The sequence below is a fragment of the Monodelphis domestica genome, chromosome 2, assembly GCF_027887165.1.
Source record: "Monodelphis domestica isolate mMonDom1 chromosome 2, mMonDom1.pri, whole genome shotgun sequence".
NCBI classification, from domain to species: Eukaryota; Metazoa; Chordata; class Mammalia; order Didelphimorphia; family Didelphidae; genus Monodelphis; species Monodelphis domestica.
The window spans coordinates 267,582,518-267,716,571 of NC_077228.1; the positions used below are offsets into that span (position 1 = coordinate 267,582,518).

Sequence of the window (134,054 nt, forward strand, 5' to 3'; positions counted from 1 at the left end):
ATGTTGCATTACACCAAAGCTGAAGATATGACCGATGGGAAGACTGTGACAGCACACATGACAAAGTTGAGTTGACCCTCAAAGTTAAGGGCTCAACATTCTTCATTTCTTTTAAAACTCTTATTGAACCCATTTACCCCAATGGATTCCACTTCTATAGTGACTCTGTGAAGGGAACTGGGAGCTTGTATGAAATTCCCCAAAACAATATTACAAACTAAGAATCAGGGAGCAGCTAAGTGGCTCAGCTGATTTAGAGCCAGGCCTACATATGGGAGGTCCTAGGTTCAAATCTGGCTCCAGACACTTCCCAGCTGTGTGACCCTGGGCAAGTCATTTCACCCTCACTGCCTAGCCCTTACCACTCTTCTGCCTTGGAGCCAATACACAGTATTGACTCCAAGATGGAAGGTGAGGGTTTAAAAAAAAAAAAAGAAGATTCTTTTGAATCTCTAGAGACATCATAAGACTTTCTCTCTCATTCATTGTAATGTTTTCTTCCCTCTCTGCCAAGAAGTCTTTCCTGCCCTCCAATAACAGTTTCTCTTTATTTAACATAAGGCTATATACTTAAAACCCTTTCTCTGTGAATATATCTCCACATGCCACTCATTCAGACTCAACATATAGTTGAAGTCAGTGTTGTTCTTTAGCCTTTTTGTCTGTAGTTTAAACGATCTCATTTCCAAAAGGAGAGAACTAGAGACTTCTGTCTGTTTTCTGTGGGAGGGGATTATGGGGGAAAAGGAGAGAAAAAAAACATTTGAACTGATGAAGAAGAGAAATGCCATGTAAATGAAATACTATACAGTAAGAACTATGAAGAAAAGTTTAAAGGAATGAGATAATGCAGTCCAGAAAAGACTGGAAAGGCCATTCATAGTCTTAATATTTAGAGGCCTCATACAGAGAAGGCAGCTAGATGGTACAGTGGATAGACTGGTCTAGAGTCAAGAAGAGCTGAGTTCAAATCCATCCTCAGATGCTTAATGTGTGACCTTGGGCAAGTTATTTAACTCTTGTTTGCCTCCGTTTCCTTAACCATAAAATGGAGACCATGGAGGCCTTGGAGACGGAAAAGGCAAAATATCTTTGCTTAGAAAATCCAATAAAAATAGTCACAAGGAGTCAGAAATGATTAAATGCCTTCAGCACCTCCACTAACAGAGACACAATCGGCAAGGTTTTCAGATTCAATATGGAGATGGAGGAAATTGAGGTACATTTATAAGAAGAAAGATTAAGGCTAGATTTCATTAAAAGTTTCTTGAGAAGGAGGGTTAGAAGAATATTCACTATTCTCTAGAAAGGGCATATTTTAAAAGATTAGATGGAATCATTTTGTCTGAGATGACTTAATTAGCATAGGTAGAGTGGAAGTCTTGTTGATAAAATCACTGTTACTCACATGGTTGAAAACACTCCTTCCTCCAAATTCAAAGAGAGAACATGCAAGTGTGAGACAGGACTCAGACTATACAAGGAAAGAGGAGAAGTTCTTCTTTATTGGGAAGAGGTTAAAGCACTTGAATGAATGATGACAGATGGGTCAGGACATGAGACTCTCATTCTATTCTTCACTTCCTCCAGGCTGTTGGTGAGGGAGGTTTATATGTCATGTGCAGAGTCCAGTTGGGGGAAAAGTCTGAAATCTCTGTTGTTAGGCAGTCTAGGATCCCCAGGGAATGAGAGAGTTACTCACCTGGTTATATGATGGTTTTCATTCAGTGTAAAACAGAGCTATGAAGATAATATCTAGAAACCCTTTCTTCTTTCTTCAACCTTATATTTTATACCATACAAGATTAGTACTGCAGGACTAAAAGCTAAATTATGAGTAGAAGGGCCAATACAAGATTTTCCTCACAACTTTCTGTTCTTTCAGAATAGATTTGGTGCCAAGACAACTAGGAGGGTTGGGGAGAGAGTTTACTAAGTGCTTATGATATGCCAGCACTGTGCTAAGTGTTGGGAATAGAAAAACAAGAGAAACAAATATTCACAAGGCTTCTCTTTGAATATTCACAAGGTAATTATCTATTAGGCATATTTTCAAATTGCTCTTGAGAAGTATTAGACTGATATGATAGCATACTTAGAGAACCCGAGAAAATAAAGTAAAAAGCTAGTGAAAATAATTAATAATTTTAGCAAAGTTGCAGAATACAAAATAAATCCACACAAATCATCATAATTTCTATTTATTTCCAATAAAAAGCAGCAAAAGTTACAAAGAGAAACTCCATTTAAAATCACTCTAGGTAATATAAAATATTTGGGAATCTATCTGTCGAGACAAACTCAGGAATTAGGTGAACTCAACTACAAGACACTTTTCATACAAATAAAATGAGATTTAAACAATTGGAAAAACATTAATTGTTTATGGCTAGGAGGAGCTAATAAAATAAAAATGACAATCCTACCTAAACTAATTTACTTATTCAGTGCCATACCTAGCAAATTACCCAAAACATTTTTCTATAGAATTAGAAAAAAATAACAAAGTTAATTTGGAAGAACAAAAGATCAAGAATATCAAGGAAAGTAATGAGAATTATTAGACTAGTTCATAGCTTTACCAAAAGTATGAGTGCACCTATTTTTCAATATCCCCTCCAGCATTTATAATTTTCCTTTTCTGTTATAGTCAGTTTTATGGATGTAAGGTGATACTCCAGATTTATTTTACCTGGATTTTCTTTAATTATTAGAATGTTACAGAGCACTTTTTAATGACTTGATTGGTTTGATTTCTTCTTCTGAAAACTGTCTATTAATATCTTTTAACCACTTTTCAACTAGGGAATGACTGATTCTCATAAATTTGGCTCTCCCTGTATTTGAGAAACGAGGCTGGTATAAGACATTCTCTCCTTCCCACACCATGTCCAGGTTTGTGTCTTTCTTTCATTGTACCAACATCTGTGTTCTTTGGGTTCATCCAAATACTAAGTTATTGTGTTCATTTGCTCTTCTATTTTGTGTACCCAATTTGTGCCATTGATTAACCACTCTATTCCTTATGCAGTATGAAATTATTCTGATGATTTTCTAGCATTGGTTGAGATCTAGTTCTCCTAGATTTCTTTCCTACAATTTTTTTCTCTTTGATTCTCTTGATATTCTTGATATTTTGTTCCTCCACATTAATTTTATTATTTTTTTCTAGGTCTCTAAAGCATTTCATTATTACTTTGATTAATATGGCACTGATTAAGTATCTCAATGCAAGCAGATTTAGGGCAAGCACCAGACCTATTAGTGATCAGGAAATCTAAGGGGAAACCACAGTCAGTCATTTTTCTAGTCCAACATCACAAATTTGATAACAAAGCAAGTACTGCTAAATTTGGAATGATCCTGAATTTGGCTTCATGGTGTTTGAATTTTTTCCTGACTGATTTTGATATTTTTCTTTAATCTGGAAGCTTTGGATTTTTGGCTATAATATTACTGAAATTTTTCATTTTGGAATTTATTTTATGAAGTGACTGATAATATTCTTTCAGTTTTTATTTTGCTCTGAGATTCTAAGATAACTGGATAGTTTCCCTTTATACTTTCTTGAAATATGATGTCTAGACTCAGGAAATCTCAAAATCATTTTCTCTCTTCAATCAGTTTTCTAGGTCAATTATTTCTCTTGTGAGATGCATCATATTTTCTTCTATATTTTTCAGTCTTTTAACTTTTTGGTTTTTTGGTGTCTTATGGAGTCCTTTGTTTCTACTCTCCAATTTTAATTTTTAATTTTTGTTTTTTAAAATATCTTTCCATGTTTACATATTTTGTTTTCCCCCATCTCCTCTCTTCCCTCCCAGATCCAATGAGTGCTTCCACTAAGTTATACAAATGTTATCACTTATATAGATTTCCATATTATTCATTTTTGCAATACATCAGTCTTTTAAAACCAAAAACCCAATCATATTCCAAGTCTTATTTTTAAGGAATATTTTCTTTATATTTTTGTGCTTCTTTTCCAAGCTATTAAATTCTTTTTATAACTTTTTTTACATCACTATCATTTCTCTTCCCATTTTTGTCTACAACTCTTTATTTAATTTTAAAAATCATTAATTTTGCTCTTTTTATTGCTTTCTTGAGATCTTTTAGGAATTTATTTTGGGATTACATCCAATCTGCACTTCTTTGAGATTTTGCATGTAGTTGTTTTCCAGTTATTTTCTTCTTTCTTTGTTTCTTGAGCTTCTTTTTCACTGTGGTAGCTTTTAGTACTCTCTCTCTCTCTCTCTCTCTCTCTCTCTCTCTCTCTCTCTCTCCATATATATATATATATATATATATATATATAGGTATAATATATTAGTAGTCTCTCGGTAACCAAGGATGACGATTGTCTTTGTGCGTTTTCATCTATGGTGTATAGATGAGTGTGCACAAAGACACTTGTGTGTGAAGGAGATTTAAGTGGAAAAGTTGTTGCACAGAGACAGTCCCACTCTCTAGGCTTTGGAAACCTGGGTCCATTGGCACGAAAAATCATTACACCTGGAGACTTCCTTAGCTGTATTGGATGGCCGTGTTGTCCTTTGTGCTCCAACATGCCCTAAACACTCCACAGTGCCTTGCTGCGTCGCCATCTCAGCTGTTGAACCTTCTTATTGGTTTCTTCTGTCTGTTCAGCTGAAGCAGTCTTCACATGCTGGGTGAGCAAAGCCTTGGTTCACCAGAGGTCTATGACCTGATGGCTACCCTCACAAGGTTTAGCTGGCCTGTCGAAGCCGTTGCCCGGGGTGTGGCCGCTGCCGCATGCTAGCAGCTACTGGGAGCCACAAGTGAGAGCTGGGTGTCAGGTGAAGGTCAGAAACTGGAGAGCTGCCCTAAAAGGGCACGACAAGCCCTCCATACCAGAGATACTACCCCTCCCTGAGCACCCCATACACCCCATATATATATGTATTTAAATACATACATACATATATATATATATATATATGTATTTTTTTTTCTCATTTTCCAGCCTACTTCTTCAATCTGGTCTTTATGTTAGAATTAGGCTTCACATACCACTGGGATGGTGCCTGGTTTGGGTTTTTGGGTTTTATGTCCTTCTGTTGTTTTCACAGCCCTGCCTGGGGATTTGTAAGTCTTGGGGCTTCTGATGTGGTATGATTTGGGAAGAGAACTCTGCTTCTTATGTAGGTAGTACCCCTGCTCCTTCATGACCATGACCATTCCTTTCTACCCTGGAACTGTGATCCAGGACTAGATAATGGATGACAGAACAATTTTATAGCAACTTTTGTGCTTTCAGTACTAATACAAGGATGTCCTGGGACATTTTTCTTTCCATTTGTTGTCACCTTTCTTTTTTCAGACACTGGGTTGCTCCTTGCTCCTGCTGCTTCTACTTCTCTTCTGCTTCTACACTGTGCTCCTGGCTAGTCCCTATCCTAGTGTCTGTAAATCTCTCTGTCTATATTCCCAATCTACCAGGGTTCAAATAACACTTTTTTTTACCTCATAATTTGATTTGGTGCATTTACTAGGTCATTTGAGAAGAGGTTTTAGGGGAGCTGAAGGAAAGTTTCTACCTCTCACTGTCCTATAATTTATATATTTTCCAAAGGGATTGTGGGAGGAGGGTGGAAGAAGGGGGCAGAGAAAAAGTGAATGAGACAGAGAGAGGAGAGAGAGAGTTAGACAGACAGTCAAACATATAGACAGAGAGGCTGGACTAGGGGAGATATATGTGCAAATAACTGATGAAAGGACATAGCTCTACACCTGAGTGTTCATGTTCTTTTAATATTAGGAGAAGACAGTTATCACTTTCACTAGGCTTCTATTTGAAAAAACTATAGACTGTCTAAGGAATTAAGTTCCAAAAGCTTTCTTAGTAGGCTAAGACTATCTGTCTATCATAGTAGATTATTGTGTCTGCAATGCCCTTTGCATTCTGGAGGGACTTTAAATAAAGGACTAGATCAATTTGTATGAATAATCCTGTTTAGGGCCTATTGAATGGGAGAGAGCTTTTAACTCTTTTTCCTTTCCTCTTCCCCATTTGGCCTCTCAACCACCACTTCAAGGAGAATGATTCTTTGCTGCCCAATTTTGTTATTCTTTGCACCATATACTTTGATTCACTCACGACTAAGCTCAAGAGTTTCAGTTACGAGGAAAGAACAAAAGGAAGAAAAAGCAAATGTTCTTCCCTGAGACTTTCACAGTTGTAGGAAGAAGAGAATGTTGATATATTGGAGTGGATCAGAGCTTAGGAAACCCACCACCTGCCTGTAAACTTCAAACATAAAATCTAAGAAAGATGGTCAAATATTCAACAAATAATGATGGAGTGCTTACTGTCTGCTTAGGCTACGGTACAAGAATGTACCATATTATATTATAAATTATAATTAAAAATTATATTTCATTATTATCTCTATATACTATAAATTGGGACTGCTCATGACTCTCCCATGCTATGTTTAAAGAGTGAAGAATCCTTTAACTTTCAATTACAAAGGCAGCTCCTCCCCTAGAGACATAGATGAGAAGCAGATAGTTGGTATGGCATATGACATTTATTGACTTTTCTTCCTTTTCTCTGAAATCCAGGCACTTCCTCAAAGCCATTTTCTTTAGAAGAAAATTTCCAGACTCCCATTTTCTTACCTAAGAAAAGAGTCTTTTGGTTAAGGTAGTGAGAAATGGAGTACAGGAAATGGACAAGGGGCTGGAAGAAGGGCATCAACACCTCCACTCTACCAATATCTTATTTGATTTTCTTTAAATGTATTCAGGTTGGAGGGGAACCAGGCTGTATCAGAACTGATCTGCATCTTTGCAGCCTTGCTTTATCTCCACAATTGCCTTCTGCTCCCTAACTCTTTCCTTTCCCTCTACTAAACTTCAATAGTACCATACTCATCTCTCTCTCTGCCACTACAAAGAGAGATGCTATAAATATTTTGGAACATATGGATTCTTTCACCTTTTTTCTGATCTCCTTGGGAAATAGCTACCAAACATTTAAAGAACAATTAATTCTAATACTACATAAACTATTTGGAAAAATAAATAAAAGACTTCTTCAATATTCCTTTTATGACACTGGTATGGGGCTCATACCTAAACCTGGAAGGGTGAAAACAGAGAAAGAAAACTATAGATTAATGCCTCTAATGAATATTGAAGCAAAAGTTATAAGAAATACATTAGGAAAGAGGTTACAGTAATATATTACAAGGATCATATTATAAGACCAGATGGAATTCAAATGAGGAATGCAGGGCTAGCTTAACATTAGGCAATTTGATCAGCATCATTAATCATATCAATAACAAAGTCAATAGAAACTACATGATTATTTTAATAGATGCAGAGTTTTTGACAAAATACAATACTCGTTCCTATTAAAAACACTAGGGAGTTTAGGAATAAATGGATCTTTCCTTAAAATAATATTTATCTAAAACTGTCACTATGCATTATCTGTAGAGCTAGAACTGTAAAGTTAGAAGCTTTTCCAATAAGATGAGGGTTGAAGCAAAGAGGTCACTAGGATTATTCAATATTATATTACAAATGCTAGCAGTAACAATAAGAGAAGAAAAAGAAATAGAAGTTATTAGAATAGGCAAAGAGCAAACAAAATATCACTTTTTGCAGATAATATGATAGTATATTTTAAAAACCCTAGAGAATCAACTTAAAAAACTAATTGAAATAATGAACTTTAGCAAAGTTGCCAAATATAAAATAAAACAACACAGACTATCAGTATTTTTTTATATTACCAACAAGGTCCAGCAGGAAGAGATAGAGAAATTCCATTTAAAATATGACAATATAAAATCTTGGAAGTCAGGGGGTCCTACCTTTCAACAGAACTCAGGAAATATAGCTCTAAACAATTGGATAAAAAAGGTCTAAAAAATTGGAAAATCTGAATTGGTCATGAGTAGGTTGAGCCAATATAATTAAAATGACAATTTGACCTAAATTAATTTACTTGTTCAGTGTTATACCAATCAAACTTATAAAAATTATTTCATAGGGCTAAAAAATTAATAACAGAATTCATATGGAAGAACAAAAGATCAAGCAAAGCCAGGGAATTATTATTATTATTATTTTTTAAACCCTTACCTTCCATCTTGGAGTCAATACTGTGTATTGGCTCCAAAGCAGAAGAATGGTAAGGGCTAGGCAATGGGGGTTAAGTGACTTGCCCAGGGTCACACAGCTGGGAAGTGTCTAGGGCCAGATTTGAACCTAGGACCTCCCGTCTCTAGGCCTGATTCTCAATCCATTGAGGGACACAACTGCCCCCCCCCCCAAGCAAGGGAATTATTGAAAAAATGGGAAGGAAGGTAGCCTAGCTGATCCAGTTCTCAAATGGAATTATAAAGTGGTAAACATCAAAATCATCTGGTAGGGGGTGAAAAATAGAGTGATGAATCAATGGAAGAGATTGTATACACAGTACATGGAGGAAGACCACATAATTTAGTGTTTGATAAATCCCTAAAATCTGAGTTTTTGGGATAAGAACTCACTATTTCATAAAAACCACTGGTAAAAATGGAAAATGTATGGCAGAAACTAGGTACAGAACAGCATGTCACAGCCTATACCACAATAAGGTAAAAACGAATGCATCATTTAGACATAGAACATGCTACAACAAGCAAATTAGGGGAGTATGTAATAGTTTACCTGTCAGACCTATGCATAAGGGAAGAATTTATGCCCAAATAAGAGATAGAGACCATTATGAGAGATAAAATGGATAATATTGATTAGATTAAGGTAAAAAAAGTTTTGCACAAACAAAACCAATGCAACCAAGATTAGAAGGAAAAAAGAAAATTGGTAAAAAATTTTTACAGTAAATCTTTGACAAAGTTCTAATTTCTCAAATATATAGAGTTGATTCAAAGCTATAAGAATACAAATCATTCCCCAGATGATAAAGGGTATATCCAGGTAGTTTTCAGATAAAAAAATCAAAACTATCTATAGTTATATGAAATAATATTTCAAAACACTATTGATTAGAGAAATGCAAATTAACACAACCGAGGAATTTCCCAATACCTATCAGATTGGCTAATATAACAGAAAAGGAAAAGGATAAATGTTGGATGGGATGTGGGAAAAAAATATTGGTAGAGTTGTGAACTAATCCAACCCTTTTGGAGAACAATTTTAAGCTATTCCCAAAGGGCTATAAAATTATGCATACTTTCTTTGATACAACAATACCATTACTAGGTTTGCTTCCCAAAGTGATAAAAAAAGAGAAAATGATCTATTTATACAAAAACATTTATAGCAGCTCTCTTTGTGGTAGGAAAGAACTGAAAACCGAGGAAATACCTATCAGTTGGAGAATGACAAGTCTTGGCATATAATTGTAATGAAATACTATTACAATATAAGAAATGATTATGATGAGAGTTTCAGAAAAAACCTGGAAAGACTTACATGAACTAATGCAGAGTGAAGTAAGCAGAATCACACAGGAAAAACAACACTGTATGATGAAGAAGGGTGAATGCTTTAGCTATTCTTAGCAGCAAAATAATCTAGGACAATTCCAAAAGACTCATGATGAAAAACACCATCTACTTTCAGAGAAAGAACTGATGGAATCTGAGTGCAAACTGAAGAACACCATTTTTAATTTTATTTCCTTCATGGTTTTAAAAAATGCATTTCTTCTACAACATGACAAATACAGAAGTATGTGTTTTGTATGAGAGTTCATGTATAACTAATAAAAAATTGCATACTATCTCAGGGAAAGCAGAGGGGACAGAAATCAGGAAAGCATTTGGAATTCAAAATGTTAGAAAATCAATGGCAAAAATTAACTTTATATGTAATTAGGAAAAAATAAAACATTACTAGAGAATGAAAAAAACCCCTTTTTGAACCCACTTATGCTAATGAAATTCAATTAGATAGATTTCAAAGGATATAAGGCTAGAAATATTTGTAGAGTTCAATAGTTCTCCATTAAAGTGACAAACTAGCTATATTTCACTCAAGAGTGGTCCAGGAAGTTCTGGACATGATCAGGGGTTCTGAATCAGAAGACCAAAGCCTGAAGAATGGACACAGAGCCCCATAGAAGAAGAGGGAGGTAAAAGTATGGATATGGGAATTGTTTGTCATATTATAGAATGCCACGTCACCAGAATCATAATCGAGGAAAACACAAATTTTTCTGGGTTTTTCTTTCAAATCGAGTTGGGGGGCTGGTAAGGACCCAGCATTTATTGTTATCTAGCCTAATTCCCCAGAAACCATTCTCAGGAGACACTATCACATTTCTTTTCCTCCTCACATTATCTCTACAAACCCCAAGGTCCCAGACAGGTTTGTTTCCAACCTCTACCTCCCAATAGTATCTATCTGAAGCAATGTTCTGCAGGCCCAGCACACAATGCATGGAGTCAAATCTCTTCCCAGTGTGAGGGAGATGCTGGGGTTTCTCTCCACGGGTCACACGTCTTCTGTCCTTAGATACAATGAGCTCAGGATGGGCTGTGTCTGGATCCAAAGTCACCTCCACTGTAGAGAGAGTCATGGAGTCAGTGTTGAGCTGGAATGAGGGAAACCTTAGAGGAAGAGAGGTTCTGGGAGGGATCACTGATATGGGTTGACATTAAGGGGATTGGACTAGCAACTCAGTTTGATGGTCTTCCCACATTATTCCTAACTGAACTTCTGGCTATGCTGAGGATTAATTGCCTACAGCTGTCCAGCCCTTACTTTCTACGTTTTGCCTGAGGCTCACAAAGTTTATGGTCATCAGGATGGGGAGGACATCTCAGGTAGTTCTCATGGACAACACCAGGTTATTTTCCTTTCAGTGGCTGTTCTTTAAGAAGTTGGGAAAACTGCTTCATTTCCTCTCCTAAACACTGCTCATATGCTTCTCTGATGCAAAACAAAAGATTTCTGGAAACTTCCATAAGGCAATGCCTTCCTCCCTTCTCTCTCAAGGCTTGGCTCAAAATGAACACAAGTCCCTCTACTGACACCCTCTCCTGCCACAATTCTTCACATTTATATGAAAAAAGTGTAAGAAATAAGACATTAAGTTGAGAAATTCTCAGAAAAATAATATTCTTTTTTTAAAAATCAGGATAGGGTAAAATTCCTTTATAGGTATGATTCATGGACTTGACTCCTGAGTTTGGGGTTAAGAAAGGTAGAGACATAGCATGGAAGGACCAGAAGGTTATATTAATTCTGTGGACCCTTCTGGAATCCACAACCAGGACTCTATGTTCAATAACAGATTCCTAGGCAGACTTTGGATGGTCATAAACCCAACTTCTAACCCTCAGAGAAGAATGTGTTTGGCCTATGCAGCAAGAACACTTGTCTATTTTGAATCTCTAGAAAAAGAAACTCCAGGGATAGAGTCACCATAAGACATTCTCTCTTGTTTGTTTGAGTGTTTTCTTCCTTCTTTGTAAAAAAATCCTTCCTGCTTTCCAGTAGCAGTTTCTCTTATTTAATGTAAGGCTAAATACTGAAATCCTTTTCTCTGTGAATATATCTACTGACTCTCCACATGCCACTTCTTTAGCCTTTTTGTCTATAGATTAAACAATCTCATTTCCATAGTCACATTCTCTAAGGGAACTGGTGATAGAAGGGAAGGTGGAAGCTAGAGACTTCTGTCCATTTTCAGGGGGAGCAGATTTAGTTAATTTTCTCTCTGTTTCTCTTCTTGAATATAGCTCTATTTCTTTATTATCCCACTATAAGAATCACTTTACATTCTGGTAGTCTAATTCCCTTCTTCCTTCTATGACTGCAAAAAATATGGTTACAAGACTTTGAATTGTCAAAACTGTAAAGATAATTTTTAGTGTCTTGATTTAAATTAAAAAAAAGTGGTCACCATGGGAAAAATTCCTAAATATGAAATACCCAAGTCAGTTGGGTTTTTATGGAGATTTTAATTAATACAAATGAAGGAATTAAGGGAAGGGAAAGAGACAGAGTAAGAGGAAATAGTAGGAAAAGGCTAGGGCCTAGGCCAAATGGCCAAAGCCTTTTTCTTTAAGAGAGAAACTAAGTCAGTCTTTAATCACTCACCACAGGATTTTGTCCCAAGCAAAACTCCAATTCTTCACTGAAATCCTCAACTCCTGAACTGAGTTTAGAGAGCCAGCTCTGACTCCTGACCTCCAACTCAGCTTCCAAAGCTGAACTAAGTTCAGAGGCCCCTGCTCTGAGCTCCTGACCTCCTTTTAAAGAGAATTTTCTCCTATGTCACCTCCCCTAAATTTTCACATCTACCAATCACAGTAGACGCTTTCCACAGGACTGACCATTCTTAGTTCACATCTGAGTAGACTAAAACTTCACACCTCTTTGCTAAGCTTGCCCTTTGTAAGTTGCTTGACCTTTTAGTGATTAATTTGACCTTCATAGGTACTTAGCACCCTTTTGTTTTAGATCTAAAAACAGACCTAGCTTAAGGTCCTCGCTTTACTAGAAGTATGGGTTGGGGACTTTTTCTCATTGTTCCATCAGGAGTTTACAACTTTATCTTCCCCTAAAGTATGCCCAAGTATGGGTGGAGTAATGTTAGAGTTTCTAATACATTCCTGACCAATTATCTTCATTGTTTAAAATGGGGAATAGCCTTAACCAAATGTTCCAAGGTAGAGTCTGAGAAATTTTAAGATTCACACTTCTCAATCTTTCATGAAAGATCAGGAAACTCTTAAATAGATCCATTCCTGGACATATCTAAAATAAACTAAAACATCTGTACTAACACAGAAAATGATATGCTTCTTCCAAACAAAGGGAAGCCATTTTCTCAACCACATCGACTTTAATGAATCACATTTCTCCACGCAGTAGTTCAAAAGTTTTCATTGTTATTTTCAATAGTAGGGTGCTGACCTCATCTAGTATTCTTTGCAAATGAAAATATAGTTAAAGGCAGATGGGCAGAACCAAAGAAACACAGCTGAAGCTATCACCCTCAACCATAAAGTGGAACAAAGCTAGTATCTGCCTTTAGAAACTAAATTCATAACCTCTGATTCAGAGACTTTAAAGCTGGAAGGAAGCTTAGACATTGTCTGGATTACTGGCTCTTATAGTTAATGGTTGGGTTAATGACTTGCAGCATATTATTAGCAGGATTTTAACTTATCCTTTTTTGTTACTGTTGTTGAAAGGAGTTCTTTTTTTTTAAACATTATTTTATTTGGTCATTTCCAAACATTATTCATTGGAAACAAGGATCATTTTCTTTTCCTGACCCCCGCCCCTCCCACCACCTCTCCCATAGCCGACACATGATTCCACTGAGTATCACATGTGTTCTTGATTCGAACCCATTTCCATGTTGTTGGTATTTGCATTAGAGTGTTCATTTAGAGTCTCTCCTCAGTCATATCCCCTCCACCCTTGTAGTCAAGCAGTTGTTTTTCCTCGGTGTTTTTCCTCCCACTGTTTATCCTCTGCTTGTGGTTAGTGTTGTTTAGATCCCTGCAGATTGTTCAGGGACATTGCATTGACCCTAATGGAGAAGTCCATTACCTTCGATTGTACCACAGTGTATCAGTCTCTGTGTATAATGATTTCCTGGTTCTGCTCCTCTTGCTCTGCATCACTTCCTGGAGGTTGTTCCAGTCTCCATGGAATTCCTCCACTTTATTATTCCTTTTAGCACAATAGTATTCCATCACCAAAATATACTACAATTTGTTCAGCCATTCCCCAATTGAAGGGCATTCCCTCATTTTCCAATTTTTGGCCACCAGAAAGAGTGCAGCTATGAATATTCTTGTACAAGTCTTCGTCCTTATTATCTCTTTGGGGTACAAACCCAGCAGTGCCATGGCTGGATCAAAGGGCAGCCTTTTATCACCCTTTGGGCACAGCTCCAAATTGCCCTCCAGAATGGTTGGATCAATTCACAACTCCACCAGCAATGGATTAGTGTCCCTACTTTGCCCCATCCCCTCCAGCATTCATTATTTTCCATAGCTGTCATGTTAGCCAATCTGCTAGGTGTGAGGTGATACCTCAGAGTTGTTTTGATTTGCATCTCTCTGATTATAAGAGATGTAGAGCACTTTTTCATGTGCTTATTAATAGTTTTGATTTCTTTGGCTGAGAATTGCCTGTTAATGTCCCTTGCCTATTTATCAATTGGAGAATGGCTTGATTTTTTTTTTGTACAATTGATTTAGCTCTTTGTAAATTTGAGTAATTAAACCTTTGTTAGAGGTTTTTATGAAGATTGCTTCCCAATTTGTTGCTTTCCTTCTAATTTTAGTTATATTGGTTTTGTTCGTACAAAACCTTTTTAATTTGATGTATTCCAGATTATTTATTTTGCATTTTGTGACTCTTTCTAAGTCTTGCTTGGTTTTAAAATCTTTCCCTTCCCAAAGGTCTGACATGAATACTATTCTGTGTTCACCTAATTATTTATAGTTTCCTTCTTTATGTTCAAGTCATTCACCCATTTTGAATATATCTTGGTGTAGGGTGTGAGGTGTTGATCTAAACCTAATGTTTCCCACACTGTCCTCCAATTATCCCAGCAGTTTTTATGAAATAGTGTATTTTTGTCCCAAAAGCTGGGTTCTCTGGGTTTGTCGTATACTGTCCTGCTGAGGTCACTTACCCCGAGTCTATTCCACTGATCCTCCTTTCTGTCTCTTAGCCAGTACCAAATTGTTTTGATGACCACTGCTTTATAATATAGTCTGAGATCTGGGACTGCAAGGCCCCTTCCTTTGTATTTTTTTTTCATTGTTTCCCTGGATATCCTTGATCCTTTGTTCTTCCAAATGAACTTTGTTATGTTTTTTCTAAATCAGTAAAAATTTTTTTTGGAAGTTCAATGGGTATGGCACTAAATAGATAAATGAGTTTGGGTAGGATGGTCATTTTTATTATATTGGCTCGTCCTACCCATGAGCAGTTAATGTTCTTCCAGTTGTTCAAGTCTAGTTTTAGTTGTGTGGAGAGTGTTTTGTAGTTGTGTTCATATAGTTTCTGAGTTTGTTTCGGGAGATAGATTCCTAAGTATTTTATTTTGTCTAAGGTGATTTTGAATGGGATTTCTCTTTCTAGTTCTTGCTGTGTTGGAAATATATAGAAATGCTGATGACTTATGTGGGTTTATTTTGTATCCTGCAACTTTGCTAAAGTTGTTGATTATTTCGATTAGCTTTTTGGTTGAATCTCTAGAATTCTTTAAGTAGACCATCAAGTCATCTGCAAAGAGTGATAAGTTGGTCTCCTCCTTGCCTATTTTAATGCCTTCAATTTCTTTTTCTTCTCTAATTGCTACTGCTAGTGTTTCTAGTACAATGTCAAATTATAGAGGTGATAATGGGCATCCTTGTTTCACTCTTGATCTTATTGGGAATGCATCTAGTTTATCCCCATTGCAGATGATCTTAGTTGATGGTTTTAGATATATACTGTTTATTATTTTTAGGAACGACCCTTCTATTCCTATGCTTTCTAATGTTTTTAATAGGAATGGGTGTTGTATTTTATCAAAGGCTTTTTCTGTGTCTATTGAAATAATCATGTGATTTTTGTTGGTTTGCTTATTGATGTGGTCAATTATGTGGATGGTTTTCCTAATATTGAACCAGCCTGCATTCCTGGTATAAATCCTACTTGATTATGGTGAATGACTCTTCTGATCACTTTCTGGATTCTTTTTGCTAGTATCCTATTTAAGATTTTTGCATCTATATTCATTAGGGAGATTGGTTTATAATTTTCTTTCTCTGTTTTTGGCCTGCCTGGTTTTGTGATCAGTACCATGTTTGTGTCATAAAAGGAATTTGGTAGAACTCCCTCTTTGCTTATTATGTCAAATAGTTTGTATAGTATCGGGGTTAGCTGTTCTTTGAATGTTTGATAGACTTCACTGGTGAATCCATCAGGCCCTAGGGATTTTTTCTTAGGAAATTCTTTGATGGCCTGTTGGATTTCTTTTTCTGATATGGGATTATTTAAGAAATCTATTTCTTCTTCTGTTAGTCTAGGCAATTTATATTTTTGTAAATATTCATCCATATCACCTAGGTTGGTATATTTATTGCCACATAGTTGGGCAAAGTAGTTTTTAATAATTGCCTTAATTTCCTCTTCATTGGAGGTAAGGTCCCCCTTTTCATCCCTGATGCTGTTAATTTGCCTTTCTTCTTTCCTTTTTTAAATTAGATTGACCAGTACTTTGTCTATTTTGTCTGTTTTTTCAAAGTAACAGCTTCTAGTCTTGTTTATTAGTGCAATAGTTCTATCACTTTCGATTTTATTAATTTCTCCCTTAATTTTTAGGATCGCCAGTTTGGTTTTCTTCTGGGGGTTTTTAATTTGTTTGTTCTCAAGTTTTTTGATTTGAATTTCCAATTCATTGGTCTCTGCCCTCCCTAATTTGTTAATATATGCACTCATGGATATGGATTTTCCTCTAAGTACTGCTTTGGCTGCATCCCATAAGGTTTGAAAGGATGTCTCACCATTGTCATTTTCCTCGATGAAATTATTAATTGTTTCTATGATTTGTTCTCTAACTAACTGATTTTGGAGTATCATATTATTTAATTTCCAATTAATTTTTGATTTGGCTCTCTATGTACCCTTACTGATCAATATTTTCATTGCTTTATGATCTGAAAAGGTTGCATTTATTATTTCTGCTTTTCTGCATTTGAGTGACATGTTTCTGTGACCTAGTATATGATCTATTTTTGTGAAGGTGCCATGTGGTGCTGAAAAGAAGGTGTATTCCTTTTTGTTACTATTTATTTTTCTCCATATGTCTATTAACTCTAATTTTTCTAAGATTTCATTCACCTCTTTTACCTCTTTCTTATTTATTTTTTGGTTTGATTTATCTGAATTTGATAGTGGTTCAAATCTCCTACTTATATGGTTTTACTGTCTATTTCCTCCTTCAATTCTACTAGTTTCTCCATTAGAACTTTGGATGCTATACCATTTGGTGCATACATGTTGATTAGTGATATTTCCTTATTGTCTATTCTCCCTTTTAACAGAATATATTTACCTTCCCTATCCCTTTTGATCAGGTCTATTTGTGCTTTGGCTTTGTCAGATATCATGATTGCAACTCCTGCCTTCTTTCTATCAGTTGAGGCCCAAAAGGTCTTACTCCATCCTTTAATTCTAACCTTGTGAGTATCAACCTGCCTCATATGTGTTTCTTGAAGGCAACATATGGTAGGGTTTTGGGTTCTAATCCCATATGCTATTTGTCTACATTTTATGGGTGAGTTCATCCCATTGACATTCAAAGTTATGATTGTCAGTTGTGGATTTCCTGGCATTTTGACATCCTCCCCTAGTTTTGACCTTTCTTCTTTAGCTATATCCTTTTGAACCAGTGATTTACTTTAGGTCAGTCCCCCTAGTCCCTTCCCTTGATATGCTTCCCTTTCTAGTCCCTCCCTTTTTATGCTCCCTTCCCCTCCCCCCTCTCCTTCCCTCACTTTTTATACTTCCTTCCCCCTCCCCCTCCTTAATTTCCCTTTCTTTCTTACCCTTTTGGATAAGATAGAATTCAGGATCCCACTTGATCTAGATGTTCTTCCCTCTCAGAGTTGATTTCACTGAGAGTAAGGTTTAAGTAATACCACTTCACGCTCTCTTCCTCTCATTCTCATATGAGAGATCTTCCCCTCCACTTCTCATGTGTATCTTTGTATGGGAAAAATTATTCTATTTATTCCCCCCACCCCATTTCTTGAAGTAAATCTTAGTATTGTTGATGCTTCCCCCCTCCCTTTTCCTTTCTTTGCCCCCCTTTCACCAAATCTTTTTAATGCCCCAATCTTTCCCTATGTATGATTCTTCTAACTACTCTTATGGTGCATACAATTTTTGAGAGTTACACATTTCCCCCACATATTAATATCTATCTATATCTATATATATACATCTACATATATATATATATATGTATATATATATATATATATAACTTGATGTAAATGTAGTCTTTATAGAAGAGAGTTTGACTTAAAGAAAAAGATAAGATTTACCTCCTTTTCCCTTTCTTTCATATTTACCTTTTCATGTTTCTCTTGTTTTCTGTGATTGAATATCAAAATTTCCACTAAGTTCTGGTCTTTTCTTAGCAAATGCTTGGAAATCTTCTATTTTGTTGAATGCCCATACTTTCCCCTGGAAGTATATAGTCAGTTTTGCTGGGTAATTGATTCTTGGTTGGAGATCCAGCTCTCTTGCCTTTCTAAATATCATGTTCCATGCTTTGAGGTCTCTTAGTGTGTTAGCTGCTAAGTCATGGGAGCCCCCGTATATCTGAAGCTCCTCTTCTTGGCTTCTTGTAGGATTTTCTCCTTTTCTTGAAAGCTCTTGAATTTGGAGATTACATTCCTGGAGGTTGTCTTTTGGGGATTTAGTATAAAGGATGTTCTATGAACCCTTTCTATTTCTATTTTGCCTCCTTGCTCCAGTACATGTGGGCAATTTTCTTCTATAATCTCCTATAGTATAGCATCGAGGTTTTTGTTTATCTCTGTTTTTTTGGGCAGACCAATAATTCTCACATTTTCTCTTCTTCCTCTGTTTTCCAGGTCTGTGACCTTTTCAGTGAGATATTTTATGTTTTCTTCTAATTCATTAATTTTTTGGCTTTGCTTTATTAATTCTTGATGTTTTTCAAGCTCACTGTCTTCCAGTTGCTTAATTTTGGTTGTTAAGGACTGGTTTTGCTTTTCAGCTTTGTCTGCCCTTCTATTAGATGCTTCCAGCTCTTTCTCCAATTGTGAAGTCTTGTCTATCAGACTGCTGATCTCTTTCTCCCGTTTTTCTTTCCAGAAGGTTTCCATCTTTTGGGTAAACTCCAATTTGTGTTCTTCCAGAGCTTGTGGATCATTTCCATTTTGGGAGGCATGTTTTGATTTTGTTTGGATTTCATACTCTTTCTCTTCTTTTCCTTTGGTACTCCTGCCATAAAAGTTTTCAATAGACACCTTTTTCCCTTTCTTCCTGGAGGCTTGACTTTGGGCCAAGTGAGCCATCCCTTTGGTGGTTTTATTCTCCTTTCCTTTTTGGTCTGGGGTCTGGGTGATATGGGTGGGTTTTCTGTGAATTTAGGTTGCCTCAGACTAGTTCTTCCCAGCCTCTGAGGTTTCTTAGAGGGCAGGCCTCTGTGCTCAGCGCAACTGCCCCTGTGTTTAAGGCGACCGCCCCTGTGATCAGCGCAACCTCTCCTGTGTTCAGCGGGGCCACCCCTGTGCTCAGTGCGGCAGCCCCTGTGCTCAGCGCAACTGCTCCTGTGTTCAGTGTGGCTGCCTCTGTGCTCAGCACAGGATTCTCCCGTGAAACTGCCCATAGAGGTTATTTCCTTGCAGTCTTTAGATCCCAAGAACCCTGGTGTGCCCCCCCAGACAGAGAAGTTCCTCACTCACTCGCTGTCCCAGTGAGAGCTCTGATACCTTACTCTGGTGTGGGGGGGGTTTTGGGGGGGAAGTGCGGCTCAGTTCACATTCTTGTGCAAGTTTTTCCTCCTTCTTATAGTGTGGAAATGTTCAAACCTCACATACGTTCATTTCTGTGGAGTACTGGAGAGTCCTTCCATTCTTCCAAAGGTGATTTTTATGCTCTTTTGAGGTAGTCTATTTCGTTTGGTGCAGGGGAGAGGAAGCGATTCGCGTCTAGATTGCAGCCATGTTAACCCAGAAATCCCTTGAAAGGGGTTCTTAAAACAAAACAAAAAAAACCACTGGGGGTTACTGGTTGAGATTATGTCATCTTACTCAATCCCATCATTTTATATATGAGGGAATTAAAGAGCAGAGAGGGAAAGAGGCTCATGTAAAGTCTCCCAGACAGTAAATTATGGAATCAGGAAGGATTCCAACCTAGACCTTATAGCTCCAGATGCAATGTTGATTCTGTTACATCAGCTGTTTTCAAACCTTTTGGTATTAGCACCCCTTTACATTCTTAAAAATTATTGAGGATCCCAAAGAGGTTCTGTTAAATGCTTTATATCTGTTAATATTTACTGCATTAAGAATTCTAAACCAATTCAATATATAGATATTTTAATTCATTTTATTAATTAAAAATCCATTGTTTATTAAAATGACATTCTAAAAATTAAAAATAGCTATTTTCCATAGCAAAAGAATAGTGAGGACAATGGCATAATTTTGCACATCTTTTCAAATCTCTTTAATGTCTGACAATAAAAGACAACTAGAACCACATATCTGCTTTTGCATTCAATCTGTTGGTAATATGTCATTTTGGTTTTGAAATAAATAAAGGACATCTGGCCTCACAGAGATATGTAGTGGGAAAAAGGAGTGTTTCATAACCAAATAGTAATTATTTTTGAAAGTAGTTTTGATTTCAGCTACAGACCATATTTTGAGAACCACTACATTATGTCAGATTGATTTTTATCTTAGCAAAGTGCTTGCTCTTCAGAGTAAACCGATTGTTTCAGGAGTGAAGCATTAGTAGGATATTAAGAAGAATTCAGGAGAATGAAAATGACTCAGGGACTCAAAAGAAGAGATATGCAAAAACTTCCTTTTATTATTTTGAAGAAGTGAGAGGTCCACTAGTGTATTTTTTCAGTTTTTTTGATGTACTTTTAAAAAATCCTTCCCTTTTGTTTTATAATTAATGCTAGTTATTGTTTCCAAGGCAGAAGATTGGTAAGGACTAGGTAATGGGATGAAGTGCCCCCCAGAGTCACATAGCTAGGAAATGCCTGAGACCAGATTAAACCTTCCATCTCTAGGCCTGGCCCTATATCCACTGAGTCACCCAACTGCCCCTATTGATTGGTTTTAATGTTTTTTTTCCCCTTCTTCCTTTATAATAAAAATTTCTTAAAAGGCATTCTTTGTCATATCGAGTGTCCCTTTGGGAGAGCAGACAGGGAGAGATCCTGGGAGAAATTTAGGCAATGTAAAAACAAATTAAATTTATTTTTAGAAAAGAAATGACTCAAGGATTGGAGTTCAAATTCCTATTCTCAACTGGAGTGTGGACTTGACTAACCAGGAATAGTAAGTCTTATAGGATCATAGGTTTAGAGAAGAAAGGAATCTAAGGAATTGCCTAGTTCAAACTCTTCATGTTATAGAAAAATAAACGAAGACTCAGAGAGGCTAAATACCTAATCTCTGGCCACAAAGAAAATGTTAGTGATGGAATTTAACCCTAGATCTTTCAGAATCCAATTGCAGCCTTCTGTTCATTTTATTTTACTTCCCCCTTCTAAAATTGGTATAGCCCAGGAGGACTTTGGGGATCACCTCATCTGACCTCATCATTTTTCATTATATAAACAAAATTCCACAGAGATGAAATGAAATTTCTGAAATCAAACATCTGGTTTAGTGGGTTAGAGAAATTCTTGAAGTGAGAACTCTTTCCTCTCTGCCCCAGAGCCTTTTGTTAGGGAGAACTCTTTAGTTCCTAGTGCTGCTACATGGACCCAACAGGCAATAAGCAAAGAATAATATATTCTACAGTATGTGGCTCCTGACCCAGATCTCAGAATAAGTATGATAGGATTACTGGATTTTAAATATAACATGAAAAAAGACAAGGCCAGTCCATCAAGATGACAGATATTTATTGATTTAAAGTACATAGTCCTACCAAGTTGTTCTGCTGAGTCTTCTTTTTGTTTATTTTTTTCCTATCACTTCAAATTTTATTTTGTTTAATCTACATATTATTCATTCTTGTCATCAAATGATCTCATAAAACCAAAAACCCTGAAACAACCCCCAAATAAACAAGTGATAAATCATATTTGATCCAACCCTTTTGGAGAACAATTTGGAGCTATGCCCAAAGGGCTATAAAATTGTACATACACTTTCTTTGATACAACAACACCATTACTAGTTTTTTATCCCAAAGTGATAGAAAAGAAAAAAATAATCTATTTACACAAAAACATTTATAGCAGCTCTTTTTGTGGTAGGAAAGAATTGAAAACTGAGGAAATGCCAATAATTGGGGAATGAAAACAAATTTTGATATATAATTGCAATGAAATACTATTACAATATAAGAAATGATGATGATGATGATGGTTTCAGAAAAACCTGGAAAAATGTACATGGACTAATGCAGAGTGAAATAAACAGAATCACACAGGAAAAGCAACACTGTATGCTGAAGAAGGTCAATGCCTTAGCTATTCTTGGCAACACAATAATCTAGGACAGTTCCAAAGGACTCATGATGAAAAACACCATCTACCTTCAGAGAAAGAACTGATGGAGTCTGAGTACAAACTGAAGAACACCATTTTTCATTTTATTTCCTTAATGTTTTTTTTTAAATGCGTCTCCTTCCACAACACAATAAATACAGAAGTATGTGTTTTGTATGATAGTTCATGTATAACAAATATAAAATTGTTTACCATCTCAGGGAAAGTAGAGGAAACAGAGTAGGGAAGAATTTGGAATTCAAAATGTTAGAAAATGAATGTCAAAAAATTTTATGCATAATTGGGAAAAAATAAAACATTACTAGAGAATGAAAAAAAAAAACCCTTATTAATCCACTTAGGCTGATGGAATTCAATATCCCCAGCAACTCAAATGGAAGGAATGGAATGCTTAGATAGATTTCAAAGGATATAAGGCTAGAAATATTTGTAGAGTTCAATAGTTCTCCATTAAAGTGACAAACTAGCTATGTTTCACTCGAGTGGTTGAGGAAGTTCTGGACATGATCAGGGGTTCTGAATCAGAAGACCAAAGCCTGAAGAAAGGGTACAGAGCACTGTAGAAGGAGAGGGAGGTAAAAGTATGGATATGGGAATTGTTTGTCATATTATAGAATGCCACGTCACCAGAATCATAATCGAGGAAAACACAAATTTTTCTGGGTTTTTCTTTCAAATTGAGTGAAGTTGGGGGGCTGGTAAGGGCCCAGTATTCATCGTTATATAGCCTAATTCCCCAGAAACCATTCTCAGGAGACACTGTCACATTTTCCTTCCTCTTCACATTATCTCTACAAACCCCAAGGTCCCAGACAGGCTTATTTCCAACCTCTACCTCCCAATAGTATCTATCTGAAGCAATGTTCTGCAGGCCCAGCACACAATGCATGGAGTCAAATCTCTTCCCAGTGTGAGGGAGATCCTGGGGTTTCTCTTCATGGGTCACACGTCTTCTGTCCTCAGATACAATGAGCTCAGGATGGGCTGTGTCTGGATCCAAAGTCACCTCCACTGTAGAGAGAGTCTTGGAGTCAAATCTCTTCTCAGTGTCAGTGAGATCCTGGGGTTCCTTTCCACGGGTAACACTACTTCCATCCTTAGATACAATGAGCTCAGGATGGGCTGTGTCTGGATCCAAAGTCACCTCCACTGTAGAGAGAGTCATGGAGTCAGTGTTGAGCTGGAATGAGGGAAACCTTAGAGGAAGAGAGGTTCTGGGAGGGATCACTGATATGGGTTGACATTAAGGGGATTGGACTAGCAACTCAGTTTGATGGTCTTCCCACATTATTCCTAACTGAACTTCTGGCTATGCTGAGGATTAATTGCCTACAGCTGTCCAGCCCTTACTTTCTACGTTTTGCCTGAGGCTCACAAAGTTTATGGTCATCAGGATGGGGAGGACATCTCAGGTAGTTCTCATGGACAACACCAGGTTATTTTCCTTTCAGTGGCTGTTCTTTAAGAAGTTGGGAAAACTGCTTCATTTCCTCTCCTAAACACTGCTCATATGCTTCTCTGATGCAAAACAAAAGATTTCTGGAAACTTCCATAAAACAATGCCTTCCTCCCTTCTCTCTCAAGGCTTGGCTCAAAATGAACACAAGTCCCTCTCTGACACCCTCTCCTGCCACAATTCTTCACATTTATATGAAAAAAGTGTAAGAAATAAGACATTAAGTTGAGAAATTCTCAGAAAAATAATATTCTTTTTTTTAAAAATCAGGATAGGGTAAAACCCCTTACCTTAATCATAGGTATGATTCATGAACTTAACTCCTGAGGTTGGGGTTAAGAAAGGTAGCGACATAGCATGGAAGGACCAGAAGGTTATATTAATTCTGTGGACCCTTCTGGAATCCACAACCAGGACTCTATGTTCAATAACAGATTCCTAGGCAGACTTTGGATGGTCATCAACCCAACTTCTAACCCTCAGAGAAGAATGTGTTTGGCCTACACAGCAAGAACACTTGTCTATTTTTTTGAATCTCTAGAAAAAGAAACTCCAGGGATAGAGTCACCATAAGACATTCTCTCTTGTTCCTTTTAGTGTTTCCTTCCTTCTTTGTCAAGAAGTCCTTCCTGCTCTGCAATAACACTTTCTCTTATTTAATGTAAGGCTATATACTGAAATCCTTTTCTCTGTGAACATATCTACTGACTCCCACATGCCACTTTAGCCTTTTTGTCTGTAGATTAAACAATCATTTCCGTAGTCACATTCTCTAAGGGAACTGGTGATAGAAGGGAAGGTGGAAGCTAGAGACTTCTGTCCATTTTCAGGGGGAGCAGATTATGTGTGAAAAGGAAAGAAACAACATTTGAGCTGATGAAGAAGAGAAATGACATCTAGCTGAATTACTAGGCAGTAATAACTTTGAAGAAAAGCTTAAAGAAATGAGATTATGCTGGCCAGAGAAGACTGTTCACAGTCTTAATATTTAGGGGCCTTATACACAGAGGGAGCCTTAAATGATCCAGTGGATCAATTACTGGGCCTCAAGTTACTAGAACCTGAGTTAAAATACATTCTCAAACTATCTTTGTGACACTGGGCAAGTCACTTAACTCTTTTTTTTACCTCAGTATCTTCAATTGTAAAATGAGGTCTTTGGAGGAGAAAATGACAACTTATTTCATTAATTTTGTAATGAAAATTACATAAAAATAGGTTCAAAAGAGTCAGACATGATTATGTAACTTAACAACAATAACAAAACAAAAGGAAACAGAAGCCAGAGTTTACACATTCAAACTGAAGAAACTGACTTAAGTTTACAACAAGAAAGATTGAAATTAGATTTCAGTAAAAATTCTTGGTAATGAAGGTGATGTCTTTGAAATACATGCACAGCAGAACATTCACTGTTCCCTAGAAAGATTATTCTTCTAAAGATCAGATGGAATCTTTTCTATCTGGGATTGGTTTATTGACACAGGCAGAGTACAAGTCCTGGAGACAAAATCAATGTTACTTACATGGTTGAAAAAACTCCTTTCTCCAATCTGAATGGGAGAACATAAAGATACACATGTGAGACGGGGTTCAGAATATTCTCTTAATTGGGGGGGAGAGTCTCTAACCTTTAATGGGAAGGGGAAAAGCACTAGAATGAATGAGGAAAGATGGATAAGGACATGAGGCTCTCTGCATTTCATCCTTGACTTCCCCAAGGTTGTCTGTGGGATAAGGGTCTGTGTGCCATGCATGGATCCTCCTGGGGGAAAAAGTCTGAAATCTCTGTTCATAGGCAGACAGGAATCCCCATGGAATAAGAGAGTTACTCACCAGGATATAGATTGACCGTCCTCCAATCTGAAAGAGAACAGAGCTATGAAGAGTATCTAGAAACCTTCCCTCCCTTCATCAGCCTTATACTTCCCACAACAAAATTTTTAGCATTAGTGGACAAAAGGTTAAATTATAGGTAGAGGGGTCTATAAAAGAGTGTCACATGACTTTCTTCCTTTTAGGAACAGATTTGGTGCCCAGACAACTAGGAGGGTTGGGGAGAGAGTTTATTAAGTGTTTATGATATGCCAGCACTGTGCTGTGTTTTAAATATTAAAACAAGAGGAAACAAAATAGTCATGTAAAAAATCCCTCAAGGACCTTGAATTTTAACTGAGGAAAGGATCTGAGTATTACTCACTTTCTCTGAAGAGATCCTTCCTTCTCTCTGAAAGGCAAGAGCAGGAGGTGAAACTCTAAAGGTGACTAGAGAAGGATCCAGCCTTTGGACAGAACGAGGAAAAGTGAAACTTACCCAGCTCTTCTTTGTTTTTGGTATCTGAAAGAGAAAGAAATCATCTAAATCCTCAGCATAGAGATCCTGGATTATCCAAATGAAGATGTGCCCTCAACACAGTGATTTCTAGGAAATCTTCCTTAATTTAGAATCATTAAAACTATGTTGTGGGGCTTGCAAATCTACCATCCTGGAGAACAAGGAGCTCTGATTCTATCTTACTTGGGTCCCCTTCCCTCACCTCCAGTCCTTAATTTAAAAGCAGAAATGAAGGCAAATCTCACAGCTTTGCTCTCTTTTCACTTTACCTGGATTTTCATTTTCTGTTTTATTTGAAACAGGTTCTGCTTCTTTATCTCGATTTTCTGTTTTATTTGAAACAGGTTCTGCTTCTTTATCTCGATTTTCTGTTTTATATGAAACAGGTCCTGCTTCTTTATCTTGAGAATGTTCCGCTTTGCCACACTGCTTTTTTATAAAGAATTTCCAAAAGCAACATATTATGCAGATTAACACAGCAACTATAATAATAACGATCACAAGAATGGGTATAACCAGTCCAAGGAAGATGGGGCCAGGATTCTGAGACACACCTGTTTAGAAAGATGATCAAAATTAATCCTGTCCTACCTTAATTTAAGTCTTCGTTAGGGTTAAAAAATTCAGAGAGCTATTAGCTTGAACAATGGAATCAAAGGAGAAAATGGACAAATAAGAACTTTTACTCGCAATACAATCTGATTTAATTTTTTTTTCTTTTACTTTTCAGTTCCAAATTCTCAAGTTTTCTCCAACTACTCCTTGAGGGGTAAGAACCACAAAACTCATTAATCCAATGATGCCATCTAAAACATATTTCCACATTAGCCAAGCTTTCCCTATTCTCCTCCCCTTACTTCCTCCATATCCCCCCAAAAAAGAAAAAGAAAAAAATAAAATAAGGATAGGAAAAAGATATGTTATGATCTGGATTATCTCTGGATGTGGATTTCATTTTTTGTCATGGGTTCTATGGAGTCATTGTGGATCATTGTATTGATTAGACTTATTAAGTTTTCCACCATTGATTATAGTTACCATATCTATACAATTTATCTATAATATATAATTTATAGTATAAATTGTTCTCCTGATTCTGCTTACTTTGTATTAGGTCATGCAAGTGTTTCCTAGTATTTCTCTTTCTTCATTTCATATAATAGAATAGCATTTGATCACAATCATACACCTTAACTTGTTCATTCATTTCCCAATCAATGGCATCTCCTTAGGTTCCAATTCCATGTCACCACAAAAAAGAGTTGCTGTAAATATTTTTGTCCTTTTTCCTTTGATCTTTCTGGGGTATATATCTACTAGTGGACTTGCTGGCGCAAAGGTTATTTGCAGGGTCATCATCTTTTGGGCATAATTCTAAATTGTTCTCCAGAATTATTAGACTAGTCCATAGTTTTACCAACAGGACATAAATGTATTTATTTGTCAACATCCTCTCTAGCATCTGTTATTTTCTTTTTCATTATCCTAGCCAGTCTTATGGATGTAAGATGGTTTCTCAGATTTATTTTAATTTGCATTTCTCTAATTATTAAAGTGAGTTAGAGCATTTTTCATATGATTCTTGATTGCTTTGAATTTTCCCCCCTGAAAACAGCCTGTTAATATTCTTTGACCACTTTTCATGTGGAAAAGGACTCTGATTAATTGGATTCAGTTCTGTATTAGAGAAATAGAGGGACTTTTTCTGAGAAATTTGCTCTAAAATTCTCCTCCTCGTACCCCATGTCCCATATTTGTGCCTTTCTTTTAATTTTGGCAGCACTGTCTTTATTTATGTAAAATCTTCTTAATTTTATGAAATCAAAGTTATTTATGTTGCCTCTCATGAGCCTTTCTATATCTTATTTGGTTATGACATCTTTCCCTATATTCATTGAGCTGATGAGTAATTTCTTCCAAGTACCACTAATTTGCTTTTCAAATCTCTCTTTCTCTAAATCACTTATGTTTTTGAGCCTGTCTTGTTCAAGAAGCTGATCAATACTTGTTTCTACCAGACTTTTCATTTTTTCCAACAGTTTTTGTCAAATAGTAAATTCTTGTCCTTAAACATGGCATCTCTGGGTTCATTAGTTTCCGGTCCTCAGGACATTCCTTCTATATTTTGTGTATCTAATCTGTGCCATTGATTAACCACTCTATTTCTTGTATAATATCAAATTATTTTGCTGATTATAGTTCTGTAGGAAAGCTTGATATCTGTTTCTCTTAGACTCCCCACCCCCAAACCCCACTTTTTTGGTCTTTTTTTTTCCCAGTCTGCTTCTTGTAATTGGTTCTTTATGTTAGAATTGCATTTCTCATACCACTGGGGTGAGGACTGGTTGGAGTTTTTGTGTTTTATGTCCTTCTGTTGCTTTTACACCTCTGCCTGGGGATCTGTAAGTCTGGGTGCTTCTGATGTGGTGTGATTTGGGAAGAGAACTTTTTCCTGCTATCCTGGTCTACATCCTGTTTCCTATGTAGGTAGTGCCTCTGCTGCCTCATGACCATGACCATGACCATTCCTCTCTGCTCTGGAACTGTGATCCAGGACTAGGTAATGGATGACAGAGCTACTACAGAGCACCTCTTTGTGCTCCTACTACTAGTACAAGGCTGTCTTGGGACCTTTTTCTTTCCCTTTGTTGTCACCTTACTTTCTTCAGGCACTGCTTCTGCTGCTATTGCTGTGGGTCAGTGAATCTTCTGCTGCTACCCTGAGTTCCTGACTAGTCCCCCTGGCAATGTCTGTAAATGTCTGTCTTCCTAATCTCCACAGGGCTGGGAATATATAACTCCCTGTGATTTTTCTCTTGGCTTTCTCACTGCTAATTTGGGTCATTGCACTTACTTGGTCATTTGGGAAAAGGTTTTGGGGGAGTGGAAGGAAAGTTTCTACCTCTTTTTGTTTCATTTTGACTCTGACTCCTATACTTTATGGATTCTGTAAAAGGGATTGTGGAAGAAGAGAGAGATCAGAGAGAGATAAAGAGAGAGAGAGAAAGAGAGAGGAGAGAGAAAAGGAGAGAGAGAGAAAGAAGGAGGGGGGGTTGTCAAATAGAAAAAAAGATGCTGGACAAGGAATAAGGGAAGATATATGTGCAAGAAACTCATGAAAGGTCATAGCTATTATCCCTCCCACAGGATACTCCCAGTTGCCTATGATTGGGACAAGACAACTATCACTTGAAGTGGCCTTCTCTATGAGAGAAGTTATAGATTACAAAAGGAATTTAGTTTCAACAACTTGCACAGTACGTCAAGATTGTCTTTCATATATATATATGTCTTTCATAGTAGATTGTCATATTTGCAATATCTATTGCATTCTAGAGAGACTTAGAATAGGCATGTTGATCAATTTCTAGGAATAATCTTGCATGTGAGGGCTTGTTGAAAGGGAGAAAGCTGTCATTTCTCTCTTCCCTTCATCATTCTGCCTCCTCCAGCCCTTTGGAGAAGTGATTTTCTGCTGTCCAGTTTTGTTGTTCTTTGCACTTAAAGAGACTAAACTAAAAAGCTTCACCCCTTAGAAAAAGGAAGAAAAGACAAAAAGAGAAAACATTCCTACCTGAGTCCTCCATAGCCAGCTGTAGGAAGAAGAGAATGTTGATGCATTAGAGTAAAAGAGAACTTAGGAAACCCAGCTATCTGCCTCTGAGCTTTGGACATAAATCCTAGGAAAGATGGGCAAACATTTGAGAAATAATGATGGAGTACCTGCTGTCTACAGTGGGCTAGGATATGAAAGTGACAAAAAAAGAAATGTATAAATTGGGCTTGCTCATGACTCTCCTGTGCTGAGGTTGAGATTAATTCCTTAATTCTCAATCACAATGACAGCTCACAGAGACACAGAAGAGAAGGTGATGGTTGCCATGGCATATGACCTATATTGACTCCTCTCTTTCTGCTGCAATATAGGCACTTCCTCAAAGGCATTTTCTTCAGAAGAAAATTTACAGACTCTCATTTCCTTACCTAAGAAAAGAGTCTTTTGGTTAATTAATGTAGTGAGAAAAGGAGTGGAGGAAATGGACAAGGGGCTGGAGGAAGGGCATCAACACCTACACTCGATCAATATCTCATTTGATTTTCTTCAAATTAATCCATGTTGAAGGGGACCAGGCCAAGTCAGACTTGCTCTGCATTCTTTGGAGCCCTGCTTTATCTCCACAATTGCCTTCTGCTCCCTCTCTCTGCTTCCCTCTGCCAGGCTTCAATAGATCTCCACACTTACCTTTTCTCTCTTTGTCACTGGGGAGAAAGTCAATGAAATCCTGAATCTCCTCACATGGATTTATGGTGTGGGCAGGGACGTACTGGTGGCTCCACTTTGTAGTTCCTCCACTCTGGACGAATTGTGGTGATCTGATAATTTTTTTCTGGAAAAGTAGATTATTAAATAATTAGGGGCGTCGGTGAATTTCCTACTCAGGTCTGAATGATTGAGGATTCCAGGAAACCAGGCTGGCAGCTCAGCAAGGAGAGGTTCTCCACAGGGCAGATGAATATCTCTCTGAGTGCTTAAGGCATTAAGAATATCAAAAGAGAACAAAATCTGGAATTGGAACTTTGGACAGCACTGTAAGTGTTGTAAAAATCTCATGTAAATAATTGTGCCACTTTTGAAGTTACTGACAAATCAGCTTGACTTACTCTCATGCTGTGGAGCTACACTTCGCTGGGCTGTCTATGAATACAGATTTCTCTCTTTAAGTTCTATAGGTCTCAGAAACTGTCCCACTGAGGTTTGATCAGAAGACTAACATCCAAACTCACATGACATTAGAATAGATAATAGGCAGTATTCAGTACTCCAAAAGGTCCATAGAGTCACAGAAAGCAAAGAGATGATAGAAGTAGGAGTTTTAAGTTAACACCTAATGATCTCTTACAAAGTCTGCTCTGATTGAATCAGAAGGGACCAGCATTGATGAACAGGGAAAGAAACAAAACAAAAAAAGACCATTTCCCTGAAGAGTTTGAAGCAGTTAGGTCTTGGAGCTCTTCAAGGAATCTGAGGGGGTGCAGCTCAGCTCTAATCTATGGGGAAGATTCCTGGGGGTGGAGGAGTAAGGGAAACCTCTCTCCCTTTTTGTCTCCAGCAGCTATCCTTTCTTGCAGTAGAGCTGTTCCCCTAGAGGGACACATTCTCTCCACCAAGGGAGAGTTAATTTGAGGGAGACAGAGGGGATTCTGGGAGTAGAGATATACATTCCTTTTGTTGTTCAGTTCTTTCAGTTGTGTCTGACTCTTTGTTAACCCATTTGAGATTTTCTTGACAAAGACACTGGTATGGCTTGCCATTTCCTCTTATAGTTCATTTTGCAGCTGAGGAAATGGAAGCCAACAGGGTTAAGGGATTTTTGCCTTAGATAAATGACTTTACAGCTAGTAAAGTGTCTGAGACCAGGTTTGAACTCAGGAATTTGAGTCTTCCTGACTCCAGGTTTGGCAATCTATCCACTATGCCACCTAGATGACTATATACTTCATGTAGACATACAAAGCAAGACTACCTAGAGAAGAGTTGTGAACAACATCATTATTCTCAGCAATACACCGATCCAAAACGATCCCAAAGGGCCCATTGTAAAAAGTGACATATGCTTCCAGAGAAAGAACTGATGGAGTCTGGATCTAGACCAAAGCAAACTTTTTTACTTTCTTAATTTAAGTAATAAATGCCTTCATTCCTAGGATCCCTTGCTGTGTTTATTTTAAATATTATTTTAATTATATCCTCCTGGTTCACATGGCAACCTGACTATGCAGTTTCAGGATAGGCATTTAAGTGTATCACTGCTTATTTCATTTTTTTATTCTGAGCTAAATCATCAAAAAGAGCATTTCTAGATATATAATAGTATGACATATTTTTCAAAAAAGAAAACAAAGGAAAAAGCAGTGCAACAAATCAATTAGTAGATTGAAAAAGTCTAATAAAATGTGCCATTTTCAATATGTGTTGACCCCCTTCCTCCATCTCTATGAAGAGGTGGATTGGTAGCATTTTCTTAGATATCCTCAATACTGTGTATGGGTTCCAAGGCAGAAGAGCGGTAAGGGTTAGGCAATGGAGGTCAAGTGACTTGCCCAGGGTCACACAGCTAGGAAGTGTCTGAGGCCAGATTTGAATCTAGGACCTCCCATCTCTAGGCTTGATTCTCAATCTACTGAGCTACCCGGCTGCCCCCACAAGCTCATGCTTTCGAAAGATTTCTGGTTCCCTTTTACTGTTTCCACAGATGTGTGATTTTGTCTCTCATTGAAGCTGTTTCTCGCTTCTATCTCTTACCCATAGATCTCAGTACAAGGTCACTGAGGAAAAGGGTGGTTTCAGTTTCTTTCTTGTATCCCCAGCACTTAGCTCAGGACTAGCTCATGCAGCAGGAACATTAATGTATAATGAATTTAATCATGTAGAAGTTCCCCTATCTTTTTCTCTGCTAAGCCAAATCAGTAGAAAAAGAGACATGAAGAATGAGAATGTTTCAGCAATTGCCTGGGGAGAAGACACTGACCAGTGGTGGTCTCTAAGGTTACACTTTATCTGACAGGCATATCCCAATAGGGAATTTCCTCACAGTCTGATGCTTTCAAAGACAATTTCCTTTTCCTTTTGCCCCTTTCTCTCTAAATAAATAGCAGTACTTAGAGAGATTCTGGAACTCTCTGATATTCCAAATGCAGGAGGGGAGACTGATGAGCAGATGTGCATTCATATTTTTATGGCAATTATAGCTGATACAGAAATTAATAAGTAGGTGTAAGGTTTATAACTCAGACGTGGAAGGCAACTAGGTAGCACAATGGATAGAGTGTTAGCTCTCAATTTGGGAAGACCCAGATTCAAATTGAAGTTTTTTGTGACACCATTCTCTCCTAATTTTCCTCCTACCTCTCTTACCTCTCCTTATCTGTCTCTTTTTGCTTGACCTCCCAGATTGTGCTCTCTAACCAGAATTAGTGTCCTTTAGGTTTCTGTCCCAAGTCCTCTTTTTTTCTTCCTTTAGACTATTTCTGATGATGATCTCATCAGTTTCCTTGGACTTAATAACTTTCTTTATGCTGATCATTGTCAAGTCTACTTATGCTGCCCCAGTTTCTATGATCACTTCTAATTTCACATCTCAACTGCCTTTCAGACATCTCAAACTGAATGTCCAGTATACATCTTAAACTTTACATTCCAAACAGGATTCATTATCTTTCCCCAAAGTGCCCCACTTCTCCCTGTTACTAAAGAGGGCAACATCATCCTCCCACTCCCCCAGATTTGCAACTTGGGAGTCATCCTGGACTGTACACTATCTTTTATTCCCTATATCCATTCTGTTGCCAAAGTCTGCCAATTTTACCTTTGCAACGTTTCTTGAATATACCCCCTTTCCCTTATTTTCTTTGATTTTGCCCCTACTCTAAGGCTGGCCCTCATCACTGCAAGCCTGATTATAGCAATAGCCTGCTTGTGGGTATCTCCCAACTTCAATTCCTCCTCTGTTCCATCAGAGCAATTTTTCTAAAGTGTATTTTGGTCATGTCACAACTCCCCTTCTTCACCCCACTCAATAAACATCAATAGCTTCCTGTTGTCTCCAGAAAGCAAATAAAAAATTCTATTAAGCATTCAAAGCCTTTCATTATTTAACCCCCTCCTTTATTTCCAAGCTTGCTCCCCTACATAGATCGTTTGATCCAATGACACCGGTTTCCTTGCTGTTCCATGAACAAGACACTCAGCTCTGGGTATTTTCTGACTGCTCCCTGTGCTTGGAACGTTCTTCTTCCTTTGCTCTGACTTCTGATCGCCTGACAATACTTACGGTCCTTGATTTTTATCTCCAAGGGGATCATTATTCCAAAATGATGGATCCCAAAACTTGGATCTTTACTTTTGTCAGATACAAGGTCATTATAATATTTTGTTCCTACTTGTCTTATGTCTGTTCTACTGCACTGATCAATCTATTTCTTAGCCAGTACCAGATAGTTTTTGATAATTACTTCTTTATAATACAATTTGAAATTGTTCTACTAGATTGCCTTCTTTTATATTTTTTCATTAATTCCTTTGATATTCTTGATTTTTTGTTTATCCAAATGAATTTTATTATTTTCTCTAGCACAATAAAACAGTCTTTTGATAATTTAATTGGTATAGCATTGAAAAAGTGGGTTGTTAGTTCGGGTAAGATTGTCATTTTAATTATATTGACTCTGCCTACCCATGAACAATTAATTCTTTAATTATTTAAATCTAACTTTATTTGCATAAAAGTAGTTCCTGGTATATTTTGGCAGATATATATTTCCAAGTATTTATTCTCTGTCTGACAGACAGGCTGAAAATAGATCTTTTTGAATTTGTAAGGTTTACCCTTAACATCTGAATAAGTTTGGACCAGGCTTCTGGGAAGAAGTTTTGACTTAAGTCAGGAAGGGCTTTCAAATGGGCTTCTTTCCTGGGCACCTGGCCAAAAAAATTGTGTTACCATTTGTTCATTATCTTTGTAATTGGATTCATAATCTTATGTAAAAACCTTTGCTGCTTCCATTGTTCAATAGATACCCCCCAAACCCCTAATGCTAAAAAAGTTATAATAAATGATCAGAGACAAGCGCTCTCTCTCACTGACTTGTCTCCCTGGCAGACATCACACTGCAACTCTCTCTGTGTCCCTTGTCTGTTATTTTCCCTATTTGTCTCCTTACTCTGTCTTAAAACCCCTACCCCATTGTTTTCCAGTCTTTGGCTTTCCTCCAGTGTGATTAGGATCCATTCACAGATCTTTGGAGATGCTGGACCTCTTCAGTAAATATATATTTATTTAATTATATGTATATGTATATATACATATATATATATATATATAAATTTTTAATTATATATTTATTTAATTTAAGTTATTTTAATAACTAGAAACTGAGGGGGTCACCAATCAATTGGAAATGACTAAAGAATTTAAGAGTATATGAATGCAATGGAATACAATAGGACCATAAGAAATGAGGAAATGGATAGTTCTAGAGAAACCTGGGACAACTCAAATGAAGAGATACAGAAGAAAATGAACAGAACTAGGCAAAGAATTAATGGTAGTATAACTGTAACATTGAAAAGATGAGCAATCTGAAAAAAAAGGTCCCTCGTAGCCCCAGCTAGTACTGAAATCAGTAATTTTAATTGATCTTGCCGTATGCAGATACTTTTTATGTCATCATCATAAATAGATCAGAGTCCAGGCCAAAGTTTCTTTCCTTATTTTTTTTTCTCCTTTCATTTTCAGAAGCAATCTAAGAGGCCTAAGAAAGGTTGTATTGCTCTGGAGAGACGTCTATTGCATAGATTTCCTGGATACTTGATTTTTTTTTCTGGGATAATCATATTGTATCCTTCCAGAAGGACAGCCAATTCCCAGATCACAAAAAATAGGAATGCATCATAACTTTGTCAGAATGAAGAGCAGGAAGAGCATTGAATTTACCATTGTACCAGCCTAATGTGAGCAGTCAGACTGAAGAGAAACTCCAGAGTGTCTCACTGATTATAAGGAGAAAATATGTGAGTATTGTGTGGTGCCTCTGAACTGTGGAGGGTTGGAAAAAGAAGAGATGGGAAGATATTATGCAGATAAAATGTGGGTGCAGAAGACATAGCATGTCAAATCCATTTATTATTTTATCTCCCCGACTTCCCATATATACATCCTGGATTATGAGGTGAAGCTCAAGAAAGCAATGGGTAGATTGAAGGGGCTAAAGTCATAAAAAAATCTATTCCTTTCTTTCTCTCAGCTTTTCAAACCCTCTTAAATAAAAGTCAAGAAAGCCCTTACCATTGGAGAGTTCTCCCTGCAGAGCATGGCTTTTTAAAAAAACTTTTACCTTCTGTCTTAGAATAAATACTGTGTGTTGGTTCCAAGGCAGAAGAGCAGTAAGGGCTAGGCAATGGGGGTCAAGTGACTTGCCCAGGGTCACACAGCTAGGAAGTGTCTGGGATCAAATTTGAACCTAGGACCTCCCATAGAGCATGGCTTCTAAGAAAGTTACTGCATTATTGAATTTCAAAGGAAAAGGAAGAAAGGAAATAATTGCTGCGTGCTCCATTACCTGTTTGCCTGCTCTTTGTGTTCCTTCAGGCCTTTTGATCAAGATTTATAGGGGTTTGTAGGACTTAGGCAGGGTTGTTATAGCAAACAGTACAGATGCCCCTTTATAAGGGTCAATTATCTTTGCCTTTTCTTTATCCCAACCTATATACATGGAAAACACTTAATTAACTAATTAAATCAATATTTGTTAATTATTTGATTGGTTCTATTTTCTAGTTTCCATGTTTGCAGCTCTGAGCAAGATGGGTTTCCTAAGCTCCTTTCTATTCATCTGCCTCATGTTCCTTTTTTCTCTGCAGATGCCTGTGCGGGGCACAGGTAAGAATATTTGTCTCTTTCCTTTTTTTTTCTATTATGTATAAAAAATTTGAATGAGACACTAACCGGAACACATAGAATCAGTAGCCTTGGAGGTGACCAATAGTTTTACCTCTTTCTATACACATATTAGATCATTGACAATAATTTATACACTCCTAACTTTAATGGGTCCCCCAAAGAACACTTTATAGAAGCATCACTTCACTAGGGTGGATCAACATTATTAGCCTCATCAGAGTCAGAAAAATAAGTTTGTTTGAGAATAAATTCCTTTGGAAAATCTATACACATGCTTTCCCATAGAGGTTTTATAATAATTATTATGTCAATTCCCTTTCCTCCTAAGGAGAGGAAATATCCTTTCAGGAATAGAATGTTCATCTTCCTTTCCTCCCATCTATCTCCTGTTTCTCTAATTAACAGAACAATTTGTGGTGCTTGGACCAACTGAGCCCATTGTGGCCTTACTGGGTACGGACATCATACTGCCCTGCCGCCTCTCCCCCTTTATGAGTGCGGAGCACATGGAAGTCAGGTGGTTTCGCTCCCAGTTCTCTGAAGCTGTGTTCGTGTTCCAAAAGGGGAAGGAAGAGACTGACGAACAACTGGTGGAATACACAGGGAGGACAGAACTTATAAGTGAATTCATTACTGAGGGGAGGTTGGCCGTGAAGATTTACAACGTCCAAATATCAGACAATGGAAAGTACCAGTGCTATTTTAGAAAAGGAGATGTATACGAACAAGCGAGTCTCGAAGTGAAGGTGGCAGGTAAGCGGTTTGTTTGAAAGACGAGCCCTTTTTGATGGGACAGTACCATGTGTGTCCATCGTATTATTTCTCATGACAACTCTTGTAGATTCAAATTACACATTCCATTTTTTAGCAGTGCCAAGTTCCACTTATCTCAGTGTTCTATGTCTGATATTGGTACAACTGTAGCATGGAAGAAATATCTTTTCTTGGAATCGCAAGACCTGGGTTGAAACAAATTTTATTACTTGATCTCTGTCTACCATTTTGACTGTCTGAATCTCAGTCCTTTTATCTTAAAAATGTAAATAATAGTCTTTCTACCTGGCCAAGTCTAGTACTCCATTAAGACTTACAGAGTCAAATGAGATAATAACTGCCAAAATGTTTTGCAATGATAATACGATTTGTATAAATCTGAACTATCCCTTTTTAAGAATAGATATGTGGACATGGAAGAGTGCTTTCCTCCATGATTTCAACCTCTGTGGTTGGGGATGTATCTATGATATCCTAGGCATCGAGGTGGAACAATGGATAAAGTGTGGGGTTCTTCATGAGTTCAAATCTGGCCTCAGACACTTATTGGCTGTGTGACCCTGGGCAAGTCAGTTAACCCTGTTTTCCTTAGTTCCTCATCTGTAAAATGAGCTGAAGAAGGAAATGGCAAACCACTCCAGTGTCTTGCTAAGAAAACCTCAAAATGAGGCCATGAAGAATCAGACAGTTAAACAATAGCTATCATATCCTTGACATATAATAATTTATAATATAATATAATGACATAAAGATCTCTGGCAGACTTATATCCACAAATTTATTGACACCTTTCTTTAACATCTCGTATAAATATATGTTGAGAAGCATGTGCTATTTAAAGTAGCATGGCTATTTTCTTTATCTACTTTGATATCCTCCACTCCTTAGACCTATACCACCCACACCACCTTGGAAAGCAATGCTGGGAGTGGAGCACAGATGAATGATTCTTTGTCTCCTTTTTCTTACTTTGAAGAAAGATGGAATTAAGACAATCCTTTTCTGATACAGCTAAAAACAACTGTCTGAGCATGAACTGAAACCAACACAATTGCAACAACACTAACACCTTGGGAAGTCAGGAGTAGAAAGTCTGCCTAATAGATCCATCGTATAAGAAGGAATACATAGAAATTCTGTAGTTATAAGTATCAATTTAAAATACTGGTCACACATACACACACATTCTATCTATCCAGAGATAAGAAGGGAAATTTCACTTTGTTCCTTTTACAGGACTCCATAGGCAATTTCAGAGTTACTTGAAGTCTTAAGAGATAGAGAACACTTGAAGAAAGGAATGATTCTTAATACAAGCTCGTAATCTGGGAAATCCCTTCCCTGTTATGGGCTGCTGTCTTCCTATCTGTTTAGTTGGAAAAGGTAGTCAACTTGCACTTATTAGACACCTGCTATTTGCTAAGTCCTAGGGATATGAGGAAAGGCAAAAGATAGCCTTTGCTCTCAAGGAGCTCCCAGGCTCATGGAGCACAGCCTCAGCCCTTCTCTAGTTTTCTCTAAGGCATGTTGATGTAGAAAGATGATGAATTCTGTAGCCATGATGATTTCTGCTCCTGAGGGCTCTCAGGTCTCTGGCTTCTCTCTCTAGGTCTAGGTTCTGCTCCTCACCTCCGCTTGGAAGGGCACGAGGATGGAGGGGTTAAGTTGGCATGCATGGCAGATGGATGGTTCCCACAGCCCCAGGTGCAGTGGAGAGACAATAGGGGAAGGAAGTTATCCTCCCTCTCTGAGACCCAGGCCCAAGATGAAGCTGGTTTCTTCCACATGAAGGCATTGATTGTGGTCCAAGAGAGCTCTGTTAGAAATGTATCCTGCTCCATCTGCAACAAGCTCCTGAGTCAGGAGAAGATATCAGCCATTGACATCCCAGGTCAGTTCTCAGTCCTAAAGAGAATGATTAGAGTTGGGGTAGATGGGACAGGGGAAAGAACCATAGTGGAGGGAAAAGGGCTTATTTTTGGTATGTATCTGACCTGATCCCCTTGGGTTTCTCAATAGAGTCCTTCTTCCCTAAGACTTCTCCCTGGAAGAAAGCCCTGAGTGGGATCTTACCTGTGGTGGGAATTCTCCTTGGAATCAGTATCTTTTTCATCCTGAAAGAAAGGAAGAAAACAAAGAAATTGCTCCAGGAAAAGAAGGACGATAAAAAAGACAAAGGTAAAGGAGAAAAGCAAAGTGGGGAAATGAGCAGGAACTTTGTCTTGGTTTGTGGAGTGATGAGGACCAAGTAAAGGGGGGAGGGGGAGAGAGAGAGAGACAGACAGACAGACAGATAGACAGACAGAGAGAGAGATGATATGAGGGCCAACGAAGACAAATTCCAGACTCCAGAAAGGACAGCATCATGACAGAATTCCAGAGCAAGGAAAACTGGTGTTTTTAGGAAGGTTTCTTAGATCTAGGAAAGAATCACTCTCGTCTGGTTTTGAAGGATCAAAAACCTGTCCTTTTTGCAGAGCTTAGATTTATGTAATTTCTTTCTCTTTCAGATAATCTCAGAACAGAGCTTGGTAAGTTCAATTTCCCCCCACAACTGAATTCAGCCTGTGTCCCACCCAGGACCAACTTCAGCATGATTCATTTATAATTGTTGCTTTTCAGAAAAAAGAAAGCATCTCTATGATTCAGGTGAGTAATTCTCAATTTTACTCAAATCAGTAGTCTCTGCCTACTTTCTCTGTGGGAGATACAACCTTCCATACCAGTGCATGATTACACACACACACACACACACACACACACACACACACACACACACACACACACACACACACACACACTGACCATACATATATTATGCTTATGGGATGGGAAAAATTTATTATAGAATAGAGCCTATGAAGAAAGCCATTTTATTTTTTATCAATGCATTTCATTTTTTATACAACTATTCCTTTATGTAGTCTTTCTATCCTTTGTGACCAGAAAACCAGTTAAACAAAATCTCCCCCAACTGTGACTACAAATCACAGTGCAAGAAATGTCATACCTGTAACTTCCTAGCTCTCTAATGAGAGGAAGAAATATTTTTTTGTCCTCAGGGCCAAGATTGGTCATTGCATTTAATGTGAGTTGACTTTGACCTTTAGTGTTTGCCATTTTCATTTACAAAGTTGTGGTCATTGCGTATATTGTTCTCATGGATCATCTTTACTCTGCACCATTTCAAACAAATGTTTCCATGTTTATTTGATTTCTTTACATAAATAATTTCTTAAGGTGAAGTATTTCATGACATTGCAATATTATACTATGATTAACTTCTCCATAAATCAGGAGTACCCTCTTTCTAACCAAAGTTTTGATACCACAAAAAATGATGCTATGAATATTTAGCTTTATACAGGCCCTTTTTTTGGGATACCTTGAAATATGCATAATAGTGATATTTCTGGGCTATTGAAAAGTTTGATAATTTTTTTCTGTCACGTAATTCCAAATTATTAACCAGAATGTCTAGACTAATTCACTTTCTAGAACTCTGTATTAGCTCCAATCCTCAAGAGTTCCTTTATCCTAAAGGCTTCATGACACCTCTCTCATTTCTCTCCTATTTGCCCAACTTCCTTCACTGTCTCTTGTGCAAGTTTATCATCCATATATGGATATTCTGCACTAGGTCCTCTTCTCTCTATATACTCTTTCCTATTTAACACATCAGCTCCCATGAATATAACTATCTTTTCTAAGCAGACAATTCACACTTCTATGTATCTAGACCCAGTTTCTTGCTGGTGCTTTTAATCCCAAATTATCAGTTGTATATTAGAAATTTCAAACTCACCATGTCCCAAAGTAAACTCATTTTCTTTCCTCTCCTCTTCTAAACCTTCCGATTTCTGTTGAAGGTACCACAATTTTCATCATCCATAGTAGTTGGTAAACTTAGAATTGAATAGAAAATAACTCTTTACTCTTCCTCACTTCACATATCCAGCAACTTACTAGATCTTGCCATTTCTACCTCCATAACATCTCTTTTTTTCCTTATCTAACACCTTTTCTCCACTCATACAGGAAACATCGTAGGGTAAGCTCTGCTAATTGATTGCATTGGCTTTCTCATTGGTTTCTCTTCTTTGCTTCTCCCTTCACTTCACTCCACTCGCCATCCCCATCCAATATGTTGTTATCAAAATAATTTTCCATAACTGTAGATGTAACTATATTTCTTCCTACTTGATAGTCTCCTTTGGACTATTAATGCCTCTGGGAAAAATAAATTATCAGTTCTCTGTGATGCAGGCAAAATGGCCTTTTCTCTGTTCCTCACATGTGAAACTCTAACTCCTGTTTCCCCACTTTGCATTGCTCATTCCGTATGCCTAGAAGCCATTGACTCTGCACTTCTTGGAAGGGCTCTCTTCTTTCAAGACCCCGTTCAAACACTACCTTCTAATGAAGATTTTCCTGTTCCTCAGACACTCAATTGCTACTTGCCAAACAACTTTGTCTGTATCTACCCTGTGCTTAAGTATGTTTAGCCCCTTTATATTTAAGATTTATTTTTAAGTGGCTTCAGACTACAGAGAGTTTCAAATTTTTTATTTGTATCCACAGCATCCAGCAGAGTGCCTGGTATGTAGCAGGCATTTAATAAATGTGGGTTGCTTAATTGAGAGGGAAGCTCTAATTGAAAAAGTTCTCAGTGGTATTCCTTTTCATGTAATTTAACTTTCACTGCCCAAGAACAAAACTTTGAGCATAGATAAAGGAAGTTCTTCACATGCAGTTTCATCTTTTTGTTTCCTTTCAGCCTGGAGAAAGGCCCACATATATGCTGGTGAGTCTCTCCTCTTCCCCAGGACCATCATATCTCCTATTTCAGGGGACTTTTGCCTTTCTGTTAAATGGAAGACTCTGACATATAGACGTGATTCCTGGGAGTGGGAGGAGGATCCAGAGTTAATGGTGGCAAAGATGGGGGAACATTTTTTCTGCCTTCAGGCAGTTCAGAGCCTTACCTCACCTTTAATTGTGTGTGTGTGTGTGTGTGTGTGTGTGTGTGTGTGCGCGCGCATGTACTTACACATGTATCTGTGTTCTCTTTCAGACTGGAGAAAGAAACATTTTGATGCATGTAAGTGATTTCAACTTTGTCTTCTGGACTCCCATTAAATCATATTAGGCCAAAAGATTCCATTTTTCCTTTTGGATCTGAAGAAGATATTCCATTGTTCTTATTTGAAAGTTTGCAGGGTAGCTAGATGGTTTAGTGGATTAAGAGCCAGGTCTAGAGTTGGGAGGTCTTGGGTTCAAATGTGGTCCCAGACATTTCTTATCTGAATGACCTTGGTCAAGTCACTTTATGCCCAAAGGTCTAGTCCTTATTGATCTTTTGCCTTGGAATCAATATACAGTATTAATTCTAAGATTGGAAGATAAGGGTTTAAAAACCCCAAGAAAGTCTGAATCCCCTTTCTCTGCAGATTACTAGTTATGTGTCATTTAAATCCTTTAGTTAAAAAATATAAGCCAGGTTCTTTCTGTTCTTTCCTAAGGGAGATTGAGAATTGCTGGTTATTTCCCTCTGTGTAAGACTGAAGACTTATTTTACCCATTGCTCCAGTCTTAATTGCTCTAGTTCTGTGATCCTTTCCTCCCAGGTCTTATTCTTCATTCATTTAGACACGGAGGCAGTTTTCTTCTTCACCGTCTCAAGCTTTTCTCTTGTTAGTTCTTCCACAATCTACTTTCTTCCCCAGAACACAGACACCACTTGCTAACTCCTTTCAATATTGCAAATATTCTCCAACTGCTTTTGAGAGAGGCCTGGTGGGGATGAGGATATTTAGCTTGCAGAGAAGCACAGGCTGAGCAATGAGATCTCCTGTATCTGAAGGCCTGCTTGAGTGCAATGAGCATCCAGTTCTTGTACACATTCATTGGGGAAGAGTAACTTGTATTAAAGTCAAAGAGATCGTGGGTGCACAAAAGGGGCAGAAAGGGCGCTAGGATGAAGGCTGAGGGAGGATGCAAAGATTCTGTGGAGTCAGCAATGGTCTCACTGTGGGACTGTCCCACTGATCCTCGCACACTGCATCTCTTTTATCCTGTTCCTTGATTCTAGGCTTCCCCCAGGGGTACAGAACAGAACATGTTCTTCCTTTCCCCACTAGCCCAAGTTATGGAAAAGGGATTCAGGAATGAGGAAGCAGGTGAAGGAAGGGCACAATGGGGGGATTTTCACTGGACTTAGCCGTCCTGCACTGTCCCTTTTGCCAAAGGCATTTCATAATACACGTTTTAGCATTGGATCTCAGCTGCTGAGCTCTTCAGATGAAGGCGGCCCCTGTGCAGAGAGGAATCTGTGGCAGGGACTCATTCGGGAGAGGCTGGGAGCCAGTCAGACAGGCAACAGCCCAGCTTCTGCTGAAGGCTCTGAAAGGCCTCTCTGTGGTGTTTCCTTTGGTCCTAGGTTCCTCCTGGCCCCTAAGCCACGCTTTCTCCTGCACCTGTATTGACCTTGTGCCTCTTTCTGCAGTGAATGTGACTCTGGATCCAGCCTCTGCTCATCCTGGCCTCGTTCTCTCTAGGAATGGGAAAGACACGAAAGTGGAAAGTGCACGAACGAGTGCAGAAGAAACATTCAGTGTCCTGGGCCAGAAGTCCATCACCTCTGGGAGACATTACTGGGAGGTGAAGGTGGAAATGGAGGTTGGGAATAAAGCCACTTGGCATCTTGGAATTTGTAGGGACAGTGCAAGCAGGAGTGGGTGGGTCAGAGAGTCCCCAGAAAAGGGGTTCTGGGCCGTAGGATGCAGTGACGGGATATTTCAGCCAATGTTTAGTAAACAGTCAGTGGCTCCATCCCTGGGGAAGCCCCCAGAGCAGATAGGCATATTCCTGGATTGTGAGGCAGGAGACGTCTCGTTTTACAACATGACAGACGGGTCTCACATCTACAACTTCCCCCCAGAATCCTTCTCTGGCCCTGTGTGCCCATACTTTAGTATACAGACCCTCGATACATCTTTCACCATCTGCGGTGTGTCAGACAGACCTGAGAGCATCCCTGCCCCTTCTCTGGAGACCCCAGGGACCGCCCAAGAGCAGGAAAAGTTTCTTGGTGACAAGAACAAGGCTCTGGAGGAAGAATCTACCCCAACACAAAGTCATTCTCCACCTCATTATAAGCCTGTCTCCCAGCATACCAAGTAACTGAGCTCTCAGTGTCCCCTCTTTGATAAATTCTCCCTAACAACCAACTTTCCCTAAGCTTATTTCAAAGCTCTCATTTAATGAAAGCACCCACTGCATAGAAAAGAGCCAGAATCTGAACTCTGTTTTTTTCTTTTAGAAGAAGTAGAGCAGGAATATATACCATTTGGCATCAGTTCTATGCATAGGCCCTAGAAAGAGCAAGATTTTCTTTTGTTCTTTTCCTATTTATTTTTCTAAAGCACATTTCTTATGTGTTCTAAATACTGTTGAGATGACCAAAATAGAAGCCTAACTTTCTTGCTTCATTGGAGTTTGTAGGTTACTGTGGATTCTCAAAGACTTTGCCAATGATACATGGGTCTTGGTGATGATGGGTCTTGAAAAGTCTAACCCAAGTGTCTTGTCTGAGGGCGATTTTGTTCAGTATTGAGTGAAACATATCAAGTAGGTTAGCCACTAGGCTAATGACTTCTTAGACACAGGCAATCCATAAAACAAACTAAAAGAAATGTACCTTAAACATTTATAATATTCTACTTTTTGTAGTGTTAGTGGAGTGTTGGGAAAGGGGGTAAAGGGTATTGAGTCTCGATTTTTAGATCACCTATAAATAATAAGAGAAGATATTTGAAAGGTGAGATTTCCCCTTGAGGATCTTGGGGTTAGCATGGACTAGAATGACATAGGATGAGTAGCTATGGATGAATTGTTATTCAAGGAGTCCCCATGTGCCCTGAAGTGCCAAAGAGGCCACTGCTCCATGACTGTGCTTGAGTGGTATGATGAGGAAAGAAGACAAGACCATAATCTTGAGTTACTTGTAATTTACCTAGGTAAAGAGAGCAATGTCTGTTGTCTGCATAAAAATCAGAAATCAAGTATATATTGATGTTTTACTTGTGTGGAGATATGGTACAAGCTGACTCTAAAAAACCCCAAACCCAAATTGTCAGTCTCTTTTATAATATAATAAAATATAATAAATAATTATGTCTCTTTTATAATATAATAAAATATAATAAATAATTATGTCTCTTTTATAATAAATTTTATTTAAAAAATTCTTCTATTGATTCTGTTTTTAGTTAGAGGGATACTCAATGATTATCTGAGTGTCCTCTCTGGGTATAAAAGAAAGATATTGAGTTGGGGGCAGGGAGAGAAATTAGAACCAAAATGGTGCAAAGAGTATTATGTTTGGTGCCGGAAAATCTGGTCTGAAGTCTTGGCTTTGTGTCTTTTTGATTGTGATCTTAAGTAACTATTTTATCATCTATGGGTTTCCTTTTTTTCCAACTATTGAATGAAGGAAGTAGGTTAAATGGTATGGTTTCTTCCAATTCTAAATATATGACCCCATTATGCTATCTTGGTTGCTACTTTTAAGAGAAGTTGGTGGCAGAACTGGGACTACTGGGAAGGAGCAGGGTCTCTATCATTTAAAGAATTATCCGTTATTAGGTCAGAATTCTCTCTAGTAATCTCCAGGGTTAGGTCTAGGACTCAACATAGACTATGGCAAAGCACACACACATATATGTATATGTACATATACATACACACGTGTAGTCCATACCCAGGAACTCGATACATTTTTCCTTATTTGGGAAGCTGGATATCCAGAATCAAAAAATTCACATCCAAAAAGGGCCCAGAGGAAGAAAACCAAATGAACAGTATCAAAGATGGAAAAGGGAGACCTCACCTTTAATGAAGAGGAAATTAAGGCAAACATTAGAAACTATTATTCCCACTTATATAGCAATGAATATGACAATCTAGGTGATATGGATGAAGATTTACAAAAATATAAATTGCCCAGATTAACAGAAAAAATAGAATACCTAAATAACCCCATATCAGAAAAACAAACTGAACAAGCTATCAAAGAACTCCCTAAGAAAAAATCCCCAGGACCAGGTGGATTCACAAACGAATTCTATCAAACATTCAAAGAACAACTAATCCCAATATTATACAAAGTATTTGACAGAATAAGAAAAGAAGGAGTTCTACCAAATTCCTTTTATGACACAAATATGGTATTGATTCTAAAGTAAGGCAGGTCAAAAACAGAGAAAGAAAACTACAGTCCAATCTCCTTAATGAACATAGATGAAAAAATCTTAAATAGGATACTAGCAAAAAGACTCCAGCAAGTGATCCTGAGGGTTATTCATTATGACCAGGTAGGATTTATACCAGGAATTCAAGGATGGTTCGATATTAGGAAAACCATCCACATAATTGACCAAACTGACAAAAATCACATGATTATCTCAATAGATGCAGAAAAAGCCTTTGACAAAATACAACACTCATTGCTATTGAAAACACTAGAAAGCATAGGAATAGAAGGGCCTTTCCTAAAAATAATAAACAGTATTTATCTAAAACCATCAGCAAACATCATCTGCAATGGGAATAAACTAGAAGCCTTCCCAATAAGATCAGGAGTGAAGAAAGGATGCCCATTATCACCTCTATTATTTAATATTTTACTAGAAACATTAGCAGTAGCAATTAGAGAAGAAAAAGAAATTGAAGGTATTAAAATAGACAATGAGGAGATTAAACTATCAGTCTGCAGATGATATGATGATCTTCTTAAAGAATCCTCGAGAATTAACTAAAAAGCTAGTAGAGCTAATCAACAACTTTATCAAAGTTACAGGATACAAAATAAACCCACATAAGTCATCAGCATTTCTATATATCTCCAACACATCTCAGCAACAAGAATTAGAAAGAGAAATTCCATTTAAAATCACCCTAGACAATATAAAATACTTAGGAGTCTATCTGCCGAGACAAACACAGGAACTATATGAACACAACTACAAAACACTCTCCACACAATTATAACTAAATCTAAACAATTGGAAAAACATTGATTGTTCATGGGTAGGATGAGATAACATAATAAAAATGAAAATCCTACCTAAATTAATTTACTTATTTAGTGCCATACCCATTGAATCACCAAAAAACTTTTTTATTGAATTAGAAAAAACCATAACAAAATTCATTTGGAAGAACAAAAGATCAAGGATATCCAGGGAAATCATGAAAAAAAATGCAAAGGAAGGATGACTTGCAGTTCCGGATCTGAAACTATTCTATAAAGCAGTGGTCATCAAAACAATTTGGTACTGGCTAGACAGAAAGAAGGATCAGTGGTATAGACTTGGGGTAAATGACCTCCAAAAGGCAGTCTATGATAAGCCCAAAGATCCCAGCTTTTGAGACCAAAATCCACTATTTGATAAAAACTGCTGGAAAAATTGGAAGATAGCACGGGAGAGATTGATTTTTAATCAACATCTCACACCCTACACCAAGATAAACTCAGAATGGGTGAATGACTTGAATATAAAGAAGAAAACTATAAGTAAATTAGGTGAACACAGAATAGTATACATGTCAGATCTTTGGGAAAGGAAAGATTTTAAAACCAAGCAAAAGTTAGAAAAAAAATCACAAAATATAAAATAAATAATTTTGATGGCATGAAATTAAAAAGTTTTTGTGCAAACAAAACCAATGCAACCAAAATTAGAAGGGAAGGAACAAATTGGGGGAAAAATTCTCCATTACAAAAACCTCTGACAAAGGTCTACTTACTCAAATTTATAAAGAGCTAAATCAATTGTAAAAAAATCAAGCCATTCCCCAATTGATAAATGGGCAAGGGATATGAAGAGGCAATTTTCAGTTAAAGAAATCAAAACTATTAATAAGCACATGAAAAAGTGTTCTAAATCTGTTATAATCAGAGAAATGCAAATCAAAACAACTCTGAGGTATCACCTCACACCTAGCAGATTGGCAATCATGACAGCAAAGGAAAGTAATGAATGCTGGAGGGGATATGGCAAAGTTGGGATATTAATGCATTTCTGGTGGAGTTGTGAACTGATCCAACCATTCTGAAGGGCAATTTGAACTATGCCTAAAGGGTGATAAATGACTGTCTGTCCTTTGATCCAGCTATAGCACTGCTGGGTCTGTACCCCAAAGAGATAATAAGGAAAAATATCTGTACAAGAATATTCATAGCTGCGCTCTTTGTGATAGCCAAAAATTGGAAAATGAGGGGATGCCCTTCAATTGGGGAATGATTGAACATATTGTGGTATATGTTGGTGATGAAATACTATTGTGCTCCAAAGAATAATAAAGTGGAGGAATTCCATAGGAACTGGAATGACCTCCAGGAATTGATGCAGAGTGAGTGGAGCAGAACCAGGAGAACATTATACACAGAGACTGGTACACTGTGGTACAATTGAATGTAATGGACTTCTCTATTGTGGCAATGCAGTGATCCTGAACAACTCGGAGGGATTTACAAGAAAGAACACTATCCACATTCAGAGGAAAAAATGTGGGAGTAGAAACACAGAAGAAAAACAATTGCTTTATTACTTGGGTCGAGGGGGGATATAGTTGGGGATGTAGATGCTAAATGATTATCCTAGTGCACACATCAACAACATGGAAGGAGGTTCTGATCCAGGACACATGTAATACCCAGTGGAATTGCTCGTTGGCTATGGGAAGAGGTGAGGGAGGGGATGGAAAGAATATGATTCTTGTAACCAAGGAATAATGTTCTAAATTAACTAATTAAGTAAACTTAATAAAAAACCCCAGTGGAATTGCACATTGGCTACATGCAGGGGTGGGAGAAGTGGAAGAAAAGAATATGATTAATGTAACCAAGGAATAATGTTCTAAATTAACTAATTAAGTAAACTTAAAAAAAAGGGCCCAGATGTATAAAGGTAAAAGAAGAAGTTTAGAGAAGTTTATTCGCCTTTGTTGTCTACCAACTCTTAACCTGGGTCTCCAAGAAGCTGTAGCAAGCACAGTGTTCACACTCTGGTAAAATCATCTTGGCAGGCAGGCTAAACCAGGTTTATAGATAACCAACAGTTCTCAAACCCATTGGTGAGGTAGGGGGATGTCTATGTCAGACACATGAAAACTTTCCTGGTGGAATGGACAGATGAGAACAATTTGTTCCAGTGTCCATGAAGGCAGCTGAAGCAGTTGCTGTGGAGTGATTAGACCTTGGCCAGAGAAGAAGCCAAGGTCATCCATTGCATCCTGGGCCATCACCAGTGTTCTTTTTTATCCTTTCTTTTCTTTTCTTTTTCTTTTTTATTCTTTTATTATATTATTATTATATCTTTATTCTTTTATTTTAAGTGATTTTTATCTTGCCACTGTTCTTTGATAACTCTGGAAGAGTGAGATTGATGATTTTGTACAACTCTGCCTCACTTAAATCCAATTCACTCACAAGTCAAAACATTACCTGTGATGTCATTGGTTTTCTTAAAAAATGAAGGACAAGCAACAGCAACAGCCTAACTACAGGAACTTTCACTGAATGACCAGAAGCAAACAATGGGCTCCAAGAACTATAATATGAATAATTTTAGGAAGTCCAAATGGAAATGAATCCTGGGTTCAGACTGTAGGGGATAGGTACTGAGATAAACAATTCTGGAGGGGGGGGGTCTCTGGCTAACAGTCCTTTTATTTTGCTCCTGTTGCTTTCAGGAAGGTTTTGGAAATTTTAAAACACCTTCACTATGAGTGTTCCATTGCATCCTCCACTTCTTTGAATCTCTTTAGCTAGAAAAATCCCACTTGAAATCATTCCCTCCCTCATTTTCTACAGAGTAATAACATTCCCTTACATTCATATATAATGTTCATAACTTATACAGCTCTTCCTTAATCGATGGGCACCCTGCTCAGATTCTAATTCTTTGATACAACAAAGAGTACTACTATAAGTTTTGTGTACATCAGTGTCCTTTTTCTCTTTTTTTGATCTCTTTGGAGAATAGTAGTAGTAGCAGTATCCTTGAGTCAAAGGACAAGTGAAGTTTAATTTTATTTTAGCTTTTAAAAAGGAATCTATTCATAAAAACGGTCATTTTGGTACCCAGGGCATCATGGACTCTGTTAAGAGAGTATGGATAGCCCCTGGTATAACTACTATAGCCTCTAAAGTGTGTTCAGCCTGCTCTACCTGCCAAGCATATAACCAACATGCATTTCGTGGAAAAGCCTTTAATGGACATCCTCTGGCTTACACATTTTGAACATCTACAGATAGATTTCATAACAATGCCAAAGGCTGGATGTTATAAATTTTGTCTCGTCATTGTAGATCAACTGACCAGATGACTGGAAGCATTTCCGGCGACCTGAGCCACAGCAGATTTTGTTGCTAAGATACTTTTAAAATAAATTATTCCTCACTTTGGACTGCCAGCACGTATTGATTCAGATAGAGGAAGTCATTTTACTGATTCTGTCCTAAATCAGATATATTCTTATATAGCTTAACTTATAACTTATAAGGCTAAACCTTTCCCCCCTGCATATACCTCACTATTAGGGGGAGATACTACTATTGCTTCCTATATGCAGGAGTTACAGCACAAACCTCGTGAACTTCATGAATCTGGAACTACAAGCCAGACCGCTAGACTTTTCTCTTCATGACCTGAACCCAGGAGACAAAGTATATATTAAGAATTTCAAGCGTACTGGAGCAACTCAGCCTTCATGGGAAGGACCATTCCAAATATTGTTAACTACTCCAACATCTATTAAGGGTGGAGAAAAGGACTCTTGGATTCATTGCTCACATGTGAAGAAAGCATTTTCTGTTGAGACTGATTGACTGTATCCTATCTCATGCATTAGAGATAATAATCCATAGACAAATGGATGCTGTTTTGCAAGAACACATTGAATTACTAATTTTTTCCTTAATTATTATTATTGCTTTTCTTTTATTTTCATTAGAATATTTGATTTTTTTAATTTCTTGTACTAAAGGTACATATTATTAATATTTTTTTGCAGTAATACAAGTTTGACATATATATTCTTGCTATAATGTCAATGCACACCCAAAAGCTTTAAACTATGGGAACCTGCCATTTATTGATAAAATTTTATGGGACTGTGATTAATGTTTATGTATGATTCCAGAAAAGGGATAAAAACAAGGAGCACAGACTTAACCTAAAAAGTGCCAAAAAGATAACACAGTAAATACTAATGTGAGACTCAAGGTTGTGACTCTTGACATATGTTAAGTCGTAGGACTTCCTTGTATCTACACTCTTTGTGAAGTACTCATACAAGTACAAAATTTGACTATCATGCTGGCTCCCTATATCCCTGAGAATGACAAAAATCAGATGAGGGAATGACACTTCCCTATCAAAATAGAATTCTAATTCTTTTTCTTCTTATATTATGGCAACTTCCTGTAGTCTTGGTTGAAAATGGATAAGTGAAATATTACTGCATTTTGTCCTACAGACTTGTGGGATAGAAATTACTTTAAATTGGATCTATACAAGGACCTATTTTGAATTTTTTCCCTTATATTTTTGGTTGTGTCTTTCTCTTCTTTTGATAATTGACTCATAAACCCCCTAACTCAACATTGCATACTGAGCTGAACTGGATGTTTTTTAACACCTACTTCTGGGGGGTTGTATTTTAATTTAAAATCCAAGATTTTTGATTTTTTTTTGAGATTGTATTTTTATAAAAATCCAAGATTTTGCTTTTGCTTGAGAAAATATCTTCAAGGAAGAAGCTTGCTAATTTCTATATCTAGAGAACGAACTGTTGTAGAAAGATGCTGGAAAACCCTACACTATATCAAGAAGATCAAGAATGAACTTTGGATATGATTGATTGAACTGAACATTGATTGAACATTTATTGTAAATGTATACTTTTATGCCAAAAGGGACTGCCCCTAATTTGGCTTTCTGTCAATGCACCTAGCAAAACATTGGTTTTGCTTTCTTTCTTTTCTATTTCCTCCCTCACTACTCTAATTTCCTCTTAGAAAATTGAATATTGTATATATCTGTAGTTAGAAGTGCATTTAGGACTACAAGATGATTATGTTAAATGATCAATGGGGAGACTAGTCTCCCAATGATCATCAGGGGGGGATTGTGAATCTTAAAAATTCTCAGACCCGTTCCGGTTAAGATGGCGGCTTAGAGAAAGCTAAAGCTCAGATCTCCGGAAAACCCTTCCCGACCGATCTCAAACGATAAGCTCCTAAGGCGCCGAAATTCAAAACGATCAACAGCACAGACCCTGGGAACCCTCCTCCTGGACCTGGACCCGGTTCAAAAGGTACGGCTCCCCTCAAAAGCCAGAACCCGAGATCACTCGGACCTCAGGGGTAGGAGCGCAGAGTCCAAGGCTCCCGGAAGCCGCAGCCCGGCCGGGCTCAGAGAGCAGAACCCTCAGGGCCTTCTACCCGAGTCCGGGTGAAAGTTACTGCCTGGGGTTTCCGCTGCAGAGAGCTGGTCGAAACAACAGCAACCCTCAGGGCGGACAAGACAGCCTCACGGGCTGGATCCTGCTATCCAAGTCTCAGTGAAAGTCCTTGCCCTCGAGCTTGGGAAAGCTGCAGCCCATCCCCCCGCAGGCCGAGGAAACAGCCTCACGGCCAGCGATTCTGAAGGCAACTTCCGGAAAGCGAGCCGGGGGAGAGTGTGGCCTCGTGGTCCGACCCTTCCATTCCAGTTCCAGTGAGGCATATTCAGTTTAACCCAGGGAAAGCTCATAGAACCATCTGCCCAGGACTAAAGCCTCAACACCAGACAGAGATAAGAAAAGCTAATCCTCCACATTCAGAGATGGCAGCAAACTCCACAGAAACACAGAAGCCCCAAAATACCAAGAAAAATAAGAAGAAAGGGGCGACTTTGGACACATTCTATGGAGCCAAAATACAAAATACAGAGCAGATAGAAGAAGATATACAAGAAAATTCTCCAAAATCTTCCAAAGGAAATAGAAACTCTCCACAAACCCATGAAGAATTTGAATCAGAAATGACCAAAAAGATGGAAGCCCTCTGGGAGGAAAAGTGGGAAATAATGCAAAAGAAATTCATGCATCTACAAAACCAGTTTGACCAAACTGTAAAAGAAAACCAGGCTTTAAAGCAAGAACTAATAAAGCAAAGCCAAAACACCAAGAAATTAGAAGAGAACATAAAATATCTCACCGACAAGGTGATAGATCTGGAAAATAGAGGGAGAAGAGAAAATTTAAGAATAATTGGACTCCCAGAAAAGCCAGAAATAAACACCAAACTGGACATGGTGATACAAGATATAATCAAAGAAAATTGCCCAGAGATTCTAGAACAAGGGGCCAATACAGCCACTGACAGAGCTCACAGAACACCTTCTACACTAAACCCCCAAAAGACAACTCCCAGGAATGTAATTGCCAAATTCCAAAGCTATCAAACAAAAGAAAAAATCCTACAGGAAGCCAGAAAAAGACAATTTAGATATAAAGGAATGCCAATCAGGGTCACACAAGACCTTGCAAGTTCTACTCTGAATGATCGTAAGGCATGGAACATGATCTTCAGAAAGGCAAGAGAGCTGGGTCTCCAACCAAGAATCAGCTACCCAGCAAAACTGACTATATACTTCCAAGGGAAAGTATGGGCATTCAACAAAATAGAAGACTTCCAACTTTTTGCAAAGAAAAGACCAGAGCTCTGTGGAAAGTTTGATACCGAAAATCAAAGAGCAAGGAATACCTGAAAAGGTAAATATTAAGGAAAGGGGAAAAATGTTATCTTCTTCTTTTACTCAAACTCTCTTCTATAAGGACTACATTTATATCAATCCATGTATACTAACATGTGGGGAACATGTAATGTATAAATAGGGGGTAAAGAAAGACCAAATAGAATAATTGTTCTCACACAAAGATTCACATGGGAAGGGGAGGGGAAGAAAACTCCTATAAGAAGGAGAGGAAGAGGGGGGGGGGTTACTTAAACCTCAATCTCAGGGAAATCAACTCTGAGAGGGAAAAACATCCAGATCCATTGGGATCTTGAATTCTATCTTACCCAACAAGGGTAAGGAGAAGGGAAAACCAAGGGGGGGAAGGGGAGAGGGAGAACAAAAAGGGAGGGAAAGAGAGGGGGGAGGGAAGAAAAAGGGAGGGACTAAAAAGGGAAACATCAAGGGAGGGGACAAGGGGCACTGATTCAAAGTAAATCACTGGACTAAAAGGTAGAGCCGAAGAAGAAAAGGTTAGAATTAGGGAAGGCAATCAAAATGCCAGGGAGTCCACAAATGACAATCATAACTTTGAACGTGAATGGGATGAACTCACCCATAAAACGTAGATGAATAGCAGAATGGATTAGAATCCAAAACCCTACCATATGTTGTCTTCAAGAAACACACATGAGGCGGGTTGACACCCACAAGGTCAGAATTAAAGGATGGAGTAAGACCTTCTGGGCCTCAACTGATAGAAAGAAGGCAGGAGTGGTAATCATGATATCTGATAAAGCCAATGCAAAAATAGACCTGATCAAAAGGGATAGGGAAGGTAATTATATTTTGTTAAAAGGGACTCTAGACAACGAGGAAATATCATTAATCAACATGTATGCACCAAATAATATAGCACCCAAATTTCTAATGGAGAAACTAGGCGAATTGAAGGAAGAAATAGACAATAAAACCATACTAGTGGGAGACTTAAACCAACCATTATCAAATTTAGATAAATCAAATCAAAAAATAAATAAGAAAGAGGTAAAAGAAGTGAATGAAATCTTAGAAAAATTAGAATTAATAGACATATGGAGAAAAATAAATAGGGATAAAAAGGAATACACCTTCTTCTCAGCACCACATGGCACATTCACAAAAATTGACCATACATTAGGTCACAGAAACATAGCACACAAATGCAAAAAAGCAGAAATAATGAATGCAGCCTTCTCAGATCACAAGGCAATAAAAATAATGATTAGTAATGGTACATGGAAAACCAAATCTAAAACCAATTGGAAATTAAACAATATGATACTCCAAAACCGTTTAGTTAAAGAAGAAATCATAGAAACAATTAATAATTTCATCAAGGAAAATGACAATGGCAAAACATCCTTTCAAACCTTTTGGGATGCAGCCAAAGCGGTAATCAGAGGCAAATTCATATCCCTGAAAGCTTATATTAACAAACAAGGGAGAGCAGAGATCAATAAATTGGAAATGCAATTGAAAAAACTCGAAAGCGATCAAATTAAAAACCAGCAGAAAACCAAATTAGAAATCCTAAAAATTAAGGGAGAAATTAATAAAATCGAAAGTGATAGAACTATTGATTTAATAAATAAGACAAGAAGCTGGTACTTTGAAAAAACAAACAAAATAGACAAAGTACTGGTCAATCTAATTAAAAAAAGGAAGGAAGAAAAGCAAATTCACAGCATTAAAGATGAAAAGGGGGACAGCACCTCCAATGAGGAGGAAATTAAGGCAATCATTAGAAATTACTTTGCCCAATTATATGGCAACAAATACACCAATTTAGGAGAAATGGATGAATATATACAAAAATACAAACTGCCTAGACTAACAGAAGAGGAAATAGAATTCTTAAATAATCCCATATCAGAAATTGAAATCCATCAAGCCATCAAAGAACTTCCTAAGAAAAAATCCCCAGGGCCTGATGGATTCACCTGTGAATTCTATCAAACATTCAGAGAACAGTTAACCCCAATACTATACAAACTATTTGACATAATAAGCAAAGAGGGAGTTCTACCAAACTCCTTTTATGACACAAACATGGTACTGATTCCAAAACCAGGCAGGTCAAAAACAGAGAAAGAAAACTATAGGCCAATCTCCCTAATGAATATAGATGCAAAAATCTTAAATAGGATACTAGCAAAAAGACTCCAGCAAGTGATCAGAAGGATCATTCACCATGATCAAGTAGGATTCATACCAGGGATGCAGGGCTGGTTCAACATTAGGAAAACCATCCACATAATTGACCACATCAACAAGCAAACTAGCAAGAACCACATGATTATCTGAATAGATGCAGAAAAAGCCTTTGATAAAATACAACACCCATTCCTATTAAAAACACTAGAAAGCATAGGAATAGAAGGGTCATTCCTAAAAATAATAAACAGTATATATCTAAAACCAACAGCTAATATCATCTGCAATGGGGATAAACTAGATGCATTCCCAATAAGATCAGGAGTGAAACAAGGATGCCCATTATCACCTCTACTATTTGACATTGTACTAGAAACACTAGCAGTAGCAATTAGAGAAGATAAAGGAATTGAAGGCATCAAAATAGGCAAGGAGGAGACCAAGTTATCACTCTTTGCGGATGACATGATGGTCTACTTAAAGAATCCTAGAGATTCAACCAAAAAGCTAATTGAAATAATCAACAACTTTAGCAAAGTTGTAGGATACAAAATAAACCCACATAAATCATCAGCTTTTCTATATATCTCCAACACAGCTCAGCAGCAAGAACTAGAAAGAGAAATCCCATTCAAAATCACCTTAGACAAAATAAAATACCTAGGAATCTATCTTCCAAGACAAACACAGGAACTATATGAACACAACTACAAAACACTCGCCACACAACTAAAACTAGACCTGAACAAATGGAAAAACATTAACTGCTCATGGATAGGACGAGCCAATATAATAAAAATGACCATCCTACCCAAACTTATTTATCTATTTAGTGCCATACCCATTGAACTACCAAAATACTTCTTCACTGATTTAGAAAAAAACATAACAAAGTTCATTTGGAAGAACAAAAGATCAAGGATATCCAGGGAAATAATGAAAAAAAGCACATACGATGGGGGCCTTGCAGTCCCTGACCTAAAACTATATTACAAAGCAGCAGTCATCAAAACAATTTGGTATTGGCTAAGAAACAGAAAGGAAGATCAGTGGAATAGACTGGGGGAAAGCGACCTCAGCAAGACAGTATACGATAAACCCAAAGATTCCAGCTTTTGGGACAAAAATCCACTATTCGATAAAAATTGCTGGGAAAATTGGAAGACAGTGTGGGAGAGACTAGGAATAGATCAACACCTCACACCCTACACCAAGATAAATTCAAAATGGGTGAGTGACTTAAACATAAAGAAGGAAACCATAAGTAAATTGGGTAAACACAGAATAGTATACATGTCAGACCTTTGGGAGGGGAAAGGCTTTAAAACCAAGCAAGATATAGAAAGAATCACAAAATGTAAAATAAATAATTTTGACTACATCAAACTAAAAAGCTTTTGTACAAACAAAACCAATATAACTAAAATCAGAAGGGAAACAACAAATTGGGAAAAAATCTTCATAGAAACCTCTGACAAAGGTTTAATTACTCATATTTATAATGAGCTAAATCAATTGTACAAAAAATCAAGCCATTCTCCAATTGATAAATGGGCAAGGGACATGGATAGGCAGTTCTCAGATAAAGAAATCAAAACTATTAACAAGCACATGAAGAAGTGCTCTACATCTCTTATAATCAGAGAGATGCAAATCAAAACAACTCTGAGGTATCACCTCACACCTAGCAGATTGGCTAACATTACAGCAAAGGAAAGTAATGAATGCTGGAGGGGATGTGGCAAAGTAGGGACATTAATTCATTGCTGGTGGAGTTGTGAATTGATCCAACCATTCTGGAGGGCAATTTGGAACTATGCCCAAAGGGCGACAAAAGAATATCTACCCTTTGACCCAGCCATAGCACTGCTGGGTCTGTACCCCAAAGAGATAATGGACACAAAGACTTGTACAAAAATATTCATAGCTGCCCTCTTTGTGGTGGCCCAAAACTGGAAAACGAGGGGATGCCCATCAATTGGGGAATGGCTGAACAAACTGTGGTATATGTTGGTGATGGAGTACTATTGTGCTAAAAGGAATAATAAAGTGGAGAAGTTCCATGGAGACTGGAACAACCTCCAGGAAGTGATGCAGAGCGAGAGGAACAGAACCAGGAGAACATTGTACACAGTGACTAATACACTGTGGTACGATCGAAGGTGATGGACTTCTCCATTAGTGGCGGTGTAATGTCCCTGAACAACTTGCAGGGATCCAGGAGAAAAAAACACCATTCATAAGCAAAGGATAAACTATGGGAGTGGAAACACCGAGGAAAAGCAACTGCCTGAATACAGAGGTTGAGGGGACATGACAGAGGACAGACTCTAAATGAACACTCTAGTGCAAATACTATCAACAAAGCAATGGGTTCAAATCAAGAAAACATCTAATGCCCAGTGGACTTATGCGTCGGCTATGGGGGGTGGGGGGGAGGAAAAGAAAATGATCTATGTCTTTAACGAATAATGCTTGGAAATGATCAAATAAAATATATTAAAAAAAAAATTCTCAGACCCTACTTCATAACACTTGGTTAAGACCATTCCCCATTTTAAACAATGAAGGAACTTAGATCAGGAATGTGAGACCTCTACTCCACCCCTACTTAAGCATGCTTTAGGGGAAGATAAAGTTGTAAACTCCTTGCTGAACAATGAAAAATACTTAAACCCATACTTATAGTAAGGCCAAAGTTCTTAATCTGTGCCTATTTTTAGATCTAATACAAAAGGGTGCTAAGTACCTATAAAGGTCAGGCAACTTGTGAACTTACAAGGAGCAAAGAGGTGAGAACTTACTAAGAGATTTTAGTCTACTCAGGTGTGAATTACTCAAAAGTTTAGTCTACTCAGTTGTGAATTAAGAATGGTCTGTCCTTTGGAAAACGTCTACTGTGATTGGTAGATGTGAGAACTTAGGGGAAGTGACATAGGAGAAAATTCTATTTAAAAGGAGATGATAAGTTGAGAGCAAGGCTCTCTTGGGGCTCCCTCTCAGAGAACTCTCTCTGGAGATTGAGCTTGCATTCAAAGCTGAACTGGTGTCTCTCTGAATATTAGAATCTTGCTTGGACAAATCTTGTGGTGAGTTGATAAAAGACTGACTGATCTCTCTCTTAGGGTTTTCAACCTAGGCTGGCTCATGCTGGCCTAGGCTGGTATGGCCCTTTTCTCATTATTTCCTTTTTCTCTCTCTCTCCCTTTCATTAATTCCTCATTTGTATTAATTAAAATCTCTATAAAACCCAGCTGATTTGGGTATATTTAATATTTGGGAATTTTTCCCTGGCGACCACCTTATATTTGATTTAAAATCAAGACACTGTCTTGAAAACATATTTTCTGTGGTCACATTTTAAGCCAACCACTCTTTTATCTGCCACAGTTTATGGCTTCCACTATTTTAATTTTTACACAAGTCCCCAAACTCCCCATGGGTTCAATTCTTGGACACCTTAGGCTTCCAAGCCATCTCCACCTCCACCCCTGGCAGATCTAGCTGCAATATCTGTTATGGAATTCAGCCTCCAAGGTCTTCATGGTCAAGTCCAGGTCACAGACTCTACAGCTTGTGCCCAGAACTAAAAAAAAAAGACCAATAAAGCAGACAAAATCCCAAGTCCATTTCTCAGGGCAACAGACTAATGTATAATTAAATCATATGTGCCCTCACCTAGTTCAGGTCATGGTTCCTGTGCCTGGGTGAACTGGTCTTTTACTTCTAGGATAGCATCAGAAAGAAGGACTCAGTTGGGTTCTTTTAAAGCTAGAACCTCTTCTGACTTTGCAGGCAATGAAAAAAATTGCTAACACCTTCATGGTAGGGAGAAAGCAGAATGTTTTCTCTCAGAAGTAGGTTCCAGTAGATCCCCACATTGGTATTCTGTCAAAGTTTAATTTTTGAGGGGGCATAATACCAAATTACTTTCTGGAAAGGCTAGACCAATTTAGAGTCCCACCAACAGTGCATTTCTCCATTTTTGTCAGCTTTGCCAGTCTGAAAAGCACAAAGCAGTTCTTCAAAATTGTTTTAAAATTAGTGATTTAAATCATTCTTTCTCATATGTACTACTAACTAGCTTTAATTTTTTTCCTCTGGAAATGGTCTTTTCAGATCTTTTGATCATTTATCAATTGGGGAATGGCTCTTACTCTTACAAATTTGACTCATTTATATAGTGGATAAAGAGCTTATCTGAGTCAGAATGGCCTAAATTTATGATCTGCTTCTAACACACATTTCTTTGTGACTGTGAGCCACTTCATGTCTTAGTGGCCCAGGAAATTCTCTAAATTAAATTGCAGAGAAGCTGCTGGTCATGTGAAAATTGTATATTACAAAGGAATCACAAACTTAGCCCCTCTTTCTATCCCTTGCTAGCAAATGACAGTGACAACAAGTGCAATGGAGAGTTCCATATTTCTACTAGGAAATATGCCATCCCTGGATGTGAGCTTTGCTATCTTATATCAATTTTCTTGCCCCAGTTGTCCTTAGGTGACTTTATAGACACAAGTATGAGGCAAATGATTATGCCAAGTGATAAAAACCAAGCCTGAAGGGCATGATTCCCTAGGACTCATACCGAATTCTTCAGAGGGCATCTTGCCAAAATTATAGGAGAATTTAGAGTTATGAAATGGATTGTTGGCTCAGACTGTCACTGATATTACACATGGGACCAGGAAGCAGTGGATATGACTCAGAGATGCTCATTCTGGTGCCATTTCACATGAACATTTTGGATATACAGGATGAATGAAAACCTTAATTAGGTACAAAACGGACTCTACTGGGCCAGAATGTTTGACTATGCTTCTTTCTCAAGGAAATTGGAAATTGGTACTTAATGTGTTCTGATTCTCATTCACAGGCATTGTGATTGTATTCACAGATTAATGGAGAAGATATGATGGACCACTTAAGGGGGATGTGAGCACTATATGATACAGGAAAGGGAAAACTGTGTACAGTCTGATGATTTTGGGAAAGCATATTTTTGTGGATTTGAAGAAAAACTAGACAGGATATTCAAGAGTAACATACTTCAGAGGAAGTCAGCTTAGGAGAGATGGGAGATATACAAGAATGAAATTCTGAAGAAAGGGAAACAATTCCAAAGAGGAGAAAATGGGATTTTTCTGAAAAGAGTTATTTGGATGCCTAGGGAACTGATTAGCCACCTTTGATTTCGAAGAGAAATGTACAGATTATGGAAATAAATCCAGGTAACAGAAGATGAATATTACAGTGTGGTCGAGTTCTGTAAAAATAATGCCAAAAATGCTAACCCTCAAGCCTGAATTATTGCAATAGCTTGCTAATTGGTCTACTTGTCATAATTTTCTCTCCATTCCAGTCTATTTGCCACTCACATGCCAAAGGGATTAAAAAAAAACCCAAAACAACCCTTACTTAGAATTGATATCAAGTAGTAGTTCCAAGGCAGAAGAAGGATAAGGACCAGGCAATTGGCATCAAATCATTTGCCCAATGTTACGTAGCTGGGAAGTATTTGAGGTCAGATTTCAACCCCAGACCTTCCAACTCCAGGGCTAGCTCTGTATCAACTAACTGCCCCCAAAATGATTTTTGTAAAGCACAAGTCTGACCATATTTCACACCTACTCAATGAACTCCAGGGACTCACCATTACTTTCAAAATTAAATATGAAATTTGATTGGCATTTAAAGTTCTTCACAGACTAGTTACTCATAACTTTCCAGTCTTCTTTTTTTTAATAATTTATTTTTTTTAATTTGAGCATTTCAAAACATTATTCACTGGAGACAGAGATCATTTTCTTTTCCTCCCCTACCCTAACTGGCGCACGATTCCACTGGGTATCACACGTGTTCTTGATTCGAACCCATTTCCATGTTGTTGGTATTTGCATTAGAATGCTCATTTAAAGTCGCTCCTCAGACATGTCCCCTCAACCCCTGTAGTCAAGCAGTTGTTTTTCCTCGGTGTTTTTACTCCCTCAGTTTGTCCTCTGCTTGAGGATAGTTTTTTTTTTTTCTCCTAGATCCCTGCAGATTGTTCAGGGACACTGCATTGCCACTAATGGAGAAGTCCATTACGTTCGATTGTACCACAGTGTATCAGTCTCTGTGTACAATGTTTTCCGGTTCTGCTCCTCTCGCTCTGCATCACTTCCTAGAGGTTGTTCTAGTCTCCATGGAATTCCTCCACTTTATTATTCCTTTTAGCACAATAGTATTCCATCACCAACATATACCACAATTTGTTCAGCCATTCCCCAAATGATGGGCATCTTCTCATTTTCCAATTTTTGGCCACCACAAAGAGCGCAGCTATGAATATTCTTTTTTTTTAAACATTATTTTATTTGGTCATTTTCATACATTATTTATTGGAAACAGATCGTTTTCTTTTCCTCCCCCCAGCCCCCACCCCTTCCCTAGCCGACGTGTGATTCGTCTGGGTATCACATATGTCCTTGCTCTGAACCCATTTCCTTTTTGTTGGTATTTGAATTAGGGCGCTCATTTAGCATCTCTCCTCGATCATGTCCCTTCAACGTCTGTGGTCAAGCAGTTGCTTTTCCTCGGTGTTTTTACTCCCTCAGTTTGTCCTCTGCTTGAGGATGGTTTTTTTTTTCTTTCTCATAGATCACTGCAGGTTGTTCAAGGACATTGTAAAGCCTTACTGGAGAAGTCCATTACGTTCTCTTGTACCACAATGTGTCAGTCTCTGTGTACAATGTTCTCCTGATTCTGCTCCTCTCACTCTGCATCAATTCCTGGAGGTTGTTCTAGTCTCCATGGAATTCCTCCACTTTATTATTTCTTTTAGCACAATAGTATTCCATCACCAACATATACCACAATTTGTTCAGTTCAGCCATTCCCCAATTGAAGGGTATCCCCTCATTTTCCAATTTTTTGGCTACCACAAAGAGTGCAGCTATGAATATTCTTGTACAAGTCTTTTTCCTTATTATCTCTTTGGGGTACAAACCCAGTAGTGCTATGGCTGGATCAAAGGGCAGACAGTCTTTTGTCGTCCTTTGGGCATAGTTCCAAATTGCCCTCCAGAATGGTTGGATCAGTTCACAACTCCACCAACAGTGAATTAATGTCCCTACTTTGCCACATCCCCTCCAGCATTCACTGCTTTCCTCTGCTGTCAGGTTAGCCACTCTGCTAGGTGTGAGGTGATACCTCAGAGTTGTTTTTATTTGCATCTCTCTGATTATAAGAGATTTAGAACACTTCTTCATGTGCTTATTAATAGTTTTGATTTCTTTATCTGAGAACTGCCTATTCATGTCCCTTGCCCATTTATCAATTGGAGAATGGCTTGATTTTTTGTACACTTGATTTAGCTCTTTATAAATTTGAGTAATTAAACCTTTGTTAGAGGTTTTTATGAAGATTGTTTCCCAATTTGTTGCTTCCCTTCTGATTTTAGTTACATTGGTTTTGTTGGTACAAAACCTTTTTAATTTTATGTAGTCAAAATGATTTATTTTACATTTTGTGACTCTTTCTATGTCTTGCTTGGTTTTAAAGTCTTTCCCTTCCCAAAGGTCCGACATGTATACTATTCTGTGTTTGCCTAATTTGCTTATAGTTTCCTTCTTTATGTTCAAGTCATTGACCCATTTTGAATTCATCTTGGTGTAGGGTGTGAGGTGTTGATCAATTCCTAATCTCTCCCACACGGTCTTCCAATTTTCCCAGCAGTTTTTACCAAATAGTGGATTTTTGTCCCCAAACCTGGGATCTTTGGGTTTATCATAGACTGTCTTGCTGAGGTCACTTGCCCCAAGTCTATTCCACCGATCCTCCTTTCTGTCTCTTAGCCAGTACCAAATTGTTTTGATGACTGCTGCTTTGTTATATAGTTTGAGATCTGGGACTGCAAGGCCCCCCTACTTTGTATTTCTTTTTCATTATTTCCTTGGATATCCTTGATCCTTTGTTCTTCCAAATAAACTTTGTTATGTTTTTTTTTTTTCTAAATCAGTAAAGAAATTTAATGGGTATGGCACTAAATAGATAAATAAGTTTGGGTAGGATGGTCATTTTTATTATATTGGCTCGTCCTACCCATGAGCAGTTAATGTTTTTCCAATTGCTCAAGTCTAGTTTTAGTTGTGTGGAGAGTGTTTTGTAGTTGTGTTCATATAGTTCCTGTGTTTGTCTCGGGAGATAGATTCCTAGGTATTTTATTTTGTCTAAGGTGATTTTGAATGGGATTTCTCTTTCTAGTTCTTGCTGCTGAGCTGTGTTGGAAATATATAGAAATGCTGATGACTTATGAGGGTTTATTTTGTATCCTGCAACTTTGCTAAAGTTGTTGATTATTTCAATTAGCTTTTTGGTTGAATCTCTAGGATTCTTTAAGTAGACCATCATGTCATCTGCAAAGAGTGATAACTTGGTCTCCTCCTTGCCTATTTTGATGCCTTCAATTCCTTTATCTTCTCTAATTGCTACTGCTAGTGTTTCTAGTACAATGTCAAATAGTAGAGGTGATAATGGGCATCCTTGTTTCACTCCTGATCTTATTGGGAATGCATCTAGTTTATCCCCATTTCAGATGATATTAGCTGATGATTTTAGATATATACTGTTTATTACTTTTAGGAATGACTCTTCTATTCCTATGCTTTCTAGTGTTTTTAATAGGAATGGATGTTGTATTTTATCAAAGGCTTTTTCTGTGTCTATTGAGATAATCATGTAGTACTTGTTGGTTTGCTTGTTGATATGGTCAATTATGTGGACAGTTTTCCTAATGTTGAACCAGCCTTGCATCCCCGGTATAAATCCTACTTGATAATTTTGGATGACCCTTCTGATAATTTGCTGGAATCTTTTTGCTAGTATCCTATTTAAGATTTTGCATCTATATTCATTAGGGAGATTGGTCTATAATTTTCTTTCTCAGTTTTTGACCTGCCTGGTTTTGGAATCAGTACCATGTTTGTGTCATAAAAGGAGTTTGGTAGAATTCCCTCTTTGCTTATTATGTCAAATAGTTTGTATAGTATTGGGATTAACTGTTCTCTGAATGTTTGATAGAATTCACTTGTGAATCTATCTGGCCCTTGGGATTTTTTCTTAGGGAGTTCTTTGATGGCCTGCTGGATTTCATTTTCTGATATGAGATTATTTAAGAATTCTATTTCCTCTTCTGTTAGTCTAGGCAGTTTGTATTTTTGTATATATTCATCCATATCACCTAAATTGTTGTATTTATTGCCATATAATTGGGAAAAGTAATTTCTAATGATTGCCTTAATTTCCTCCTCATTGGGGGTGATGTCCCCCTTTTCATCTTTGATGCTGTTAATTTGCTTTTCTTCTTTCCTTTTTTAATTAGAGTGACCAGTATTTTGTCTATTTTGTTTGTTTTTTTCAAAGTATCAGCTTCTTGTCTTATTTATTAAATCAATAGTTCTATCATTTTCGATTTTATTAATTTCTCCCTTAATTTTTAGGATCTCTAGTTTGGTTTTCTTCTGGGGGTTTTTAGTTTCTTCACTTTCAAGTTTTTTTATTTGCATTTCCAATTGATTGATCTCTGCTCTCCCTAGTTTGTTCATATATGCACTCAGGGATATGAATTTACCTCTGATTACTGCTTTGGCTGCATCCCAAAAGGTTTGAAAGGATGTCTCACCATTGTCATTTTCCTCGATGAAATTATTAATTGTTTCTATAATTTCTTCTCTAACTAACAGATTTTGGAGTATCATATTATTTAATTTCCAATTAATTTTTGATTTGGTTTTCCATATACCCTTACTGATCATTATTTTTATTGCCTTGTGATCTGAAAAGGCTGCATTTATTATTTCTGCTTTTCTGCATTTGTATGCCATGTTTCTGTGGCCTAGTGTATGGTCAATCTTTGTGAATGTGCCATGTGGTGCTGAGAAGAAGGTGTATTTCTTTTTGTCCCTATTTATTTTTCTCCATATGTCTATTAACTCTAATTTTTCTAAGATTTCATTCACTTCTCTTACCTCTTTCTTATTTATTTTTTGATTTGATTTATCTAAATTTGATAGTGGTTGGTTCAGATCTCCCACTAATATGGTTTTACTGTCTATTTCTTCCTTCAATTCTCCAAGTTTCTCCATTAGAAATTTGGGTGCTATGCTATTTGGTGCATACATGTTGATTAGTGATATTTCCTCGTTATCTAAAGTCCCTTTTAAAAAAATATAATTACCTTCCCTATCCCTTTTAATCAGATCTATTTTTGCTTTGGCTTTGTCAGATATCATGATTGCAACTCCTGCCTTCTTTTTATTAGTTGTGGCCCAGAAAGTCTTACTCCATCCTTTAATTCTGACCTGTGGGTGTCTACCTGCCTCATGTGTGTTTCTTGAAGACAACATATGGTAAGGTTTTGGATTCTAATCCATTCTGCTATTCCTCTATGTTTTATGGGTGAGTTCATCCCATTCACGTTCAAAGTTATGATTGTCACTTGTGGACTCCCTGGCATTTTGATATCCTTCCCTAATTCTAACCTTTCTTCTTCAGCTCTAACTTTTTAATCCAGTGATTTATTTTAAATCAGTCCCCCTTGTCCCCTCCCTTGATATATTTCCCTTTGTAGCCCCTCCCTTTTTGTTCCCTCCCCCATCCCTGTCTTCTTCTCTCCCTTTTTCATGTTCCTTCCCCCCCTTCCCTGCTTGGTTTTCCCTTCTCCCTACACTTGTTGGGTAAGATAGAATTCAAGATCCCAATGGATCTGGATGTTCTTCCCTCTCAGAGTTGATTTCCCTGAGAGTAAGGTTTAAGTAAAAACTCTCTTCCTCTCCTTCTTATAGGAGTTTTCTTCCCCTCCCCTTCCCGTGTGAATCTTTGTGTGAGAAAGATTATTCTATTTAGTTTAGTTTTTGTTTATTTCTCTCCCCACCTATTTCTTGGAGTATATCTTAGTTCCATCAACGATTCCCCTCTCTCTTTTCCTTTCTATCCCCCCTTTCTCCATATCATCTTGATGCCCAAAATGTTCCCTATGCGTGATTCTTCTTACTACTCTGATGATGCATATAATTTTTGAGAGTTATACATTTCATTTCCCCCACATATTAATATATATATATATATATAATTGATATAAATGTTGTTCTTATAGAAGAGAGTTTGAATAAAAGAAAAAGATGACATTTTTCTCCTTTTCCCTTTCCTTCATATTTACCTTTTCAGGTATTCCATGCTCTTTGTTTTTCAATATCAAACTTTCTACAGAGCTCTGGTGTTTTCTTTGCAAAAACTTGGAAATCTTCTATTTTGTTGAATGCCCAAGCTTTTCCCTGGAGGTATATAGTCAGTTTTGGTGGATAGTTGATTCTTGGTTGAAGACCCAGCTCTCTTGCCTTTCTGAAAATCATGTTCCATGTCTTAGAGTCATTCAGAGTGGAAATTGCAAGGTCTTGTGTGACCCTGATTGGCATTCCTTTATATGTAAATTGTCTTTTTCTGGCTTCTTGTAAGATTTTTTCTTTTGCTTGAAAGCTTTGGAATTTGGCAATTACATTCCTGGGAGTTATCTTTTGGGGGTTTAGTGTAGAGGGTGTTCTGTGAACTCTTTCAATGCCTGTATTACCCCCTTGTTCTAGAATCTCTGGGCAGTTTTCTTTGATGATATCTTGTATTATAATGTCGAGATTATTATTTATGTCTGTTTTTTTCTGGATGGCCAATTATTCTTAGATTGTCTCTCCTTCCTCTATTTTCCAAGTTTATCATCTTGTCTGTGAGATATTTTATGTTCTCTTCTAATTTCTTGTTTTTTTGGCTTTGCTTTATTAATTCTTGCTCTTTTGCAAGATCATTGTCTTCCAGTTGCCTGATTCTGACCTTTAAAGCCTGGTTTTCCTTTCCAGTTTGGTCCAACCGGTTTTGTAGTTGCATGAATTCCTTTTGCATTATTTCCCACTTTTCCTGCCAGAAGGCTTCCATCTTTTTGATCGTTCCCAATTCAAATTCTTCAAGAGTTTGTGGAGAGTTTCCATTTCCTTTGGAAGGTTTCGGAGCATTTGCTTGTGTTTCCTATTCTATCTCCTCTGTATTTTGTATTTTTTCTCCATAAAATGTGTCCAAAGTTGCCCCCTTCTTCTTGCTTTTCTTGGTGTTTGGAGGTTTTTGTACTTTTGTAGTGTTTCCCATCTCTATCAGAGTGAGGAGGACTGGCTCTTCCTGTATCTGTCTGATGGTCTGAGGCTTTAGCCCCAGGCTGATTGTCCTTCCTCCGTAGCTGTTCTGTCTTCCCAGGGTGGCCCAGGATCTGTCCTCCCCTGCATGCTGGCGTTTCTGGAGTTACTACTCTCAGTTCCCTCCCATTGCTTCTCCGATGTCTCACTTCCACGCTCTGGGCCTGGCACAGCACTGTCCGCAAGGTATCTCAGTGCCTTTGCTGGCCCTGGGGTTTCTGTTCTTTCAGAAGACCTTGCTCTTTAAGGGGGGTGGGGTTGTGGCCTCCCTAGGTTCTGAGGGTTCCTGATGGAATTAAGTTCAGCTGGTGTGGTCTGAATGATCTGTGAAACAAAAAACAAACAAACAAACAACAACAACAACAACAAAACAACCTCATCCTTTACAGTTTGTGTTGAATGCCTGGAGACTGGCCCAGGTTACTTTCAAGGTAAGCCCTTTGGAGCAACCCCTTTGCCGGCCCTGAGGTTTCTGTCTTTTCAGAAGCTCTGAGGGCTCCTGATGGAATTGGGTTCAGCTGGTGCCCTAAAGCTGGAACCTCCCTTGAGACTCAGATGGAAGGACCCAGCCAGGGTGCTACAGGCTTCCCCCTTCTCTCTGTTTCCCTGCCTTCTGTGTTGGGTGTCCCAGAGACTGGCTCAGGTTGCTTTCAAGGTGAGTCCTTCAGAATAGCCAGCCCTGAGGCCCTTTTGCCGGCCCTGAGGTTCCCGCTGCTGCCATGGGCTCAGCATTCTGGGTTGGGGGGGATGGGTCCTGTGACCTTTCTTCTGCCTACCCCTTAGATCCAAGTGATCTAGGGTTCTGGCTTTTGGGGGCCATACCTTTTGATCTAGGTTCGGGAGGAGGGTTCCCCGGGTCTGTCCTGTTGTTCAACTTGAATTTCGGTTTCCTAGGAGCACTCAGTTTGTGATCAGTAAGAAAGGGTTTTCCGAGATCTGAACTTTTGCTGCTTCTAAGCCGCCATCTTGACCAGAAGTTCTTTCCAGTCTTCTTACACCTGCTGTCTCTCTCAACTCAGAGCTCTTTGATCCCACAACCCTTGTTTTCTCTTAAATGAGAGACTGTCTCTAGGCTAAGCATTTTATCGGTCTGTCCTCCATTCCTGGAACCCTCTCTTTCCTCATCTTTAACTTCTGACTTTTCTGGATGCCTTCAAGTTTTTGTTAAAGCCCATCTTATGTAGGAAGGCTTTCTTAATCTCTCTACAATTCTGGTGCCTTCTCTGTTGATTATTTCCTATTTATCCTGTCACGTAATGGTTTTTTGTTTTTTGCTTATCTCCTCCACAGGTACTGCATTTACCTATCTTTTTATCCTCAGCACTTAGCACAGTCCTGACATATAGTAAGCACTTAAATGCTGATTGACACCACTCTGACTGTGCCCCATGCTTGGAATGTTCATCCTCCTTCACTCCAACTACTGATCTCCTTGGCTAACTTTATTAAGTCCAGAGTAAAATCCTGCCTTCTATAGGAAGTTTTTCTCAACCCCTATTAATTCCAGAATGTTCCTTCTCTTAATTATTTCCTACTTATCCTATATTTTGCTTGCTTTGAATGTATATTTCTTTTGCATGTTGTTTCCCTCCCTCCTCCATTGAATTATAAGTTCCACATGGCCAGGTACTGTCTTTTGCCTCTTTTTAAAAGAATCAGAACTTAGCACAGTGCCTGGCACATAGTAGGCATTTAATAAATGCTTCAAAATTGAATTAAAATGTACCATAATTTGTTTAGCTATTCCCTCAATTGAGGGACATTTACTTTGTTTCCAATTCTTTGTTATCACAAAGAATGGTGTTGTGAGTGATTTGGTATATGTGGGGATTTCCTTCTTCTTGATAGCTCTCTTGGAAGTGTAAGACACTCTAATGGATTCTCTGGGTCAAAGAGTATGGGGACTTCAAATCACTTTATTTGCATAATTCCAAATGGTTTTCCAAAATGAGTATTCTGATTAAGACTTCTGCCAACAATTCACCAGTATGGGCAAACCACCAATATTGACAATTTACATTTCTTTCACTTTTACCAATTTGTCGGATATGAGGTAAAACCTCAAAGTTGTTTTGATGTTTGTTTACTTTGTTAGTGATTTAGAGAATCCTTTTATGAGATTTTCAATTTTTTTAAACCTTTACTTTCTGTCTTAGAATCCATATTGTGTATTGGTTCTAAGGAAGAAGAGTGGTAAGGGCTAGGCAATGGGGGTTAAGTGACTTTCCCAGGGTCACACAGCTGGGAAGTATCTGAGATAAAATTTGAACCCAGGACCTCTCATATGTAGGCCTGGCTCTAAATCAGCTGAGCCATCCAGCTGCTCCCTGAATCTTAGTTTGTAATATTGTTTTTGAGAATTGTAGGTGACACAGTAGATAGAACACTGGGCTTAGATTCAGGAAGACATCTTCCAGAGTTCAAATCTGGATTCAGATAATAGGTGTGTGACTTCAGCTAAATCATTTAACCTTGTTTGCCTCAGTTCCTCATCTGTAAAATGCTGGAAAGAAATGGCAAACCATGCCACTGTTTTTGCCAAGAAAACCTCCAAAATGAGGGCACAAAGAGTCAAACACAACTGAAACAATTGAACAACAAAAATATCCTTTAACCACTTCTCTATTGGAGAGTGATATTTGGTTTCATATACACATGTGTGTACATTTATATGTGTAAATTATATATACATATATGTGTGTGTGTGCAAACACATATATGTATATATAATTTATATAGCCCTTCTGTGCCAAATGTTTTACAATTTAATCCTCATGACAATCATGAGAGGTTGATGTCATTATTATTCTCATTTTACAAATAAGGAAACTGAGGCAAACAGAGATGATGTGACTTGGCCAGTGTCACACAGTTAGTAAATTTCTAAGGTTAGATTTGAATTCAGGTCTTCTAGATCCTAGGTCTTATATGTTATCCTTTGTACCACTTCTATTTATTTATATATTTTGTATACTAAAGCCTCATCAGAGAAATTTTATATGATAATTTCCCTACCATTTATCTATTTCTCTTCTTATATTAGGCACATTAGTTTTATTTGTACAGAAAGTTTTATATTACTGGTTATCTCTGTTATCTTTTGGAATCGTCTTCATCCCCTTTCATCTGAGAATACATATTTTAGTCATATCTGAAAAATGCATATAATCTTTCCCTCCCCATTTCTTTGTAGTATTATCTTTAACATTAAGATCATGTATCCTCAAGGGATGTATTATAGACTAGAAAAAGCGGAGTCAAGATGGTGGAGGAGATAAATCGCTATAGTCAAGCTTTCATTCCCTCTAAATTTTAAAATAGCATCTCAAATAAAATTCTGGAGTTGCTGAGTTAACAAAATTGGTCAGGGTGAAACATTTTTCTGTCCCAAGACAACTTAGGATGTTGGAAGGACAGGTCTATGATGCTGTGGTGGGGGCTGGCCCAAACAATACGTGGTGGCAACAATGGCTGTGAGCCTTGGAGATGACTATGACAGTGGTAATAGCAGCTTTGGGAGCTCTCTGCCCAGATATGGTAATTGGGCAACTGGCAAGAAAAAGGTTACTGGGGACTCCTATGCTAGCACTGGGCACAGGATAGGGTGCTTTTTGGCAACTCCATTGCTCATCCCCCTTCTGCATCAGTTCTAATAAAGGGAGGAGCACTTTTGGTTACAAGTGAGCATGGATCTGGAGGAACAGAAGGGCTTGCAGAGGTCCTGAGAAACAATAATGCTTGTGGTCATAAGGGATCAGGGACCATTCCTCGGTGAGGACCAGAGTCCAAACCAGGAGAGCAGTGACCACAACTCTCCCTGGATCACATCACCTTGGAAGCGCTGAAAGTTCCCAAACACCAGAATTAGCTCTGAAAATAGTGGATAAAAAGATGAGTTTGAGTGAGCTGGATTTCTTTAATTCAGAGTGGAAACCTCAAAGAGAATGATGGGGGAAAAGGAACTTCCTAGGGGTTCTTGGGAAGGACAGTTGGACCAATGATCACCCTTTGGACAGTCCTGAATAAGGAAGGTTGTCCAAGGAGCTTGCTCTGAGAATTGGAGACGATCTGGTGATTTATTACTTGGAAACATCCTAGTATCAAGATAGAAAGTGGTTGACAGAAGAGTGGTGTTGCAGTTCCTCTGTTTCGCCAGTGGTGGCAGGAGAGAACAACAGCTGAGTGGAGGTGTCAGTAACTTCTGACAGACTGAGTTTCATCTGAGCAGAAGGAAGAAATCTGATTTATCTTTCACTGTTTATAAGTTTATATTTTAGTTTTAGGATAGAAAGATAGCTCGTTTTGGAATTAGATCGACAGTAAGAGCAGTTAAGTCAGCCTTGATTTTGGTCAAGGGAGAAGAAAGTCTTTTGTGAGACAGATTTGGGGGTGGTTTTAGTTAAGATAAATTTAGATTTAGGGAATTACATTTCCTAAACCTTTCCAAATTCAATATCTCCATTTCCTTTTTCCTATCTCTGCTCCTGTAGAAGTTAATATAAATAAATAGGTTTTCTAGAAAGTTATCTCCAGTCAAGTTCTTCAACTACTGGTCCAACCAATTCTCAACTCCCAACTCCCAACAACTGAATCTTCTGTAGTTTACTAATAGACTATTAATATACACCAATTTAATAACAGGTCTAACCCCAAACAACACCACCCCACCAAAAAAACAAAGAAATAAACAAACCTAAAATCCCCCAAATATCCAAGTGAATACTGAAGACTAGTGTAGATTGCAAGCTTATCTCCAGACCAAGAGCTCTGAGAGGAAACCTTTGCTCTTCTCCACCTACTCACCTATGTTGTGCCTGTCTTCCTTCTCTCCATACTTTGTACCTTGCTTCTGTCCCAGCTTCCATGTGTCTGTCCCCCATTCCACAATCTCTTATTCTGGTTCCTCCAGCCTATGGATTTTCAGTTGTTATTAAGTAACCCTTTCTTAAAGTTGTGTTCTCAAATGTATTTAAGCTCTTCTGTTCCTCATGAGTACCCTAGCACTCCCTGATGCTTAGAGAGACTCCAGGCAACAATCTGCCTTCCTTGATTAAAAATTCCTTATTATTATAATTTTGGCAGTTCTTTTAAATTCTGGTTGATATCCCTTCATGTTAATGCTGGGTTCTGCTTCAAAGCTAGATGAGACACTGTCTCATGTTTCAGGTTTTTTGTTTAGTCTTTTTCAGAGATAGTTCTAGCAGTCTGTCAGTTTTTAGTTCTTCCAAGGTGGAATGGTCTAAGGAGAGGTATGTTTACTTCTTTCCTGGCCTGTGCTCTGGTCTGTGATGGACCACAAGCAATCTTTTCTTCTCTGGAACTATGACCAAGATTTCTACTCTCAGAAACAGAAGAAAAACAACTGCTCAATCCAATGAGTCAATGTGGATAAGACTGGGGATATAGACTCTAAATGATCACCCTAGTGCAAACATCAATAATATGGAAATAGGCTTTGATCGAGGACACGTGTAAAACCCAGTGGAATTACACATTGACTACAGGATGGAGTTGGGGAAAGGGAGGGAAAGAACATGATTCTTGTAACCAAAGAAAAATATTCTAAATTGACTCATCGCTACTCTGCTGTGGCCATAAACACTGGGGTGCTAGTTCTCCTTCTTACTCTGGGACTGTGATCCCAAGACTGTAACCCAGATTTGGGTATGGGCAATTCAACAAAATCCTGGAATCAGTGTCAGAAAAGAGGATCTGGTAAACTCCTGACCAGTGATATAACCAGTTTACAATCTGTAGGGTAATAAATCTGAAAACCATTGCTACCATTTCAGTTGCCTCTGTTGAGTCCTGAAATGAAACAGGACTGAAACAGAAATGAAACATATAAAGAGAAAGTCAACTTTCATGGAGATTAAGAGGACTTGAGCCTCTGGTATTGTAAAATACATTGTACAATGGGATATTAATGAGTGTCCCAAGAGAGAATTTTCTGCAAGGGTTCACAGGAAAGAGGGATACATAACAGAACATTAGGGGAAGGGGGGTTTTCTGGAAGCAGTTTTGACATATTTCTATTAAATTTGAATGGTATTTGATAATAGTTTAGGACTGATGTATGGGAGGTCACTTAGTTTTGGAGCATCTATTTCAACATTTTAAAGTTTATTCGTCTGATGGTCAGGTCAATTCAAAGAAACAAAAGGGAAAATCGCCCAATTCAGAGTCATGTCTCAAATTCTTCATAGTTAAGAACAGATGCAACCATAAATTTCTGATGCATGCAAGAACTTGAGGGAAAGAAGAGACGATTAGAAACTATGAGGCAGAATAGAGTAGGGATCCAGAGTTTCTATGGGTTCTTAAAAACCCCAAAGTCTGAGCAGGTCTTAAGGTAGGACCTTTGCCGGACTTCACTCTCACCCCAGTTCAAGAGACCTTTCCTACTGACTTTTTAATTTGTTTTAGGCAAAAAAATTGTTTCACTCCATCCTTTTGTGGGTTATGCTCTTCCAGAATTAATTTTCAGGTATTATTTTAAAGTTCTTTGGAAAGAAGAAGTTGAAAGAGTTCAGACTAGATTCTGCTATTTCTCTGCCATCATATTTCAATGCAATGACCATGTTACCTTAAAAATACTGACCATATCAAATGCATTAATTGGTTTTGCTTCTCTATAGACTTTTGTTACAAATACTTTTTTCTTTTTCACTTTTCAATGAGTGAGGAGGTGGAAGAGAATAATAGATTTTTATTAATTAAAAATTATTAAAACAAAAAATAATAGTGCACTTAGATTTAACAAGAATATAGAAAAGCATTAATTTTAAGCACATCCTCAATGACAACAATTCAGTAAAATTACATTCAATTACAGGCTATTAGTTTCAAATCAGATTTGGGGATTGGCCTATCTATACAACAGAAAGGGTGTGTTCTGTCTCTTTCTGTGGCAAGGCCAAGCAAGACCTGCCACACATCTCTATTGAGGGAGGGAAAACAAAATCCTTCCTCAGAAGTGGCTGCCAGGGAATTGACATCTCTTCCCCTCAGTCCTTTGCTCTCATAGGGACTCAAAAGGATATAGACTACTTAACATCCCCTGGGGAAAAGGAGAGAGAAAGGAATTCATCTTTCCTTTTCCCTGGAGTTTATTTGAACTCCTGCTCCAGTTTCATTCTTGGGAGAGAGGTCCAACCATTTACTCTCTTTCTACTGAGTTACCTTAATCTCTGTTTCTGTGACTACTTGGCACTCTCAAATTCTCTACTGGTATTACATCTTAACCAGAGAGACAAACCTACAAACCAACCAACCCTTTAGTATAAAAAGAAGGATCCCCCCCCCCTTTTTTTTACAATACCTTACAGGAGACACCTAGATGGCTCTGTGGATTGAGAGCCAGACCTAGAGATGGGAGGTCCTAGGTTCAAATATGGTCTTAGACATTTTCTAAGTGTGTGACCCAAGGCAAGTCACTTAACCCTAATTAACTAGCTTTTACCACTCTTTTGCCTTAGAACCAATATGCAGTGTTGATTCTAAGACAGAAGGAAAGGGTTTAAAAATATCTTACTGGATAAACAATTGACCTGGAAAATAGATTCAGAAGAGATAATCTAAGAATCATTAGAATACCTGAAAGCCATGATCAGAAAAAAGCATGGCTGCCATATTATAAGAAGATATCAGGTAAAACTTCCCTGATATCTTTGAATGAAAGGAAAAAAATTTCAGCTGTTTTGACATATTTCAGAGGCAAGACTTCCTTGAGCCCCACATTCTATCAAGCACCTCACTTTGACTGCTCTCCTGGCTCCCATAATCTAGTCTCTCTTCTGTCTTTCATAGTGTGGCAAACTTTCTGTAGTCCTGGCTACTGATTGGGTATGTGCATAATTACATAAATCACTTTAATTAGACCCCCAAATTAAGGACTTGTTATAGCCTTATTTTTCCTTTACTTAGAATTTTTATACATAAGACTTTGATATTCTATATTTCACCCAGAAGTTATTTTTTTCACTTTTATTTTGATTTTTCGATGTTTTTGATTTTTCTTGCCAATTGATTCTTAAACCTCATAACTCAGTCATGCATCCCTAAGAGATCCTTGTGTTTTTTTTTCACCATCCTCCTCAGGGAGGAATGTGTAATTATCCTATAATACAAAGTTTAAATTCTTTTTGGGAGTAATTTCAGGAAAAGAGACATGCTACCTCTCTTAATCCAGAAATTGAACTGTTTGGAGAAGGTGCCCTGATAATTCGCTATACCAGAAGATCTAGAGTCAACCTTGGGATGTAGTAATTTGAACTGTGTGGGGTTGAATGCATTTGTTTTGTATGTATACTCTTATGCCGAAAGGGACTGCCAATTGGCTTTTTGTCAATGTGCCTAGCAATCATTGCCTTTGTTCTCTTTTCCTTTATTGTAATTTAAACGTTGGTTATGTTTACAAGATCTATTGGAGAAACAGGTCTTCCAAGAAATCTCAGGAGGAATGTATAATTGGAAATCTTGTGCCTTTGAACTACATTTCCCAGGAGCCTACTGACTTCCTATCGTAACATGCTGATGTAGACAGGAGAATAAATAGGATGTTCTTCTGTGGCTAGAGCTCTTTGTTTCCTTTTGATGACTGTGGTGGAGTACAGGGTTTTTGAACAGGGAGATTAACCATGGGCATGTGTATTTTATTTTGTTACCTTTTTATTTTGTCACCACTAATGAACATTAACAAATCTTATATAATATTTGAGATTATTTTATATTAATTTTAATTTTTACAAGGGATAGTGGAGTGGAATAAAAACCAGAATCCCACAATATACTATCTACAAGAGACACATTTAAAGCATGGAGTCATTCACACTGAGTAAAAGTAGAATCTACTATGCCCCAGCTAAATTTAAAAAAGCAGGGGTAGCAATCAGTTTATTTTATTTTTATTTTTATTTTTTTTAAACTCTTAACTTTCATCTTGGAGTCAGTACTGTGTATTGGCACCAAGGGAGAAGAGTGGTAAAAGCAAGGCAATGGGGGTCAAGTGACTTGCCCAGGGTCACACAGCTGGGAAGTGTCTCAGGCCAGATTTGAACCTAGGATCTCCTGTCTCTAGGCCTGACTCTCAATCCACTGAGCCACCCAGCTGCCCCTAGTAGCAATCATTTTAGACAAAGCAAAGGTAAAAAAAATGGATATAATCAAAAGTGATGAGGAAGAAATTATATCTAGATAAAAGGCACTATAGACAACAAAAAAAATATCAATACTAAACATATATGCTTCAAATGGCCCAGTTTCAAAAAGGGGAAGTTGCATGAGTTATAGAAGGAAATATATATTAAAATGTTACTAGTAGAAGACCTCAACATTTCCCTCTTAAAAATAGATAAATTCAACTAAAAAAATAAAGAAGTTAAATGAGATAAATAGAACTTTAGAAAAGCTGGATATGACTAACCTCTTGGGAAAATGGAATAGAATGGAATACACCTTTTTTCTCAGTAGTACATGGCATCTTTACTAAAACGGACCACATAATAGGGCACAGAAACCTCAAAACCAAATGCAGAAAAGCAGAATTTCATTTCATTTCATATAATGTAATAAAATTATATTCAATAAAGGACATCAAAATGAAAGACTAAAATTTAATTGGAAACTAAAAAGTCTTATCCTGAAGAATGAATGGCTCAAAGATCAAACCATAGAAATAATGAACAATTTCTTTAAAGAAAATTACAAAGGGGGAGGGGGTGGAGGGCAGAGCCAAGATGGTAGTGTAGTAGCAATGAAATTCTGAAACTGTTCTGAATATCTTTCCAACTAAAAGGTGTCTCAAAATGACAGGAGTCAAAGCAAGACAAGTGAGGAGGCTCTCCCACTGAATACAAAGTGAAAGGTAGGCAGAAAGAGTGGATTTCCTCAATATAAAGGAGAACCGGGGGCAAAACTACACAAAGAAAAATGCAGAACACCCCCCCCCCCTCAGTCTTCTCTTCCAGACACAGAACCAGGGCTTGGGCAACTCCAGGATCCTGGAATGCAGGCTACACCAACAAAAGAGTACTAAAGACTCATCCCTGGAAATCCCAGGCCCTGGAAGTGAGGAAGAGAGATCCACAGCATTGGGTGCACTCAAGCCTCTGAGATAGCAGTGAAGATAGGCCTGGGGCAAAACCCTGTGAGCCAGAAGCTAAGACAGAAATAGCCAGCACCTTGAAGATCTCCTAGTCCTCAAGTGGGAATATGAGCAAACAACAGCAAAAATTCTTAACCCTTGAAAATTTCTTTGGGTAAAAAGGGCAAAAAAATAGAAGCAACAGGGATGAGAAATAAGGAAACATATGCAAAATCTCCAAAAAAATAGAAATTTATTGTAAGTTCTGGAAAAATTAAAAAAGGAGTTCCAAAATAAAATGAGACAGGTAGAAGAAAAATGGGCAAAAGAAATGAATGTATTGTCAAATGGAAATAGATCCAGAAATCAAATAAAGAAAACAACAGATTAAAAGCCAGAAATGACCTACTGGAAAAAAGGCAAAAAATTCCAATGAAGAAAAGAGTGCTATGAAAAGTAGAATGGACCAAATGTAAAAGAAAGATCAAAGGTTTTGGAATAAATTCAGTCTTTAAAAATTACTATTGACCCCATGAGATATCAAGAAACAATAAAACAAAATCAAAAGAATGAAAAAAATAGAAGAAAATATGAAATATCTCATTGAAAAAACAAATGACCTGGAAAATATTTCTAGGGGACACAATTTAAGAATTATTGGACTACCTGAAATTCATGAACAATAAAATTGCCTAGACATCATATTACAAGAAATCATCCAAGAAAACTGCACTGATGTTCTTGAACAGGAGGGCAAAATAGACATTGAAAGAATACACAATCACCTCTTAATCCCCAAATGAAAACACCTAGGAATTTTATAGCTAAGTTCAAGATCGTCAGGCCAAAAAGAAAATACTTCAAATGGTCAGAAAGAAACAATTCAGATATCATGGAACCTCAGTCAGGATTACACAGGATCTAGCAATTTCCACACTGAAGGCACTGAAGGCTTGGGATATGATATGCCAGAAGACAAGAGAACTGGGTCTACAACCAAAAATCACCTTCCCATCAAAATTGACCATATACTTTCAGGGGAAAGAATAGACATTTAATAAACTAGAAGATTTTCAAGCATCCCTGAAGAAAAAGCCAGACTTAAACAGAAAATTTGATGGCTAAATACAAAATTCAAGAGAACCATAAAAAGGTAAATAAGAATGAGAAAAAATTTAAGGACTTCAACAAGGTCAAATTGATTATATTCCTATATGGAATGATGACATCTGTAACTCTTAAAAATTGTTATCATTGGGGGAAGATGGGTAGCTCAGTGGATTGAGAGCTAGGCCTAGAGACTGGAGGTCCTAGGTTCAAATCTGGCCTCAGACACTTCCTCAGACACTCTGTGACCCTGGGCAAGTCACTTGACCCCCATTGCCTAGCCCTTACCACTCTTCTGCCTTGGAACCAATACACAGTATTGATTCCAAGACAGAGGGTAAGGGTTTAAATAAAAAAAAATTGTTATCATTATCATAGTTGTTAGAAGAAATATACATAGACAGAGGGTGTGGTATCAGGCTGTTTAGAATAATATGTAAAAAAACTAGGAAAAAAAAGAGAATTGTACTAAGAGAAATGCAAAGGAAGAAGTAAAATGGGGTAATTTATACCACATAAAAAGGCACATGGGTGGGGAATACTATTACAAGGAGGGAAGGATGAGAGTGGTGACAGGTAATATTTAAACCTTACTCTCATTGGAGTCAGTTCAGAGAGGGAAGAACAGCTAGATTCATTTCCTTCAAGCCTGAACTGAAATCAACAACTTCAATTGACCTTATCTTATTGTAGATAATTTTACAATATCATCAGCAATATATTTGATTGTAGTCCAGAGTTCCTTTACTTATTTTTTTTTGCCCTTTCATTTTCTGAAGGAACCCAAGAGACTTGAGGAAACTAGTATTGCTCTGGAGAGAAGTTCCTTGCATAGATTTCCTAGATACCTGACCAGGAAGGAATTACAACTTCAAACTGGGGAAGTGCGGGAGCAGTAACTCCTTCACTGAATGTAATAATGTTCCAGTCCTTCCATAAGCAGTGAAACCAAGATGTTCCATAGTTTCTTGCTAATTATAAGGAGAGAAAATGTGAGTATTATGTGGTGACGCTGAGTGGTGGAAGTGGGAAAATGAATTGGTGAAATATACAGAGAGGAGAGAATTTCTAAGTGACTTCAGTTATGAGGGGAGGGTGACTGTGAAGATCTACAATGTTCAAAATGGCAAACAATGGAGAGTATCAGTTTTTTTTTAAAGAAAGGTGATGCATATTAACATTTCAGCTTAATCACCAACCAGGAAAACAAGTAGGAACAAGTTATACAGATTAATTATGGGTGCAGAGAGCACAGCACCACTCAGATCCATCTGTTCCAAACTACTTAACCTCAAAAACACCTTGTAAGGAGAAGCTAGATAGAATAATGGTAGTAATTGAAGAGGCTCAAGTAAATCTTTTTAATCTATTCCTTTCTTTCCCTCTACTTCTCATGCTCTTGAATAAAATGTGAGAACACTTAATTATGAAGGAACAGGTCCTACCACTTTGAGTTTTCTCTTCTTAGCAGGGACTTTGAGAACGTTTCTGTTGTTTAGTCATTTCAGTTTTGTTCGACTCTTCATGACCCCGTTTGAGGATTTCTTGGCAAAGATATTGGAGTGTTCCTTTAGTTAATCACTTTCCTTTTGATCAAGAACTATAAGAACTTATCAGACTAGGTGGGCAGTTGTGGTAAACAGTCTTGATTTCTGTTTTTGAGAATCAATAATTTACCTTCATGCTTTTCTTGTATTCCAAAGTTAACTCATTACTATTTATTGATTAATTGGTCCTGATCTCTAGTTTCCATGTTTGGAGCTCTGAGGAAGATGATGGGTTTTCTAAGATCCTTTCTAAGCAGATGCCTCATTTCCCTCCTCATCCTACAGATGACTGTGTGTGTTTCAGGTAGGAATATTTGTCTTTTTCCTTCTCAATATGTCTTTATCATATGGGTGAAACAGTTCAGATCAGTCACCAAACAGAAAGCATGGAACCAAATGTCTTATAGAAGGACTGTCAGCTCTACCTCTTTCTCCAAGCTCCATATAGTAGATCATTGGAATATTCCCAACTTTTATGGGTCCTTCAAAGAACACCTTGTAAAAACATCAGTCTAATAGGATGGATTAACAATGCTAGTGTCATCTTGGGAAGAAAGAACAAGTCTTTGAAAATAAATTCCTTTAAAATATCCACCCATTCCTTCTCAGAGATCCCAGAAAGAATGATGTCACTTCCCTTCCTATCTAAGATGATTGTGGGGACTAATAGGAGTGACTATTTCCTTATGAATGGATTGCTTACCTTAATCTCTTTCTGATGTTTCTCACGCTAACAGAACAATTTAAGGTACTTGGACCCACTGGACCCATTGTGGCCATACTGGATACAGATGTCACACTACCCTGTCGCCTCTCTCCCTTGATGAATGCAGAGCACATGGATATCAGATGGCTTCGCTCCCAGTTCTATGAAGCTGTATTTGTGTTTCAAAATGGGAGGGAGCAAGTTGGAGAACAACTGGTGGAATACATGGGGAGGACAGAATTTATAAGTGACTTTATTAAAGAGGGGAGGGTAGCTGTGAAGATCTACAATGTCAAAATGTCAGACAATGGAGAGTATCAGTGCATTTTTCAGGAAGGTGATGCATATGAAAAGGCTGTTTTTGAAGTAAAAGTGGCAAGTAAGTGGTTGTTTCTAAAGACCTTTTTGTTACTAATGAGTTCAACTTCCTCCCCTCCACATCTTTTGCAAAATGTTTTAAGATTCAGTATCATATTTTCTATCTTTTAACAGTAACCCCAAGTTCCATTAAGTCTAGTGTTATTTTAGGTGCAAGAGTAGCTATGGCACTGTTTAAAGAAATATTTGATTTGGTTTTAGGAAATCTCTGTTTAAGCCAGAGAACTTGGGCAAGTCGGTGACTAACTGAATCTCATTTCTCTTATTTGTAAAATAACAATAAGGTTGTGCTCCCTAGCAAGTGTAGTTAAGACTTGTGAAACTCAAATGAAATGATACCCATCAAGATGGTTTGCAATGCCAAAATACTTTGTACATATTTGAACTATCTGTTTTTGTTATGAAGGGATACAGAAGCCATGAAAAAGAGCTCTCTTTCATAATTTTAACCTCTGAGTTTGACCATGTGTCCCTGGCAACCTTAACTTTTCCGTGACATATAATTTTCTATCAATCTATGTACATCCTAAAAAACCAACAACCCTTATCTTCTGTCTTAGAATTGATACTAAGGGCTAGGCAATTGGAGTAAAGTGACTTGCCCAGGGTCACACAACTGAGGTCATATTGGAAACCAGATCCTCCTGACTCCAGGTCTGGCTCTTTATCCACTGTGTTTCTTAACTGTCCTTTCTTCTTAAACATCTTATTAAAACAGTTGAGAAGGATGTGCTATTTAAAGTAACATAGCTGTCTTCCTTTACTACTCTAATATTACTCACTTGCCCACTCCCATATCCCCCACATAGCCCTGATTATCACTGTAACACAGACCAATGTTTCTCTATCTCTCTTTTGAGGGAGGGTAGGATAAGACAATACATTTCCCAGACAACTTCAAATACCTTAAGTCCTCTTCTACTCCAGGTACCATTAACAGAGAGAAGGGAAATGTTCAAGGGGTTCACGGGAAGAGAATTTATATTCTTATCCTGCCCTGTCAGGAAAGAATAAAGGGACAATGGACCAAAATGTCCCCATCACATGAGGGCCTGTTTATTATTTAGAAGCTAATTAAGTTATAAATTCATAACATATAAGTTATAAATTATAAGTTAATTAAGAAGGCAAAGCCACTCAGAGAAAAGGGGGCACATGAAAGAAAGGGCAATTTTCTCCACTGCTGTATAGCTTCACTTTCTTCAGCTATCTCTAAGTTGAAACAAATTTGAACCTAGGGAAGATCAGGAGTAGAAGGAATAAATAGGAATTTAAGGAAGGAATAAAGGAATAAAAGAACCACATGGTTATAATTCTCAGTTTTTAAAATAAGGAACATATGCACATCTAGCATACTACACCTAACCACAGTTAAGAATGTTCTTTTAGAAAATTTCACTCTGTCCCTTTCTTTTTTTAATGGGTATTGGCTCCAAGGCAGAAGAGTGGTAAGGGCTAGGCAATGGGGGTAAGTGACTTGCCCAGGGTCACACAGCTAGGAAGTGTCTGAGGCCACATTTGAACGTAGGACCTCCCATCTCAAAGCCTGGCTCTCAATCCACTGAGCCACCCAGCTGCCCCCGACTCTGTCCTTTTCAAAGGATTCCATGACCCATCTCATAGTTGCCTAAAGTCTGAGAAATAGAGAATATCAGTAAAAAGTAGTAGGTTCTAGCACTATTTACCAGCTCTGACTCTGGGAAAATCCTTTTCCCTACTATCAATTCCAATATTCCTTTATGTTTAATTGGGAATAAATTCATTTAGTGAACTTGAATTTATATGATGCATATTATTTGACAGGCATAGTGTTAAGTGCTGGTGATAAAAAGGAAAGCAAAAGACAATCCCTTGCTCTCAAGCAGCTCAGTCTAATGGAGCATAGTGTCAGTCTTTTCCTTTCCTTTTCTGAAGCATTTCTTTTCAAACAGAAAGATAATTAATCTTGCAAACATGGTGATTTCTGATCACAAGAAGGTCAATGCCTTCCTTCTCTAGGTTTAGGTTCTGCTCCTCGTTTCCACTTGGAAGGGTATGAAGATGGAGGAATACGACTGGTGTGCAGTGCAGATGGATGGTTCCCACAGCCCCAGGTGCAGTGCAGAGACAATAGGGGAGGGAAGTTATTCTTCCTCTCTGAGACTCAGGCCCAAGATGAAGCTGGTTTCTTCCATGTGAAGACATTGATTGTGGTCCAAGACAGCTCTGTTAGGAATATATCCTGCTCTATCTACAACCCGCTCCTGGGTCAGGGGAAAGTGTCAACCATTGACATCTCAGGTTAGTTCTCAGGCTTTAGGATATTTGTTTAGTTTTTCTCCAAGTTATTGTGCTCTCTTTATTTCTATAATTAGGGGAGGTGGGACAAGGGAAGGAACCATAGTGGAGGGACAAGGACTTATAGGTGGTATATGTCTGACCTAGGCTTTCTTCCATCCTTCTGTTAGAACCCTTCTTCCCTAAGACATCTCCCTGGAAGAAAGCCCTGATTGGGATAATTCCTGTGATGGTAATTTTTCTTGGAATCAGTATCTTTTTCATCCTGAAAGAAAGGAAGAAAACAAAGAAATTGCTCCAGGAAAAGGAGGAGGAACAAAAATACAAAGGTAAAGGAGAAAAGCAAAGCAGGGGAATGAACAAGAACTTTGTCTTCATTTGTGGAATGATGAGGACCAAGTAAGAGGAGAGAGAGGGAGACAAAAATGATACAAGGGGCAAGGAAGATTCTGGCTACTCCAGAAAGGATAGCACCACGATAGGATTCTAGAGCAGGGGAAATTGGTGTTTTTAGGAAGGTTTCTTGGATCTAGGAAAGGATCACTCTTATCTGGTATTTAAGGAGCAAAAACCTGTCCTTTCTGCAGAGCTTAGGTTTATGTAATTTCTTTCTCTTTCAGATAATCTCAGAACAGAGCTTGGTAAGTTCAACTTTCCCCCACAACTGAATTCAGCTTGTGTCCCACCCAGGACCAACTTCAGGATGATTCACTTATTATTGTTGCCTTTCAGAAAAAAGGAAGCATCTCTATGATTCAGGTGAGTAATTCTCACTTTCTCTCAAGTAGTCACTCTTTTGGACTGCTTTTTTCCCTCTCTGAGGGACATTTACATCCGCACGAACACATAATTATCCATATATGCACACACAGTTACTACATCCACATTGCCCCTGGTATGTGGTGAGAAAATTGGATACAAATTAGAGCATGTAAATGCCATTTTCTTTTTCATTTGTTTTATTGATAACATGTCTTTTATACCACAACATTTTTATCATGTAATCTTTCAATCAGAAAATCAATTAAGGAAAATCTCCTAGCACAGTGACTGTGTATCATGATGCATGCATAAAATGGGTCCACCATGTAATTCCCTAGATCTCTACTAGAATTGGAAAATATTTCAACATTTGTCCTCTGGGCTAAGATTGGTCTTTGCTTTTGAAGTGGGTTAACTCTAGCTTTTAGTGTTTGGTTATAGTCATTACTTATAAAAGTCTCTTGTTTCATCTTACTTTACTTAGGCATCATTTCAAACAACTATTCCCATGTTTGCTCACCTTCCTTATGACTTCTTTGAGTTGAAATAGTATGACATTGATGTACCACTATTTGCTTAGTTTCTCTTCAAGTTATGTGTATTCTATTTCCAGATTTTTAGTGCCATAAAAGTGATGCAATGAATATTTGTATATTCATTTATTTTTCATTTTGTTTATTCATTTTATTTTTGTTTTTGACACTTCGATACTTCGCCCAATAATGGAATGGCTGGATCTCATCATCTCTGTGCTAAACTATTACATTGGCATTCTAATTTATTGTCTCTTCCTTAAGTCTCTCCCCACTCTCCCATCTGCCTCCAATACTACTGTTTCTTTTGGTCTCTTGACATGGGTTAAAGCCAAGATCTGGGTTTAAGGATTCACTGAGGGGCTCTGGGCTGTGTTGTAACTGCAGGTTGAGGATAGTGAGAATATAGTTAAGATTACTCTAAAAGAAAATTGGGGTGTGAGTGAAGAATAATTATTATGGGGCCAGGGTGTCATAGGCACATCAGATACTTTGGGAGAGCTGTAGTCATGCCTTATTAATCTATACATTATGGGACTTAAATTGAGAGGAGGACATACTTGAAGGGTAAGGCAAGCGTTGTCATTAAAAAAGGTGCATTCAAGGTCAGCATCACTCTGTGTGTGTGTGTGTGTGTGTGTGTGTGTGTGTGTGTGTGTGTGTGTATTACCCAGTAAATCACACAGATGGCTAAGATAGGGGATCAGAAGCAGAGATATGTTGGAGGGTTAGAAATGGATCAAAACAGCCTTGGAAGTGATGTGAGGGCTACACAGTTTGGGGAGCCTTGCAGGGGTATCAGGTAAAAGTGGTTTCTATGAATTTCAGGTGCCTTATAGCAAATGCAGCAGTTGGTGAGGTTAATAACCCAAGCAATTACTATAGCAAGGTAGATATAATGGTTCAGTGGTTCCATTCCGTATCTCCTATAGTAGCCTTAAAGAACTTAGAACAAGTCCCATCCGGCAAGGGTAATGGGCTGCCAACATGTCAGCAAGTTGAAACAAGGGACTTAGGGGTGTTTGGGTTGTGTTGAATCTGGCATATGGGGAGAAGTAGGAACTGTACATGGGAGAATTCCCTGAGGCAGATGAAGAGCAGAATCACTGGTCATAAGCACATGATTATTAGTTGTGCACATGTATGCATGCAGAAAGAGCGCTGGAAGTGGATAAGAGGGAATGTGCACATGCTACGAAAGAGTTTTGGTAGCAACCAGTTTGGTAGCTGAGAGAGAGAATCCTTAATAACCTACCAAAGAGTTGATCCTGAACCAGGTTAGAGTCTTGGTGCATTTCTTGAAGTTCATCTTTCAGCTGCTCCATTGGACCACCCTTCTGGGCAGTCCTTAGAGGTTTAGGCATAAGTAGGATTGGGCTTTTCAGGATGCTGCTAGTATATTGGGCTTGATCAGGTCTCATGTTACTAGATTTTACCCTGGCTTTGGTGGACATTGCTAGGTTGGTTCTGTCCTGGTTAATTCTGGTTGGACTATTGCTGATATCAAGGCCTGGACATCAGACTATCCCCAGACATTTCCAAGCATGTGCAGGGCAGATCTGGCATTGTCAATTGACCTCCAGGATTGACTTGGTTGTCTATGTATACATTGATGGTTCTCTTGGTCCCAGGTCAGGTCCAGAACCGATGCTAGTTTCTGGGGTGAGGATGGGTAGTAGCTCAGGTGAGGGAGAACTGAAACTATGGAATTGGGGTACATATAAGCTGGTTGCATGACCAAAAGGGAAAAGGATAGGAAGGTAATTAACCCTAGCACCAGGACTCCAGGCAAGGCAGGGTTGGCAGCTTGGTTCACTTAAGAAGAGGGCAAATAGGATCTCTAGGAGTTTAGGTTATGATGTCCTTCCAAGAGCCCAAGATCTCCACCCTAGCCAGGGGACAGGACCAGGGTTTGTGGGACCCTGGAGGTGGTATGAGGGGTTCCTATAAGAGTTCTTCACCATTGAAGGAAAGTCTATGGGGTTACTTGGGATGATAGTGGTACCTACCAGGGTGGCCCAGGAAGAGGGAGGATCATCATGGGAAGGTCAGGAATAGAAATCATTGTCAATGCTGGTCCACAAGTGCTGTCATCAGAGGCCATCTGGCTGGGGTAGTTTTTGGTGCTATGCATAAAGCCTGACCAGGTAGAGACTTACAGTGACCAGAATTGATACTATTGGAGGTAGGCTGGTTACTGACTGTCTAATTGTGCCTCTTATTGTTCCAGTTAGGTAAGTATAGATATGAAATAGAGAAAGGAAAATTTTCACAGATGTTCTCATTTATTTGTTTCCTTTCAGCCTGGAGGAAGGCCCACATATATGTTGGTGAGTCTCTCCTCTTCCCCAGGACCATCATATCTCCTATTTCACAAGACTTTTGCCTTTTTGTTAAATGGGAGGCTATGACACATAGATATGATTCCTGGGAGTGGGAGGAGTATTCAAAGTAATGGTAGCAAAGATGGGGGAACATTTTTCTGCCCTCAGGCAGTTCAGAGCCTTATCTCACCTTTAATTGTGTGTGTGTGTGTGTGTGTGTGTGTGTGTGTGTGTGTGTGTGTGCACGTACACATGCATCTGTGTTCTCTTTCAGACTGGAGAAAGCAACATTTTCAGGCATGTAAGTAATTTCAACTTTGTCTTCTGGACTCCCATTCAATTATATTAGGCCAAAAGATTCCATTTTCTTTTTTGATCTGAAGGAGATATTCCATTGTTGTTATTTGAAAGTTTGCAAGGTAGCTAGATGGTTTAGTGGATTAAGAGCCAGGTCTAGAGTTGGGAGGTCTTGGGTTCAAATGTGGCCCCAGACATTTCTTATCTGAATGATGTTGGTCAAGTCACTTTATCCCCAAAGGTCTAGTCCTTACTGATCTTCTGCCTTGGAACCAATATACAGTATTAATTCTAAGATGGAAGATAAGGGTTTAAAAAACCCCAAGAAAGTCTGAATCCCCTTTCTCTGCAGATTACTATTTATGTGTCATCAAAATCCTTTAGTTAAAAAATATAAGCCAGTTTCTTTCTGTTCTTTCCTAAGAGAGATTGAGAATTGCTGGTTAATTTCCTCTGTGTAAGACTGAAGACTTATGTTACCCATCTCTCCAGTCTTAATTGCCCTAGTTCTGTGATCCTTTCCTCACAGGTCCTTTAGACACGGAGGCAGTTTTCTTCTTCACCATCTCACGCTTTTCTCTTGTTTGTTCTTCCACAGTATACTTTCTTCCCCAGAACACAAACACCACTTGCTAACTCCTATCAATACTGCAAATATTCTCCAACTGCTTTTGAGAGAGGCTTGGTGGGGATGAGGACATTTAGCTTGCAGAGAAGCACAGGCTGAGGCATGAGATCTCCTGTATCTGAAGGCCTGCTTGAGTGCGATGAGCATCCAGTTCTTGTACACATTCATTGGGGAAGAGGAAAGCAACTTGTATTAAAGTCAAAGAGATCGTGGTTGCACAAAAGGGGCAGAAAGGGCGCTAGAATGAAGGCTGAGGGAGGATGCAAAGATTCTGTGGAGTCAGCAATGGTCTCACTGTGGGACTGTCCCACTGATCCTCGCACACTGCATCTCTTTAATCCTGTACCTTGATTCTAGGCTTCCCCCAGGGGTACAGAATAGAACATGTTCTTCCTTTCCCCACTAGCCCAAGCTATGGAAAAGGGATTCAGGAAAGAGAAAGCAGGTGAAGGAAGGGCACAATAGGGGGATTTTCACTGGACTTAGCCTTCCTGCACTGTCTCTTTTGCAAAGGCATTTCATAATACAAGTTTTAGCATTGGATCTCAGCTGCTGAGCTCTTCAGATGAAGGTGGCCACTGTGCAGAGAGGAATCTGTGGCAGGGACTCATTCGGGAGAGGCTGGGAGCCAGTCAGACAGGCAACAGCCCAGCTTCTGCTGAAGGCTCTGAAAGGCCTCTCTGTGGTGTTTCCTTGGTCCTAGGTTCCTCCTGGCCCCTAAGCCACGCTTTCTCCTGGACCTGTATTGACCTTGTGTCTCTTTCTGCAGTGAATGTGACTCTGGATCCAGCCTCTGCTCATCCTGGCCTCGTTCTCTCTAGGAACGGGAAAGTCATGAGAGTGAAAAATGCAAGAAAGATTAAAGAAGAAAAGTTCAGTGTCCTGGGCCAGAAGTCCATCACCTCCGGGAGATATTACTGGGAGGTGAAGGTGGAAATGGAGGTTGGGAATAAAGTCACTTGGCAGCTTGGAATTTGTAGGAACAGTGCAAGCAGGAGTGGGTGGTTCAGAGAGTCCCCAGAAAAGGGGTTCTGGGCCGTAGGATGCAGTGAAGGGATATTTCAGCCAATGTTTAGTAAACAGTCAGTGGCTCCATCCCTGGGGAAGCCCCCAGAGCAGATAGGCATATTCCTGGATTATGAGGCAGGAGACGTCTCATTTTACAACATGACAGATGGGTCTCACATCTACAACTTCCCCCCAGACTCCTTCTCTGGCCCTGTGCGCCCATACTTTAGTATACAGACCCTCGATACATCTTTCACCATCTGCGGTGTGTCAGACAGACCTGAGAGCATCCCTGCCCCTTCTCTGGAGACCCCAGGGACCGCCCAAGAGCAGGAAAAGTTTCTTGGTGACAAGAACAAGGCTCTGGAGGAAGAATCTACCCCAACACAAAGTCATTCTCCGCCTCATTATAAGCCTGTCTCCCAGCATACCAAGTAACTGAGCTCTCTGTGTCCCGTCTTCTAAAAATTCACCGGATCACTCAGTTTCACCAAAACTTACTTCAAAGCCTTCACCCTATGAGTAGAGAACCACATGAAAGAAAAGTCTTTTCTTGGATTGTAGGGGGGGTAGGAGCAGGATTATATATCATTTAATATATATCTTGGGCAGCTAGGTGGTGTAGTGGATAGAGTGTCAGGCCTGGAATTGGGAAGGCACTTTGTGAGTTCAAATTTGGCCTCACTAGCTGTGTGACCCTGGCCAACTCACTTTACCAGGATTGCCTCAGTTTCCTCATATGTAAAATGATTTGGAGAATGAAATGGCAAAGTACTCCAATATCTTTGCCAAGAAAAATCTAAATAGGGTAACAAAAAATTGGAAATGACTGGAAAATGACTGAACTACTGAGCTCTTATGCACAGGCCCCAAAATAGAGAAAGTCCTTTGTTCTTATCCTCTTTACTTTTTTTTTTTGAAGCTTCCCAATATTAGTGAATGTGATCATAGTAGCAACCTTACTTACTTCATTGTACCTACAGGTTACTATAGATGCTCAAAGATTATGCCAGCGGGACACAGGATTTGGTATATCCTAACATTCTGCAAAGCTTAAAGTTAATTTGTTTCTTCTCTGAGAAGCAATCTAGTTAAAATGTATTGTAATGCAAACACTAAGTTCAACATCACATCATGAATTATTTTAGTATGCAACCTCCACACACAAACAAAAAGAAACAAACATTAGAAATCTGTCATCTAATTTTTGGAGTGCTGGACAAGTGGGGAAAGGGCGTTTAGTCACAATTTTGGGCCATCTATAAACAACAAGAAGTTATTTGAAATATGAGATTGTCATATTCTCTTATAACAATGACCAATATGAATGTATGTTTATAATTCAGATCAAATTGCTTACCATATCTTAGAGGAGGGAGGGAAGGGAGACAATTTGGATCTTATAATTTCAGAAAATAATGTTGAAATTGTTATTACATGTAACTGGGAAAATAAAATATCGGAATAAAAAAACTTGAGATTCTCTCTGAGGACTAAGAGGAGAACATGGGCTAGAATCACAGAAAACAAAATGGATGGATTGTGATCTCTACTTATTAGAGGAATCCTTATGTCCTCTGAAGTGTTGAAGAGGCCACTCACTGTTCCATGACTGTGCTTGAGTGGTACATAGAAGAAAGAAGAGAAAGTCATCCTCTTGGGCTATTTGGAATTTTGATAGATGAAAATAATTCGAGGCCTTTCTCTGCAGAGAAGTGAGAATCAAGTATATGCAAATGTGTTACTTGTGTGGATCTTATGTAAGCTGGAAACAAACCAAAAAAAAAAAAACCAACCCCAAAACTCAAATTTTTAGTAGTAATGTCTATTTTGAAGTAAAATAAAAAAAAGGCATTCTCTTTTATTTATTTAAATAGGGGGATAATTACAGATTATGGAAGGTTGTTCTCTGAGTGTCCTCTCCTGGGATAAAAGAGAAATATTGAAGTAGAGGAAAGTGAAAATCAAGGCTGTCAGGATAGAATGGAACAACAGATTTAGAGTCAAATTTGGAATCAGAAGATATGTTCTAATCTTGACTTTCTTTTATTACTTGTAATTTTGAGTAAGTCACTTAATATTTATGAGCTTCATTTTCTTCATCTGTAAAGTAAAGGGGCTGGGTTAGGGAGCCTCTATGGTCTCTTCACTTTCTATATCATAATTCCTTTAGGCTACCTTGGTTGCTGCTTTTATAAGAAATTGGTAGTATACATAGGGCCACCAGAAAGCAGCAATCTTTCTGTAATTGTCAGGTCTTGGGTTAGTGTTCCCTCCACATCTGCCCATGGTTGGGACCTATTATACCCTCTGGCACAACAGAATCCAAGGCACTGTAAAATTTTTTCTTTTTTGGAGAAGATGGATGGCCAGAATTAGCAAATTCCCACCCAGAATGGGGCCAGAAATATCAAGATATAAAGCAAGGTTCTTAGTAATAGCTTAATTGTTACTTAACTTAAAAACAAGATGTCTACAGGCAGCTATTGATGTCAAGAATTGGAACAAAAACAATTTAAGAAGAGCCAGTTGAAGGTGAGGTCTGGCATCAGGCTGTAGAGGTTAGGTACTAAGGTAAGCAATGAGGGACTGAATGGCCAATGGTTTTTTTTATTTTGGCCCATTCTGCTTTTTGGAGGGTTTTGGACTTAGAAAAAAAATCCGTGATTGTGAGTGTTCCATTGCATTCTCTATTTTCTTGAATTCATTTCACTGGGCAGCTCCCACTGAGATTGTCTTCACCAATTTCCATGGCAATGGCCACTTTGAATCAGGGTTACTATCAGAACTGATGCATCATGGATACATTAAAGTTCTAGGAAAAATGTAATAGCTATGTGGGTCCTAGTTGTTCAAAGGGCTCTACCCTCTCTTCTCTTACTAAATTACTTTGGTAGGATAATGGTTTGTGGGTTAATAAAAATCAAAATTTCCATATACCACACTACTTTATTTAAAAAAAAAAACCTTTACCTTATGTCTTAGAATCAATACTAAGTATTGGTTCCAAGGCAGAAGAACAGTAAGAAGCAGGCACTTCAGGTTAAGTGACTGGTCCACAGTCTCACAGCTAGGAAGAGTTGGAGGCTAGATTTGAATACAGGACCTCCTGTCTCCAGACCTGTCTCTCCACTGAGGAGCCACTTGGCTGTCCCTACCCCCTACTTTTAGAAGCAATCACCCCCAGCTCAGATGGGTCATAAGTTTTCTTTTGTATCTAGAAACAATGAATACAGAAGGATCCCTTAATGACAACAAGTGAACACATGTATCTTGGTCCCTAGACTTAGTACATAACAGTAAATATTAATTGACTGTATAGAGTCTTGTATTGGGTGCTTTGAAGGATGTAAAAGAGGAATGACTACATTGTATATTTCCTCAGCAAACTGACAATCTGTGTGGAGAATCAAAAAAGAAGTATGTGATGAGACTGAAAAATAATAATGGATAGGCATATAATTAAGTATATCAGAACATAGTGATAACAATTCCTCAACTTATGTAAAACTTTACAAATGTATAAGGAAATTTCAGATACATTATTTCATTCAGTCCCCCCAAAACCAGTATAATTTAGGTAGGCAAAGTATTTTCTCTCTGTGACAAATGAGAAAATTGGGTTGTAGAGAAGTGATGATTTTTCTAAATATCTTAACATCTGGCTATAAACAATGAATTGGTCTCTAGGCACATACAAATAAAACTAGTAGTGAAATAATTTTTAGATTCGATTTTGGAATCATTATATGATCACTGAGAAATTAAGGGGAATTCAATTCATTAAATATTTATTAATATACCAGCTATGTGGTAGGTTCTGAGATCAAAATGAAAGTATACTTACTTTAAAAGAGGTTATAGTTTACTAGAGGGAACTGATGTATACATAGAGAAGGCTAATAAATTGTAGAGAATTTTAATAGTCTGCATTTTAAAAATTTTCTAGTTTTTCTTGATGTTTTTTCTTAGTATCTCATCTTCATTCCACTGTCAGAACCTCTCCCTCCCCTCTTTTTCTCTGATATCTTATGTGCTTGAAATTTCCCATCATAGAAATTCATTTGCCAAATCCATTTCATTTTATTTGTTTGCATCTGAATACTGGCCTCTGAATATTCCTTGTTGTTTGACCTTAAAGTATATAAACAGAAAATGTATGAAAGGAAAATGCACAGAAATGACTGACAAAATAAAAAAGTAAATAGTATATAACTTTATTGTAAAATTTTAGAAAAGTAATTGATACCTAGGAACTGACATGGGTTCATTGAATAAATAATCTCAATGCAATTGTTTGAATTTGAATCCTGACTGTATTTACTCCTAAGAGGAAGGTCCCCAAACAAAGATGAATCACAGAATTTCAGTCTTTGGAAAAATGTCAGAGGATATCTAGTCCAACCCTCACATGTACAGAAACTGCCCTCTACAACATTTCTTATAAGAGATCACTTAGCCTTCACCTGAAGACTTCCAGTAAGGAATCAAACCTCATGAGTGTTCAGACAATTTCATGTTTTGATTTCTTTAGTTGTATGGAGGTGATTCTCTAAAACAAAGAAATCTCTTGCATATGATAGCCCTCCAAAGACTTAGGTATCATAGGATCATAAGGTCAAATCCATATAAAGCCCAAAGGAACACCAGAAGTCATCTAGTTCAAGTTTCATTTTACAAATTTAGAAAGCTGAGACTTGGAGACATTAAGTCATTGGTCTAAGATTGCACAAATACTAAGCAACAAAATTGAGATTTAGACTTTTGTCATCTGATTTCAAATATAAGCCTCTTTTAAAAAACATGATTTTAAAATATTCATTAAAATCTTTTATTTAAATTCAGAATTCTCTCCCACTTTGCAGTTAAAGAGACTTTGCAGTTAAAGAGAATGAGAATCCCTGACCTTCCTTAAATTAGAACACAGATATTAGAATCAATTGGTATTTAAGACCAAGGAAGTGATTACTCTGGGATTATGTTATTTATATATTTATAATACTATATATTACTAAATATATTTATATATATTATTAATATAAGCTTACAAGTCAAACTAATGCATTAACTATCACACGAATATGGTATATTTATTTCCTCTTTCTACTATAACTCTCCATAAGCTAGCATTTTGCAATGAGGTGTGACTCATTAGTGGGGTCCTTGCCTTCTGAGAGCATTTAGAAAGTCAGAAGGCAATGCCCTTTGAACATCCCCACAGAGGCAGGTCTATGGGTCATGACTTCTGAGCAGGTGCTTTAAGCAGAACTGCCATACAAGGTATATCTCCTTACCGTATAAGGCGTAGCCACCTAACCATCTAGGGCATGTCTGGGGAACACGAGTGGCCTCCAGTCCTGTGACCTGTCCTCTGGAGGTCTAGCAGGAGGAAATGTAAGGTCTATAACTAGTGGAAAGGTCTCATTCAGTGGTGTTAGGTGTGAGGAAACCTAATGATCTAGCTTTGCTGAGAGATATTGGTCTCTCTTGATGTACCTGTGATTGGCTTGGAGTTTGCCTCTTTGCTTTCTTTCCATTTGGATGACAAATGTTCATCACACAGTCATTCCTCCACTCACGGAGAAGGCAAACAATATATCAATTATACATATGAAAACATGCAAAACTAATTGCAAAAAAAAAAAAACCAGACAAGAAAATTAAAGAAAAAAATTCTTTCTAACTAAACTCAGACTTCATTAGTTATCTCTCTGGAAACTAATTATTTTTCATTATAAATCCTTCAGATTTTCTTGAATCATTTTATTGATTACAATAATGAAGTCATTTACAGTTGATCATCCTTACAATATTACTCTTATTGTGTACAGTGTGTTTTTGATTCTCTTCATTTCACTTTGTATCAATTCTTATCAATCTTCCTAGGTTTTTCTGAAACCATCCTGTTCATCATTTCTTAGAGCACAATAGTATTCCATCACAATCATATGCCACAATCATATACTCTATTGATGGGATTTAAATTTTTTAAAGTTAAAACTAAAATTTAAGATTTTAATTTTAAAATCTTTGCCACCACAAAAACAGCTACTATAAATGTTTTCATATAAATAGATCCTTTCCTTTGATCTCTTTAGGATGTAGACCCTGTTGTGGTTTGGCTGGGTCAAAGGGTATGCATCATTTCAAAGCCCTTTGGACATAGTTCTAGTGTAACTGGAATTTTAACCAATAAATAAAATGAGACTATTTCTCCAAGTCTAACATTATTTATCAATAGAGGCATGTGATAAATTAGTAAAGGATGTGTCCATCATGTATGGTTCTTTATGGAAAGATAAAGAAAAGGAAAATGTCAGAGTCTTAAAATAGAGTTGTATCTTCCTTCTGATTGACCTGACAGTATATCAGTTGGATCTCCCCTGGTAGTCCTGATGGTGGATATTTTAAAAGGACATGAACTTAGAGATCTCAACTACTCATCTATTACTTCATCTTAGGGAGGGGAAGCACTACTCTTCAGGTGGATAGATCCCTACAGCTTCATTAAGATGGGAAATGTGGCCAACCTGCCCTCCTCTGGTACTTTAAGAAATGGAATGTCAGTTAATTTATGAGACTCAGTTTCCTTTATTAGTCTTTGGCTAGAAAAACAAAAATTCTTTCAATCAGATGTTCACTGACTCTTTCCTGCATTGTAGACCAGGTCACTTCAAATCAAGATGATATGTTTAAGCAAGGACAATAGGACATATGCTTGAGGAATGCCTTGGAGAGGGTGGATTCTTATTTATAGATAAAGAATAGAGGTGTCTGCCCAGCCTTAACAAAGAACAAAGGTCTCTGCCCAGTTAAATGCATTGGGGTTTGAAATATCCTCACTTTCAGAGGCTGAGGTTTGAGGGAATGGATTCATAGAAATATTGTTAATAAATAATATAATTTAACATTAGCTTTCCTTAGTTCCAAATTATTTTCCAGAATGGCTAGATCAGTTCAAAACTTTACCAATAGTACATTAGTGTCCCAATTTTTCACATTATTTTCATTTTCTATCACATTAATGACTCTGGTAGGTATGAGGTGGTACATCAAAGTTGTTTTAATTGGCTTTTCCCTAATCAATAATGATTTAAAGCATCAATTCATATGACTCTAGATAGCTTTTATTTCTTCTTTTGAAAACTGCCTCTTTCTATACTTTAACTGTTTATCAGTTGAGGAATGGCTCTCATTTTTATAAATTTGATTTAATTACCTATATAGTTGAGAAATTAGGACTTTAGAAGAGAACTTGCTGTAAATATGAATCCTGCCACCTTCCAGTTTCCTGTTTTCCTACTCATCTTTACTACATTGATTTTGTTTGTGCAAAATCTTTTTTACTTAATATAATCTAAAGTATCCATTTTACTTTCCATGATCTCTTCTTTGGTCACAAATTCTTCCCTCATCTGTAGATCTGTAACAATTGAAATTCTTCTTTTCTTTCGTTTTTTTTACTTTTAAACATTATTTTATTTGGTCATTTTCAAACATTATTTATTGGAAACAAATATCATTTTCTTTTCCTCTCCCCCCTCCCACCACCCCTCTGATAGCCAACGGGTGATTCCACTGGGTATCACATGTGTCCTTGATTCGAACCCATTTCCATATTGTTCGTATTTGCATTAGGGTGTTCATTTAGAGTCTCTCCTCAATCATATCCCCTCAACCCCTTTAGTCAGGCAGTTGCCTTTCCTCAGTGTTTTTACTCCCACAGATTGTCCTCTGCTTGTGGAGAGTGTTTTTTTCTCCTAGATCCCTGCAGATTGTTCAGAGACACTGCATTGCCACTAATGGAGAAGTCCATTACGTTCGATTGTACCACAGTGTATCAGTCTCTGTGTACAACGTTTTCCTGGTTCTGTTCCTTTCACTCTGCATCACTTCCTGGAGGTTGTTCCAGTCTCCATGGAATTCCTCCACTTTATTATTCCTTTGAGCACAATAGTATTCCATCACCAACATATACCACAATTTGTTCAGTTCAGCCATTCCCCAATTGAAGGGTATCCCCTCATTTTCTAATTTTTGGCCACCACAAAGAGCACAGCTATGAATATTCTTGTACAAGTCTTTTTCCTTATTATCTTTTTGGGGTAAAAACCCAGTAGTGCTATGGCTGGATCAAAGGGCAGACAGTCCTTTATTGCCCTTTGGGCATAGTTCCAAATTGTCCTCCAGAATGGTTGGATCAATTCACAACTCCACCAGCAATGAATTAATGTCCCGACTTTGCCACATCCCCTGCAGCATTCATTACTTTCCTTTGCTGTCATTTTAGCCAATCTGCTAGGTGTGAGGTGATACCACAGAGTTGTTTTGATTTGCATCTCTCTGATTATAAGAGATTTAGAGTACTTTTTCATGTGCTTATTAATAGTTTTGATTTCTTTAACTGAAAAGTGCCTATTCATGTCCCCTGCCCATTTATCAATTGGAGAATGGCTTGATTTTTTGTACACTTGATTTAGCTCTTTGTAAATTTGAGTATTTAAAGCTTTGTCAGAGGTTTTTGTTATGAAGATTCCCCCCCCCCCCAATTTGTTGCTTCCCTTCTGATTTTAGGGTTTTCTTTGCACAAAACCATTTTAATTTGACGTCAAAATGATTTATTTTACATTTTGTGACTCTTTCTAAGTCTTGCTTGGTTTAAAATCTTTCCTTTCCCACAGGCCTGACATGTATACTATTCTGTGTTCACCTAATTTGCTTATAGTTTCTCTCTTTATGTTCAAGTCATTCACCCATTCTGAGTTTATCTTGGTGTAAGGTGTGAGGTGTTGATCTAAACCTAATCTCTCCCACACCGTCTTCCAATTTTCCCAGCAGTTTTTGTCAAATAGTGGATTTTTGACTCCAAAAGCTGGGGTCTTCGGGTTTCTCATTGACTGTCTTGCTGAGGTTACTTACCCCAAGTCTATACCACTGATTCTCCTTTCTGTCTCGTAGCCAGTACCAAATTGTTTTGATGACCACTGCTTTATAATATAGTTTGAGATCTGGGACTGCAAGTCCTCCTTCCTTTGTATTTTTTTTTTTCATGATTTCCCTGGATATCCTTTGTTCTTCCAAATGAACTTTGTTATGTTTTTTTCTAATTCAGTAAGAAGTTTCTTGGTAGTTCAATGGGTATAGCACTAAATAAGTAAATTAATTTCTGTTGGATTGTCATTTTTATTATGTTAGCTTGTCCCACTCATGAGCAATCAATGTTTTTCCAGTTGCTTAGATCTAGTTTAACTGTGTGGAGAGTGTTTTGTAGTTGTGTTCATATAGTTCTTGTGTTTGTCCACAGATAGATTCCTAAGTATTTTATATTGTCTAGGGTGACCTACATAACATGAAAAAAGCAAGGCAAGTCCATTAAGATGATAGATATTTATTGATTTAAAGTACATAGTTCTACCTTTTTCTTCTGAGTCTCCTTTTTATTTAAAATGTTTTCTATCATTTTAATTTTATTTTTTATCTCCATACTATTCATATTTGTAAGTGAACAAGCTCATAAAACCAAAACCCCCAAACAAACCCCAAATAAATGATAAATCATATGTCTTCATCTGCATTTCTCCTCCACGAGTCTCCCTTTTAAAGACTATTCTGGTCTATCCATGTTCCCAAAGAAAACTAGACCAATGATGGCAAACCTTTTAGAGATGGAGTGCTGGGCTCTGCCCCCTCCCAACTGAGTGCTGTACCTGCCCCTGTCTGAGACTGAGTGCCATGCTCCCCAGGCCCCAGACAGGGGAGAGAGTAAGCACTCCTATTGGCTGCTGGGCAGAGGGGTGGCGGAAGAGAGGTATATCTTCAGGTATACAGAGAGGGGGAGGGGAACAGCTCCACCCTGAGTACTTCTGGTTTTCTGCTAAAAAAAAAAAACACAACAAAAAACAAAATTTACTGCTGGAGTGCCCACAGAGAAGACTCTGCATGCTCTTTTGGGCACGTGTGTCATAGGTTTGCCATCATAGCTTCAGACCTACTGCCTACTTTACTTTTCCTGTACTTACATTGGCCACAAAAACATTAAAATATCACCCTGAGACATTTTCATGTTGCATTACACCAAAGCTGAAGATATGACCGATGGGAAGACTGTGAAAGCACACGTGACAAAATTGAGTTGACCCTCAAAGTTAAGGGCTCAACATTCTTCATTTTCTTTAAAACTCTTATTGAACCCATTTACCCCAATGGATTCCACTTCTACAGTGACTCTGTGAAGGGAACTGGGAGCTTGGATGAACTTATAGTTTTCTTTCTTTCTTTCTCTCATTTACCTTATATTTATTTTTTAGATTGTATTTTTTCCCCATTTGTATACAGAAACATTAAAAAACAAAACCAAACTCTTACTGCCCATCTTAGAATCAATATTGTGTATTGGTTCCAAGGCATAAGAATGGTAAGGGTTAGGGAATGGGGGTCAAGTGACTTGCCCAGGGTTACACAGCTAGGAAGTGTCTGATGCCAGATTTAAACTTTGGACTTCCTTTCTCTAGGCCTGGTTCTCTATTCACTGAACTACCCAGCTGCCTCCAGAAACAATTTTTAACATTTGTTTTCTGACATTTTGCAATCCAAATTCTCTCCTTCATTTCCTCCCTCCAGAGTTAGCAAACATTATAAGTTGTACATATCATGTGATACATATTTCTATATTCATCATGTGATCCATCACGTGAATCTTCATTTGAAAGAAGGCACATCTCACACATTCAAGAAAACACTCATAAAAGAAATAAAGTGAAAAGTGGAATGCTTCGATCTGTATTCAGATCTTTCTATGGCAGTGGATAGCCTGTTTCATCATGAATCTCTTGGGCATTATTGATAATAGTGTGAATTTTAAAATCTCCATCTTGCTTGGTCTAGCACCCAAAGTTTTGCACATGGGCATGTGCTAGTCAATGACAAATCAGAAATAACTAACTGCCCACCTGGGCTGTCCTAAGCCAACCTTAAGCCACCATTGGCACTTGTGAGGCACAGGAAGTGAGGTAGAGAACAGGCTCTAGAATTCGCTCACTTCCTGTGGACAGAGCTAGAGGGGAGTTCATGCTTGGAACTGGAGCAGAGAGGACGCCCACAGACAGCTTTCCTTCAGATCAGTCAAGTGAGTCAAGGACTGATTTTCCTTTCTACCTTGGCCTCAGGGCCTAATCTCCCTCTGGCTGGGACAGAAGGTTGAGTTAACCCTTTTCCTTTTTCTCCTGTCTCCTTTACTTCCTGTCCTGTTTCTGTACTCCCATTGTGATTAAACCACCATAAACTCCATTCTGACTTGAGTGTTTCATTTTAGGAATTTCATAAGTAAATTCCTTGGTGACCATAACTTAATATTATAACAATCTTTAAAGGTGATTTTTTCACCACAACAATAGTTAAGTTCTTTACAATTGATTATTATACAATTTTGATGTTACTATGTACAATGTTCTCTTAGTTCTACTCACTTCACTTTGCATTAATACATATAAGTCTTTTCAGGTTTTTCTGAAATTGTCCTGTTTGTTATTTCATATGGCCCTATATATATTCCATTACAATCAGATACCACAACTTGTTCAGGAAATCTCCAATTGATGGACATTCCCCTAGTTTCCAATTCTTTGCCACCATAAAAGAGCTGCTATAAATATTTTTGTACAAGTAAATCTTTTCCTCTAGACTTAGAGTTTTCGGGGATTTAGGGCTAGACTTTCAGAAGTCATATGGTCCTATCCTTTCTTTAGAGTCACAAACTAGCCAGATTTGACTCAAAAGAGATTAAAGAGAGGAAACATTTTTAAGGTTTTGGAGAGATGATCAGGTCTGGAACAGGAGATGCAAGCCTCAGAAAAGGGCTCAGAGCCTCATAGATGAATATTGAAGTAGATACAGGAATTATCTCTCATATTATAGAATTACACCTCCCTACTATCATAATCTAGGAAAACACAAATTATTCTGTTTTTTTTTTTTTAAATTGAGTGAAACTGGGGGGCTGGTGAGGACTCAGTATTCATCGCTATATAGCCCAGTTTCTCTGGAACTATTCTCAGGGGACATCATCAGGTTTCCCTTCCTCCTCACATTATCTCTACAGACCCCCAGGTCGCAGTCAGGTCTTTTTCCAACTTCTACCTCCCAGTAGTATCTTTCTGAAATAATGTTTTCCAGACTCAGAACACAAGACAAATCAAGTCTCTTATCAAGATCAGAGAGATCCTGAGGTTCCTTTCCAGGGGTAACACATCTGTTGTTGGATACATTGAGTTCAGGATGGACTGTGTCTGTATACAAAGTTACATCCGCTGTAGAGAGAGTCATGGAGTCAACTCTGAGCTGGAATCAGGGAAACTTTAAAGGAAAGGAGGTTCTGGGAGGGATCACTGATATGTGCTAATATTAATGGGATTCGAATAACAACTCAATTTAATGATCTTCCCATATTACTCCTAAGTAGTATAGTAATAGTCTCTCAGTGACCGAGAATGACAATTGTCTTTGTGTGTTTTCATCTACGGTGTACCCTCATACGGCTTTGAAGCCTAAAGACTGAGGCTCAGAGTTTGTGGCACATGGGGCATGGGACGCCAGTTGTTATGGGAGGTGCAGTTGTGGCCTGGTGTCGGCGTTCACGCGCAGCGGCAAGATGTCGACGTTGTTCATCTTCAAAGATGGTGGCGGCATGGTTAATGTGGGTTCGCCAGCTGCTTCTGTCAGAGGCAGCGAGTTCTAGTTGCTTTGGTGTAATGCCAGCCCACTTCAAGTTGGACTTTAGCTGATCCTTGAATCTTTTCTTTGGTCGGCCTTGTTTCCTGAGTCCAGCTGACAATTCACCGTAGAATACCTGTCTTGGTATTCGCTGTGGGTCCATGCGGATGACGTGTCCAGACCATCGTAGCTGGGTTTTGAGGACCAGGACTTCAATGCTGGTGGAGTTGGCTCTGTCGAGGACTTCCTGATTGGTGATTCGGTCCTGCCATCGGATCCTCATGATTGACCGGAGGGGGCGTTGGTGGAATTGCTCCAGCTGCTTCATGTGCTTCCGGTACAGTGTCCATGTCTCGCAACCGTACAGGAGCGAGCTGAGGACCACTGCGTTGTACACTTTGAGCTTCGTCACAGTGCTTACACCGCTGTGTTGGAGGACTTTGCAGTGCAGCTGCCCGAGTGCCTGGCTGGCCTTTTGGATCCTGGCATTGATCTCATGGTCTAGGGACCCATCGTTGGTGATGGTGCTGCCCAGGTACTTGAAAGTGTTGACATTAGAAAGCTGCGTGCCGTCGATTATAATGCACGGCTGGTTATTTGGCCTCCCTGGTGCAGGTTGGAACGATACCTCTGTTTTGCTGAGGCTGATAGTCAGGCCAAACAGTTTTGTTGCGGTGGAGAACCTGTCCACAATGGTTTGAAGATGATTTTCTTGGTGGGCCATGAGAGCACAGTTATCTGTGAAGAGAGTTTCCAGGATGAGTCTCTCTGTTGTCTTTGTTTTTGCAGTCAGTCAGCGAAGGTCGAATAGTGAGCCATACAGTCGGTATTTGATGTAGACGCCCAGATTTAGATCCTCACAGCATGTCGTAATACCTGGATGAAGAATTGGTTGACTAGCACCGGAGCAAGGACGCAGCCTTGTTTCACGCCATTGGAGATGTTGAAGTGATTGGAAGTCTTTCCACCAGATAGGACTTCCCCTGTCATGTCGACATGAAAGAGCTCGATCAGTTTGATGAATTTTGCTGAGCAACTGAGCTTGCTAAGGATCACCCACAGTGCGTCCCTGTTCATTGTGTCAAACGCCTTCATCAGGTCTATGAAGACAATGTTGAGACTCAGGTTCTGCTCAAGGCATTTTTCCTGCATTTGCCTCACCGTGAAGACCATGTTGATGGTGCTGCGATCTGGTCGGAAGCCACATTGTGATTCAGGCAGGTTCTGCTCTGAAACAGATGACAGGTGTCTGTTGAGTTTAACATGGGCGAGGATCTTTCTGGCAGTGGAGAGTAGTGAGATGCCTCTGTAGTTATCGCAGGCTGCTCGTGCACCTTTGTTCTTATATAGGGCTACGATGGAGGCATCTCTGAGTTATGGGGGCATGTCTTCCTCTTCCCATATGCTGGTCAGCACTATGTGGAATGCCTGAAGTGCCTTTCCATTTAAGGCCTTGTACACCTCGGTTGGGATTCCGTCTTTACTGGGTGCCTTGCCTGCGCTCATTTGTTTAATGGCTTTTTGGACTTCCTCTATTGAAGGAGGGACTTCAAGTTGTTCAATGGTGTGGTTTTGGGGGATCTGGTCGAGGGCACTTTGGTCGACTGAAGAAGGTTGGTTGAGAAGCTGACTGAAGTGTTCTTTCCACCTGTTGCTGATGCCATTTTTATCTTTTATGAGAGTGTCACCGTCAGAGGATAGCAAGGGAGTGGTGGTGGGTTTTAATGGCCTATAGTAATGGCCCATAGACAGTCTTGAGGGCACTGAAAAATTGTTTGTAGTTTTTCGTATCAGCAAAATGCTGGATTTCTTTTGCCTTTTTCTCCTACCATCGGTCTTTCATTTTCCTGATCTCATGCTGCGCCGTGGCTTGGAGAGACTTGAATCTGTTCTTTTTAGGAGCAGAGTTTGGGTTATTTTGCCACTCCATAAAGGCTTTGTTCTTTTTGCTCAATACGTCTTCAATAGCAGTGTTGTTCTCGTCGAACCAGTCCTGGTGGTTGCGTTGTTTGGGGCCTAGGACTGCTTTTGATGTTTCTTTCACTGTGTCTCTGAACTGGTTCCATTTCTTGGTTGAGCTTCCAGTGAGTGGTCCCTTGACAGACAGCTTGTTGTCCAGGCAGGACTGGAATAAATGCAAATAAGATGGATCTCTAAGACGACTCACATTGTAAAATGCGCGAACTCTCTGAGTGCTTTTTGGATGGCGAGGCGCAATGCGCATTTGAAGAGTCGCTCTAACCAATCGGTGGTCTGTCCAGCATTCAGCTCCTCTCATGGCTCTGGTGATATGTACATCCTGGATGTCTCGCCGGCGTACAATGATGTAGTCAATGAGATGCCACTGTTTTGATCATGGGTGCATCCATGTTGTTTTATATTTGTTTGCCATTCTGAACACAGTGTTTGTGATGGTGAGTTCGAACTCTGAGCATTTGCTGTGTAGCAGTAGGCTTTTGTTGTTCATTTTGCCCACGCTGTGTTTGCCGAGCACTCCTTTCCATCTTTCATGGTGTAAAGATTCCCAGCGGTCCCTTCGTGGTCGCCATAACTGTAAAGATTAAAATTTAGGGGAGAGGGGGAGACTGAGGCAGGTAGAAATTAGTTTCTCTCTACAAGGAATATATATTTTTTAGAGGTTTATTAAAGGTTAAAGATTAAGAATATACAAGTAAGAAACATGTGCCTAGGCCAGAGGCCTAGACAAAATAACCTCACATCATGGAAGAGACGCCTCTGCCCCAAAAACGGAAGTCCAAAAGGGGCCGAGCCCTTCAAAAGCCTTTGCTTAAATATCTTCTCGATCTCGGCCCAGGTGAGATTACAAGGCATTCTGGGGAAGTGGAGCAAAGGCTCATGGGGATTGTAGTCCTGTATTCGAGTCTATTTTTTACAATGGTCCTGGCCAACGTGGACGTTGAAGTCTCCTAGTAGTATCAGCTTGTCATTTGTGGGCACTGAGTGCAGGATGGCACTCAGGTCAGAGTAGAACTGCTCGATGGTCTCCTCTGTGCTGGTCAGTGTTGGGGCATATGCGCTGATGATTGTGGCATACCGGTCTTTGCTGAGAGGCAGAAGGATCTTCATGAGCCCTTCATGAGCCGTTGATGCCCCCAGGCAAGTCTGGCAGCTGTTTGAGCAAGATGGTCTTAAAAGCCAGGCCAACAGCATGGATTCTGTCTTCATTTGAGGCTCTACCTTTCCAGAAGAAGGTGTATCCAGTGGTGGGTTCGCTGAGTGATCCCTCTTCTGGTAAGCATGTTTCGCTTAAGGCTGCGATGTTGATGTTATATTGTGCCTGTTCTTTACCGATTAGAGCTGTTCTTCTTTCAGGTCTTGATGTATTCTCTATATCAAGTAATGTCCTGATGTTCCATGCTCCTAGTAGGAGTTTCTTTGTATTTTGCTTTTTTTGGTTTCAACCGCTTAAATGGATGACCCACCAGCCGCGGTGTGCTGACCGGGTGTTTGTAGGGCAGGCAATGTTTGGACACCTTTTCTAGTCCCCTCCCTTGATTAGGGTGAGCAGTGCTGTCCTAGAGAGGGCTGCTCAGTCGCCCAGGATGCTGCCGAACGTCCCTGCTGCCCACAGGGCCGAGCGACCACTGGTCCGTGGGCCGCCTACGTGCAGGATCGTGACTACAACTGCCAGTGGTCACCTCCACCTGTTGCGTCGCCACTCCCCCATCGCTGCAGGTCTTGAAGAGGGTGGACGGGGTTAGGATAGATGAGTGTGCACAAAGATACTTGTGCGTGAAGGAGATTTTAAGTGGAGGAGTTGATGCACAGAGACAGTCCCACTCTCTGGAAATGCCTAGAGTTAATTGCCTGAAGTTGTCCAGCCCTTACTTTCTATGTTTTGCTGAGGCACACAAAGTTTATGGTCATCAGGAGGACATCTCAGGTAGTTCTCATGGAGAATACCAGATTATTTTCCTTTCAGTGGCTGTTCCTTAAGAAGTTGGGAAAACTGCTTCATTTCCTCTCCTACCTAAACACTGCTCATATGCTTCTCTGATGCAAAACAAAAGATTTCTGGAAACTTCCATAAGGCGATGTCTTTCTCCCTTCCTTGTCTCTTCTCTTACAGAGCAAGGACCTCCTCTTGGCTCAAAATGAACACAAATCCCTCTATTGACACCCTCTCCTGCCACAATTATTCACATTTACATGAAAAAAGTGTAAGAAATAAGAAATTAAGTTGAGAAATTCTCAGAAAAATAATATTCTTTTTTAAAAAATCAGGATCGGGTAAAATCCTTTTATAGGTATGATTCATGAACTTAACTCCTGAGGCTGGGGTTAAGAAAGGTAGAGACATAGCATGGAAGGATCAGAAGATTATATTCATTCTGTGGACCCTTCTAGAATCCACATTTAGGACTATATGTTCAATAACAGATTCCTAGGGAGACCTTTGATGGTTATCAATCCAACTTCTAACCCTCATAGAAGAATGTGTTTGGACTATTCAGGGGGCAGCTGGGTGGTTTAGTGGATTGAGAGCCAGGCCTAGAGATGGGAGGCCCTGGGTTCAAATCTGGCTCCAGACACTTCCCAGCTGTGTGATCCTGGACAAGTCACTTGATCCCCACTGCCTAGCCCTTACTGCTTTTCTGTCTTGGAACCAATACACAGTATTGACTCCAAGACGGAAGGTAAGGGTTTAAAAAAAAAAAAGAACAAGATTCTTTTGAATCTCTAGAGACATCATAAGACTTTCTCTCTCATTCGTTGTAATGTTTTCTTCCCTCTCTGCCAAGAAGTCTTTCCTGCTCTCTAATAACAGTTTCTCTTTATTTAACATAAGGCTATATACTTAAAACCCTTTCTCTGTGAATATATCTCCACATGCCACTCATTCAGACTCAACATATAGTTGAAGTCAGTGTTGTTCTTTAGCCTTTTTGTCTGTAGTTTAAACGATCTCATTTCCAAAAGGAGAGAACTAGAGACTTCTGTCTGTTTTCTGTGGGAGGGGATTATGGGGGGAAAGGAGAGAAAAAACATTTGAACTGATGAAGAAGAGAAATGCCATGTAAATGAAATACTATATAGTAAGAACTATGAAGAAAAGTTTAAAGGAATGAGTTAATGCAGGCCAGAAAAGACTGGAAAGGCCATTCATAGTCTTAATATTTAGAGGCCTCATACAGAGAAGGCAGCTAGATGGTACAGTGGATAGAATGGTCTAGAGTCAAGAAGAGCTGAGTTCAAATCCATCCTCAGATGCTTAATGTGTGACCTTGGGCAAGTTATTTAACTCTTGTTTGCCTCCGTTTCCTTAACCATAAAATGGAGGCCTTGGAGATGGAAAAGGCAAAATATCTTTGCTTAGAAAATCCAATAAAAATAGTCACAAAGAGTCAGAAGTGATTAAATGCCTTCAGCACCTTCACTAACAAACAGAGACACAATCGGCAAGGTTTTCAGATTCAATATGGAGATGGAGGAAATTGAGGTACATTTATAAGAGGAAAGATTAAGGCTAGATTTCATTAAAAGTTTCTTGAGAAGGAGGGTTAGAAGAATATTCACTATTCTCTAGAAAGGGCATATTTTAAAAGATTAGATGGAATCATTTTGTCTGAGATGACTTAATTAGCATAGGTAGAGTGGAAGTCTTGTTGATAAAATCACGGTTACTCACATGGTTGAAAACACTCCTTCCTCCAAATTCAAAGAGAGAACATGCAAGTGTGAGACAGGACTCAGACTATACAAGGAAAGAGGAGAAGTTCTTCTTTATTGGGAAGAGGTTAAAGCACTTGAATGAATGATGACAGATGGGTCAGGACATGAGACTCTCATTCTGTTCTTCACTTCCTCCAGGCTGTTGGTGAGGGAGGTTTATATGTCATGTGCAGAGTCCAGTTGGGGGAAAAGTCTGAAATCTCTGTTGTTAGGCAGTCTAGGATCCCCAGGGAATGAGAGAGTTACTCACCTGGTTATATGATGGTTTTCATCCAGTGTAAAACAGAGCCATGAAGATAATATCTAGAAACCCTTCCTTCTTTCTTCAACCTTATATTTTATACCATACAAGATTAGTACTGCAGGACTAAAAGCTAAATTATGAGTAGAAGGGCCAATACAAGATTTTCCTCACAACTTTCTGTTCTTTCAGAATAGATTTGGTGCCAAGACAACTAGGAGGGTTGGGGAGAGAGTTTACTAAGTGCTTATGATATGCCAGCACTGTGCTAAGTGTTGGGAATAGAAAAACAAGAGAAAAAAATATTCACAAGGCTTCTCTTTGAATATTCACAAGGTAATTATCTATTAGGCATATTTTCAAATTGCTCTTGAGAAGTATTAGACTGATATGATAGCATACTTAGAGAACCCGAGAAAATAAAGTAAAAAGCTAGTGAAAATAATTAATAATTTTAGCAAAGTTGTAGGATACAAAATAAATCCACACAAATCATCATAATTTCTATTTATTTCCAATAAAAAGCAGCAAAAGTTACAAAGAGAAACTCCATTTAAAATCACTCTAGGTAATATAAAATGTTTGGGAATCTATCTGTCGAGACAAACTCAGGAATTAGGTGAACTCAACTACAAGACACTTTTCACACAAATAAAATGAGATTTAAACAATTGGAAAAACATTAATTGTTCATGGTTAGGAGGAGCTAATAAAATAAAAATGACAATCCTGCCTAAACTAATTTACTTATTCAGTGCCATACCTAGCAAATTACCCAAAAATTTTTTCTATAGAATTAGAAAAAAAAATAACAAAGTTAATTTGGAAGAACAAAAGATCAAGAATATCAAGGAAAGTAATGAGAATTATTAGACTAGTTCATAGCTTCACCAAAAGTATGAGTGCACCTATTTTTCAATATCCCCTCCAGCATTTATAATTTTCCTTTTCTGTTATAGCCAGTTTTAAGGATGTAAGGCGATACTCCAGATTTATTTTACCTTGATTTTCTCTAATTATTAGAATGTTTCAGAGCATTTTTTATGACTCTTCTTTGGTTTGATTTCTTCCTCTGAAAACTGTCTATTAATATCTTTTAACCACTTTTCAACTAGGGAATGACTGATTCTCATAAATTTGGCTCTCCCTGTATAAGACATTCTCTCCTTCCCACACCATGTCCAGGTTTGTGTCTTTCCATTTACCAATATTGGGGTGTATGGGGTGTTCAGAGAGGGGTAGTATCTCTGGTATGGAGGGCTTGTCGTGCCCTCCTAGGGCAGCTCTCCAGCCTCTGACCCCCACCTGACACCCAGCTCTCACTTGTGGCTCTCAGTAGCTGCTAGCATGCGGCAGCGGCCACACCCCGGGCAACAGCTTCGACAGGCCGGCTAAACCTTGTGAGGGTAGCTATCGGGTCGTCAACCCCTGGTGAACCAGGGCTTTGCTTAACCAGCATCTGAAGACTGCTTTGGCTGAACAGATGGAAGAAACTAATAAGAAGGTTCAACGGCTGAGAGGGCGACGCAGCAAAGCACTGTGGAGTGCTTAGGGCATGTCGGAGCACAAAAGACAACAGGGCCATCCAATGCAGCTGAGGAAGTCTCCAGGCGTAACGACTTTTCATGCCACTGGACCCAGGCTTCTAACGCCGAGAGAGTGGGACTGTCTCTGTGCATCGACTTTTTCACTTAAATCTTCATGCACAAGTGTCTTTGTGCACAAAAACACACAAAGACAATCGTCATCCTCGGTTACGGAGAGACTACTACTACTACTATGATTTGGGAAGAGAACTCTGCTTCTTATGTAGGTAGTACCCCTGCTCTTTCATGACCATGACCATTCCTCTCTACCCTGGAACTGTGATCCAAGACTAGATAGAGCAATTATATAGAAACTTTTGTGCTTTCAGTACTAATACAAGGATGTCCTGGGACGTTTTTCTTTTCATTTGTTGTCACCTTTCTTTTTTCAGACACTGGGTTGCTCCTTGCTCCTGCTGCTGCTACTTCTCTTCTGCTTCTACACTGTGCTCCTGGCTAGTCTCTATCCTAGTGTCTGTAAATCTCTCTGTCTATATTCCCAATCTACCAGGGTTCAAATAACACTTTTTTTTTACCTCATAATTTGGTTTGGTGCATTTACTAGGTCATTTGAGAAGAGGTTTTAGGGGAGCTCAAGGAAAGTTTCTACCTCTCACTGTCCTCCTATAATTTATATATTTTCAAAAGGGATTGTGGGAGGAGTGTGGAAGAAGGGGACAGAGAAAAAGTGAATGAGACAGAGAGAGGAGAGAGATAGATAGTTAAACATATAGACAGAGAGGCTGGACTAGGAATAAGGGGAGATATATGTGCAAATAACTGATGAAAGGACACTGCTCTATCCCTGAGTGCTCATGTTCTTTTATAACTAGGAGAAGACAGTTATCACTTTCACTAGGCTTCTCTTTGAAAAAAACTATAGACTATCTAAGGATTTAAGTTCCAAAAGCTTTCTTAGTAGGCTAAGACTGTCTATCATAGTAGATTATTGTGTCTGCAATGCCCTTTGCATTCTGGAGAGACTTTAAATAAAGGACTAGATCAATTTGTATGAATAATCCTATTTATGGCCTATTGAATGGGAGAGAACTTTTAACTCTTTTTCCTTTCCTCTTCCCCATTTGGTCTCTCAATCACCACTTCAAGGAGAATGATTCTTTGTGGCCCAATTTTGTTACTTTTTGCACTATATATTTTGATTCACTCACAACTAAGCTCAATAGTTTCAGTTATAAGAGGAAATAACAAAAGAAAGAAAAAGCAAATGCTCTTCCCTGAGACTCTCATAGTTGTAGGAAGAAGAGAATGTTGATTTATTGGAGTGGATCAGAGCTTAGGAAACCCACCACCTGCCTGTAAACTTCAAACATAAAATCTAAGAATGATGGTCAAATATTCAACAAATAATGATGGAGTGTCTACTGTTTGCTTAAACAATGGTACAAGAATGTACTATATATTATAAATTATAATTAAAAATTATATTTCATTATTATCTCTATATACTATAAATTGGGACTGCTCATGATTCTCCCATGCTCCAATTACAATGGCAACTCCTTCCCTAGAGACAGAGATGAGAAGCAGATAGTTGGCATGGCATATGGCATTTATTGACTTTTCTCCCTTTTCTCTGAAACTCAGGCAATCCCTCAAAGCTATTTTCTTTAGAAGAAAATTTCCAGACTCCCATTTTCTTACCTAAGAAAAGAGTCTTTTGGTTAAGGTAGTGAGAAATGGAGTACAAGAAATGGACAAGAGGCTGGAAGAAGGGCATCAACACCTCCACTCTAGGAATATCTTATGTGATTTTCTTCAAATGTATTCAGGTTGAAGAGGAACCAGGCCATATCAGAACTGATCTGCATCTTTGCAGCCTTGCTTTATCTCCACAATTGCTTTCTGCTCCCTAACTCTTTCCTTTCCCTCTACTAAACTTCAATAGTACCATACTCATCTCTCTCTGCCACTACAAAGAGAGCTGCTATAAATATTTTGGAACATATGGATTCTTTCACCTTTTTTCTGATCTCCTTGGGAAATAGCTATCAAACATTTAAAGAACAATTATTCTAATACTATATAAACTATTTGGAAAAATAAATAAAAGCCTCCTTCAATATTCCTTTTATGACACAAGTAGGGGGCTCATTCCTAAACCTGGAAGAGTGAAAACAGAGAAAGAAAACTATAGATTAATGCCTCTAATGAATATTGAAGCAAAAGTTATAAGAAATATATTAGGAAAGAGGTTACAGTAATATATTATAAGGATCATATTATAAGACCAGATGGGATTCAAATGAGGAATGTCATTAGGCAATTTGATCAGCATCATTAATCATATCAATAACAAAGTCAATAGAAACCACATGATTATCTTAATAGATGCAGAGTTTTGGACAAAATACAATACTCATTCCTATTAAAAATGCCAGGAAGTATAGGAATAAATGGATCTTTCCTTAAAATAATATTTATCTAAAACTGTCACTAAGCATTATCTGTAGAGCTAGATCTATAAAGTTAGAAGCTTTCCCAATAAGATGAGGGTTGAAGCAAGAAGGTCACCAGGATTATTCAATATTATATTACAAATGCTAGCAGTAACAATAAGAGAAGAAAAAGAAATAGAAGTTATTAGAATAGGCAAAGAGCAAACAAAAATATCACTATTTGTAGATATGATAGTATATTAAAAAAACCCTAAAGAATCAACTTAAAAAACTAATTGGAATAATGAACTTTAGCAAAGTTGCAGAATATAAAATAAAACAACACAGACTATCAGTATTTCTATATATTACCAACAATGTCCAGCAGGAAGAGATAGAGAAATTCCATTTAAAATATGACAATATAAAATACTTGGAAGTGAGGGGGTCCTACCTTTCAACAGAATTCAGGAACTATAGCTCTAAACAATTGGATAAAAGATCTAAACAATTGGAAAATCTGTATTGGTCATGAGTAGGTTGAGTGGATATAATTAAAATGACAATTTGACCTAAATTAATTTACTTGTTCAGTGTTATACCAATCAAACTTATAAAAATTATTTCATAGAGCTAAAAAATTAATAACAGAATTCATATGGAAGAGCAAAAGATCAAGCAAAGCAAGGGAATTATTGAAAAAATGTGAAGGAAGGTAGCCTAGCTGATCCAGTTCTCAAATTGAATTATAAAATGGTAAACATCAAAACCATCTGGTAGGGGTTGAAAAATAGAGTGACGAATCAACACAGTACATAGAAGATGACCACATAATCTAGTGTTTGATAAATCCCTAAAATCTGAGTTTTTGGGATAAGAACTCAGTATTTCATAAAAATCACTGGGAAAACTGGAAAATAGTATGCCAGAAACTAGGTACAGAATAGCACCTCACACCCTACACCACAATAAGGTAAAAATGAATGCATCATTTAGACATAGAACATGCTACCACAAGCAAATTAGTAGAGTATGGAATAGTTTACCTGTCAGACCTATGCATAAGGGAAGAATTTATATCCAAATAAGAGATAGAGACCATTATGAGAGATAAAATAGATAATATTGATTAGATTAAGGTAAAAAAGTTTTGCACAAACAAAACCAAATGCAACCAAGATTAGAAGGAAAAAAGAACATTGGGAAAAAATTTTTACAGTAAGAGTCTTTGACAAAGTTCTAATTTCTCAAATATATAGACTTGATTCAAAGCTATAAGAATACAAGTCATTCCCCAGATGATAAAGGGTACATACAGGTAGTTTTCAGATTAAAAAAATCAAAGCTATCTATAGTTATATGAAATAATATTTCAAAACACTATTGATTAGAGAAATGCAAATTAAAACAACTGATGAATTTCCTAATACCTATCAGATTGGCTAATATAACAGAAAAGGAAAAGGATAAATGTTAGATGGGAGGTGGGAAAATATTGGTAGAGTTGTGAACTGATCCAACCCTTTTGGAGAACAATTTTAAGCTATGCCCAAAGGGCTATAAAATTATGCATACACTTTCTTTGATACAACAATACCATTACTAGGTTTGCATCCCAAAGTGATAAAAAAAAGAGAAAATGATCTATTTATACAAAAACATTTATAGCAGCTCTTTTTGTGGTAGGAAAGAACTGAAAACTGAGGAAATGGTATCAGTTGGAGAATGATAAGTTTTAGCATATAATTATAATGAAATACTATTACAATACAAGAAATGATTATGATGAGGGTTTCAGAAAAAAAACCTGGAAAGATTTACATGAACTAATGCAGAGTGACTTAAGTAAGCAGAATCACACAGTAAAAGCAACACAATGATGAACAAAGGTCAATGCCTTAGCTATTCTTAGGAACACAACAATCTAGGACAATTCCACAGGACTCATGATGAAAAACACCATCTACCTTCAGAGAAAGAACTGATGGAGTCTGAGTGCAAACTGAAAAACACCACTTTTCATTTTATTTCCTTCATGGTTTTTAAAAATGCATCTTCTTCCACAACATGACAAACTAATATAAAATTGCTTACCATTTCAGGGAGAGCAGAGGGGACAGAGAGCAGGAAAGAATTTGGAATTCAAAATGTTAGAAAATGAATGCCAGACTTCTGGGTAAGCATGGCTGCAGAGTAGACACAACTTGCTTCCTCTCCTCAGACCCAATGACACAGACAACCGCAAAAGACCCTCCCAAAATAAAAAACAACCATCCTCACCAGAACGGAGAGACCCTACAACAAGGCAAAAGTCTGAAGGTAGGTGGGATTCCAGCACCTCCACAATATAAGGGAACGAAAAGCTGACCCACCTGCCCCTCCCCCACCAAACAGTCTGGAAAGATTTACATGAACTAATGCAGAGTGACTTATGTAAGCAGAATCACACAGTAAAAGCAACACTATGATGAACAAAGGTCAATGCCTTAGCTATTCTTAGCAACACAATAATCTAGGCAAGAGAGCTGGGTCTTCAACCAAGAATCAGCTATCCATCAAAACTGACTATATACTTCCAGGGGAAAGCATGGGCATTCAACAAAATAGATTTCCAAGTTTTTGTAAAGAAAAGACCAGAGCTCTGTGGAAAGTTCGACATCAAAACACAAAGAGCAAGAGAAACGTGAAAAGGTAAATATGAAGAAAAGGGAAAAGGAGAAAAATGTTACCTTTTTCTTTTATTCAAACTCTCTTCTATAAGGACTACATTTATATCAATTTATATATATTATTGTGTGTGGAAAATGTAATGTGTAACTCTCAAAAATGTATGTATCATTAGAGTATTTAGAAGAATCATGCATAGGGAATGATTGGGGCATTAAGACAATATGGAGGAATTAAGACAAAAACGGAGGGGGTGAATCATTGATAGTACTAAGATATACTTCAAGAAATAGAAAAAACCTAAATAGAATAATCTTTCTCACACAAAAATACACATGGGAAGGGGAGGGGAAGGAATTTCCTATAGGGAGGAGAGGAAGAAAGTGCTAACTGGTATTACTTAAATCTTACTCTCAGTGAAATCAACTCTGAGACTTAGAACATCTAGATCCATTGGGATCTTGAACTTTATCTTATCCAACAGGGTAAGAGAGAAGGGGAAATTAAAGAGGGGAGGATGGAGGGAGTATAAAAAGGGAGGGAAGGAGAGGGGGGAGGGGAAGGGAGCATAAAAAGGGATGGGCTAGAAAGGGAAGCATATTAAGGGAGGGGACTAGGGGACTAATCTAAAGTAAATCACTGGTTTAAAAGGTTATAGCTAAAGAAGAAAGGTCAGAATTAGGGGAGGATATCAAAATGCCAGGGAATCCACAAGTGACAATCGTAACTTTGAACGTGAATGGGATGAACTCACCCATAAAATGTAGATGAATAGCAGAATGGATTAGAATCCAAAACCCTACCCTATGTTGTCTTCAAGAAACACACATGAGGCGGGTAGACACTCACAAGGTCAGAATTAAAGGATGGAGTAAGACCTTCTGGGCCTGAACTGATAGAAAGAAGGCAGGAGTTGTAATCATGATATCTGACAAAGCTAAAGCAAAAATAGACCTGCTTTGGTGTTATGCCAGTCCACTTCAAGTTTGACTTTAGCTGATCCTTGAATCTTTTCTTTGGTCGACCTTGTTTCCTGAGTCCAGCTGACAGTTCACCATAGAATACCTGTCTTGGTATTCGCAGTGGGTCCATGCAGATGACGTGTCCAGACCATCATAGCTGGGTTTTGAGGACCATGACTTCGATGCTGGTGGAGTTGGCTCTGTCGAGGACTTCCTGATTGGTGATTCGGTCCTGCCCTCGGATCCTCATGATTGACAGGAGGGAGTGTTGGTGGAATTGCTCCAGCTGTTTCATGTGCTTCCAGTACAGTGTCCATGTCTCACAACCGTACAGGAGCGAGCTGAGGACCACTGCATTATACACTTTGATAAAAAAAAAAAATCTTAAATAGGATACTAGCAAAAAGACTCCAGCAAGTGATCAGGAGGATCATTCACTATGATCAAGTAGGATTTATACCAGGAATGCAGGTCTGGTTCAATATTAGGAAAACCATCCACATAATTGACCATATCAACAAACAAACAGACAAAAATCAAATGATCATCTCAATAGATGCAGAAAAAGCCTTTGATAAAATATAACATCCATTCCTATTAAAAACACTAGAAAGCATAGGAATAGAAGGGTCATTCCTAAAAATAATAAACAGTATATATCTAAAACCATCAACTAACATCATCTGCAATGGAGATAAACTAGTGTAGAGATTAAAATAGTGGAGGACTTTAAATTGTGGTAGATATAAGAGTGGATGGTTCAAATTTGTGACCGCAGAAAATATGTTTTCACTACAGTGTCTTGTTTAAATCTGGTTGCCAGGGAAGAATTCCCAATTATTAAATATACCCACGTCAGCTGGGTTTTATAGAGATTTTAATTAATACAAATGTGGAATTAAAGGAAAGGAAAGAAAGAGAGAAAAGGGGAATAATGAGAAAAGGATAGGCTGGTCCAGGGTAGCCCTGGCCAACCCAGGCCTAAGCCCTATAAGAAAGATCAGTCAGTCCTTAATCACTCACCACAAGATCTGTTCAAGCAAGGATTCTAGGGTCACCAGACCAGCTTTATCTCAGCTGACTTCACCAGCTCAATCTTGATTCTGAATGACCTCTGAATGAATCTGAGCTCCTATTTAAAGGGAATTTTCTCCTATGTCTCCTCCCCCAAGTTCTCCCATCTACCAATCACAGTAGATGTTTTTCAAAGGACAGACCATTCTTAGTTCACACCTGAGTAGACTAATCTTTTGAGTAATTCTCACCTGAGTAGCCTAGAATCTCTGAGTAAGTTTTCACCTCTTTGCTCCTTGTAAGTTCACAAGTTGCCTGACCTTTATAGGTACTTAGCACCCTTTTGTATTATATCCAAAAATAGGCATAGCTTAAGACCTTTTTGTCTTACTATAAGTATGGGTTTAAGTACTTTTCATTGTTCAGCAAGGAGTTTACAACTTTATCTTCCCCTAAGGCATGCTTAAGTATAGGAAAGTAGAGGTCTTCACATTCCTGATCTAAGTAGAAGTCTCACATTCCTGATCTAAGTTCCTTCATTGTTTAAAGTGGGGAATGGTCTTAACCCAACCTTATGAAGTAGGGTCTGAGAAATTTTAAGGTTCTCAATCCAACCTTATGAAGTAGGGTCTGAAAATTTTTAAGGTTCACACTAGATGCATTTCCAATAAGATCAGGAGTGAAACAAGGATGCCCATTCTCACCTCTATTATTTAACATTGTACTAGAAACACTAGCAGTAGCAATTAGAGAAGAAAAAGAAATTGAAGGCGTCAAAATAGGCAAGGAGGAGACCAAGCTGTCGCTCTTTGCAGATGACATGATGGTCTACTTAAAGAATCCTAGAGAATCAACCAAAAAGCTAGTCGAAATAATCAACAACTTTAGCAAAGTTGCAGGATACAAAATAAACCCGCATAAGTCATCAGCATTTCTATATATCTCCAACCCAGTTCAGTGGCAAGAATTAGAAAGAGAAATTCCATTTAAAGTCACCTGAGACAATATAAAATACTTAAGAATTTATCTGCCGAGACAAAAACAGGAACTATATGAACACAACTACAAAACACTCTCCACACAATTAAAACTAGATATAAACAATTGGAAAAACATTGATTGCGCATGGTTGAGACGAGCTAACATAATAAAAATGACAATGCTACCCAAACTTATTTATCTATTTAGTGCCATACCCATTGAACTTCCAAAAAACTTTTTTACTGAATTAGAGAAAACCATAACAAAGTTCATTTGGAAGAACAAAGGATCAAGGATATCCAGGGAAATAATGAAAAAAAATACAAAGGAAGGTGGCCTTCCAGTCCCAGATCTCTAACTATATTACAAAGCAGTGGTCATCAAAACAATTTGGTACTGGCTAAGAGACAGAAAGGAGGATCGGTGGAATAGACTTGGCGTAAATGACCTCAGCAAGACAGTCTATGACAATCCCAAAGATCCCAGCTTTGAGGACAAAAATCCACTATTTGATAAAAACTGCTGGGAAAATTGGAAGGCAGTGTGGGAGAGATTAGGTTTCGATCAACACCTCACACCCTATGCCAAGATAACCTCAGAATGGATGAATGACCTGAACATAAAAAGGAAACTATAAGTAAATTAGGTGAACACAGAATAGTATACATGTCAGACCTTTGGGAAGGGAAAGACTTTAAAACCAAGCAAGACTTAGAAAGAGTCACAAAATGTAAAATAAATAATTTTGACTACATCAAATTAAAAAGTTTCTGTACAAACAAAACCAATGTAACTAAAATTAGAAGGGAGGCAACAAATTGGGAAACAATCTTCATAACAAAAACTCTGACAAACATCTAATTACTCAAATTTATAAAGAGTTAAACCAGATGTACAAAAAATCAAGCCATTCTCCAATTGAAAAATGGTCAAGGGACATGAATTGGCACTTTTCAGTTAAAGAAATCAAAACTATTAAGAAGCACATGAAAAAATGTTCTAAATCTCTTATAATCAGAGAGATGCAAATCAAAACAACTCAGAGGTATCACCTCACAACTAGAAGATTGGCCAACATGACAGCAAAGGAAAGTAATGAATGTTGGAGGGGATGTGGCAAAGTGGGAACACTAATTCATTGCTGGTGGAGTTGTGAATTGATCCAACCATTCTGGAGGGCAATTTGGAACTATGCTCAAAAGGTGATAAAAGACTGTCTGCCCTTTGACCCAGCCATAGCACTACTGCGTTTGTACCCCAAAGAGATAATAAGGAAAAAGACTTGTACAAGAATATTCATAGCTGTGCTCTTTGTGGTGGCAAAAAATTGGAAAATGAGGGGATGCCCCTCAATAGGGGAATGGCTGAACAAACTATGGTATATGTTGGTGATGGAATACTATTGCGCTAAAAGGAATAATAAAGTGGAGGAATTCCATGGAGACTGGAACAACCTCCAAGAAGTTATGCAGAGTGAAAGGAGCAGAACCAGAAGAACATTGTACACAGAGACTGATACACTGTGGTTCAATCGAATGTAATGGACTTCTCCATTAATGTCAATGCAATGTCCATGAATGATCTGCAGTAATCTATGAGAAAAAAAAAACTATCTTCAAGCAGAGGACAAACTGTGGGAGTAAAAACACTGAGGAAAAGCAACTGTTTGACTACAGAGGTAGAGGGGATATGATTGAGGAGAGATGCTAAATGAACACCCTAATGCAAATACCAACAAGGACATCAGTTTGGAGTAAGGACACATGTGATACCCAGTGGAATTGCCCATTGGCTAGGGGAGGGATGGAGTGAGGAGGGGGGGAGGAAAAGAAAATGATCTATGTTTCCAATGAATAATGTATGAAAATGACCAAATAAAATAATGTTTAAAAATAAAGAGGAGGGGAAGGAAGAGGAAAACAATAGCAACAACAACAAAGACACCAATGGCTTCCCACATACATTGTTCCTGTGGACAAATTGGCCACTGTGGGGTAAATTAACCCTCTTCCAGGGCACCTACAGCTCATCATCTGGGGATCAAGAGCTTAAATGGTCCTATTATTAAGAGAAAAGAAATGAGTCACACTCATCTTTGCTGGTTCTTTAGGATTGGTAATAGTTTTGATCAGGAAAAATTTATCCATTCAGAAGGGTCTCCTCCTCCCCTTACCTTCTTTCCAGGTGTGTGAGCCTGTCTCCAGTCAAATGACTTCACTGATTCTGTCTTTTACTCCTTCTGTCTCTTACCTATCCAAATACAAGTTCAGTGATGACAGGGTCTGGTTCCTGCTATCTGTTTATGTCTCCAGTACCTACATCAGGACTAGCATATGCAAAAAGACACTGTAATGCAAATTAAATGTAACTATTGGAATATCTCTACCTTCTTTCCTAGCTCGGAATTTGTGTTCAAAGAAGAGAATGTCTTTTTAGTGGCAGAGTGAAGATGGCGGACTAGAAGGAGCAGAAGTTCAGACCTTTGAATACCCTTTCTTACCAATCACAAACTGAATGCTTCTAGGGGACTGAAAATCAAACCTAACAATAAGAAAGAGCCAAGGAGCCCTCCTGCTGGACTCAATTCAAAAGGTACGCTCCCACCCCCAAAGCCAAACTCCAAGAACACTCAGGATTAAGGGGAAGATAGAAGGAAGGTCCCAGGACCCCCACTCCCCCACACCCCAAGGAAGGAGCTGGAGAGGGAGCATAGAGCTGGCAGCCTGGTCAGAGCTGCGGGAGACCCTCCATATTGCTCCAGCCTTCCAGGAGATTTTGGCCCCCGAGCACACCCAGCCCAACCCAGCTGAACTTAATCCCATCAAAAATCTTCAGAACTCAGGGAAGCCCAGGCTCCAACACCTCTACCTCACTGACTGCTGGACTTTAGTCCAATCAAAAGCCTCCAGAGGAAAGGGAAGCTCAAACTCCAACAACCCTCCCACGCAGACTGCACAAAGAGATCTTTTGTCAAAGCTCCAAGAGGGGGGACTGACTGATACTCCCCCCCCAAATGAGAGGAGTAAGAGCACAGACAAATATGGGGAGCAAAGAAGGGGGTAAATATGAGCAAACAACAGAAAAAGAAGAAAGAAATTACAATAGACTGATTCTATACAACAAACAGATGGGGGGGGGGTGATCAGCAAATGATAAATCTGAAATCTTAGAGAATTGGATACAGGCTATGGAAGAACTCAAAATGCGATTCACAACACAATTAAGAGAGGCTGAAGACAATTGGGAAAGGAACTTAAAAACTAAGATAAGTCCACTGGAAACAGAGGCACTTGAACTAAAACGAGAAAATAGTGTCTTGAAAGCCAAAATCAACCAGCTGGAAAATGAGACAAGGGAGATGAAAGATGAGGCAAAGAAGATAAAAGATGAGGTAAAGGAGATGAAAGATGAGGTAAATAGGATGAAAGATGGCCTCTAAAGAAAATCAGACCAAAAGGAGAAGGATGACCAAAAATCCAGGGATGAAATCAAGCCTTTAAGAACCAGAATACAACAACTAGAATTAAGTGACCTCACAAGGCAGCAGGACACTATAAAACAAAACCAAAAGAATGAAAAAATTGAGGAAAACATGAAGCATTTCATTCACAAAACAGAGGATTTAGAAATCATTTGAGGACATAAAAGCTAAATTTAGTCTCTACTGATAAAAATATTATATTTTATGAGGTTTGTTAAGATGATTAGAAATCAAGGAAATAAGAAAATACAAAATAGAAAGGCATGTGCCTAGGGTTGATTAGCCCATTCACAATGAACTTATATCTTGTTGCAATCTCTGAGTATACGAAGAGAGATCGAAAGTAGGTGTTACAGCCATTTTAAATACAAATTCTGTTCTCGCCCAGGTGGGGACCCAGGTGAGATTAAAGGGAATTCTGGGAAGTACCAAGGACTTCTTGGGATTGAAGTCTGGGGTTCAAATCTTCATTTTTACAAGGAGAGACAATTTAAGAATCATTGGTCTACCAGAAGACCATGACAAAAGAAAAAGTCTGGACATAATACTACAGGAAATTATTCAAGAAAACTGCCCCAATATTCTAGAACAAGAGGGAAAAGTGGAGATTGAAAGAATCCACAGATCACCTCCTGTACTTAATCCCTAACTGACAACACCCAGGAATGTTATAGTAAAATTCAAGAACTATCAGACCAAAGTAAAGATATTACAAGCTGCCAAGAAGAAGTCATTCAGATACCATGGAACCACAGTGAAGATAATACAGGATCTGGCTGCATCCACACTGAATGACCAAATGGCATAGAATATGATATTCCAGAAAACAAGGGAACTAGGTCTACAACCAAGAATCAACTACCCAGCAAAAGTGACTATATTCTTACAGGGGAAAGTATGGTCATTCAACAAAATAGAAGAATTCCAAAAATTTGTAAAGAAAAGACCAGACCTGAACAGAAAATTTGATGCCTAAGCATGAAACTCAAGAGAATCATCAAAAGGTAATTTAAAAAGAGGGGAAAAAGAAAAACAAAACAAAACAAACAAACAAAACAAAAAAAAACCCTTTTTAAGAGACTAAATAAGTTAAAATGTTATGTATCCCTATAAGAAAAGAGGCCATTGGTAATTCTTAAAAGCTGTTGTTATCACCTGGGCAGCTAGAAGAATTACACTTAAAGGGAACAATGACAAACTGTATAGGATGAAAGGACAAGACATAAATAGGTATATAGATATATGCATGCATAAATACATACACATGTGTGTATATATATTTATATATATACAACTAGAGCTAAAAAAAGAGGTTAATACTAAAAGAAATGGGAAAAGAAACAAATGGGGGTAAATTTATATGTCACAAAGAAGCTCATGGCAGGAGGGGGAATAACATCAATACACTGGAAGGGTAAAGAGGTTGGAGATAGGAAATACTCAACTCTTACTTGCATTGAAATTGACCCCAAAGGGAAGAACAATCCAATCCAATGGGGCAGAGGATAGATTTGAGCACTATAGGGGAATAGAAGGGTAACAAAAGTACTGGTGGGGAGGGATGCAGTACAAGGCAGGAAGACGGTGGGGGTAGTTTTAGAAAAAATACAGGGAAAATAAAGGTGGGAGATAAGAAGGGAGGAGGGTAGAAAGGGTAGAAAATGATAAAAACAGACTTCCGGTCAAGATGGCGGCTTAGAGAAAGCTAAAGTTTAGATCTCCTGAAACCCTTCCTTACCGATCTCAAACTGAATGCTCCTAGGACACCGAAATTCAAAATGATCAACAGCATAGACCCCAGGAGTCCTCCTCCTGGACCTGGACCTGGATCAAAAGGTATGCCCCCCCCCCAAAAAGCCAGAACCCGAGACCACTCGGACCTAAGGGGTAGGCAGAAGGAAGGTCCTAGGACCCATCCCCCCCAACCCAGAGTGCTGAGTCCGAGTCTGAGGCAGCAGAGGCAACCTCAGAGCCCCAACGGCCTGCTATTCTGAAGGCCGCTTCCTAACCCAGTGGAGGGGGCACCCAGACAGCAAGGTAAAAGAGAGGGACAGGGGAGCTTGTAACCCCCTGGGAGGAGCCCTCGGAGCTCCGGGAAGCCGCGGCCCCTCCCCCTCAGAGAGCAGGGGCTTCGGAAACAACAGCAAACCTCAGGGCTGGCAAAAGGGCCTCGGGAGCCGGCAATTCTGAAGGCCACATCCTGAAAACAACCTGACCCAGTCGCAGGGGCACCCAGACAGCAGGGAAACAGAGAAACGGGGGGATATTGTAACCCCTTGGCTGGAACCTTCCTTCCGAATCTCAGTTCAACCCAGGGAAAGCTAATCTTCTTATCAGGAGCCCTCGCCCTGAGCCCAGGGAAGCTGCGCCCCCCCCCCCCAAGAGAGCAGGGTCTTCAGAAACAACAGTAACCCGTAGGGCTGACAAAAGGACCCCAGGGCCGGCTATTCTGAAGGCCGCAACCCTGAAAACAACCTGACCCAGTTGCGGGGGCACCCAGACAGCAGGGAAACAGAGAAATGGGGGATATTATAACCCCCTGGCTGGATCCTTCCATCCAAGTGTCAAGTCCTTGCCTCAGGGCACACTCAATTAAATCCAGGGAAAGCTAATCTTCTTATCAGGAGCCCTTACCCTGAGCCCAGGGAAGCTGAGGCCCCTCCCCCTCAGAGAACAGGGTCTTCTGAAACAACAGCAACCCTCAGGACTGGCAAAAGGGCCTCGGGAGCTGGCTATTCTGAAGGCCACATCCTGAAAACAACCTAACCCAGTCGAGGGGGCACCCAGACAGCAGGGAAACAAAGAGTCGGGGGGGGGGAGCTTGTAACCCCCTGCCTGGATCCCTCCATCCAAGTCTCAAGTCCCTGCCTCAGGGCACACTCAATTAAATCCAGGGAAAGCTAATCTTCTTATCAGGAGCCCTCACCCAGAGCTCCAAGAAGCCGCGGCCTCTCCCCCTCAGAGAGCAGGGTCTTCTGAAACAACAGTAACCCACAGGGTTGACAAAAGGACCCCAGGGCCAGCTATTCTGAAGGCCACACCCTGAAAACAACCTGACCCAGTCGAGAGGGCACCCAGACAGCAGGGAAACAGAGAGAGAGGGGGGAGCTTGTAACCTCCTGGCTGGATCCTTCCATCGTGATCTCACGAAAAAAGTCCCTGCCTCAAGGCATACTAAATTCAACCCAGGGAAAGCTAATCTCATTAGGAGCCCTCGGAGCTCTGGGAAGCTGCGGCCCCTCCCCCCACAGAGTGCAAGCGCTGACCAGCTAAGGCACAGGAACAAGGGCCAAGCTAGGCTTAGAGTGTGGAAGTAGGGCAATGAAGAAGCATCAGGAGGGTGCCGAGGAGAGGAGGGCAGTAACAGGGACACACCAGCAACTCCTGGCTTCCTGGGAACACAGAACAACAACTGCATAGAACGGACAATCTGCCTAGGGCTAAAACCTCTGAACACCAGACAGAGATAAGGAAAGCTAATCCTCCCCCCCCTCAAATACAGATGGCAAACTCCACAGAAGCACAAAAGTCCCCAAATTAAAAACAAAACAAGAAGAAGGGGGCGACTTTGGACACATTTTATGGAGCAAAAATACAAGACAGAGAGGAGATAGAAGAGGAAACACAAGCAAATGCTCTGAAACCTTCCAAAGGAAATGGAAACTCTCCACAAACCCATGAAGAATTTGAATCTGAAATGATCAAAAAGATGGAAGACTTCTGGGAAGAAAAGTGGGAAATAATGCAAAAGAAATTTACGCATCTACAAAACCAGTTTGACCAAAGTGAAAAGGAAAACCAGGTTTTAAAGCAAGAACTAATGAAACAAAGCCAAAAGACCAAGAAATTAGAAGAGAACATAAAATATCTCACTGACAAAGTGACAGATTTGGAAAATAGAGGGAGAAGAGATAATTTAAGAATACTTGGACTTCCAGAAAAGCCAGAAATAAACAGCAAACTCGACATTGTAATACAAGAGATAATCAAAGAAAATTGCCCAGAGATTCTAGAACAAGGGGGCAATACAGCCACTGACAGAGCTCTCAGAACACCCTCTACACTAAACCCCCAAAAGACAACTCCCAGGAATGTAATTGCCAAATTCCAAAGCTTTCAAGCAAAAGAAAAAATCCTGCAAGAAGCCAGAAAAAGACAATTTAGATATAAAGGAATGACAATCAAGGTCACACAAGATCTTGCAAGTTCCACTCTGAATGATCGTAAGGCATGGAACATGATCTTCAGAAAGGCAAGAGAGCTGGGTCTTCAACCAAGAATCAGGTATCCAGCAAAACTGACTATATATTTCCAAGGGAAAGTATGGGCATTCAACAAATAGAAGATTTCCAACATTTTGCAATGAAAAGACCAGAGTTCTGTGGAAAGTTTGATATCAAAAATCAAAGAGCTTGGAATACCTGAAAAGGTAAATATGAAGGAAAGGGAAAAGGAGAAAAATGTTATCTTCTTCTTTTACTCAAACTCTCTTCTATAAGGACTACATTTATATCAATCTATGTATACTAACAGGTGGGGAAAATGTAATGTGTAAATAGGGGGAAAAGAAAGACCAAATAGAATAATCATTCTCACACAAAGATTCACATGGGAAGGGGAGGGGAAGAAAACTCCCATAAGCAGGAGAGGAAAAGAGTTTTTACTTAAACCTTACTCTCAGGGAAATCAACTCTGAGAGGGAAAAACATCCAGATCCATTGGGATCTTGAATTCTATCCTACCCAACAAGGGTAGGGAGAAGGGAAAACCAAGGGGGGGAAAGGGGAGAGGGAAAACAAAAGGGGAGGGAAAGAGAGGGGGGAGGGAGAGGGAACAAAAGGGGAGGGACTAAAAAGGGAAATATATCAAGGGAGGGGATAAGGGGGACTGACTCAAAGTAAATCACTGGATTAAAAGGTAGAGCCAAAGGAAAAAAGGTTAGAATTAGGGAAGGTTATCAAAATGCCAGGGAGTCCACAAATGACAGTCATAACTTTGAACGTGAATGGGATGAACTCACCCATAAAACGTAGACGAATAGCAGAATGGATTAGAATACAAAACCCTACCCTATGTTGTCTTCAAGAAACACACATGAGGCAGGTAGACACCCACAAGGTCAGATTTAAGGATGGAGTAAGACCTACTGGGCCTCAACTGACAGAAAGAAGGCAGGAGTGGCAATCATGATATCTGATAAAGCCAAAGCAAAAACAGACCTGATCAAAAGGGATAGGGAAGGTAATTATATTTTGTTAAAAGGGACTTTAGATAATGAGGAAATATCACTAATCAACATGTATGCACCAAATAATATAGCACCTAAATTTCTAATGGAGAAACTAGGAGAATTGAAGGAAGAAATAGACAGTAAAACCATATTAGTGGGAGACTTAAACCAACCATTATCAAATTTAGATAAATCAAACCAAAAAAATAAATAAGAAAGAGGTAAATGAAGTGAATGAAATCTTAGAAAAATTAGAATTAATAGACATATGGAGAAAAATAAATAGGGATAAAAAGGAATACAACTTCTTCTCAGCACCACATGGCACATTCACAAAAATTGACCATATATTAGGTCACAGAAACATGGCACACAAATGCAGAAAAGCAGAAATAATAAATGCAGCCTTCTCAGATCACAAGACAATAAAAATAATGATCAGTAAAGGTACATGGAAAACCAAATCTAAAACTAATTGGAAATCAAACAATATGATACTCCAAAATCATTTAGTTAGAGAAGAAATCATAGAAACAATTAATAATTTTATCGAGGAAAGTGACAATGGTGAGACATCCTTTCAAACCTTTTGGGATGCAGCCAAAGTGGTAATCAGAGGCAAATTCATATCCCTGAGTGCATATATCAACAAACTAGGGAGAGCAGAGATCAATCAATTGGAAATGCAAATAAAAAACTTGAAAGTGATCAAATTAAAAACCCCCAGAAGAAAACCAAACTAGAAATCCTAAAAATTAAGGGAGAAATTAATAAAATCGAAAGTGATAGAACTATTGATTTAATAAATAAGACAAGAAGCTGGTACTTTGAGAAAACAAACAAAATAGACAAAGTACTGGTCAATCTAATTAAAAAAAGGAAGGAAGAAAAGCAAGTTAATAGCATCAAAGATGAAAAGGGGGACAGCACCTCCAAAGAGGAGAAAATTAAGGCAATCTTTAGAAATTACTTTGCCCAATTATATGGCAATAAATACACCAATTTAGGTGATATGGATGAACATATACAAAAATACAAACTGCCTAGACTAACAGAAGAGGAAATAGAATTCTTAAATAATCCCATATCAGAAAATGAAATCCAACAAGCTATCAAAGAACTTCCTAAGAAAAAATCCCCAGGGCATGATGGATTCACCAGTGAATTCTATCAAACATTCAGAGAACAGTTAATCCCAATACTATACAAACTATTCGACATAATAAGCAAAGAGGGAGTTCTACCAAACTCCTTTTATGACACAAACATGGTACTGATTCCAAAACCAGACAGGTCAAAAACAGAGAAAGAAAACTATAGACCAATCTCCCTAATGAATATAGATGCAAAAATCTTAAATAGGATACTAGCAAAAAGACTCCAGCAAGTGATCAGAAGGGTCATCCACAATGATCAAGTAGGATTTATACCAGGGATGCAGAGCTGGTTCAATATTAGGAAAACCATCCACATAATTGACCACATCAACAAACAAACCAACAAGAATCACATGATTATCTCAATAGACGCAGAAAAAGCCTTTGATAAAATACAAAACCCATTCCTATTAAAAACACTAGAAAGCATAGGAATAGAAGGGTTGTTTCTAAAAATAATAAACAGTATATATCTAAAACCATCAGCTAATATCATCTGAAATGGGGATAAACTAGATGCATTCCCAATAAGATCAGGAGTGAAACAAGGATGCCCATTATTACCTCTACTATTTGACATTGTACTAGAAACACTAGCAGTAGCAATTAGAGAAGAAAAAGAAATTGAAGGCATCAAAATAGGCAAGGAGGAGACCAAGTTATCACTCTTTGCAGATGACATGATGGTCTACTTAAAGAATCCTAGAGATTCAACCAAAAAGCTAATTGAAATAATCAACAACTTTATCAAAGTTGCAGGATACAAAATAAACCCACATAAGTCATCAGCTTTTCTATATATCTCCAACACAGCTCAGGAGCAAAAACTAGAAAGAGAAATCCCATTCAAAATCACCTTAGACAAAATAAAATACCTAGGAATCTATCTCCTGAGACAAACACAGGAACTATATGAACGCAACTACAAAACACTCTCCACACAACTAAAACTAGACTTGAACAATTGGAAAAACATTAACTGCTCATGGATAGGACGAGCCAATATAATAAAAATGACCATCCTACCCAAACTTAATTATCTATTTAGTGCCATACCCATTGAACTCCCAAAATATTTCTTTACTGATTTAGAAAAAAACCATAACAAAATTCATTTGGAATAACAAAAGATCAAGGATATCCAGGGAAATAATGAAAAAAAAAACATATGAAGGGGGCCTTGCAGTCCCTGACCTTAAACTATATTACAAAGCAGCAGTCATCAAAACAATTTGGTACTGGCTAAGAAACAGAAAGGAAGATCAGTGGAATAGACTAGTGGAAAGCGACCTCAGCAAGACAGTATACGATAAACCCAAAGATCCCATCTTTTGGGACTAAAATCCACTATTTGATAAAAACTGCTGGGAAAATTGGAATACATTATGGGAGAGATTAGGAATAGATCAACACCTCACACCCTACACCAAGATAAATTCAAAATGGGTGAATGACTTAAAGATAAAGAAGGAAACCATAAGTAAATTGGGTAAACACAGAATAGTATCCATGTCAGACCTTTGGGAGGGGAAAGTCTTTAAAACCAAACAAGACATAGAAAAAATCACAAAATGTAAAATAAATAATTTTGACTACATCAAATTAAAAAGCTTTTGTACAAACAAAACCAATGTAACTAAAATCAGAAGGGAAACAACAAATTGGGAAAAAATCTTCATAGAAATCTCTGACAAAGATTTAATTACTCAAATTTATAAGGAGCTAAATCAATTGTACAAAAAATCAAGCCATTCTTCAATTGATAAATGGGCAAGGGACATGGATAGGCAGTTCTCAGATAAAGAAATCAAAACTATTAATAAGCACATGAAGAAGTGTTCTAAATCTCTTATAATCAGAGAGATGCAAATCAAAACCACTCTGAGGTATCACCTTACACCAAGCATACTGGCTAGCATGATAACAAAGGAAATAATGAATGCTGGAGGGGATGTGGCAAAGTAGGGACATTAATTCATTGCTGGTGGAGTTGTGAATTGATCAAACCATTCTGGAGGGCAATTTGGAACTATGCCCAAAGGGTGACAAATGAATGTCTACCCTTTGATCCAGCCATAGCACTGCTGGGTCTGTACCCCAAAGAGACAATGGACAAAAAGACTTGTACAAAAATATTCATAGCTGCGCTCTTTGTGGTGGCCAAAAACTGGAAAACGAGGGGATGCCCATCAATTGGGGAATGGCTGAGCAAATTGTGGTATATGTTGGTGATGGAATACTATTGTGCTAAAAGGAATAATAAAGTGGAGGAATTCCATGGAGAATGGAACAACCTCCAGGAAGTGATGCAGAGCGAGAGGAGCAGAACCAGGAGAACATTGTACACAGAGACTAATACACTGTGGTATAATCGAATGTAATGGACTTCTCCATTGGTGGTGGTGTAATGTCCCGGAACAATCTGCAGGGATCTAGGAGAAAAAACCAGTATGCATAAGCAAAGGATAAACTATGGGAGTGGAAACACCGAGGAAAAGCAACTGCCTGACTACAGTGGTTGAGGGGACATTACAGAGGAGAGACTCTAAATGAAACTCCAATGCAAATATTGACAACATTTTAATGGATTCGAATCAAGAACACATGTGACACCCAGTGGAATCATGTGTCGGCTATGGGGGTTGGGGGGGAGGAAAAGAAAATTATCTTTGTCTTTAATGAATAATGCTTGGAAATGATCAAATAAAATATTATTTAAAAAAAAACACACACACAGCTGATACTGTGGTTGGCCTTTAAAGAAAAAAAGAAAATGATAAAAACAAAGCAGCAGCAGAACCTTTGGACTAAATCATTCATTCATGTATCATAGCCATGAATAATTATCTTTAAATTAACAACAAAGACCTTTGAAATAATTACCTGCGGATATCAGCAGCCCATTTCCTACAGAGCCTTTCACAAAGCTGTCATGTGCTGGTGTTTCCAAGGATCCAGGGTGTGGTATCTCAATGTCTGGACTTTCCTTCTGCACCTATAAAAGCCAATGCAACATTCTCAGAGTAACCAAATTCACTCAAGTCTGGATTTTTTAAAAAAATCCTTTACCGTCAGTCTTAGTATCAATTCTAAGACACAAGAGCAGGAAGGGCTAGGGAACTGGGTTAAGTGATTTGGCCAATCACACAGGTGGGGAATGTTTGAGGCCTATTTGAAGTCAGGTCCTCCGAAATTGAGAGCTAACACTCTATCCACGGTGCTACCTAGTTGCCTTGCAAGTCTGAATAAACCTTTCACCTATTTATTAATTTCTGTATCAGATGTAATTGCCATAAAAATATGAATGCACATCTGCTCAACAGTCTCTCTTTCTGCATTTGGAATATCAGAGAGTTCCAGAATCTCCTGAAGTACGGCTATTTATTTAGAAAGGGGCAAAAGGAAAGGGAAATTGTCTGAAAACATCAGACTGTGAGGAAATTCCCTATTGGGATATGCCTGTCATATACAGTGTAACCTTAGAGACCACCACTGGTCAGTGTCTTCTCTCCAGGCAATTGCTGAAACATTCTCATTCTTCATGTCTCTTTTTCTACTGATTTGGCTTAGCAGAGAATAAGATGGGGGAACTTCTACATGATTAAATTCATTATACATTAATGTTCCTGCTGCATAAACTAATCCTGAGCTAAGTGATGGGGATACAAGAAAGAAACTGAAACCATCCTTGTCCTCAGTGACTTTGTACTGTGATCTATGGGTAAGAGATAGAAGTGAGAAACAGCTTCAATGAGAGACAAAATCACACATTTGGGGAAACAGTCAAAGGGAACGAGAAACCTTTGGAAAGCATGAGCTTGTGGGGGCAGCTGGGTAGCTCAATAGATTGAGAGCCAAGTCTAGAGACAGGAGGTCCTAGATTAAAATCTGGCTTCAGACACTTCCTAGCTGTGTGACCCTGGGCAAGTCACTTGACCCCCATTGCCCAGCCCTTACCACTCTTCTGTCTTGGAACCCACACACAGTGTTGATTCCAAGATGGAAGGTAAGGGTTAAAAAAAATGAGCTTGTGAACTTTTTTCAGTCAAAGCTATAATCAACATTGTTGGTAGAGTTGTGAACAATTTGGGAAAGCAATTTGGAAACATTTGAATGAAGTGCTAAAATGTCCATACTTTTTGACCAAGAGATTCCAGTACTAGAGTTATGCCTTAAGGAGATGATTGATAAGAAGAGGCCCCATAGATGCAAAAATATTTCTAGCCATACTTTTAGTACTACCAAAAATTTGAAAACTAAGCCACTGCCCATTGATTGAGTACTGCTGAAACAGATGGTAGTACAGGATGATAATGGAATATTGATGTCCTTTAAGAAATTTCTATATGATGAATAGAGAAAAGCAGGGAAAAATCTACATGAACTTAGGCAGAGTGAAAAAGACAAACCAAGGAAACAATCTAAATAATGAGTACCCAATGTAATGGAAAGAACAGCCACACAATCAAAATACAAAAGTGTATTTGATAACAAAATTATGAAGATAAAATGTGGCTCATGTAAAAATAGACTCGAATCCAGGACTTCAATCCAGACCTGTTGCGTTTGCCACCCACCTGGTCCCTGTTTAACCCAGATCTCGATCACCTTGTGACCTGCCTGCCCAAAAAACCCAGATCCTTGGAGCAGATAGCTCAGGACTCATTTCTACCAGCTGGTAACTATTAGCCATGTGGGCGGATCAGAGTGTAGGAGGGGAGAGAGAAAAGGGAGAGAAGAAGAAGAAAGGTTTTTCCAAACAGAAACTTAAAAAGCAATGGGCTATTTAAAAGGATACCTTTTGACTGTTCTGGTGATTTTATTGACTTCACCTGTGTGTCAGAGGGGAGACCCAGCTCCCTACAACTCTTGGACTAACTTTGAAGGGGAAAATGGGTGGCTCAGCGAACTGAACTGAGAGCCAGGCCTAAAGACATGAGGTTTTGGATTAAAATCTGGCCTTAGATACTCCCCAGCTTTGGGGCCCTGGATGGGTTCCTGAACCCCCATTGCTTAGCCTTCACCACTCTGCCTTCTAACAATAGACATTTAAATGGATAAGAAGGCAAGGAACTTTAAAGACTGGAGGTTATATATTTTAAGAAATCTCTGTATTTCTATTGCATTTTCCTGATTGTTTTGTTTAAGATATAACTTTGTGATTTTAAGTTCATATATTACTGGATTCAATATTATTTTGTTTTACTTTTCATTTAATGTACTGAGTTTTAAAATTCTGTTGCTTTTCCCCTATAACCATATATTGAAAAAAATATTGTAATTAAGCCCATATATGAAAAAAAAACAAGCTTTTCTATTTTGCCTTTGTAAATTGTCACATAGAGATAGATGAACTTCTTCAGAACTGGCTACAATTGCTATAACAACCTTTGGAAAATTTAATGTGCTAAATATCTCAACTGATTTTAAGGGTTTTTTAAATATGATTTTTGGAATTTTTTTTAACAATCTCTGGTTATTTTTGTCTGCCCCTAACATGAGGTGTAAGGCCAATTCTAGCTGAAGTGAAATACAATTATAACCCCCAACCTTCCTGCATTTCTAAATATGTGAATGGAAGTTGGGGCAGTTAATCTCAGGGTATTTGTACCCCTAAAAAGCCTCCAAAAAAAGGAACACCCCTCATTTATACTCTTCAGCTCACTACTTTACTTCCACCACAATGATATATAGATTTCTTGATTATGTTCTTAACCCAAGATGAGTTTTACTTTGTTTAAAAAATATGTTTAAATACCAAGGTTGAAAGATTGCTAAGTTTGTAAAAACTTGTAACAAATGTCCATC

The 134,054-nt window shown here is 38.4% G+C and overlaps 2 protein-coding genes across 2 annotated transcripts; both read left to right on the plus strand.

Annotated features, from left to right (window-relative positions):
• Positions 1-36,409: 36,409 nt before the first annotated feature.
• Positions 36,410-90,567, plus strand: LOC100025825 (uncharacterized). Its single transcript, XM_056814702.1, has 14 exons — positions 36,410-36,485; positions 36,912-37,259; positions 38,890-39,171; positions 39,300-39,458; positions 43,720-44,415; positions 81,416-81,520; positions 81,954-82,301; positions 84,299-84,580; positions 84,748-84,906; positions 85,198-85,218; positions 85,310-85,336; positions 88,176-88,202; positions 88,471-88,497; positions 89,891-90,567. The coding sequence occupies exons 1-14, from the start codon at positions 36,410-36,412 to the stop codon at positions 90,565-90,567; spliced, it is 3,234 nt and encodes a 1,077-aa protein (XP_056670680.1).
• LOC100025848 (butyrophilin subfamily 3 member A3-like) lies at positions 42,853-45,414 on the plus strand. Its single transcript, XM_056817957.1, has one exon. It carries the CDS (start codon positions 43,581-43,583, stop codon positions 44,460-44,462), a length of 882 nt encoding a protein of 293 aa, XP_056673935.1. The 5' UTR covers positions 42,853-43,580; the 3' UTR covers positions 44,463-45,414.
• Positions 90,568-134,054: the final 43,487 nt, after the last annotated feature.

What these genes read in the sequence shown, in the direction of transcription:
- LOC100025825 (XM_056814702.1), top strand. Translation starts at nt 36,410, where the DNA reads ATGGGTTTCCTAAGCTCCTTTCTATTCATCTGCCTCATGTTCCTTTTT. An exon ending in GTCAACCATTGACATCTCAG is followed by an intron (nt 84,581 to 84,747) that starts GTTAGTTCTCAG and finishes TCCTTCTGTTAG; the next exon opens with AACCCTTCTTCCCTAAGACA. An exon ending in GAAGCATCTCTATGATTCAG is followed by an intron (nt 85,337 to 88,175) that starts GTGAGTAATTCT and finishes GTTTCCTTTCAG; the next exon opens with CCTGGAGGAAGGCCCACATA.
- LOC100025848 (XM_056817957.1), top strand. Translation starts at nt 43,581, where the DNA reads ATGAAGGCGGCCCCTGTGCAGAGAGGAATCTGTGGCAGGGACTCATTC.